Source organism: Schistocerca cancellata, chromosome 7 (assembly GCF_023864275.1).
Source record: "Schistocerca cancellata isolate TAMUIC-IGC-003103 chromosome 7, iqSchCanc2.1, whole genome shotgun sequence".
Classification (NCBI taxonomy): Eukaryota; Metazoa; Arthropoda; class Insecta; order Orthoptera; family Acrididae; genus Schistocerca; species Schistocerca cancellata.
In genome coordinates, this window is record NC_064632.1 from 392,167,155 (window position 1) to 392,311,333 (window position 144,179).

The following is a 144,179-nucleotide window of genomic DNA, read 5'->3' on the forward strand; positions in this document are numbered from 1 at the left end:
CGCCTGGACATCAGGAATGTGATTACCTTGACAAACCTTGTATGTAGTGTTGTCTGAAAGCTGACGCAGTCCCTCAGCCACATACTCCCGACGATCAAGTACCACGGTCATGGAATCCTTGTCCGCTGGAAGAATGACGATGGATCGGTCAGCCTTCAGATCACGGATAGCCTGGGCTTCAGCAGTGGTGATATTGGGAGTAGGATTAAGGTTTTTCAAGAAGGATTGAGGGGCAAGGCTGGATGTGAGAAATTCCTGGAAGGTTTGGAGAGGGTGATTTTGAGGAAGAGGAGGTGGGTCCCGCTGTGACGGAGGACGGAACTGTTCCAGGCAGGGTTCAATTTGGATAGTGTCTTGGGGAGTTGAATCATTAGGAGTAGTTGACAACAGAAGTGACATGGCACATTGTAAAAGGTGGTTTTGGTGGTCGAACTGGGTGGCTCCTTGGTGCAAACGGTATGCAGTCAAAGGCTAGCCGTTGCACGGTAACATCAACAGTGCCAAGGGAGGCAATTGGAAGCTGCTTTGAATGGAATTTTGCCAAAGATGTGGATTTGGCTGTTGCTTGGTATTCTTGGCAATAAGGAATGGCTCTAATACATTAAAATCCATTGCCAAGAAGAAATTTTATTCAGCATTCAAACATCAAGAGCCGTGAGTACAGTTAGCCGCCATGTCGCATGCCACTACAACTTCGCCACTGCTCAACTAACTTCATGCATACATATATGTATCAGAGCATGGACCAGTTAATCTGTGTGAGTGATTTTAATAATAATCCAAATGCTATGTACCTGTGTTTGGAACCATATCTTCTATCCTGATCATGAACCTATGCAGGGTCCCCTCCTAAGTGTTTATAAAACCAAGTATCCTATTTCCAATGAAATAAAGTGTTCTAAAGTTATTATTTAGTTTTGGCAAATGTGCAAGGATTAGCAAGAGAGAAGTTAAAAACACAAAAGCGAAGTTAGTTAGAATTTTGCTAAAGTATTCTCAATGTAGTGCAAAGTATTGTTTTGTAAAAATACAGCACTAGATTGTGTAAATATTACTGTCTGAAATACCTGTTTCCCATATGATGAAAGAGGCAAATAGGTTAAACTCATTTGAAACTTAATTTAGTCTTGATTACTATCATGAATGATTTTTTTGAAGTTAATTGAACTCAGGGTTGAATAATTTTTCTTGAAAAGTTAAATATAAACTATTCCAAGTGAAGTTAAGAATTAACCTTGGTTGAATTAATCTTTGCTGCTGTAAAAATCATAGGGCTTGAGTAGGGACACTATACTAGTTTATGGGTGCCCATCATATTCTTCATATAATAGAAAGATGATTGGAATATTATTACTACTAAGGAACTTTGATATTTCTATAAATTGGTGTATAAACAGTGTGATTATAATATTATTTATCTTTGTGTTAGTGGTTGTTAAGTCAGATGCCCCCCCCCCCCTCCCTGATGTCCTAATTTGGTTCTGCACTTCTTGTACTAACATTTCAGTACTGATCCAAATAATGATCTCGAGTGCAGCATGAGTTTTGTATATTTTGCTTTCTACGATTACTGATTTGTGCATTATTGCTAACTTCTGCTACCCACAGCTCAGTGCCCTGTGTCCACTGTATTCTGTATACTATTCAAAGGGAAATATTAATGAAAGTAACTTGAATAACTAATATTCAATTTTCTTGAACTCATATTTTCAAATTAATGTGCCTAATTGGGCTGGCGACCATTCATTTTTTTCATTTGTATACAAATTTTACTGCTTTCATTAACCCCCAAAGTAAAAGTCTATTTAGTTTTTCTGTTAATTTCACTATATTCAAAATTATAGTCCGATACCTTTATCCATTAGATACACACATGGTCAAATTTCAAAAATTCTCTCAGAGGTAACATTAGCTTGTGTCACGACAGGTTAGTGTTATAACTTGCTTTGCAAAAAGATAACCCCAAGACTTGGTTCACATTAGTGGATCACCTACTGAACATCCACAGCATTTCGGACAATGAAGCATGTTTTGTCTGCCTGGTGAATCACCTCCATGCTCATCCGGACCTCATTAGCCATCTGCTTCTCTCACCGCACACCTCACACAAGTATTTGACAGTGAAAGCACTGTTCATCGAGTGCCTTTCTCACCCTCTTGCGGAGGGTATCCACCACGATTCACAACAAGCATCTCGATGACCGCACTCCTTTGCAGCTTTGGCAATACCTACATGCATTAACTGGTGATCAAGCATTACCTGACGCCATGTTTTGGACATTGTGGATGGTCAAAATGCCTCTGGTTCTACAACTTCATCTGCTGTCTCATGTCACCAACTAACTTGAGGTTCGTTTACACATGGCAGATCGAGCTTATGCTATCATTCGTTACTGACACCGCCTCTCATGGATGACTTCTCCATGACCCTCAGTTTCATGCCCCGCAAGCAGAGCCTAACGTGCTCACCTTGGCACCTCAGCTGCCAGTCAGGAGCTGCCACCTAGTGGCCTACAGGAGGTACTGCCAACCTCGCCCGAGCAGCAGCCCGATCGGCTACCGGCCCTGTCACAAACAGTTGTGGCCCCCTCCCACTCCACACCACCTAGCCTACCGGCCTACCCGCTGTGCTGGTACCACACTACTTACGGGGATGCCATCCGCAACTGCTGCATGCCTTGCACCTACCCAAATGATTCCGATGGCTCCATGTCCTCCCACGTTCCTTCACAGTGCCTACTGTCCAATGCTGCATCTCTCACTTCAGCAACATGATGCCTGTATGCCACAGATATGTCATCAGGCACTTGCTTTCTGATTGACACCAGAGCCGGCGTTAGCATTAACCTGGCCAAGCATGCAGGCGACACACTTTCACCTGCTCACCTCCCCTTGACCGCTGCCAATCATTCTCCTATTGTGGTCCATGGCTCCATCAAGATGTTACTTTTCCTATCACTGGTCCACACCTTTCCTTGGACATTCCCATGTTGCCGATGTGGATGAGCCTGTGATCAGGTTAAATTTTCTATACCATTATGCACTTTCAACAGATCTGCAGGCCGCCATGCTCTGCCACGCATCTGGTTCTAGTGTTCTGTGCTCAAACGAGTTCAGCACAACTTCGCTCTCCGCCTCCTTGGCTATGCTTTCCTCATGTGCACTCCTGCTCGAGCAGGAGCACCTGTCAGACGTGCGCTCACAAATCAATGAACTCCGCACCCAGAATGATGCATTATGCACCCAAATTGCCTGTGTTTCTGCTGAATTGTCACAAGCACAAAGTAAGATATATCGCCTACCTGCAGAGCCGCAACGAGGCGACCCAACACACGTCTCTACTGTGCCTTCTTCCCAGTCTGCTCCTGTGTCGAGCATTCCTCCACCTGCTGTTGTTTCCTCACCACCATAGATGAATCTACAAGATGCATCTCCATGCTGTGCTCCTGTACCGTATCTTCCATCACCGATCACAGCTGATGCACTGCCTACGCCACCCTGGTTCAGCAAGGTCAGTGAACCGATGTTGCCTGGAAACCCCTTCCTGACTCCTCTTGCGACCTCCCTTCACAAGTGTCAGCCACCAGTAATGACAACTTAACATAGGATTTGCACCACAGATGGCCCATCTGTATGTTATAAAGTCAGGCACCTTAACACTTCCAAACTTCTGCACACCAGGTAAATTGTTCAGGATCTGTTGGCTTCAGGCGTGCTCTGCCCCTCCAATAGCAACTGGTCTTCACCTATTCATCCTGTTCCTAAAAAGAATGGCACCTTAAGCATGTGTGAAGACTGCAGGTCCCTTGATGCTTGCACCATTATTGATAACTACCCAATTCCTCATATCCAGGAATTCTCGCAATTTTTTTCTGCTTTAGATTGTTCCGAGGCATACCATCAAATCCCTATGCATCCACTGGATATTCCGAAGATGGCCATCATCACACCCTTCAGCCTATTTGAATACTGTTACATGGCTTACGGAGTGAAAAATGATGCACAGATGTGGCAGCAATTCATTGATTCAATTTTGCTACCTCTGCCATTTGCTTACACTCACTTAGATGATATACTGATATTTTCCTCCTGTGCTGAGGACCATCAAGTTCACCTCAAAGTAGTCCATTCGGCTCTCGCTGCCAACAGTGTGGTGATCAATCTTGATAAATTTCAACTCTGTTCCACATCGGTTACCTTCCTAGGCCATACTGCCTCTGCCGATGGCCTCCGACCAACGAGTTCTTGTGTCAAAACCATACTTGATCTTCCTCTTCCTGAGGATTATGCTCAGCTCCATTGTTTCCTGGGTATGCAAACTTTCACCGCCACCATATTCCTCAAGCTGCCTCCATCCAAATGGCCCTCACCAACACCCTCTCTGGCAAAAACACCATGAGGAAACGGAAGTTGGACTGGACCAAAGCCATGCTTGATGCCTTTGGTAACCTTAAAACTGCCCTCACCAAAGCCATTACACTCGCCCACCCTGATCCTTCCATCTTAAACTGTCATTATGCACATCTCAGAACAATGCTGTAAAATTACATCTCAGTTGCAATTTCATTACAGCTAAATTTCCTTATTTTAATTTTCATTTCCATACCTGAATAAAAGATTGTGTTGATGTAGATCCTAATGAAATGGAGACCAAAGATGAAACTGATGCTTTTTTCTCACAGTTTGACATACATTACTTTAATGAGGGTACTAAAGATTTGGGAAGTCACTGGACTGAATGTACTGGTATAGGAGTGTGTTAAACTGGTAACAAAATCTCATGAATATTGTGTCTTTCTTTATCAAGGTGAGAGCTTTCATATATGAACAGGGGCAGTGGCAAGAGGGGAGGGCTATGGGGGCTATAGCCCCCCCCCCCTTAATGGAATACCATTTTACACTGGATGAAATGACTTCAGAAATCAACAAATATATTACTTCAACAGATTCAATCTTTTTTTTAATAATTATGTAGCAATATGGGTTGCAATGTATTTCAAACACATTTTAACAAAAGAATAAGAACGGCAAAGAGCTCAATATCTAAACCAATAATCATTTAACTTAAAATGGGCATCTTATTATTTATTAATATACACTGGATGTAAATTAATGTACCACTTATAATAGTCAAGAAAGCTAAATATGCTGGATATGCCTACCTACACTTAAATTTCTAATCCCAGACAAAAACTTGGAATCGCTGGACGTCTGGGTCAAATTGTATTATTTTCCCAGGCACGTACATTCTGTAGGCGCGCTGCAATGCTGGCAACACCAGCGGGCGCGTGCCACCTACCGACCAGTAGATATAAACTACGCATGAGAGTTACAGGAACTTGTGAAAGCGCATTATAGAGACGTTCATGTTCAAACGCAGTATGCGTTTGTAGTAAGGAATACGAACATAAGTTAAGTCCGTTTTAATACAGCTTAGTGAGTAGAAGGCAAATGATATTTAAAATATTCAGTTGTCTGGCGAGCGGGGCAATGTCGTCGTATATATGATCACCAATTATTGGCAGCTTTTGATTGTCTCAATAAAGAAGTAAGGAAAATACAGGGTGTTCCAAATCGATCTTTACAGCTTTGATCATAGATATTTCAGAAACGTGTTAAAAGGTGGTGTTTCATTTATATATACATAAATTAAAGGGCAGCATATGATATTAAATTTTAAAAACCAACTAAAAATTGATATGATAACCAAAAAGTCCTAAAGAGAACGTAAATAAATAACTCAAACCCGGAAACTGAGTGTAAAATTCATATAACTGCTGCAACTGAGTGAAGATACCGACTGGACGAAAAAACAATCGACTGACCAATTGATTGTTAAAAACAGTCAGTTGTCCTTCCAACTCTTCCACATGCTGTCAGTGAACACTTGTTTTCTGCGTATGATTATTGATATTACTGAAGTGCATAACTGAGTAGTGTGACCAAATCATGTGTCGTTAAGTGTCAATTTTTTTCTGAAATAGTAGTGTATTAGAGATTGGAGTGAGTGATTAAAGACAATGCTGCAATGAATTGCAAGCTAATGTATTATTTTGGAAAACCTAAGCATAGGGCCAAAAACTCTCATAAGGAATCAGAAGCTTGAGTTACAGAATTGGAACCATCACAGGCTTGTGCATCTAGAGTCTACAATTTCAACAACACAAAACAACTGGAAAGGGACATATCTTCTTAATTTTAAATAATACTTCCTTCAAGATACTGAGATTTTTTACTAGTAGTTATTAGTTTAATTAAGTAAGATTAGCATTACTATGCTTAATCGATAACTAATGATAAGAATACAACTGGTTGAAAACATAAAAAGTGTGGTCAATTTTTAAAGACGCCATTCGTCCATAAGCAGGTAAAATATTCTCTGCACAAACCAGCATTATTTAATTAATTTGTACTGAAAAATAACACTTGATTGCTGTATTTTTTTTACTAAAGCTGGCCATATGTATTTTTGGTATTAGTAATATTGACAAAATTTGTAAGATGTGAGATTGTGGTTGCTTATTCTATGACTGAGGACACAACTGTGTGAGCTGTAGTGACATTTGTTTAATGTTGCAAACTTTTTACAGAAATACCATCTTTTACACAGTTTACTATGTGACAATGTTAAGACAATTGTAAAGATGACGTATCTTGACCTCTGACATTTAACTAATCCTAAACACAACAATATTAAATTTTAACTAGAAGTTTCTTTACAAAATTATTACAATTACGTTATGGTGTTGGGTAGTACTATGATAAATCATCCGATTCCGGTTCAAAGTTCGGTACTATTTAGGATGACAGTCAAGTATACGGAGGATGGTTAGTTTTGCGACAAGCTGAGCAAAAGATTACCCAAAGTCACTTGAGTTTAAAGTGGATGCAAGCTGAAGACCCAACAAGTTTACACCTCTGCATTCGGTATTTACCTTAGCTGTGATGAGCTGTAGTACGCATGGCTGCTCTCTTCCTCTGAAATTCCTATAAAAACTTGTTAAGCCTTTGCTGAATTTTTCAGCAGAAACTCTCCTTATGTTTCTCTTTATGCGAGTACTTATCCCTAGTCCTGCAATATGATGATATACATGCGCATGCCTCAAGCAGCGTGCAGATTATAATGCTCTCACAGTTCTCTCAAGAACAATTAACTAACTGGCTGGTTCATTTCACTGCTGTTGGATCTAAACGACACTACAGCTAATTTCTAGCTGGATGTCAGCTGCTGTGAACACAGTGTTCACACAAATTTCTCCTCTGCGTCGTACAGAGCATCAAGTGCCTCATTCTGCACTTGACACCTGTTCAGAGAAGAGTCCTCAAAAATTTCCATCTTGTCTTTCTCGTAACTGAACTGTCTCCCTACCTGGGTTCTTTTGTTCTCTGTGTCATGGCTTTTTTTGACCAATAGGGTCTGAGTCACCTGGTCGTTCGTTCGTTCGTTCATTGACTCCCGCCTTGGGATGCGCCCCAAGTGCTTTCCATGGTACCCCCTGTGGTGTGGTCTTCACCTCTCCTCGCGATTGCTTCCAAACCAAAATGTTTCCTCTTGCTGCTTGTCTCACCTTCTGCTCATAGACATGCATTATATGATCAGTGTGTTAATACTGTCAATTGAGTGTCATCCCTTTTGCATTACATACTTACAGGCAAATTTGCTCATTACTGGCGAATTAAGATAGGTATCACATTCACCTTCCTGTTGCAATATATAAAGCTCTTATGTAAGGTGCTAAATTGACCTTCATATATTCTGTCACCTTACAAATTATTCAAAGCTTTCTTTCTCAACAATATCTACCAACTTTCAGTAATAGTCTATAAATGTATGAGAGCATTTCAGAAGTTTCTAAAAGCTTTTCAGACTGCTAAAAGAAAGCTTATAGGCCTGCAGTAGGTAATGTGATGCGGAATCTTTCCTGGTTTTGCTCTTATTAATCATCCGATTCCAGTTCAAAGTTCGGTACTATTTAGGATGACAGTCAAGTATACGGAGGATGGTTAGTTTTGCGACAAGCTGAGCAAAAGATTACCCAAAGTCACTTGAGTTTAAAGTGGATGCAAGCTGGAGACCCAACAAGTTTACACCTCTGCATTCGATATTTACCTTAGCTGTGATGAGCTGTAGTATGCATGGCTGCTCTCTTCCTCTGTGACTGATGGCACAGGGTGGAACCAACCATTGACCTTCACTGAGATACATTGCTAGTGCCGTTTTAAATTTTGAATCTTTTCTGTAGGAACATTTGCAAACAAAACTTCCAGGAAAAGGCCACTAAATTAAGAGAAACTTAGATTTTATGTATCTTTGGACTCATAAATACCGTTCATGGACTGGTTTCACAAACAGACAAGAGTTACAGTGTGTAAACTGTATCTTGGCAGTCCTGAATTGGTAGAAGGCAGGTGATGGCTGTCACTTGTTCCGCACTGCCAGTAACATTAGGTAGCTGAACCACTGTCCGAAGAAGCTATTGTTGTCTGCTTTCTTACTCTTTACTGCTTCTCTGTTCTGAGTCTGTTTTGCTTGTCATTACTGCACAGAATTGGTGCAGTTAGTACTGTCATTAAGCATGTAAATACGCAAGACCATTTCAATATCGTTTACCGAGAGCACCCATACGAATGTTTGTAGGAGGAGGGGGCAAGACCAAGGAATATGGGGTAATTTTAATGTTTTGGAAGACAAATGGTGACATTTTAGTGGTCATAATAAACTAAAATTATTTAAATGTGTAAATTATGCTATATACTTTGGTGTTGAGCCACTTGTGCATAATACTGACATTTAAAGCATATTTAATTCACAGGAGGAAAGACCAGAAGGACTGAAACATATTATGACCCATATGATACAGGAAGAACTGTTAAAGGTGCCTTACATGATGATGAGAAGCTTAAGTTTTTAAAGAATACTTGGAAGCCTCCTGCATACTTTTCTTTTCCTACTCAATTACAAGGGAAGCAAAACTGAAGATTTAAGCATGAGTGGACGAGCCAGTACAACTGGTTTTCATACAGTAAAATGTTACATGGTGGATTTTGTACTGCATGTGTTCTGTTTTCTCCTTCAGGTGCCGGAATCAGCTCCCAGGTACTTATTACAGCTTTCCATTTATCTGAATATATGAAACCTTTAACTGGCTTGGTAAAAAACAGAAATAACTTTGAGGTGTCATTTTTAATCGGAAACACTTCAGATATAAAAACATAATTATTCAAATAGTTTTCAGGCTTCTTTTTTCAGCAAAAATTTCTATGTTGCTAACATTTCAAGTGCTTACAAGGTTTGGTGTTTGCACTATTTTTTCTTTACTTAATTCTTTATCTAAGAAATTTTTAATTTATTTTTATAGGTGTTGAAAACACTGGTAAAAGAACCATTGGTCAAATACAAAAAGGTTACAGAAGATCTTCATCATCATGAAAACACAAAATATCACAAATTTTCCACGAAGAAGGCTATAGAGTTCACAAGGTCTATGGAATCAAGTAGAAAAAAAGTATTGCCATCCTCCTAGATACCAAGAAATCTTCAATTATTGAAGAAAACTGGAAATGCTTGAGGCCTGTCATAAAGACTATAGTCCTGTGTGCTAGAAATAACCTGCCTTTATGAGGACATCGTGATCATCGTTTAATTCCACAGGTAAAAGAAGAAAAAACTGATGATCTTCTAGAGGGGAAAACACGGAGTGTTTCAGAGTCTTTTGGATTTTTGTGTGGATACTGGAGATGAATATTTAAAACATCATTTCAGTACATGTGGCTGAAACAGTTCTGTGATAAGTAACACAGTCCAAAATGAAGTCGTACATTGCATTGGTGATGCTATTCACTCCTCAATATCAAGGGATGTGAAAAAGGCTAAATTTTTTAGCATTATGTGTGACGAAACAACTGATGTCACCACTATGGAACAGATGACATTTTGTATTAGGTACACTGACAGAGACCTCTGTTACCAAAAAAGACTTTCTGGGTTTTACTGAGCTTAAATAAACTACTGGCACATCAATTGCAGAAGCCTTCGATGAAGAACTCAAGACACTGGGGTTGAGTTATCAATATCTTTGTGGACAGGGCTATGTTGGCAGCTCAAATGTGGCTGGGAGATTTAAAGGAGTCCAAGCTCTTATTTTAAGTAAACAACCATTGGCTATTTATACCCATTGTTTTAGCCACTCTTTGAACTTGTGCATTTCTAAGTCTTGTGATACTCCAATAGTTAGAAATATGATGGTAGTTGTAGGATCAGTTTCAGCATTCTTGTCTGCCTCTGCAAACAGAAAAAGTTCCATAGAGGAAGCTATATCATGACTACCGTTCACAGAGTCAAAGAAAACAAAGTTGAAGGCAATGTGTCCAACAAGATGGGTGGAAAGGCACAATATCCTTACCACTTTCAAGGAGCTATTTGTCCCATTCGTGACCTTGCTTGACGAACTTTCAAGTAGTCATGAAACCAATGCAGAAATGGCTAGTAAAGCTTGTACGTTTAGTTCTGCTGTCCAAAGACGAGGCTTTGTAGTAGCTTTAGCAACTGCAGCATATTGCTTCTCTGTAACTTTAAGACTAAGTGAACAGCTCCAAAGTCTTAAAATGGATTTAACAACTGTCTTAAATCACATCAATGATGTGCTTGAGATGTTCAACAATATAAGGACGGATTCGGAAATACAGTTCAGAAGTATTTTTGAAGATGCTGATAAACTGGCAAAAGATATTGGAAGTGTAATAACAATGCCAAGAACTATTTCCACACAAACCAAAACAGACAATGTTCCTGCTTCAAATGCCAAGGAATACTTCAGGTGAACAGTATTTTTACCTGTTGTGGATCATTTTATTACTGAGCTAGAAACAAGATTTCCCCAAGAGTTTCTTACCACATTACCACTTGAAGGTCTTACTCCTGCATACTGTTTAAAATACAGTGAGGCATCCAAGAAATATGAACAGTTTTTGGAGAGTTCTTCACTTTTAATGAAAGGAGAGCTGAAACTATGGAAGAAAAAGTGGGTTGATGAAAGTAAAAGACCTCAAACAGTAACTGAGGCATTAAAGAACTGTGACATACAGTTTTTTCCAAATGTATCTGTTTTACTTCAAATATTTGGGACTATTCCTGTCACCTCAAGCACTCCTGACTGAAGCTTCTCTACTTTGAGACAAATAAAGACTTATTTGCATAACACAATGGGGCAGGTGACATTAAATGGATTGGCTCTTGCAAATATCCATAAAGAAAGAGATATGGACATTGAAAATATCATTGAAATATTCAGTAAAAAGAAACAGAGGTGAATGAGCATGACAAATTGGGCAGAAGATAGAAATATACAGTGAATTTTGTTACAGAATTTTTTTTATATTCATATCAAGTTCAAGTTTTTACATTCTGTCACCTTCTGTATCCAGGAAATTAATGAAAACTTCTTTGTTGTGAGTTGACTTTTTTAATGGTTTACGTAATTTATAAAATCTCCCATGTGAAAATAAGTTTCTTTCTCTGAACTCCAAAACAGTTACCAAAAACTACTTTAAGCAACAACAAATTTTACCAATTTGTCAGCGGAGGAAAACAACTCTCCTTTTGTTAAGCGATATTCCACGCCCCCAACACCCCCCTCCACCAATTATCCCCCCCCCCCCTTGAACAACTTCTAGAACCACCCCTGTACATTAATATGTTAAGTTGAAAAGAAAATCTCATGAATCTCTCTCTCTCTCTGTCTCTCTCTCAGGATGAGAGCTTTTTGAATGTCTTTAAGAATTTGGTAGAATTTGTTTTGTTGGGTATCGGTCCTCCATTAGTTCTCATGACATGAACTCATTGTATTCATCTTGTTATTTTCACAATATGGTGTTCAATTATATTGATGTAGGTTCCTTTTTGAAGTAACAGTTATGTAAATAATTTTGCGGTTTGTTTCTCCCACATAAAACAATTACTTCCCTTTTAATAACATTGTGGATTCATAAAGTTCTAAAAATTATTTCATTTTATTCAGTTCATTTCTGTACATTCATATTATTACAATAAGTATACAAAAACATAAAATATAAACCAACGTTTCATTTCACTCAACAATATCTCTGTATGTTATTACCTCTGTATTTCATAAATATATTTTTGCTGACTGTAACAGTTCAAATCTGGAGTTACAGAGAAAAAGAGAGTGGTTCAAACTCTATATCAAATAAATTAACAGAATGTATGTTTGAAATATAAACATTTGTTTGATTAAATTTCTAATTTTTATTAACTGATGTGTGAGAGAGGGGAAAAATGAGAAAACTGCCATCATTTCCACATGCAGAATGTTTAAAGTAACAACTGTTACCATCAAAACAACTAAATAAACTTCCATTGATTTGACCAAAAGGCAAACTTTATAACAGATGTTGCACATCCATTGCACATCTGGGTACAGCATACATTATTTATTGAGTAATTGATATACAAGACAGAAAACTTACAAGACATGTATAGTTTGGAAAACTAGAAACTGTCACACTTTTAGAATAGAGATGAAGCTTTAAAATTAGGAATAATGGAGAGGAGAGGAGGGTTATAAATGTTTCATATTAGATTTTGACAAAGCTTAATTACTGAAAATATTTTATATGTAAGTAATATATTATTTTTATTATTTAACATGTGGGTTGATTGGTTTCTAAATCAAGGGTTTTTGGATTGATTCCATTTTATTACCCGCATGAGCTGTTCAAATGTCACTTCATTCTGAGGTTTAAAAATGTCAAGAGTTTTTGGATCTTTTCCATTTCGTGTGGTGACAAAGATATTGTGAAACACAATCCCATCAAAGTAGGCATCTGGCAAACAGTCAATTTCTCTGGGAAAGGCAATCCCACAGGTGGCAGCAGCATCAAGCACATGCAGTACACAATGCATGAACAGTGATGCCAGGTAGACGGCCCGTTCATCAGGAGTTTTCACAATGTTTGCAGGCTGGCCAGTCGCAGGGAGGTCAGCAACAGCAGCAGCAGTGGCACAGAAGGCAGTGACCTGCAATATAATCATACTGAATTCTCCCCTCTTTTTGTAAATCAAATATTGGCTGTGAGCACTTGATCTATATGTAATTTTTTGCTTCAGAAGTTAGGCCTTTTGTCCACCATAACCTAAATTTTCCATTTAGTAAAAGTTACTTCTGATATAATGTAAGAGACTTTTAGCCACTACACCACACATGACAATGGAAAGTGTTACACCATGAGACATCAGTCTGTATTATCCAACGCAGTGGACATGTAGTCACATAATATTAAATGATTACACTTTCATTCCATGCAGAACTGATGTTAATTATCATTGGTATGAATAGCCTCCAAATGTTAGCTTGAGTAATTTCTTGTCATGTCTGAACCACATGCAGTGTCAGTCATGAAGATTGCTGGCATGGAGCTGTATCTAAATGGGCATCTCCCCATTGTAACCCAGACCCATTCTATGGGTGACAAGTCAGAGGACTGAGTGAAACACTCAAGGATCTGTGTATTCCTCAAGGTGTGAACTGTATTATGGGGTCTAGCATTACTATTATTACCACATACTGGTGAACATTCAGCAACCTCACAAGAGTTTCCAAATCAGTCCTCCTGTCATATTCACAATAGTTCCCCACACCATTATTCTAGGAGTCTTGGAGGTATGCATCTCAAAAATTTCTGATCCCAGAAAATTTTTGCCAGGTCAGCTTTTGACACATTGGTGCCAATGTTACCACTACAAATAGAAGCTAGTGTCATTGATTAATGCTTCAAATTGCCACTCAATCTCGAAGTTGACTGTCTCTACGCCATGCAAGTCTCTGTTGTCTGTATTACGGTGCACATATGTTCCCAATGGACTATGGCGATACTATCAGTGTAACCTCTAATAGAACACTCCAGCTGTTGCCTTCAGTCTATTCCAGAGACAGCCAAGAACTTTGCACATGGCTGGAATACTCGCTTTCATGCACCTCTCTCTCACCTGACTGCACACTTCCCTCACTGCCGTGTCGCATTGAATTGTAAGATGGTAAAACTGTGGAAGTCCCACAATATATGGTAATTCAGACATGTGAGGAACTTTTAATTGCTTGCATACATCTTGGTGTCATATCTCTTAACAATAGAGGTCACAAACTTCACTATCCATGCCTGCGGACATTGAGACAGAGGCAGAACTGACATGCGTGCACAACAGAATAGTCTGGAAACCTGCCACAGAAGGCACAGGTGATATGTAGTATGGTTTAATCCACTGACAGAGGTGTTTATCTGCAGGTGGTAGTCAGCTGAGCAGGCCAGTGTTTATTCCGAGTTCAACTGCTGCAAACGTCACCTTGTACCTTGCACCTTATGCCAAGTATTGAAGCCGAGTGTTCAGTCAACCACCGCCCATACCAGCCACATGCTAACTTTAGCCCCTTGCGGTGTGTCTACAAGCACTTCCTGCTTCCCACAGATTTACTTGCAAGGTGAGTTATTGTTTTCTTTCGTGAGGTTCTGTTCACCAGTTACTATTAAGCCAGCATCAGTCTGCGAAGTACCCACACCGATAGTGCACTGTTGTGGTGTTGTGTTGTCACACCTGCACAGATATTAAAGTGGTGATGAAGGATGTTCTTATGCATGTGATACCATTATTTTTCGTTTCCATTTTCCTCATGTTTATTTTGAACCACTATGGACACAGCACTTCTGCCGATTTGCAGAGCCTCTCGTACATGTGTTGTCTTGAGTGTCCCATATGTTCTCCCTCTTATGCAGACTAGCTAATTTGGGGCACGATTGTCCACTTAGTGTCTGAATCTGAGGTTCAGACTTGGGTGTTAACCTCACCTGACCCTTTTTTAGCCATCGTTGCCTAGATTGCAGACCTGCATGAGCTGAAGAGTGTGGCAAAGGACACACTTTCTGATAGCTGGCAGATGACTCATTTAGGTGTGCATGGTAAACAGAGCTCAGTGCTCCATGGGGTACCCCATGTGGACTCACCTCCTGCCAAGTCACCATGTGTTGACACCATTCACGATTCTGATGCATTGGCGTCACAGTCTCTGCCTGTGCTGAGCACAGTGAGATCGTGTGTGTCAGTGTTGTAAGTCCTGGCTGTAGCTGTTTTCAGGTCCACCCTTGTTTCTTCCTCTGCTTCGTGGGTGAGACAGGTCTTGTCTCTATTGTCATATGTTACATGTTCGCCAATCTTGCCCACACTTGGAAGTCATGTATGGAGTATGCCATCATATAGGTCATTTGGGAACTAATTGTGACAGTTCGTGAGCCACAAGTGAGTCACCGGAGTCCCTAGAGTTTTTGCTGGGCTCTGGAGCTGTCCATGATGCCCTGCGTGGGTCGCCCTGGTATATTTTGCTGACACTGGTTGTGGATGGGCGGCCAGTCGAATTTCAAGTCAACACAGGAGCAACAGTAAGCCTCATTGATTGACAACCTACAGGCTCATGGGTGGCATGGAGCTGCAAAAGGCGCTACATCATGTTGTGTCTTACAGTAAACAGTGAATTGTTTTGCAAGTGCGACTCTCCATCTTAGTGCACTTTTAAGAATGTGAAATGGCAACTTATATTTTTGGAGGTCAGTTTACTGCTGGTGCAAGATATTTTTAGGCATCATTTTTTTCTGTTTTCAGCTTTCAGATAATTGACAGGGTGTCAATCCATTCATTGTCATGGTCTGGATTCCTTACTGTGGTAAGGACTCCAGCCCATTTCCTTTTCCATGTGTGGCAAGGTATAGGCCAATATGCAGTGCTGGCAGGTTAAGGTGTCATTTCTCCTATTTCATCGAGTTTGTGGGCCACCCCTTTGGTGGTCATTAAGAGGCCCAATAGCGCTGTGTGTATATGCAGCAATTTTATACAGATTGTTTATGAGTGATGGATCCTACATGACAGAAACATTTTTAGAGTTGTTCAGTCAGTTTCCAGTGGCTCCCGCAGAAAGACCTCCGTTACAAACTGAAAAAATACAGTTTTCTCTCCTCAGAAGCGAATAATTTGGGACATGTAATTAGCACAGATGGCCTTGTCCTGATGGGCAACCACATCAAAGCCATCGTCAACCTGCCCAAAAATCTGAAGGAGTTCCAGTCTTTTCTGGGTAAGATTTCATATAATGCTTAGTACATTCCCTAGGCAATGCAAACTTGCCATCCTCTTAACCGAATTCACCAGAAGGGCGTTACGTTTGGCAGGCCTGCAGACTGTCATGGGCTTTTCAGTCTCTCAAGCAGTGTCTCTGTACTCCTTCCTATCTGGCATCTTTAACGCCAGGTAAACCATTAAACCTGCCCTGTAACGTGTCCCAGTATGACACTGGTGCAGTCCTGTACCATCAGAGTTTCATCACTAAAGATGAGCTCCTCTCTAAACCCATCCTCTTCCATAAGCTGTTGCAACTGTGCCAAAATTTCTAAGCATCTGACTTCGACAGGTCTTGAAACAATTGCAAGTGGTACCGATTCAGCCTTAGTCGTTTCCGTAAGGTCTTCCAAAAGATCGGTTATGGTTCGTTCAGCTCAGCTTGCTCTGTTCGTCGACTTCTGTGGGCTACCTGTGAAACTCGCCCATATGCTGTCGACTGTTCCTTCACTCACTACAAGCCGACCCATTAATTTACCATTGCAGAGGCATTCTGAAGCTTTAGATTCCCCACACCATTGCGGAATGGAGTTGGTAGTTGGTGGATCTTTGTTGAATTTCGTTCTGGAGTATCATTGCACTTTTACGGCAGACTGATGTGAATGCATTTCAAGTGCATTATATGCTTTCGCTGTGCTTGTCACTATCTTGCCTAACTGTACACAGCTGCATCTCGTGGCAGAAATCTGAAGTGTGACTGCAACAATACCAAACTTTTTGAGTTTTGCGATGTGAGTGTTGCGTTTTGTGACAGTATATCAATGTAACAACAGTGATTTTATGAAATCACTTCAGTCATTTATAACAACCTTATACTTTAATAGTCCGCAGCTCGTGGTCGCGTGGTAGCGTTCTTGCTCCCGGGTTCGATTCCCGGCGGGGTCAGGGATTTTTCTCTGCCTCGTGATGACTGGGTGTTTTGTGATGCCCTTAGTTTAGTTAGGTTTAAGCAGTTCTAAGTTCTAGGGGACTGATGATCATAGATGTTAAGTCCCATAGTGCTCAGAGCCAATTATACTTTAATATCAGTTCGGTAAGGTTGGGCCTAGTTCTTCATGGTGTAACATATTCCATTTCTGTCAGTGTACATTAAACTGCTTTAATACAGCCCTCTCGTTACAGAGGTACCAAAATATTACTTACACTCAATTTAACAGCTTTTTGGATGATAGAAGTTTTCATATTTGCTTTCCCTATTTGAAGTTACGTTCAATAAGTGTTGCAACATTTTATTCTGAAAGCAGGTTGGCCTTATTCGGGATTCTAATACACCATACTATTCCTCACTCTTTTAGCTACAATACCCTATATTTCAACATAATCTGCGTTCAATGAGATGGCCTCACAGCACCTTGCATAGTACTACTCTACCAAGGTCGGTCGGAGCGAACGTCTTGCTGCATCATTAACCTTCCCATTATCCATATACAGCTTTCTAAGGAGTGGATCCTTCATTGGGACATACAGATGGAAATCTGGTGGCGCGAGATGCGGGTTGTAGGTGAATGAGCAAGAACAGTCCAATGACGTTTAGTGAGCTTCTCTCAGATGCTCGGACTTGTGTGGTGATTGCGTTGTCATGGAGAAGTTCGTTCTCATTTTTCAAGAGGCACAGATATGTGCGTCCGGCCGGCACGCGGGAGATTGAACACATTTGTGCAACCTTGTTGCAATGATGACAGATGCCTCGCACAACGACTCACCGTGCTTTTGCTCACTGCCAAGTCTTTGTAGACATTCTGCAAGCGTCTATGAATATCTGTAAACCTCTGGTTTTCGTCTAAAAGAAACTCAATGAGAGCTCCCTAGTCGGAATGAATCTCCTTAAAGACGCCATTTTGAGGCTACGTATAGCGCATCCACCTATTGGAACTTCATGAAACAACAGGGGCTGAAGCGGAAATGTTCCAAGATGTCCCACAACGAATTCCGCATTTTTTTCTTCAACTGAAACTGTACGAGAAAAAATGTGTTGCATTACTTATTGAACGCCTTTGTATCCCTAGCATTACTAGCAATTATTGAGAGTCAGAACCACCTCACATTTGCAGTGATACAATAAGTTTTGTGTGTGGTAGCTTCGAAGGACTAATCACGCAAAGCCCTGACATGAAAGCTCCGTCCACCCTAATTTCCGAAAGTTTCTTTGAAAAACTATATGAAGCATTTGAAATATTGCACTCTACGCAGAAGTTCGAAATACCTCGATACAGGTAGTTTTGTTTCAACTAGACGAAGTTTTAATAAATATTAGTTAATTAAAACATCCACACACATGCACTGATAACTTACGAAGTACTTTGACCTGGGAAACCCCTTATCCAGATTTGTAACCTTATGATTGAAACGCAATCTTTCGATATACAGGTTGGTCCATTTGTAGTGACCGGGCCAAATATCTCACGAAATAAGCATCAAACGAAAAAACTACAAAGAACGAAACTCGCCTAGCTTGAAGTGGGAAACCAGATGGCGCTATAGTTGGCCCGCTAGATGGCGCTGCCATAGGTCAAACGGATATCAACTGCGTTTTTTTTTTAAATAGGAACCCCCATTTATATTACATATTTGTATAGCACGTAAAGAAATATGAATGTTTTAGTTGGACCACTTTTTTCGCTTTGTGACAGATGGCGCTGTTAACAGTCACAAACGTGTAAGTACGTGGTATCACGTAACATTCCGCCAGTGCGGAGGGTATTTGTTACGTGATACATTATCCGTGTTAAAATGGACCGTTTACCAATTGCGGAAAAGGTCGATATCGTGTTGATGTATGGCTATTCTGATCAAAATGCCCAATGGCCGTGTGCTATGTATGCTGCTCGGTATCCTGGACGACATCATCCAAGTGTCCGGACCGTTCGCCGGATAGTTACGATATTTAAGGAAACAGGAAGTGTTCAGCCACATGTGAAACGTCAACCACGACCTGCAACAAATGATGCTGCCCAAGTAGATGTTTTAGCTGCTGTCGCGGCTAACCCGCACATCAGTAGCAGACAAATTGAGCGAGAATTGGGAATCTCAAAAACGTCGTTGTTGAGAATGCTACATCAACATCGATTCCACCCGTACCATATTTCTATGCACCAGGAATTGCATGGCGACGACTTTGAACGTCGTGTACAATTCCGCCACTGGGCACAAGAGAAATTACGGTACGATGACAGATTTTTTGTACGCGTTCTATTTAGCGGCGAAGCGTCATTCACCAACAGCGGTAACGTAAACCGGCATAATATGCACTATTGGGCAACGGAAATTCCACGATGGCTGCGACAAGTGGAACATCAGCGACCTTGGCGGGTTAATGTATGGTGCGGCATTATGGGAGGAAGGATAATTGGCCCCCATTTTATCGATGGCAATCTAAATGGTGCAATGTATGCCGATTTCCTACGTAATGTTCTACCGATGTTACTACAAGATGTTTCACTGCATGACAGAATGGCGATGTACTTCCAGCATGATGGATGTCCGGCACATAGCTCGCGTGCGCGGTATTGAATAGCATATTTCATGACAGGTGGATTGATCGTCGAAGCACCGTACCATGGTCCGCAAGTTCACCGGATCTGACGTCTCCGGATTTCTTTCTGTGGCGTAAGTTGAAGGATATTTGCTATCGTGATTCACCGAAAACGCCAGACAACATGCGTCAGTGCATTGTCAATGAATGTGCGAACATTACGGAAGGCGAACTACTCACTGTTGAGAGGAATGTCGTTACACGTATTGCCAAATGCACTGAGGTTGACGGACATCATGTTGAGCATTTATTGCATTACTGTGGTATTCTAGGTAATCACACTGTAACAGCATGTGATCTCAGAAATGACAAGTTCTCGAGGGTACATGTATCACATTGGAACAACCGAAATAAAATGTTCAAACGTACCTACGTTCTGTATTTTAATTTAAAAAACCTACCTGTTACCAACTGTTCGCCGGCCAAAGTGGCCGAGCGGTTCTAGACGCTACAGTCTGGAACCGCGCGACCGCTACGGTCGCAGGTTCTAATCCTGCCTCGGGCATGGATGTGTGTGATGTCCTTAGGTTAGTTAGGTTTAAGTAGTTCTAAGTTTTAGGGGACTGATGACCATAGATGTTAAGTCCCATAGTGCTCAGAGCCATCTGAACCATTTTTGAATAGACATTCTACGTTTTTAGCAGTATTCGGAGGCTTTTTCTTAAAAAAAGACGAGTACAGACACGTAAATGTTGACTATGAGACTTTTCGCAGAGGTAGGCCTATTGAGAAATGTGAGAACTGAGAAACAAGGCAACTGTCATAGAAACATCTCGAAGAGGGTCTCTCATGCCAGATTCTGCTGTTATATGCTGTAAGAAACATATTTCCTCTGAGCCCTACCTGACATGACGTATACCAGGGCCGTCTACAGTTGTAAATGGAACTATATGCATCAGAAGCAACATGGCGAAACTAGCTCAAATGTGTGTGTGTGTATTGGCCTACCGCTGTTTACGTAAAAAGCTTCTGTGGAAACAAGTGAACAGTCAAAGAGCTTGAAGAGGAATACAACGACCCAAGTACCAATGCCAACATTAACAAGCGTTCTATGACTGTTCTTGTCGTTTAAACAGCTTTCGAATGCCGTTAAAATTGTGCAATAGTCAAGTTAAAGTATAAAAGCTAGAAATAATTTAGAAAATGCGATTGAGTATCTCGGTTAGTAAAAGCGTTAAGAGGCCAAACCAGCCAACAAAATTACGGCCCCTCTGCGTACTATTCGCAATCCTGAACCGTTTATTAAATAAGAGGGGTTTTCGTCTTCTACGATTCAGCTACCTCTGCCGAAGTCGTTTTATGCAGCCCGGAATGCTATTTCTGGCCTTCAACCACGTGCGAGGTTTGCATATTCTCTCGCTTGCGCGCGTAAACTGTTATTCTTATAGAAAAACACTTTTGAAGGAAATTTAATGTAGTTAAATTTTGTGCTGGAACATATTTTCCCTGGAGGGAACAGTTTTGGACTTATCCAAGAAGACCTCCAAACGCACCTCCACACTCATCCCTCATCAGTCAGCAAATCTAGTTGTTCGTGCCACCCCCTCCTACAACTGTACATCATTTTCCGACTACACGAATTATTCCCGATATTCGACATTGCTTGGTCTCTATTGATTGGACTATTATGACACCAGTATCGACGGTTATTTTGTTAACATTGTTAACTCAAACATGCCCTTGAGGCTAATGAAAGGAAACCGACTTTTGTAAAGGTTACGTTAAAACTAATTACGTTGACGATTCGATCCAAACTTAAGCCCTACAAGCACAGTGGTTTCGTAATGAGGAGCACTGACAAATATAACGATGTTATTGTCTATCTTACGCTGTTAAAATTCATAAAATTGTTGGGCAAATTTTACACAAATGTCAATTTAACAATTTGTCAGTGCTCGACTAATCCGGTGGCGTAATAAGGCAAGTAAATGAAGACCAAAAAAGGTGTAATGTGGAATATAATTCGCGCAGTCCCAAATTTTTGTAAAGTAATGAGAGTGAGTGCCATGAACAACGTTACTTGCTGTGTTCGACTGGAAGGAAGCCAAAAATATATACTCGTATGAAGTATATACATGTTATATTCATGTAATGCTTTCTAACGATGAATATGAACATTTGTTACTCATATATAAATTGGTGGACTGTATGACTACACTTTCGTTTAAGGCTACGCTTTGAAAATGGATGTGATAGTCCGAAACTAGTCGACACAAAGAGATGACTACTATCACAACTGTGAGGGATAACGGAAGCAAATAAAAATATTTCAAACTCGAGTTGCTGATCCTACCCTCCATTATTTTCGAACTTCATAGATGATATGTTATGTTAAGCGGGGACCTAGAAACGACGGAGAGGCTCTGTCTCCGCCGCAGCCGCAGTGGTCCGCAACCCCACGACGACTACCGCAGTCCACTTCACCCCTCCGCCCGCCCCACACCGAACCCAGGGTTATTGTGCGGCTCGGCTCCTTCCACCCCCCACCCCCCCAGGGAACGTCTCACACCAGACGAGTGTAACCCCTATGTTTGTGTGATAGAGTAATGGTGGTGTACGCGTACGTGGAGAACTTGTTTGCGCAGCAATCGCCAACATAGTGTAGCTGAGGCGGAATAAGGGGAACCAGCCCGCATTTGCCGAGGCAAACCTCGACACAAATCCGCCGGGCGGATTCGTGCTGGGGACCGGCGCTCCTTCCCGCCCGGAAAGCCATGCGTTAGAAATGGTTCAAATGGCTCCGAGCACTATGGGACTTAACATCTGTGGTCATCAGTCACCTAGAACTTAGAACTACTTAGACCTAACTAACCTAAGGACATCACACACATCCATGTCTGAGGCAGGATTCGAACCTGAGACCGTAGCAGTCGCGCGGTTCCGGACTGAGCGCCTAGAACCTCTCGGCCACCGCGGCCGACCCGTGCGTTAGACCGCACGGCCAGACGGGTGGGCTTCATAACTGTACTAGAAATTTGCCGGTGGGGGCTGAAAATGGGCGTGGGGTTGCGATTGTAGGTCACTTTTGTACATTTTTCAAGAGTAACTTGAAAATCGCAGCCTATAGCGACAACGTTCACACTACAAAATCAAACTACATTAAATATCCTACAAAAGGGTCCTTTTATTTTTTTGTGTAGGACAAATAGTTTGCGCGTAGCGAGGGAGAGAATATGAAAATCACGCTAGATAAAAACATCGGTAGGGCAAGCTGAATCACCTACTAAAACAAAAATCACTACGAAAAATGCCAAAATGAAAATTAGATAGAAAGTGGTTCATGCAGGGTGTCCCAGGAAGAATGGTCAGTATTCCGAAATGATAGGAATCTTGATACGAAGCAAAAAGTTCAGTAAACATGGGCTCTACAATGCATACCTTAAGAGCTATGAGCACGTATTCAGTAGATGAGATGTGTTTCACAGTAGCGAAGATACGAAATGCTCTGTCTCTTATGGTATGCAGCCCGCCCGGTTGGCCGCGCGGTCGAACGCACGGCTTTCCGGGCGGGAAGGATCGCCTGGTCCCCGGCACGAATCGGCCCGGCGGATTTGTGTCGAGGTCCGGTGAATCGGCCAATCTGTGGATGGTTTTTTGGCGGTTTTCCATCTGCCTCGGCGAATGCAGGCTGGTTTCCCTTATTCTGCCTCAGTTACACTATGTCGCCGATTGCTGCGCAAACAAGTTCTCCACGTACACGTGCACCACCATTACTCTATCACGCAAACATAGGGGTTACACTCGTCTGGTGTGAGACGTTCCCTGCGGGTCCACCGGGGACCGATCCGCACAATAACCCTGGGTTCGGTGTGGGGCAGCGGAGGGGCGAAGTGGACTGCGGTAGTCGTCGTGGGGTTGTGGACCACTGCGGCTGCGGCGGGGTCGGAGCCCCTCCGTCGTTTCTAGGTCCCCGGTTAACATACAATAGGGTATGTAGTTTACAGCCCACGTTTACTAGACTTTTTTGCTTGGAATGGTGTCCTCCTGGGACACCCTGTATGAACCATGAACCACATTCTCTTTAATTTTGATTTGACACTTTTTTGTAATGGTTTTCATTTCTGTTGGTTTTTGGCCCTTGCGTCCCCATGTCAACCCGATCTGATCAATATATTACAAAGATTTCCAAGCGAACAGAACTGGCGATCAGTGTGGGACACCAAATTCTATTTAGAACAAAACATAGGTAGCTGTCACACCTCGTGGTCGTGCAGGACGCGTGCCTCGTGCTTAAGGAACAGCAGCGCCGCCGCAGGCACCACCAGGAACTGTGGGTCGAGCTCCTCCAGAAGAGATGGTTTTGCGTAGGGGGCCACCAGCCAGGTGAAGAAGCACCAGCGGCGCTGAGCGTCGTCGCTGGTCCACAGCTGCCGCAGCCCCGGGTGCTCCATGTCAGCGGGTAGCCGCTTCTCCAGCTCCACCTCCTCTTTCCTCACCTTGATGGCAATGAGATATGTAATATCACAAAAATGACACAACACGAGAAAACTAACCAAATGAAAATATGTGGTTACAAGGGCCTTTTCAAGGGCCAGAACGTCTATGGTGCACACATGCAGTCTGAAGCTACAAATGAAAATCTGTGCCAAGGCAGCGATTCGAACCCTGTTCTGCTGCTCACTATGCAGTTGCACTAACCACTACACCACCCCAGCACTGTGACTGGACAATTGCACAGACTTCCCTAGCACGCCTCCCTCCTCAGTCCAGATTCCCCTTCACTCCTCAGCCCACTGGCCGCTAGTGTAGTCCGTGCGGCTGTGCAAAGTCACAGTCTCAGGGTTAGCTCGTCTGCCTAGTGAGCAGAAGAGGCTCGGGTTCGAATCCTGGCTTTGGTACAAATTTTGATTTGTTGCTACAGTCTGCATATATACAGTAGAACTAAGGTTAAAATTAGACCTGTCTCATCAAGTTGAGCAGTTATGGACAGATTAAATATACTATACACCCATTCTAACTAGGAATCCCTTGAAACGTCCTGGCAGATTAAAACTGTGTGCCGGACCGAGACTCGAACTCGGGACCTTTGCCTTTCGCGGGCAAGTGCTCTGCCATCTGAGCTACCCAAGCACGACTCACGACCCGTCCCCACACCTTCAATTCTGCCACTACCTCGTCTCCTACCTTCCAAACTTCGCAGTTCTTCTGCGAACCTTGCTGAACTAGCACTACTGGAGGAAAGACTATTGCGGAGACATGGCTTAGCCACAGCCTGGGGGATGTTTCCAGAATCCTATTCTAGGGATCCCTTGAGTGCGAGGTCGCAAGTTCAATCTTTAATAAAGCTCATTTGGAAGTGTTGTGTTAACAATTATAACAGGAAAAATATTAGCTGCTAATGACTCACCTTGTGCATCACGAGAGCGAAAAAATAAGCATCCGGGAGATGCAGACATCAATCTTCTACGGGGTGTATGTATTACACTTCACAAAATGGGCATCGCCGACATTGAAGAAATGTTCAAAACAAACCATTAGCTTGCACCATGAACAGACAATGAAAAATGGCGCGCCACAGTGTCACAAAGGTTCGTACCATCATTATCGAAAGCGAATACCTTGGGAGTTAGAAGCAGTGCAGGACACTCGGTTAGGTATCCACTCGTAAGGAATGCATATAGAATCATATTGGTGTAACGGGGTGACGAGAACGGATGGAATGTGATGGCATGCAACCGAATGCAAAACAGTCTGTCATGGAGCTTATCGTGGAACAGGCTGTCCGGAAGGGTAACTGCAGATAGCATGATAGTATATTTTATAAGCACGGAAAAAACAACCACTCACAGGCTGAATTTGTCCGGGAGTTTAGGGTGGTATGAATTGCAATGTCACACGCTTTTCAGGAGGGTTAGTTTGCTCTCGATTTTTATACGGAGACCAGGGATAAAGAAAAAGGAAGTTATTTTGACCAGCTGTTGGCCAAAAGCAGTGCTCACACCACCCACACGAGGAAGAGTCGCAACTTCTCACAGCACAATAAATATCTTTCCATCCAATTTACATCGAAATTAAAAATCGGCATAATTGTGTACGAAAGCGTGAAGGCATTGTCGATAGTAGAACTTGGACCAACTCTCTCGGTACCTCTAATTTCCAGGGTTCCTTTCATATGCACTTCCTCTTCAAATCCCGACTGGTCGAAGTTCAGAACAAATTCCTTACTGAACGATGGGATAAGTTTGTATATCTCGTCTACAAATTTTAGTGTCGATTTTGCAGTTTACTGTACATCGTCAAGTTGACACCGTTTGGTTATCTTATGTCTTCCAATTCTGTAGCACTGTTTGAAATTTCGCAATCACCCACCGCTTCCCCTGAAATCATTGTAATCTATGTCGCTCGCAATTTGATTTACGTAACTTAGTAGGTCACTATCATGTGATACTGCATATTCTATCGAGCATCCTTGAATCATGCGAAGACCAATTTTTGTAACAAGTGCGCCTTGTCCTCCCTTGAAAATCCGTAGTTTTTCTTACGCACTAACCTTCATATTGTTGTGGACTTATTCGATATCTGTTCATAATTGCTTTTCTACTATGTTGAGAGTGATGTTCCGTATAGGTAATTATGTTTATTACCCGCTCCTTGGTCAACGAACGTCCTTTACTATGTTTAGCTGTAGGTGGGATTTGTGGCTCCCTGTCCGACAAGGAAGATGAAATACATGGCTTGACATCCGTTTCAATATCACTTTCACTTTCGACGCACGGATCGTAATCATTGTTCTGCTGATGTACATTGTCCGCACAGTCCAGCGTGCGAAACGCCTTGGGTTCCTTTCTGACGAAATGTCAACTTCGGCAACTGTTGAAGAAATAATGCAATCTTTGCTTTGTTTAGCGTTGCCATTGCTCTGCTGTGTATCAACACCACTAGCACTGTAGCAGTGTTGAATCACTCGTCGACTAAGGAATTCAACTAGGCCGCGGTGGTCTAGCGGTTCTGGCGCTGCAGCCAGGAACCGCGGGACTGCTACGGTCGCAGGTTCGAACCCTGCCTCGGGCATGGGTGTGTGTGATGTCCTTAGGTTAGTTAGGTTTAAGTAGTTCTAAGTTCTAGGGGACTTATGACCTAAGATGTTGAGTCCCATAGTGCTCAGAGCCATTTGAACCAATTCAAGTAAGCTCCGTAGCCTCATGATGTTATGATGAATGGATAGCTCCAGTCCCGCCCCATGTTGCCATTACCAGTCAATATTGTGGCTGCGTGGTAGACAATGTGTGTGGCGTCGAATGGTGGCCTTTTACGACCTCGCACTCAAGGGGTTCCTTCTAAGTGTGCGCACACAAATGAAATAGGTCAGCCGTGTCTGGTTGCCAGCATGAGCCAACCTGAAGTCACGCAAAGAATGTCCGTGTGTTATATAACGGGCCCACAGGAAATTTAAGGAGACCTTTGGAAAAAAGAGAACCACTTGCATGAATACCAAAAGCTCAGATGGCAACCCAGTTCTAAGCAAAGAAGGGAAAGCAGAAAGGTGGAAGGAGTATATAGAGCAGAGGTTCCTAAACTGGGGGGCGCGCCCCCCTGGGGGGGGGGGGGGGGGGCATGATGATGATGTAAGGCGGGCGCGGGTGGAATTAGTGGTATAAACCTAATATTTCTTTTTAATATCGATATTTTAATAAAAATGAATGTGCAGGTTTAATGATAGATTATGGTGCTAAATGCAATCGTTTGGCGTTCCACTTCCCGCAATCCTATCTCAATAACCTATCCTAGAACATACAGCTTTTGAAGATCACGTTTAGAATGTCACACACAGAAACTCTCAAAATTACGAAGGCCATATGAGATAATTCTAATATATCAGATTTGTAAACAACTTACTTCTGACAATTGGAAAACAGAAAAGTCAGCTGTTAACTATTCCGTACATTTGTACACATGAACTGAACGTAATTATGTTATAACTTTTAGCCGTAGTAGGCTGTGTTCATCAGAGTAATAATCACTTATACTTCGTAACTGCAAAAATGCCGTTTTATTACCCTGTCAACCCACAGATCCCCAAGTTATGCGATTACAGTGACTTTAATAGATGAACAGGCGGGTTCGTAATTTGGACGGCAGGGTTATGCCCTCTGTCACCAGAAAAATTGCGAAACTAGTACAAGCGTTCGTTCTGAGCAGAGTACTTCATACAGAAGTACGCTGGCTCTCAAAAGGAAATATGCTAGGAAGATTATTTGAAATGGAAGATGCAGTGATGCAGTTTTTGGAAAATAACAAACAAACTGAATTGTATGTGGAATTTAAAAAGCCCGGTGTTCATGTTGCATTGGCTTATCTGTCAGATATTTTCAAATCTTTAAACACATTCAATTTGAAATTACAAGGTGGAGAGTCAAACATAATTTTTCATCGGGATGCCATCAAAGCATTTACTGATAAGTTGCAACTACGGAAACGTAAAATTTTAGCCTGCAATTATTCCTGCTTTCCCAGATTGTTTGGAATCCTGGAAGAAGCCCGATTTCAAAACGATTTTAAGGATACTGATACTAAGAGTAAAATATCAAACCATTTGCAGCACCTCACTGATGAATTCGAACGATACTTCCCTAACAGTTGTGATGATAAAATTTATTATAGGTTAGCGACGGATCCATTTCACGTTGACGTGGATGTGTTGCCAGACTGACTACAAGAGGAAGTCTTAGAAATTAAAAATGATTCTGCAGCGACGTATGACTTTGAGAAGATGGATAAACCTTTATTTTGGGTGAAATATCTCACGGTGTATCCCAGCACAGCAGAACAAGCACCGAAACTGTATTTACCATTTTCAAGCACTTATTTGTGCGAAAGAGCATTTTCAGCGATAGTGGCGATAAAAAATAGGCTTAGAAGCAAACTCAGTATTGCCAATGATTTACGTTGCGCAGTTTCTACTATTCAGCCAAGAATTCAAAATCTTGTAAAAACTGTGCAAGCTCATCCTTCACATTGATTTATTTGTTTGTTTCTTGCCATGTGTGTGTGGAAATAATATTTTTATAATAAATACGTCACATTATAAGAGAACTTGTTATTTTCCTCCTAACTATCCTTACATGTAGGTAATACTGTAAAATTATAAAAACTATTTCGAAGAAACAATATAAAATAAACATAGTGAATCAGATTTAAATATAAATACTGCGTGTGATCCTTATGGATTCTCATGTTGCGTGTGGTATGTTATTTCAACTAATAATAGTATTTCTTCTGGATGAAGACACAGCTAAAGAGTATCCTAGATATGGCAAGCGAAGAGTAGTCCTAAAATCGTATACGGGTGAAGAAATGGTATGCAGCAAGGGAAATTAATCAAGGTAAGGAAGTTGCTTTATTCATATTTTTTAAAAGTTCTGTGTAGTCTGCACGATTATTGCGTAAAACTTATTTTATATTTTTTGTCTGGTTCTGGAAACTGGGCCTTTGTCGCCGTTCGGTAGCTGTCGTCGTTGACATACACTCCTGGAAATGGAAAAAAGAACACATTGACACCGGTGTGTCAAACCCACCATACTTGCTCCGGACACTGCGAGAGGGCTGTACAAGCAATGATCACACGCACGGCACAGCGGACACACCAGGAACGGCGGTGTTGGCCGTCGAATGGCGCTAGCTGCGCAGCATTTGTGCACCGCCGCCGTCAGTGTCAGCCAGTTTACCGTGGCATACGGAGCTCCATCGCAGTCTTTAACACTGGTAGCATGCCGCGACAGCGTGGACGTGAACCGTATGTGCAGTTGACGAACTTTGAGCGAGGGCGTATAGTGGGCATGCGGGAGGCCGGGTGGACGTACCGCCGAATTACTGAACACGTGGGGCGTGAGGTCTCCACAGTACATCGATGTTGTCGCCAGTGGTCGGCGGAAGGTGCACGTGCCCGTCGACCTGGGACCGGACCGCAGCGACGCACGGATGCACGCCAAGACCGTAGGATTCTACGCAGTGCCGTAGGGGACCGCACCGCCACTTCCCAGCAAATTAGGGACACTGTTGCTCCTGGGGTATCGGCGAGGACCATTCGCAACCGTCTCCATGAAGCTGGGCTACGGTCCCGCACACCGTTAGGCCGTCTTCCGCTCACGCCCCAACATCGTGCAGCCCGCCTTCAGTGGTGTCGCGACAGGCGTGAATGGAGGGACGAATGGAGACGTGTCGTCTTCAGCGATGAGAGTCGCTTCTGCCTTGGTGCCAATGATGGTCGTATGCGTGTTTGGCGCCGTGCAGGTGAGCGCCACAATCAGGACTGCATACGACCGAGGCACACAGGGCCAACACCCGGCATCATGGTGTGGGGAGCGATCTCCTACACTGGCCGTACACCACTGGTGATCGTCGAGGGGACACTGAATAGTGCACGGTACATCCAAACCGTCATCGAACCCATCGTTCTACCATTCCTAGACCGGCAAGGGAACTTGCTGTTCCAACAGGACAATGCACGTCCGCATGTATCCCGTGCCACCCAACGTGCTCTAGAAGGTGTAAGTCAACTATCCTGGCCAGCAAGATCTCCGGATCTGTCCCCCATTGAGCATGTTTGGGACTGGATGAAGCGTCGTCTCACGCGGTCTGCACGTCCAGCACGAACGCTGGTCCAACTGAGGCGCCAGGTGGAAATGGCATGGCAAGCCGTTCCACAGGACTACATCCAGCATCTCTACGATCGTCTCCATGGGAGAATAGCAGCCTGCATTGCTGCGAAAGGTGGATATACACTGTACTAGTGCCGACATTGTGCATGCTCTGTTGCCTGTGTCTATGTGCCTGTGGTTCTGTCAGTGTGATCATGTGATGTATCTGACCCCAGAAATGTGTCAATAAAGTTTCCCCTTCCTGGGACAATGAATTCACGGTGTTCTTATTTCAATTTCCAGGAGTGTAAATGCCAACCTATGAGCAATGACAATGCGGAGCGCTGTAGGCGTACAAATCAGTGATGTTCGTTAACACCGTGACTGAGTGACTATTTTTGATAATGAGTGAAAGTAATAAGCTACACTCAACTTAAAATAATAGCCCGCATCCACTAATCTGCAAAGGTCGCAAATATTTTTCCTTGTTTACCAATGACTTTCTTTACTTTCGGAGTGGCTTATAATCACAAGACTAGACTGATGACGTAATAACTGCGACTCGATACATTAACAGCCCACCATGTTACATGACGTCACCATCACAAATTTTTCAATAGTTTCTTGATAATTAATAAAAATCTCTATATTTTTTTAGGGGGGGGGGGCATGGAAGTTTTCTTTTTGGCAGAAGGGGGGCGTACTAACAAAAGTTTGGAACATCTGATATGGAGGGTCTATACAGGGGCGATGTTCTTGAGGACATTATTATCGAAATGGAAAAGGATGTAGATGAAGATGAAATGGAAGGTATGATACTGCGTGAAGAGTTTGACAGAGCACTGAAAGACCTAAGTCGAAACAAGGCCCCAGGAGTAGACAACATTCCATTAGAAATACTGACAGCCTTGGGAGAGCCAGTCCTGACAAAACTCTACCATCTTGTGAGCAAGATGTATGAAACAGGCGAAATACCCTCAGACTACAAGAAGAATATAATAATTCCAATCCCAAAGAAAGCAGGTGTTGACAGATGTGAAAATTGCCGAACAATCAGTTTAATAAGTCACAGCTGCAAAATACTAACACGAATTCTTTACAGACGAATGGAAAAACTAATAGAAGCCGACCTCGGGGAAGATCAGTTTGGATTCCGTAGAAATATTGGAACACGTGAGGCAATACTAACCTTACGACTTATCTTAGAAGTAAGATTAAGGAAAGGCAAACCTACGTTTCTAGCATTTGTAGACTTAGAGAAAGCTTTTGACAATGTTGACTGGAATACACTCTTTCAAACTCAAAAGGTGGCAGGGGTAAAATACAGGAGCGCAAGGCTATTTACAGTTTGTATAGAAACCAGATGGCAGTTGTAAGAGTCGAGGGGTATGAAAGGGAAGCAGTGGTTGGGAAGGGAGTAAGACAGGGTTGTAGCCTCTCCCCGATGTTATTCAATCTGTATATTGAGCAAGCAGTAAAAGAAACAAATGAAAAATTCGGAGTAGGTATTAAAATCCATGGAGAAGAAATAAAAACTTTGAGGTTCGCCGATGACATTGTAATTCTGTCAGAGACGGCAAATGACTTGGAAGAGCAGTTGAACGGAATGGATGGTGTCTTGAAGGGAGGATATAAGATGAACATCAACAAAAGCAAAACGAGGATAATGGAATGTAGTCGAGTTAAGTCGGGTGATGCTGAGTGAATTAGATTAGGAAATGAGACATTTAAAGTAGTAAAGGAGTTTTGCTATTTGGGGAGCAAAATAACTGATGATGGTCGAAGTAGAGAGGATATAAAATGTAGACTGGCAAAGACAAGGAAAGCGTTTCTGAAGAAGAGAAATTTGTTAACATCGAGTATAGATTTAAGTGTCAGGAAGTCATTTCTGAAAGTATTTGTATGGAGTGTAGCCATGTATGGAAGTGAAACATGGACGGTAAATAGTTTGGACAAGAAGAGAATAGAAGCTTTCGAAATGTGGCGCTACAGAAGAATGCTGAAGATTAGATGGGTAGATCACATAACTAATGAGGAAGTATTGAATAGGATTGGGGAGAAGAGAAGTTTGTGGCACAACTTGACCAGAAGAAGGGATCGGTTGGTAGGACATGTTCTGGGCATCAAGGGATCACCAGTTTAGTATTGGAGGGCAGCGTGGAGAGTAAAAATCGTAGAGGGAGACCAAGAGATGAATACACTAAGCAGATTCAGAAAGATGTAGGTTGCAGTAGGTACTGGGAGATGAAGAAGCTTGCACAGGATAGAGTAGCATGGAGAGCTGCATCAAACCAGTCTCAGGACTGAAGACCATAACAACAACAGCTAGAATCTCCCTTATCTGCCACGATACACACTGTATTTGGAAAGTTGCTGTCCAATACTACTGCGTAGCATTTAACTGCTTGGTTCAGCTGATGAAAGCACTTGAATGTAGTGATATTATATGGTCACTTTTTTTAAAAAAAATTACAGCGTTTTCCATCTTGAATGTGATGAGTATTTAGATGTTGACTTTGTTTTTAAATTACAGCTCTTTCATCTGAGGAAAATAACTTTCTTGTTGAACTTGTTTTTCGGCAAGCGGATAAATACACAGATTTAGTGCAGAAGGCATTTGCTGAAAAATTCCCGGTTGCACCTCATAGCAATGCAGTTAATCGATTTTCTGAGAAATTTCGAGCCAGGATAAGTGTTAGATGCCGAATGGTACACAAAACCAACCAAACTAAACGAAAAGAAGTAGATGTAAATTTATGACTATAAGCAGCAGACCCCATTAAAATCATTGCGTATGTTAAAAGCCGCGCATAAAGCAGTTAGTGAAACAATGAAATTGTTCCCGTACAAAATAACAACACAGCAAGAGCTGAAAGATTCGGAGCATGAAAAGTGAATCTGTTAAGTACTGCAAATGCATTGTATCTTTTCTGATGAGGTCTGACGATGATTTTTGGTTTGTGGGGTGCTCAACTGCGCGGTCATCAGCACCCGTACAAGTCTCAATTGTTTCTCTGTCCAATTTTTTCACAGTACTCTCTAGCCACTGCCCCGGGCAGAGAAAATCTCCAAACCGGCCGGGAATCGAACCCGGGACCCTGTGATCCAGAGGCTGCAACGCTAGCCAATAGACCAGGAGCTATGGACTTGGTGAGATCTGGTTCCACCTCTCTGGTCATGCTAACACACAAAATATATGATTATGGTCAACGGAGAACCCCTGTGTTGTGCTTGAAATGCCATTGGATAGTCAGAAAACTGAAGTGTTGGTAGCACCACAAGACGGCGCATTACTGGGCCTTCATTAAAAAAAAAAAAAAAAAAAAAAAAAAAAAAAAAAAAAAACAAACCGTGAAATGTGAATGTCATTGTTTAATGAACAACCATTTCACTGACCAATTAAAGGAAGACAAAATCAAATACTCATGCAATCAACAAGTTGTCGCTTCTGTAAACACAGTTAATAGTACTAAGCATCAACTGGAAGTGTTTCTGGCAAATGTGGCCCCTTCGCTCGTTGGATCTTACTCCATCAAACCTTTTTTCTTTGGGGAACGCAAAATGTTTAGCGTATCACAATCGCCCACGCACGCTTTGTGAATTAAAGCTGAAATAGCAACATACTTGAGAAGCATATCACAATCAGATCTACAGAAAGTGTTTTCTAATAAAATTAAAAAACTTCATGCTTGTATAACAGCCCATGGGTATCGTTTCGGACGTAAGCTGTAATTGCACAGCAACTTTCTGAACACCCTGTAGAAATATCCACAGATTTTTCAAAGAAATGCTTAATGGTCATAGATACTTGGCGAGAAGAGAAACTTTTGTTGGTTAGTAACAACATCAGTGAAGAAATAACATCTTTATTTTTATACTCACGATGCACTTTTTCATAAATTTTCGATTTGTTTAATTTTCAGTTACTAGGTTAACAAATAACTCCGTTTCAAACTTCGTTAGCATATTACTGAAATGAAAGAAACAAAATTTAACATGGCAACATTTAAATGCAGGCGTTTCTCAAAACTCGGCATCGATGACCCTTCTCTGAATGACAAAGAAGCTGATCTGTCACGCGGATGTAAACCGCCATTTCTGTTGCAACCTCGGAGGACTCCAATAACCTCAATCTCTTTTCAATAATGACCTACCAAATGATGCTCTTATTATCCTTCAATGACCTAAGAAATACGGAAAATATTCAAAGGATGTTCGTACTGTCTCTCTGTTCTTATCCTTGTATTGTGGCGCTTTAAGGTGGAGGTTGGTTTGCTACACACTATTTGTTTTCTTGAGGTTGGAGGCACATCTAGATCTCCTCCCAAGTAGCTAAATTCATTACGTTGGCTACATTTCATAAGCATCGGTGTATAATACAAAGGAACAAAAAATGAAGTCATGAGACTTATTTCCCATTGTCATCTATTCGAATTTGGTGAGGTGGGTTAACTACTAAACATGCAGTATAGCTCCGCACAGGGCTGTTGCGGGTGAATATAAGGGATTTTGCCTGTTCCGCCCCTCCCACAATCTCCCACACATAGTGTCAAGTTATACTCTGCATACAGTAATTTCGAAATATCACAGTAACTGCGACTAGTATGAAAAAAATACTGTCCACCATGAAGCTGGAATTAGAGGCTGTTACTGCGGGATAACTTTCTCTCTCTTTTTACCAAATAGTTTCTTTAATGTCTTTGAGATAACGTTGCATAGCAGCTAGCGTGCACACATTACTTTCAACTCGTTCTGGTACTGCTGCACCACGACTGGTGGGTTAGGACCGATGACCTCGTAGTTTAGTCCCTTCGCCCTTCTTTTAAACCAACCAACCAACCAACCAACCAACTGGTGAGTTATCTAGCGTTCTCTGTGTCCACCTATAGGTGTCTACACTTGTTTGCACATTGAGTCAGAATGCAGACTACTAGCTTTCATTCTGTTCTCGATTAAGAAGGGCTTGGGTAGGGCGACTGATGAGAATGACTGAACTGATAGAAATCAAATGCCTTGGACCAGTACTGACTCTTTTCCAGTTGCTACCAACTTTAGTTAACAGACAATATATAATACACCATTTATTAGCTGCACCTGGGTGTGAATCTTATTCGCTATTGTAGAAAGTAGGACTGCTTTCAGCATTAGGCTGATAGGGTAGTTCGATCAGTCTTGAGAAGATGATCTGGTCATCGTGAAGTTGTCCTAAATGATTCGTGACCAGTCCTGCTGGCGAAGCCGCTCCAAACGATACACTGCAGCTCCAGAGAAACTGGTACAGGCATAAGTACTCAAATACAGAGATGTGTAAATACGCAGAATACGGCGCTGGCGTCGGTAACGCCTATATAAGAAAACTAGTGTTTGGCGCAGTTGTTTGATCGGTTACTGCTGCTACAATGGCAGGTTATTAACATTTAAGTAAATTTGAACGTGGCGTTATGGTCGGCGCCCGAGCGATGGGACACAGCATCTCTTGGGTACTAATGAAGTGCCGATTTTCCCTTACGACCTTTTTCACGGGTGTACCGTGAATATCAGGAATCCGGGAAAACAAGAAATCTCCGACATCGCTGTCGCCAGAAAAAGATCCTGCAAGAACGGGATCAACGACGACTGAAGAGAATCGTTCAATGGGTCAGATGTGCAACCCTTCCGCAAATTGCTTCAGATTTCAATGCTGGGTCATGAACAAGTGTCAACATGTGAACCATTCACTGAAACATCATAGACATGGGCTTTCAGAGCCAAATTCCCCGTCTATACCCTTCATGACTGCACGACACAAAGTTTTACGCCTCGCCTGTGTCCGTCAATACCGACATTGGACTGTTGATGACTGGAAACATGTTGCCCAGTCGGACGAGTCTCGTTTCAAATTGTATCGACCGGATGGAGACAACCCCATGAATCCATGGAGCCTGAATGTCAGCAGTGGACTGTTCAAGCCTGTGGAGGCTCTGTAATTATGTGGGGACTGTGAACGTGGAGTGATATGGGACCCCTGATACGTCTAGATACGAATCTGACAGCTGACTCGTACTTAAGCATCCTGTATCCTCACCTGCATCCATCCATGGGCATTGCGCATACCGAAGGACTTCGGCAATTCCAGCAGGACAATGCGACACCTCACACATCCACAATTGCTACAGAGTGGCTCGTGGAACACTCCTCTGAGTTTAAAGCCTTTCGTTGGCACCAAACTCCACTGACATGATCATCATTGAGCAAACTGGGATGCCTCGCGACATGCTGTTCCGAAGGGATCTCCACCCGCTCGTACTCTTATGGATTTATTGACAGTCCTGCAAGATTCATAGTTCAAATGGCTCTGAGCACTATGGGACTCAACTGCTGCGGTCATAAGTCCCCTAGAACTTAGAACTACTTAAACCTAACTAACCTAAGGACATCACACACATCCATGCCCCAGGCAGGATTCGAACCTGCGACCGTAGCAGTCGTGCGGTTCCAGACTGTAGCGCCTTTAACCGCTCGGCCACTCCGGCCGGCTAGATTAATAGTGTCAGTTCCCTCCTGCACTACTTCAGATATTAGTCGAGTCCATGCCACGTCGTGTTGCGGCACGTCTGTGTTCTCGCCGAGGCCCCATACGATATTTGGCAGGTGTTCCAGTTTCTTCGGCTCTTCATTGCATATTCTAATTTTAAATAATGACTTTAAAGAATATTAATTCTCAGGAAGCAGTTCTAATCCACATTTAAATTATAGCAATATCTTTTTTTTCATATTGGGTGATGTTTTTTGAGCAGATAGTAACTACTCTTACGGCTGCTTTGAAATGCCAATTATCCCCATCTAGCACGGGTCTGAGGATATGGCTTCTTCATAACACAGCTCATGAGCTTCTGGAAGGCTCAGCTACGAGTCGCGCAAACCCCCATACGATTTTCAAGTTCATGAAATTGTTACAAACCATTACCTAACAGATGCTGCGTTATGATAGAGTGCATTGTCACGATGCTACAAATAACAGTGGTCTCCGAAATGCTTCTCTACTGTGTGTAGTAGACAGTACTGTAAAATATATTCATATCCTTCGCTACTCACCCTTTTCTTAAGCGGACCTCATCAAAACCTTGAAAAACACCCTCGTATCGTAACACCACCACCTACGTTCCTCACTATTGGAACTACACACGATAGCAGGTAAAGTTGCGGAGGCGTTCGCCAAACCGAAACCTTTCACCGAACAGCCACAGGGAACAGCGTGGTTCCTCATCACAAATCACTCATTACCTGTCACCTACTACCTCGTGTGTCGCTCTTTACATTCCTCAAACAGACTACAGAGACATGTGCCTTATGAGGTGCGGATAGATCATTGTACCCCAATCTTTTTAACTCATTACGTACACTTCTCGTAATACACCACTGGCCATTAAAATTGCTACACCAAGAATAAATGCAGATGATAAACGGGTATTCATTGGACAAATACATTATACTAGAACTGACATGTGATCACAATTTCACGCAATTTGGGTGCACAGATCCTGAGAAATCAGTACCCAGAACAACCACATATGGCCGTAATAACGGCCTTGATACGCCTGGGCATTGAGTCATACAGAGCTTGGATGGCGTGTACAGGTACAGCTGCCTAAGCAGCTTCAACACGATACCACAGTTCATCAAGAGTAGTGACTGGCGTATTGTGACGAGCCAGTTGCTCAGCCACCATTGACCAGACGTTTTCAATTGGTCAGAGATCTGGAGAATGTGCTGGCCAGGGCAGCAGTCGAACATTTTCTGTCTCCAGAAATACTCGAACAAGACCTGCAACATGCGGTCGTGCATTATCCTGCTGAAATGTAGGGTTTCGAAGGGATCGAATGAAGGGTAGAGCCACGGGTCGTAACACATCTGAAATGTAACGTCCACTGTTCAAAGCGTCGACAATGCGAACAAGAGGTGACTGAAATGTTTAACCAATGGCACCCCATACCATCACGCCGGGTGATACGCCAGTATGGCGATGAAGAATACATGCTTCCAATGTGCGTTCACCGCAATGTCGTCAAACACGGATGCGACCATCATGATGCTGTAAACAGAACCTGGATTCATCCGAAAAAAAATGACGTTTTGCCATTCGTGCACCCAGGTTCGTCGTTGAGTACACCATCGCAGGCGCTGCTGTCTGTGACGCAGCGTTAAGGGTATCTGCAGCCATGGTCTCCGAGCTGATAGTCCATGCTGCTGCAAACGTCGTCGAACTGTGCATGCAGATGGTTGATGTCTTGCAAACGTCCCCATCTGTTGATTTAGGGATCGAGACGTGGCTACACGATGCGTTACAGCCATGCGGATAAGACGCCTGTTTTCTCGACTGCTAGTGATACGAGGCCGTTGGGATCCAGCACGGCGTGCCGTATTACCCTCCTGAACCCACCGATTCTATGTTCTGCTGACAGTCATTGGATCTCGACCAACGCGAGCAGCAATGTCGCGATACGATAAACCGCAATCGCGATAGGCTACAATCCGACCTTTATCAAAGTCGGAAACGTGATGGTACGCATTTCTCCTCCTTACAAGAGGCATCACAACAACGTTTCACCAGGCAACGCCGGTCAACTGCTGTTTGTGTATGAGAAATCGATTGGAAACTTTCCTCATGTCAGCACGTTGTAGGTGTCGATACCGGCTCCAACCTTGTGTGAATGCTCTGAAAAGCTAACCATTTGCATATCACAGCATCTTCTTCCTGTCGGTTAAATTTCGCGTCTATAGCACGTCATCTTCGTGGTGTAGCAATTTTAATGGCCAGTAGTGTACTTTATAACTTGCGAGTAATTGATTCCACAGATTTTATTTGATTTTTTACAACTGTCTTCTGCAATACTCGACGGTCCGTGTCCGTGAGTACATGAGGTCTCCTTGGTCATGGTTCAGCTGCTTCCTTCGAATCTCCACTTCACAGTCACATCACCCACCGCCTGACTTGGGCAGCTCCAGAAGGGTTGAAATATCTGTGATGGATTTGTTACATCCCGTGACTAGTACACGTTCGAAGTATAGTGTACTTAGAGTTTTTCTGTTGAGATTATCGGTGGACAGTCGCTAGGAGCCAGCAGGAAAAGGTGCATGAATTGTGACATTTCCCTGCCGAGTGATCGGATCTCGCAAAAATCAGTTAGACAGTTGGGTAATAGCATTAAAATTCAGGATGAAAGTATTTCATTGATTAGATGCGATAGTTTTGATTCAGACTGATTTAATAGTTCAGCAAAGCAGAGCATTAACATGGGTCCGCCAACAAATGTTACCGACGAAATATGCGGACAAATACAGCTCACCACCAGCACTAATACTGAATAGAATTTGGTAGCTGTCGCGGTTGTAACTTCGCACGTCGCCACAGAAGCTCCGAGGAGGGACGGAAGAACGTTACAGACAATATGGTTAATGGGTCTAAAATGTAGATAAAATGATTTCAAATTCTTTTAGTTCTACAGATTTTTATTTCTATGAACTAGTTTTCGGATTATTAGACCATCTTCAGATAACTAGTGGCTGTTGTTTACAAGGAGCTTGTGTTCTTACGAACCAAACATTCTGGACTAAGATACAATGCACTCACATACGATCATTAGTTGTGGTATTGTCTTTGGAATTGTCAAACGGGTCTTTCGACTTTTTGTTCTGTAAAACTGTTCTGTGACATAATAAATCACATTTTACGTTAAAGAACAATTTTACAGAACAAAAATTCAAAAGACTTGTTTGACAATTCCAAAGACAGTACCACCACTACAGATCGTATTTAAGTGCATAGTATCTTAGTCCAAAATGTTTGGTTCGTAAGAACACAAGCACCTTGTAAACAATAGCCAGTAGTTATCTGAGGATAGCCTAATAAGCCGAAAACTAGTTCATACAAAAAAATCTGTAGAACAAAAAAAACCACCTAAGTGTTATTCAGCCCTCAATATGGAACTGTTCTATCAAGAAGCGACGGAAGAATCCATCAATAAGATATCAAATTGAATTGCGTACAACATGTCGGCGATTTCTAATTAAGCTTATTATTTCTTTCTGCTTTCGTAGACGCAAATGCAGTAAACACGGGACTGTCTACCAGTTGAAATTAGCAACGACCACGTATTAATTAATACTGGTCGATGTCTACCGATTCAGTTACTCCCATCAGCCATCTCGCCAAAGTAGGTGAAATTCTTAATTACTCGTATTTAATTTGCAAAAAAAACAAAGCGCGTATTACAAAACTACAACTTTTGAAAATTGAACAATGAGAAAGAATAGCCCACATAAATACGAACTCAGTGGACGTGTAGAACGTTTTGCGAGATATACACAATTTAGATACGGTGTCTTCGTAAGCTTTAACAGCAGCCACTCTTTTATGACCACAGAAGGTCATCGTTACGGGGAAGGTCAGGTAGCGAAGTGATGACAAGTGAAGAGCAAGAGGGACTAAAAGCGTGACACAGTCAGTTTTTGGTCAAAAATGAGCTTTCCGATGCACAGTGGTGAGTACGTTCTACTGACAGGCTGAAAAGTTAATCAGACATGTCAGGAGTCTTACGACTTGCAAGTCTTTGTGTATTGTTGCATAGAAGCCTTGAGGCAGCCCAAAGGTTAAAAGAAATGGGTTATCACCCAGTCTGCGAAAGAAAACAATTTAATCCCGACTCTTAACGAAATGTTATTGTTTGTAAGAAAACAGTCTCAATCGCGTTTGATTGTAAAACTTTTCTATGTGCCATTTTACTCTTATTTGTAATGGATCCGTCTTACTAAATTAAGTTCCACTTGAGGCGGGCATCGCTTAGCCTTTATATTTGCTATACCTCTGCTGTTTACTCAGTAGACCTCTGCTGAAAATTTAACAGATATCATTTGGTATCACCCCGACATCGACGTCCTACATCGACATCTACATGGTTGCTCTGCAATTCACACTTAAGTTCCTGGCATAAGATTCATCGAACCATTTTCATACTACTTCTCTACATTTTCATACTACTTCTCTACAACCCCAATCTCAAATGGCGCGTGAAAAAAAGGAACACGTAAATCTTTCCGTTCGAGATCTGATTTCTCTCATTTTTTTATGAAGATCATTTCTCCCTACGTACGTGGGTGTCAACAAAATATTTTCGCATTCGGAAGAGAAAGTTGGTGATTGAAATTTCGTAAATAGATCTCGCCGCAAAGAAAGCCCCCTCCGTTTTCAGTGACTGCCACCCTAACTCGCGTATCATATCAGTGACACTCTCACCCTTGTTGCGCGATAACACGAAACGAGCTGCCCTTCCTTGCACTTTTTCGATGTCCTCCATCAATCCTACCTGGTAAGGACCCCATACCGAGCAGCAGTATTCCAGTAGAGGACGGACAAGTGTAATGAAGGCTGTCTGTTTAGTGGGTTTGTCGCATCTTCTAAGTGTTCTGCCAACAAAGTTAAATCTTTGTTTCACCTACCCCACAGTATTATATATCTGGCTTTCCAATTTAAGTTGCTCGTAATTGTAATTCATAGTTATTTAGTCGAACTGACAGCCCTTAGATTTGTGCGATTTACAATATACCCAAAATTTATCGGATTTCTTTTAGTACCCATGTGGATGACCCCCCACTTTTCTTTGTTTAGTGCAAATTGCCACTTTTCGCACAATACAGAAATTCTCTCTAGATCATTTTGCAATTGGAATTAATCGTCTCATGATTTTACTAGGCGGTAAATTACAGCGTCATCTGCAAACAATCTAAGGGGGCTACTCATATTATCACCTATATCATTTATGTAAATCAGGAACAGCAGAGGGCCTATGACACTACCTAGAGGAACGTCAGATATCATTCTGTTCTAATCGATGATTTACCGTCTATCACTACGAGCTGTGACCTCTCTGAGAGGAAATCACGAATCCAGTCACACAACCGAGACTATACTCCATATGCACGCAATTTTATTAATAGTCGCTTGTGAGGAACGGTATCTAAAGCCTTCTGGAAGTCTAGGAATATGGAATCGATCTGAGATCCCTTGTCGACAGCATTCATTACTACATAGGAATAAAGAGCTAGCTGTGTTAACAAGAATGATATTTTCTGAATCCGTGCTAGTTACGCATCAGTAAGTTATTTTCTTCAAAGTGATTCATAATGTTCGAGTACAATATATGCTCCAAAATCCTACTGAAAATTGAGGTCAGTGATATGGGTGGGCACAATAAATTCCCTATTAGCGTCCTGGATGGGGTATGGCCATTTTTTTCTTCATTCAAAATTATTAATATATACAGGCATAGTTTTAATTGGGTATAAGACACCGTAATTCACAAACAAAATCGGTATCACATTTGTCCAACTGGTGACATTCTACACTTCATACGAAAATAAGCTAATCAAAATATTTTGGATTACTATTTACTAGGAGTCTTAAAAAACCGAAGTAATCATAATATATTTTCTTTTCCCAAGATTTTATTGAATGGCTTCCGCCTCCGTTTCTTTTACTCTTTCTTTACACCCTAAAGAACACCCTGGACCAGTTTTTCTGCCTTTAAGCAATTTTTTCGGGTGCTGTTTTCCAATTACGCTGAAATTCGAGAGCTACGTTTTTCTCATGCCTCCTTTGATAATAGTTTTTCTTTATTCTTCCATTCGGAGCAGCTGTCTCATAGTAAGTTGATTTTTTAAGTTCTCCATCTTTTTAATCTCTTTAAGATGCACTTGGTTTCAGTCCTCTTTTTGCTTTTCTTCTAATTTGAGTTTTTTGTTCCTTTCACATTCTTCCTTATAAGCAATAAAAATATGCATGAGCTTGTTGTTCGAACATCTAATGAGCTTTGAGTCAATGGGCAAAAAAAGGAAATAGGAGTATTTTCCCTAAGCATCCCTCATATAACCACTATTTAATAATCTTTTGGTCACTGCTGCCTTGTCTTTTCCTAATGCGTGCTTAGAAGTTGAATATATCCTCTCTGTGCCCGCATTTCCATTGTACAATGGAAGAAAGGCCTTAAGGGGGATACATATAGAATAAAAAAGAAATATCATGTCATAGCAGCCTCTGCTGATTGTCCTTTCTTTCTACTATAAAAACCTGAAACTTTTCAGTGGTGCACTTGATAAGCATAACTTTTTGCATCTCGTTTCCAAGCAGCGATGTAATGTTATTGGGCGTTCTCCAGAGACCACAATTTGCCACGTTATTCCAGTCTAATAAGTTCTTTGGTTACTTGCTTGCCGACAATTAGCTGTTCAAGAGAACGCACATTATCCCACGTAAGGCGTTCATTATGAAGAACATCAGGAAACTATCAATTCTTCTCAAAGCAGAATCCTTCAAAATACGAACCTAAAAGGTTTTAAGTGTGTTTTCTATTTCTGTCAACTTGTAAATCAAAGGTGTTTGGCTTTGAAAGCGTTGTGTGAACTGGACGGCTAGGCAGATGAAATTGTGAACTTCGGTTTTCATTGAAGTCTTTTTTTCTTTTACTTCTTCTTCTTCTTCTTCTTCTTCTTCGTCTTCTTCTTCTTTAAGAATTCATAACGGCTTTGTAGGATTTGGACAGAACAGTAGCAGAATTCTTTTTTAGAGGTATATGCTTAAGAAAATAAAATTGAATACCATCCCACAGTTTCAAAATCCTGTTGGCTGAAGATCCCAAAGTAAGCCACCTTGAGGTTTTGTGCCTCAAAAACGTGTGACGCGGAATGTTAAGCTGAGACCGAATTTCTTGATTCTTCCCACCGAACAAGTCAACCGTGAAAATAATGGTAAATATCGTCTAGAAATACAGACACTTCTTCACCTACGCACTCCACAACGTTTACATTGGTATTACATATTGTATGAATGTTGCAAGTTGCAATATTTGTAAGTTATCTGCATATGGTTTCCTGTGTGTCACTGTCTAGAAGACTAAACACAGTTTTATTGTGGGTCCACCTGATCCCAACATAAATCGTTTATTTAGCAATAAGTTGGATTCAGAAAATGCTTCAAATTAGTTTACAAGGAGATTTGCCGATAAAGAAAGCTTTTAAGTGACGCGTTATTATGCAACACTTACTCACTGATCAAAGAGTAATCGTAGTTCGTCATTCTTTTTTTGTCTTTGACATTGGTGGCTCCATTAGAGCTCAGCGTGTAATATGAGGACCATGCTTCTTCTAATACATGTTCCGAAAAATAAGGTGCCAGTCCATCATATAATAGGTACGTTGTTTTCTTGGACAAAAATGGAAAAACCTTCAAGAACACTATAGGGGAACATCATATTAAAAACTTTACAAATATGATTTGAAGAATCCATAGAGTAATTTGAAACAATTAATTTCACTGTCTGAATCATTTCGGCGGAGGTGGAACTACCCTTGGTACTTAAAATCCTTACTGTTGGCTCCAAGCTGTTGCCCATGCAACTACTGAAAACGCTGCTGCCCCTCTTCAGGAACCACACGTTTGTCTGGCCTCTCAACAGATACCCCTCAGTTGTGGTTGCACCTACGGTACGGCTATCTTTATCGCTGAGGCACGCAAGCCTCCCCACCAACGGCAAGGTCCATGCTCATGGGAGGAGATAAAAAATAGCGGATAAATTCGGAAGGGGGATGCAAAACGTCTATTCGTGGAGGGTAACTAAACTGTGATGGCGCCAAGTCATGTCATATGCCTTACGTTGGTTACGGACGACCACGACAAGGGGCCGACTATTAGTAAAAGCGTGTCAGATTTCTGTTTCCAATCTTAGTAAATGATCACTTATCGTCCTTCCTGGATGACGCACTGATACTGGGACAAAAGGCCTCGAGATTCGAGTACCCGACATGATTGGAAGCTAACCATTCTCTCGAGCAGTTTACAAAGTTCATTCATCAGACTAATTGTGAGTTAGCTGTTGAGAGACACTGGGTTCCTCCTAGGCTTAAGGACGGGGATAAATATACTGCCCGCTATTGTGATGGGAAGGCACACGTGGGCGAAATGCGGTTGAAGACGTAAATGTTGCCACTGGGTAAAGTCCAAGTGCTGGATCATCTGGTTGTGGATGAAATCTGGGCCCGGGGTGTTCCGTGTGAAGAAATAAGGGACTGCAAGAATTCCCATTCAGTGATGGGTTCATTATAGCGTTCAGCTGGGTGGGGGTTGAAATAGAGGGGGGTCTGTTCAGTTCTGCGTTTTTATCAGAGAAAGGTAGCAGGAGAAAAGGACACCGATTATGTAACAAAGTGTGTAACGAGGTGTTCTGCAAGGACCAGTGCTTCAGTGCACAGAGTACCCTGGACAGTTGATTGTCGCTGGCGGCCCAGAAGGCTACGTAGCTTGGACCAAACCTGCGGTGAAGAGCCATACATACCCAGGGAGGAAACACAGCGCTCCCAGCATTCCTTTATACTATGCTTAAAAGCGAGGAGGATGGTCTGTGAAAGGTGTCGGTTAAATCAAATGGCTCTAAGCATTATGAGACATAACGTCTGAGGTCATCAGTCCCCTACACTTGGAACTACTTAAACCTAACTAACCTAAGGACATCACGCACATCCACGCCCGAGGCAGGATTCGAACCTGCGACCGTAGCAGCAGCGCGGTTCCGGACTGAAGAGCCTAGAACTGCTCGGCCACAGCGGCCGGCCCCTTATTGTTGGCACGCGTGCCGAACACGAAGGCTGTGTCTGATCTGGAAGTTCTAAATGTGCCTGATGTGGTCCACATTTAATTTCAACTTTACACTTATGTCTTGTTGAAAGTGAGCGGTATAAAACTGCCTGAGAACCTTTTAATTCAAAATTAATTAAGCAAAAATACACTATGCAAAATAATTTACTTTCAGTAACGTCCCTCCTCCCCCATGGAAAGAACTTTAGTTTTTAAATTATCTGTCTTTTCAAAACCAGTCACTACGGAATTTGCATTTTCTCGTCTCGAAAAGTTTATTTTCAGAATTGCATAGTGCCACAGCAGCAGTTTTGTTAATACAGCAAAATTTGAATCCGGAACAAAGATGGAAGCAATTGTAGTATAGGAATATTTAACACTAATAACAGTTGGGCAAAATATAAAGAAAACACTCAAAAATGAAAAGGAACACTCTAGCTCGAATTTCAGAAGTTCCTAACGTAAACATTTCATCTACTTTCATCACTGGAACATTCCAAAAAGTTAAATGAACGAATACAGAAACTTGGAAACAAAAGTAAATAACTTATTTTCTTCCTAAAAGAGCAAAAAGGTTGAAAAAGATGATAAAATTTAAAAAGGTGATAACTTTTAAAGAAAAGGTGACTAAAGGTGAGGAAGGTGGCTGGCTCCGCATGTTATCTCCCCCACTGCTCAATCTGTACAACGAATAAACAATGGCGACAATAAAAGGTAAGCCTACTACCAGCATTACAATTCAGGATGAAAGTATTTCAATGATAAGATGCTCAAATGACACTGCTGCCGTCGGTGGAAGCGAGGAGTAATTGCAGGACATACTGAATGGAATGAACCGTCTAATGAGCACAAGTATAAACTGAGAATTACCCGAAGACAGGTGGATGTAAGGACGAGTAGCAGAATTCAGATACGTGAGAAATTTAGTATCAAAATTGGGGGCCCTAACCAGACCAAGTGCAAGAATTGTGAAGTCATGCAACCAAAATAATGTAAGATGACGAAGTAAAGAGGACACAAAAAGTAGAGTAGTACAGGGGAAGAGGGCGGAAAGCAGTCTACAATTATCAAACTTTGGCCTTGATTTGATGATGAAAATTCTCAGAAGGTACGTCTGGTACACAGCATTTTTGTGTAACTAAAACATGGATTGTGGGGAAATCCGAAGAGGATCGAGGGGTCTGAGATGTGGCGCTGCAGAAGAATGTTGAAAATTAGGTGATGAGGTGAGGTAAGAAATGAGGAGATTCTCCACAGAACAGGCGAGAAAATAAGCATGTGGGAAACATTAACGATAAGAAGGGACAGGGTGATAGTACATGTGTTAAGGTATCAGGGAATAACTTCGTGCACTGGTGGGGAGCTAAAGGGAGTAACAGCTGCAGGCGAAGACAGAAATGGAATCTACCCAATAAATAATAGAGGATGTTGGGTGTATGAGCGACTCTGAGATGAAGTTATCACAGGCACAGGAGAGGAAGTCCTGGGAAGAAGCATCAGATAAGTCAGCAGAAAAAAAAGAAGGAAAGAAAGAAGAAGCTGGCCAGCAGATCTGGTAAAATAGCGAGTTGCTCACCGCGCGCGACTAACGTGCTGCCTCCCGCGAACTCTTAATCTGATAATATGAGTAGATCCGATACCTTGCGACTTATTGCACACTGTCTGAACAGAAGTAACCAGACACCCATTGCAGCGAAGGACTGACCATTAGTCGTCACCTGAGGAGGAGCCAGCATTACAAGAAGAGGTGGGGAGTACTGTATTTTCAGTATCTTCTGAATGGGTCGGTCAGAAGAGGTCAGCGACTTCGAATCTGTACTAGTCACTGGATGTCACCCGAGAAACGAATCGATCATTTCAATTCTCCTAAAGCTGCCCAAGGCGAACTGTTGTTGATGTGGCTGTGTAGTGGAAACGCTAAGGAACAATCAAAGCTAAACCGACACGAGGCAGACATGGACCATCAAGCACTGCAGAGAGTAGTAGTCAAAGATCACATGAAGTTGGCGGAAGAAATCACACGTGAGTTATAAAGTGCTGCCAGAAATCAAGCTAGCGGAATGACTGCGTAGGGAACTAAAGAGAACAGCTTAAAATGGTCGAGCAGCTCCTCATGAGGCCACATATTTCTGTAGGTAATGTTAAGTTACAATTAAGGTGGTGTGGAGACCGTCACAACTGGACAGTGGATGATTGGAAACGATTCGGGATTATGAATCACGATATACCCTGCGGCAAACGTTTGGGTTTGGACAAAGTCTTGGTTTTTTTTTTTAACCTGTCATGTGTAGGCCAACAGCTAACTGCAGAGGAAGTGTGTCATGTATCCACGACATAAAGACTCGTAACTTCCTGGCAAATTAAAACTGTGTGCCGGACCGAGACTCGAACTCGGGACGTTTGCCTTTCGCGGGAAAGTGCTCTGCCAATTGAGATACCCAAGCACGACTCACGACCCGTCCTCACAGCTTAAATTCCGCCAGTACCTCGTCTCCTACCTCCCAAACTTCACAGAAGCTCTTCTGCGAACGTTGCAGAACTAGCACTCCTGGAAAAAAGGATATGCGGATACATGGCTTGGGGGATGTTTCCAGAATGAGATTTTCACTCTGCAGCGGAGTGTGCGCTGATATGAAAATTCCTCGCAGATTAAAGAGACTCGTACGTTGCTATTTGGAGCCATCAAGGTAGGAAATACGAGACAATGCAGAGAGCAGGCAAAAGCGGTAGCGTTTAGGTTACCGGAGATAAATAGTAACACTAGAGCCGTGCAAATTGCAGATGCTCTGGGCAGCTGTCCCAGGGGAGACATTTCACTTCGGAGAATTAACTGGTAACTCCATCCACCGCCGACACGCTGTCATAAGGCGTCACTGTAGAAGATGGCCACGAAAAGGCGCGTCTTAGCAGCGGAAACAAGCTAGATACTTGCTCCTGAGAACTGCGACGTCAGTGGGTTTACACAGTTTAAGCTGCTACTACAACAGCCCCCACTCACAGAAGTTCGGAGGTCGGGACCAAATGGGCGTTAAACACTATTGTTGCTGGCCATAAAAGGAGTTACAGTGACACGTAGCTTTCACCTGAACGCTGTTGATACCAAACTTGGAGACTGTTAAACATAAAATCCTGAAGCATCCCTACCTACCCAGCAGGAGTAGTAGGGCAGGAATCTAATGTGTTGGCCAGAGACGGCCTGGGGGTGCAAAACGACTTGCCGGATTGGCCGAAGCTTGTTAAGTAGCCGGTGGACTGGTGGCTCGACTATACGAAGGGAGAAATGGTACGCCACCACTATTCCTTAAATACCTATGTTTTTGTATTCAGGGGGAGGCCCCGTGCCGCTAATGGCCAGCCTCGGTAAGCTCCGATCTGTTCTCAGAATTTTGAGTGCTGCTATGGAGTTTGTACTTAACGTGCTGGTAGCGTTCGCTGCTTCCCTGTGACTTCAGACACTGACTTCTGCTGTGCAAGTAGCTGCCGCCTATGCTTTTTCTAATGTTCCCAACTAACCTTCAGTGTAATAGTTAGTCTGATCCCACTACTGGCCATTACAATTGCTACACCACGAAGATGACGTGCTACAGACGCGAAATTTAACCGACAGGAAGAAGATGCTGTGATATGCAAATGATTAGCTTTTCACAGCATTCACACAAGGTTGGCGCCGGTGGCGAGACCTTAAACGTGCTGACATGAGGAATGTTTCCAACCGATTTCTCATACACAAAAATCAGTTGACCGGCGTTGCCTGGTGAAACGTTGTTGTGATGCCTCGTGTAAGGAGGAGAAATGCGTACCATCACGTTTCCGACTTTGATAAAAGTCGGATTGTAGGCTATCGCGATTGCGGTTTATCGTATCGCGACATTGCTGCTCGCGTTGGTCGAGATCCAATGACTGTTAGCAGAATATGGAATCGGTGGGTTCAGGAGGGTAATACGGGACGCCATGATGGATCCGAATGGCCTCGTATCGCTAGCAGTCGAGATGACAGGCATCTTATCTGCATGGCTGTAACGGATCGTGCAGTCACGTCTCGATCCCTGAGACAACAGATGGGGGATGTTTGCAAGACAACAACCATCTGCACGAACAGTTCGACGATGTTTGCAGCAGCATGGACTATCAGCTCGGAGACCATGGCTGCGGTTACCCCTGACGCTGCATCACAGACAGGAGCGCCTGTGATGGTGTACTCAAAGACGAACCTGGGTGCACGAATTGCAAAACGTCATTTTTTCGGATGAAGCCAGGTTCTGTTTACAGCATCATGATGGTCGCATCCGTGTTTGGCGACATCGCGGTGAATGCACTTTGGAAGCGTGTATTCGTCATCGCCATACTGTCGTACCACCCGGCGTGATGGTATGGGGTGCCATTGGTTGCACATCTCGATCACCTCTTGTTCGCATTGACGGCACTTTGAACAGAGGACATTACATTTCAGATGTATTACGACCCGTGGAACTACCCTTTATTCGATCCTTGCATTTCAGCAGGATAATGCACGACCGCATGTTGCAGGTTCTGGACGGGCCTTTTTGGATACAGAAAATGTTCCACTGCTGCCCTGGCCAGCACATTCTCCAGATATCTCACCAATTGAAAACGTCTGGTCAATGGTGGCCGAGCAACTGGCTCGTCACAATACGCCAGTCACTACTCTTGATGAACTGTGGTATCGTGTTGAAGCTGCATGGGCGTATCAAGACTCGAACTCGGGACCTTTGCCTTTCGCGGGCAAGTGCTCTACCATCTTAGCTACCGAAGCACGACTCACGCCCGGTACTCACAGCTTTACTTATGCCAGTACCTCGTCACCTACCTTTCAAACTTTACAGAAGCTCTCCTGCGAACCTTCAGGAGAGCTTCTGTAAAGTTTGGAAGGTAGGAGACGAGGTACTGGCATAAGTAAAGCTGTGAGTACCGGGCGTGAGTCGTGCTTCGGTAGCTAAGATGGTAGAGCACTTGCCCGCGAAAGGCAAAGGTCCCGAGTTCGAGTCTCGGTCGGGCACACAGTTTTAATCTGCCAGGAAGTTTCACTGTTATACATCATTTACTAGAAACACACAAAATATTGTTCCGGAGCAGGACTCGAACCGGATTTCCTGCTTATCGCGAGAAGTCGCCTTCACCACTTCGACTATCCTAGCACTCTTCCAGGACTGATCCAAACTTAAACTTTATGCTCGCACAATTCGTGGTTCCCGCACAGGGAGACAGATATTATACTCCATTAAACATCGGGCATGCAGCCACGCGAATAAAATTTATTCCTTTGATATTTCGGCCGCATGCCCGAAATTTAATGGACTATTCATTACGCCACGAAAAGTGATAACCGGTTTCAGCCACACAATGATCATCTTCAGATTCTAAAGGCGGCATACACTGAACACAGTTTCATGCATTGTCAAACTAGCTATATGACTGTCTCATAATAATGTGATTGCGTTTATAAATAAACAAAAAAATTTTACAGCCAAGGATGTGGAAGAGCAGTTGAACAGAATGGACAGTGTCTTGAAAGGAGGATATAAGATTAACATCAAGAAGAGCGAATAATGGACTGTAGTTGAATTAAATCAGGTGATACGGAGGGAATTACATTAAAAAGATTAGGAAATGATACACAAAGTAGTAGATGAGTTTTGCTGTTTGGGGAGCAAAATAACTGATGATGGTCGAAGTAGAGAGGATATAAAGTGTAGACTGGCAATGGCAATAAAAGCGTTTCTGAAGAAGAGAAAGTATTTGTATGGCGCGTAGCGATGTATGGAAGTGAAACATGGACAATAAAGAGACAAGAAGAGAATAGAAGCTTTCGAAATGTGGTACTACAGAAGATTGCTGAAGATTAGATGCGTAGGTCACGTAACTAATGAGGAAGAACTGAATAGAAATGGGGAGAAGAGGAATTTGTGGCACAACTTCACTAGAAGAAGGAATCGGTTGGTAGGTCACGTTCTGAGGCATCAAGGGAATATAAATTTAATACTGGAGGGAAGTGCGGAGGGTAAAAATCGTGGAAGGAGACCAAGGCATTAATGTACTAAACAGATTCAGAAGGGTGTAGGTTGTGGTAGTTGGTAGTTACTCGGAGATGAAGCTTGCACAGGATAGAGTAGCATGGAGAGCTGCATCAAACCAGTCTCTGGACTGAAGACCACAACAACAACAGCAACAACAACAACAACAACGATCACTCGTGTCATAGGGGACATCTCAAACAGCGAACCTTGTATTCATGAAGGCACCAGAAACAAAATACAGAGTGCAAACCGGTAACTTATACAGAAAGGAGACGGTAATTATAACGGTCATTAAAGGTAGGTAGTAGTTGAGAAATGAGTGAGATAGCACTGCTGCCTAGACCCACCCTCCCCCCCCCCCACCCCACCCCCAACCACTCAGTCATCTTAACCAATTTGTGGATCGAGAAAGCAGTAAGGATACTAATGAGAGAACTTCGTAAGGGAATCAATGTTCATTGGGATTCGCCGATGACATTTAAATAAGGCCACAGATAATAAAGACATTGAAATATCAGTTGAGGGAATGGACAATGTCTTCAGAAGTGACTGTAAGATGAATGTAAAGAAAAGTGGAACAGTGGCAATGGCAGGTAACTCAATTAAAGCAGGTGATTTAGAGGGAATTAAATTAGAAAACTATGCAGTAAAAGCAGTAGATTTATTTGCTATTTGAGCAGCAAAACAGCTCACCACGGCCGAAGTAAAGAGAACATAAAACGCAGATTGGAACAGACCTTTTTTCATTTAGAATATAAAACAATTTGTTTGGAGTATAGCTTTATGGGGAAGGAACGTGGACGACAAGTAGAAGACAAAAGATTGCTGAGGATTACAGATGTGGATCAGGTAACTTATCAACATATATCGAAATGATTTGGAGAGAAAGGTGCCTTGTATCACAACCTGAGTAAAATAAGCTTTTTGCATTTCTGCTTCAGAAAGCTGATGTCCAAGTACTGACCTTAAAATCGTATAAAGTATGAAGAGGGCTAGTCTGGAAGGCGCATTGTTGGTCCTGAAGATGGACTGGTTTGGCCGAAACAGGTCATGAAAATAAATTGTTTGAGCTATACTTCGATTAAAAGAGCTTTACGAATGACGTTTCAACGAGTCGAATGGTAGGGGCTGCGTGTAACAACTGTTTCTTGGGTTGTACGAGGTCACTTTGTTGCCAATTTGCCGACGCAAGCTGCAGTGCCTTGTCTGCTGACGCAAAATTCAAGCGGCAGGAGGGGACCAGGCGACGCAGACATCAAGTGGTACTCTCTTCCTCTCTTTTTGTGGTATTTGTTTTGGGCGGAACTGTCGACAGCGTGAGAACATTGCATATTGTGTACGAGCCTGCAACCCCACTCCCAACCACCGGCATCTGTCAGTCATGAAGTTACTTTAATCGGAGTACAGCCTACTTTTTGTGTATAAATATTTTGCAAATACACAGCAAGGTACAAACCTTCCCCGTTTCGGTGAGAAGATACTCGGTCACGCGGCACAGGCCACAGTCGCTCTCCCACAGTAGAACTGTGTACATCCTGGCCCGCATTGGTCGCAGGACGAGGCCCGTAGGTGGGAAGTCCTGTTTGGTCTCTGACAAGTCCTCCAGCACTTCACCGATCCGGAACACCTGGCGCTTCATCACGGACAGCAGCGTCCCCGGAATTTTGCCCGAGCTGTGCTTGTCTTCAACATGCGCGACCAGCTTTTCCCAGCTGGTCGGTTCGTAACTGTAGCTGCGAATGCCCGCCTCCACCATGGGCAGGGCGTCCCTCCATTTGCCGTGGAAGACAATTTTACACATGTTCACTACATCGCTTGGGTCCTCGTCTTTCATCATTTCTGCCACTTGCTCGATATTGGTAGTCTTTTCAGGGTAGCGCTTCTTCAGATTGCCGTGAGCCATGAATAGGAGGTCCGCCCTGACAAAGTCATTACCGACGAAAGTTGCGAATGTTGGCATGTGCTCTTGCTCTATGCCTAGGTGAGTTGCGATGTCAACTGGTCGAAACTGGTACGTCTTCAGCTTACCATCTTTCTCGAGATTCCTGAAGGTTAGCACACTCGATACACCCTTCATTGCAAAGAAGTCCGAGTCGTTTGTGAGCACTCCGATGCAGTGTTTAGTGCCCGATACATATTTGGCAATGTCATGCTTACAGTTGCCCTTGGACAGATAGACTTTGCAGCCGAGATCCTCGAATATGACTCTGGCGGCCGGGATGACTGCTTCCGGTAACGTTCTCACAATGCTGTCAGTTCGCACAAAGCCTAAACGCAGACTGCTGAACACGTTGCTGACATACATCGTCTTATCTTTCTTTTTGTCCGTCCATGTGTGTATCTCATCTTCTACTGGGACGCCGTGAAAGAAAAACACGAGATGAATGCCATTGTCACGGAACCGTTGCACAAAATTCGCGCAATAGTCTCGAAATTTCTTGTACTGGCCTCCACGAAGAAAATCTAGCGGCTCGTATATATGCCACATGCATGCAGATCCATCGACGGCGATCACAGGATCTTCTCCGCTTTTCTTCTTAAATTCTTCAGCGATTTTTTGTAGATCCACGACCTTATAGAATTTACCTTTTACGACGAAGCCGAACAGTCCAGAAATGCCCATTCTTCTCTCGTAATTGGCAAGAGTTTTTCAGCAATATTGCGACGATTTTCTATCTCCTGCAAAGAGAAAATTAATTTGTTAATATTAGTGCAAACATAAGTCCTGAAATTTTTGTAAATTTTATATGTATTCTATGTGGCCAAACTTCTCCGGATACTCCTTCGAACTAGGGTAAGGCGGGAAAGCACAGGCTACACAGGATGTCTCAAACTCAGAGGATCGAAACAAGAGATGTTACGGTGAATCCCAAACTGAGTATTTGGACACACGGAAGCCCACTGCTGGAAATAAACATTTAATTTTGTTATCTAGATTAACATCTTACACCACAGAGCAACAGCTTAGACTCATAGCAACTGTTCGATGTGTCGAACGTCAGTGTGCGCACTTCGATTCGACAGATGAAACATCTTCACTCTCTCAAGTATCCATGTTTAACTCTTAATAAGGAAAAAAGTACTTAGGACCCTGTCAACCAGTTCCTTTACAGCAATGATGTATATTAACTACACTGCAATGGAAGTAGACATACACACATGAGAAAAGTTTTCCTCTGTCTCTCACAAAGTTACCAACTTCAACCCCCCCAACCCCACCCGTACTGATCAGGTGCTATGGAGAAGTAACACACGAAAGTAACTGCGTAAGAGGGCGTGAACATAATATTTTCGCAGTCTGAGGAGAAAGCTGATGACTGAAAGCTCCTGAAGAGATCTCGCCGCAACGAAAAACGCTTTGTTTTAATGATTGTCATTCCAACTCGTGTATCATATCCGCCACACACTCTCCCCTATTTAGTGATAATACAATACCAGCTGCCCTTCCTTGAACTTTTTCGATGTCCTCCGTCAGTCCTACCAGGCAAGATTCCCATACCGCGCAGCAATTCCAGGAGAGAACGGATTCAAATGGCTCTGAGCACTATGGGACTAAACATCTATGGTCATCAGTCCCCTAGAACTTAGAACTACTTAATCCTAACTAACCTAAGGACAGCACACAACACCCAGCCATCACGAGGCAGAGAAAATCCCTAACCCCGGAGAGAACGGACGAGTTTATTGTAGGTAAGTCTGTTCACTAGATCTGCAGCATCTAATTGTTATGCCAATAAACCGCAGTCTTTGTTTTGTCTTCCCCACAACATCTTCTGTGCGACTGTTCCAGTTTAAAGTGTTCGTAATAGTTGTCCCCAGGTATTTACCTGCATCGACAGTCGTTAGATTTCTGTGATTTATCGTGTAACCGAAATTTATTAGATACATTTTGTTGCCCATGTGGATTACTCGATACTTTTCATTATTTAGAGCCAACTGCCATTTTTCGCACCATACAAATATCACGCCTAAATCATTTTTCAGTGAACCTTCATTTTCTGACGACTTTAATAGAAGGTAAACCGTAGCATCATCTGCAGACAATCTAAAAGGACTGTGCAGATTGCGACTAAATCATTTATACACGTGAACAGCAGAGGATCTATGAAACTGCCTGCAGATGCCACGTATTACTTTAGTTTTACTCGATGACTTTACGCCAATGCTACGAATTGTGCCTTTCAGTCGCACATCTGAGATGGTACTGCATAAGCACGTGGTTCGATTAGAAGGCGCTTGTGAGGAACATCAAATAACTTCTGGAAATACAGAAATAATTTGAGATCATCTGTCGATGGCACTCATTATTTCAAGAGGATGGAGGTTGTAGGCGTGTTTCTACATCTGATAGATGATGTCTATTTAAAATCGCGGCAGTCACTAATTGTGCTGTACAAAAAAGGTATTTTCTGAATCCGTGCCAATAGATCGTCTTCATCGAGGTAATTCGTAACGTTTGAACAAAGTATACGTTCCAAAATCCTACTGCAAATCGACGTCAGTGATATTGGTCTGTAATTCAACGGATTACTTCTGTTTCCTGAGTATTGGACTGACCTATCCACCCTTTCAGTTTTTACGTAGGGACCTTTATTCGAGCGAGCGGTTGTATTTGCTAAGTATGGGGCTGTTATATCAGTATACTCCGAAATGAACCTAGTTGTTGCACAGTATGGACTGGAAGACTTGCCTATATTAGCGATTTTAGTTGCTTCGCTACACCCAGACATCGACTTCCCAGTTTCTTATGCTAGCAGCTATTCTGAATTCGAATTCTGGAATATTTACTTCGTCTTCATTGGTGAAGGACTTTCGGAAAACGGTGTAACTCCGCTATAGAGGGACTGAAATTGGAAGCATAACCACTGCTATCGCACAGTGAAAATAGTGATCGCGTATTGCCGCTGGTGTACTTCACATACGACCAGAATCTCTTTCGATTTTCTGCAGGTTTTCTAGACAGAGCTTACTTGTTCAAACTATTAGTGTTAAAAGCATTCCTACTAAAGTCCGCGCTAAATTTCCAACTTCTGTAAAATATCACGAGTCTTACTGATTTTGCTTTCTTTTAAATATGATATGCTTGTCTTTGTTGGTTCTGCAACAGTGTTCTGACCTGTTTTGAGTACTGTAGGAGATCTGTATCAGCGTAGTTACATGCACGCGATTCTTACGAATTTGGTACGTAGGACATCCGCAACTAAGAGCCATGATAATTAATTTAAAGAGATCCGCATCAGTTGTACTAATATTTATGTAAACCACCACCGGATTCGAAATTTAGGGCACTGATCTGAGCGTCATTGAGAAGAGATTTCGGAGCACTTCTAGGACCCTAAGGAAGACAAATATTCGTAGGAACATAGGTGGAGCCGGTATTAAACTGAAAATTAAAACACAATCAAAAATCTGATTTGATCCATTATAAATGGTTTTTGAAAGCCTGCGACTGTAGATACAATAGGTTTGTTTATAAATAAATAAATCTTCTGCTACCAGTCACGATTTTTCTTTATTTTACTATTCGCACGACGCGTTTCGAGAAATAATTCCCATTTTCAAGTGCGCTTTTTTGGTGTGTATTAAGCCATTTCTTCTGATGTTGTCAGTGTGTGTGAGTCTGCTTCATTTTGTTGACTTTTACTGTAATACATAAGAAACGCGATTTTTAGTTGAGTATCAATTCTTTTTGTGAGGTTAGTGGCTAAAATTTAGAACAATTTGTACTTACAGTTTTCTAATGGTCCATTTGTGTAGAGTCTCACACACACTTAACATCAAACAACTTGTTGTGCACTTTACACATCGAAAATATCTTATATAAACAAAACATTTACAAAGATCTTCTTACAGATAGTTCACAGAGATAACATTATAGGTCTTCCACAGATTATGATATGCTTTTGTACAGAGGTTATTTATCTTAACAATTTGGCTCATGAATTACTTATATTGATTTTACAATTGTGCTTATTTCTATGTTTTACTATTTTTATTTAAGTATATTATCGAAACATCTGAAGAAATTCACTGATTCACTTTCCAGTTTTTCATTTAATATTTTATCTTCATATTTTCTGTAATGTGATTATATCTCCAGTTCTTCAAACAAATCCATTTTATGTCCTTTATTTAGTCGGTGGATTTGCTTCGATGGGTAGGGGTCTTCTAATTGACCAACTCATTACAGACTGATTTGGGTCTTCTCAATGACAGTTCCCCTATCCACTTCAGTGCTGCCAATGGCACCTTTACTGTTATCAATCTCACGATCACCTCCCTGCTCTTGTGGCTTCCCTACGTTGGTCATCCCATGATCTTTGTGATAGTAACCACTTTCCGGTGATTCTATTGTTCCCCTGCCCGCACGTTGGGCATTCAGCAGGGCCCCTTGATGCTTGTATAAATCTGCTGTACACTTTGACACCGCTCTCTCGAATTGCAGTGATGCAGTCATGCAGGGTGTCTCTGCCACTATTTTTCATGCTGCTGGCACTGCTATCCCCCTATCCACTTGTCTCATGTCGTCGACCGGTATCGTGGTGGACAAAGGATGCAGCAACCTCTGTCCAGGACCGCCGATGGGCGCTGCAGCGATTTAAACGAGCAGGCCGCTGTGACCGAGCGGTTCTAGGCGCTTCAGTCCGGAACCGCAAGACCCCTACGGTCGCAGGTTCGAATCCTGTCTTGGGCATGGATGTGTATGATGTCCTTAGGTTAGTTAGGTTTAAGTAGTTCTAAGTGTAGGGGACTGATGACCTCAGATGTTAAGTTCCATAGTGCTTAGAGCCATTTGATTTAACCGACACCTTTCACAGACATTCCTCCTCGCTTTTAAGCATAGTATAGGGAAATGTACCCGTGATCTAGGGGTAGCGTCTTTGATTCATAAACAAAACGTCTTCGGTCCCGGGTTCGATCCCTGCCACTGCCTAAATTTTGATAAATAATCAGCATTGCCGGCCGAAGACTTCCGGCATAAGAAGTCAGCCTCATTCTGCCAACAGTCTTGTCAAAGAGGCCGGAGGAGCGGATAGAGGTTCGGGGCACTCTCTTGTCCTAGGGGTGGGAAATTGCCCCTAAAGGCGGAAGAATCAGCAATGATCAATGACATGAGGATGCAGAAGGCAATGGAAACCACTGCATTAAAGACACGTAACGTGTATCCACAGGACATGTGGCCCGTATTTGAAGAAGTGTCATGATGATCTCTCCATTGACAAAAGATTCCGGAATAGTCCCCCATTTGGATCTCCGGGAGGGGACTGCCAAGGGGGAGGTTACCATGAGAAAAAGATTGAATAATAAACGAAAGGATAACGTTCTACGAGTCAGGGCGTGGAATGTCAGAAGCTTGAACGTGGTAGGGAAACTAGAAAATCTGAAAAGGGAAATGCAAAGGCTCAATCTAGATATAGTAGGGGTCAGTGAAGTGAAGTTGAAGGAAGACAAGGATTTCTGGTCAGATGAGTATCGGGTAATATCAACAGCAGCAGAAAATGGTATAACAGGTGTAGGATTCGTTAGGAATAGGAAGGTAGTGCAGAGGGTGTGATACTGTGAACAGTTCAGTGACCGGGTTGTTCAAATCAGAATCGACAGCAGACCAACACCGACAACGATAGTTCAGGTATACATGCCGACGTCGCAAACTGAAGATGAACAGATAGAGAAAGTGTATGAGGAAATTAAAAGGGTAATGCAGGATGTAAAGGGGGACGAAAATCTAATAGTCATGGGCGACTGGAATGCAGTTGTAGGGGAAGGAGTAGAAGAAAAGGTTACAGGAGAATATGGGCTTGGGACAAGGAATGAAAGAGGAGAAAGACTAATTGAGTTCTGTAACAAGTTTCAGCTAGTAATAGCGAATACCCTGTTCAAGAATCACAAGAGGAGGAGGTATACTTGGAAATGGCCGGGAGATACGGGAAGATTTCAATTAGATTACATCATGGTCAGACAGAAATTCCGAAATCAGATACTGGATTGTAAGGCGTATCCAGGAGCAGATATAGACTCCGATCACAATATAGTAGTGATGAAGAGAAGGCTGAAATTCAAGACATTAGTCATGAAGAATCAATACGCAAAGAAGTGGGATACGGAAGTACTAAGGAATGACGAGATACGTTTGAAGTTCTCTAACGCTATAGATACAGCAATAAGGAATAGCGCAGTAGGCAGTACAGTTGAAGAGGAATGGACATATCTAAAAAGGGCCATCACAGAAGTTGGGAAGGAAAACATAGGTACAAAGAAGGTAGCTGCGAAGAAACCATGAGTAACAGAAGAAATACTTCAGTTGATTGATGAAAGGAGGAAGTACAAACATGTTCCGAGAAAATCAGGAATACAGAAATACAAGTCGCTGAGGAATGAAATAAGTAGGAAGTGCAAGGAAGCTAAGACGAAATGGCTGCAGGAAAAATGTGAAGACATCGAAGAAGATATGATTGTTGGAAGGACAGACTCAGCATACAGGAAAGTCAAAAAAACCTTTGGTGACATTAAAAGCAACGGAGGTAACATTAAGAGTGCAACGGGAATTCCACTGTTAAATGCAGAGGAGAGAGCAGATAGGTGGAAAGAATACATTGAAAGCCTCTATGAGGGTGAAGATTTGTCTGATGTGATAGAAGAAGAAACAGGAGTCGATTTAGAAGAGATAGGGGATCCAGTATTAGAATCGGAATTTAAAAGAGCTTTGGAGGACTTACGGTCAAATAAGGCAGAAGGGATAGATAACATTCCATCAGAATTTCCAAAATCATTGGGGGAAGTGGCAACAAAACGACTATTCACGTTGGTGTGTAGAATATATGACTCTGGCGATATAACATCTGACTTTCGGAAAAGCATCATCCACACAATTCCGAAGACGGCAAGAGCTGACAAGTGCGAGAATTATCGCTCAATCAGCTTAACAGCTCATGCATCGAAGCTGCTTACTAGAATAATATACAGAAGAATGGAAAAGAAACTTGAGAATGCGCTAGGTGACGGTCAGTTTGGCTTTAGGAAAAGTAAAGGGACGAGAGAGGCAATTCTGACGTTACGGCTTATAATGGAAGCAAGGCTAAAGAAAAATCAAGACACTTTCATAGGATTTGTCGACCTGGAAAAAGCGTTCGACAATATAAAATGGTGCAAGCTGTTCGAGATTCTGAAAAAAGTAGGGGTAAGCTATAGGGAGAGACGGGTCATATACAATATGTACAACAACCAAGAGCGAATAATACGAGTGGACGATCAAGAACGAAGTGCTCCTATTACGAAGGGTGTACGACAAGGCTGTAGCCTTTCGCCCCTACTCTTCAATCTGTACATCGAGGAAGCAATGATGGAAATAAAAGAAAGGTTCAGGAGTGGAATTAAAATACAAAGTGAAAGGATATCAATGATACGATTCGATGATGACATTGCTATCCTGAGGGAAAGTGAAGAAGAATTAAATGATCTGCTGAACGGAATGAAAAGTCTAATGAGTACACAGTATGGTTTGAGAGTAAATCGGAGAAAGACGAAGGTAACGAAAAGTAGTAGAAATGAGAACAGCGAGAAACTAAACATCAGAATCGATGGTCACGAAGTCAATGAAGTTAAGGAATTCTGCTACCTAGGCAGTAAAATAACCAATGACGGATGGAGCAAGGAGGACATCAAAAGCAGACTCGCTATGGCAAAAAAGGCATTTCTGGCCAAGGGAAGTCTACTAATATCAAATACCTGCCTTAATTTGAGGAAGAAATTTCTGAGGATGTACCTCTGGAGTACAGCATGGTATGGTAGTGAAACATGGACTGTGGGAAAACCGGAACAGAAGAGAATCGAAGCATTTGAGATGTGGTGCTATAGACGAATGTTGAAAATTAGGTGGACTGATAAGGTAAGGAATGAGGAGGTTCTACGCAGAATCGGAGAAGAAAGGAATATGTGGAAAACACTGATATGGAGAAGGGACAGGATGATAGGACATCTGCTAAGACATGAGGGAATGACTTCCATGGTACTAGAGGGACCTGTATAGAGTAAAAACTGTATAGGAAGACTGAGATTTGAATAAGTCAAGCAAATAATTGAGGACGTAGGTTGCAAGTGCTACTCTGAGATGAAGAGGTTAGCACAGGAAAGGAATTCGTGGCGGGCCGCATCAAACCAGTCAGTAGACTGATGACAAAAAAGGAATGCTAGGAGCGCTGTGTTTCCTCCCTGGGGATGTATGGCCCTTCACCGCAGGTTTGGTCGAAGCTACGTAGCCTTCTGGGCCGCCAGCGACAATCAACTGTCCAGGGTCTTATTCTCCAGGGTACTCTGTGCACTGAAGCACTGGTCCTTGCAAAACACCTCGTTACACACTTTGTTACATAATCGGTGACCTTTTCCTATCCTACTGCCTTTCTCTGATAAAAACGCAGAGTTGAACAGACCCCCCTCTATTTCAACCCCCACCAAGCTGAACGCTATAATGAACAGATCACTGAATGGGAATTCTTGCAGTCCCTTATTTCTTCACACGGCACAGCCCCCGACCCAGATTTCATCCACAACCAGATGATCAAACACTTGGACGTTAGCCAGTGGCAACATTTACGTCTCCAACCGCATTTCGCCCACGCGTGCCTTCCCATCACAATAGCGGGCAGTATATTTATCCCCGTCGCTAAGCCCAGGAGGAACCCAATGTCTCTCAACAGCTACCTCCCAATTACTCAGAAAAATGAACTTTGTAAACTGCTCGAGAGGATGGTTAGCTTCCAATTAGTCGGGTACTCGATTCTCGTCGCCCTATGACCCCGTATCAGTGCGTCATCCAAGAAGGACGATAAGTGATCATTTACTCAGATTGGAAACAGAAATCTGACACGCTTTTATTAATCGTCGGCCCCTTGTTGTGGTCGTCTGTGACCTACGTAAGGCATGTGGCATCGTTTGGCGCCATCACTGTTTAGTTACCCTCCACGAATGAGCCTTTTACAAACCCCTTCCGATTTTTATCCGCTAGTTTTTTTCCCACCGGCTCTTCAGTCTTCGAGTTGGCACTTCACTCGGCACCCCTCGAATTCAGGAGAACGGTATCCCACAGGGCTGTGTGTTAAGTGTCACACTCTTTCTCATAGCCATCAATGGTCTTGTAGCCTCTGTTGGGACGCTGGTTACCCTGGTGTTGTATGTTGACGATTTTTGCGTCTCGTGCATCTTGCACTCGGTAGTGTCTGCTGAGCGCCTGCTCCAAGGCGACCTCTGCATGGGCTCTCTCTCATTTCTTTCAGTTTTCTCCCTCCAGAACGAGGGTTAAGCATTTTGCAGTCGACCCACAGTATACCCCGATCCAGAAGTTTATTTAGGCAACTAGCTCCTAGATGTTGTAGCACAGTCCCGTTTTCTTGCGTTCCGTATTCGCCACCTGAAAACTACACGCATGCGGAAGCTTAATGCTCTCTGCTTGCTGTCTATCCCATCTTGGGGTGTAGAGTGTGCTACTCTTCTCCATCTTTACTGTGCTCTGGTCTTGCCCAGACTCGATTATAGTAGTCAAGTTTAGGGCTCAGCGGCTCCTTCCACGCTGAAAATACTTGACACTGTTCACCATTGTTGGGTGCGCCTGGCTATTGGTGCCTTTCGCACAGTCTCCTTGCAGAAGCAGGGATTCTCCATCTACAGATACGACAGATCCAACTCATGGTTTCTTACGTAATCGCCGATTTCCTGAACATTCTGTGTACCCTATCCTCTTTGCAAACGAGGGATGTCTCCCTCCTGATTGCTGCTGGTTGGAACAGTCTCACTTCCCTCTCTCGGGATCTCCATCTCCACCCACTGGAATGCGCCCCAAGTATTTCCTTTCACACACTACTTTGGATGGTGCCTAGAGAACGGATTACGACCGACCTATTCCAGGCTCCTATGGTCTCTGTCGCCCCTTAGGTCTTCTGGCGTCTTGTACGTTCCATCAATGCACAGTTTCAGAGTACTACCATCTACACTGATGGTTCTAAGAAGATGAATAAAGCGGGATACGCTTTCACGTCTCCTACTGACTTAGAACACCATTTATTGCCGAAAAAAATTTGTAAATGTGTGGTAAGTTCCTATGGGACCAAATTGCTGAGGTCGTCGGTCCCTAGGCTTACACACTACTGAATCTAACTTAAACTTACACTAAGGACAACACACACACACCCGTGCCCGTGGGAGGACTCGACTCTTCGACAGATGAAGCCGTACCAACCGTGGCAAGGTGCCACAGACCGCGCGGCTATTCTGTTCACAGCAGAACTGCTAGCCGTTGTGTGATGTCCTTAGGTTAGTTAAGTTTAAGTAGTTCTAAGTTCTAGGGGACTGATAACCATAGATGTTAAGTCCCATAGTGCTCAGAGCCATTTGAACCATTTTTTTGCTAGCCGTTAACAGGAACTTTCAGTTTGTTTCTCAATCTGCTCATTGAGTTGGTACATAAAAAAACACTGGAGGGTGGACAAAGGTCCAAAGGTCTCTCTAATATTCCTGTGGGCGGCATCTATCTTACACCTACTCATATATGCTTCTACATCCTTACATTTGTCCCCTAACCATTCCTGCTTACCCATCTGTAGATCTCATTTTTAAGAGAATTGTATTCCCTCTCGCCCGATTTATTTGTTGTATTTTTATATTTTCTTCTTTCATCTATCAAATTCAGTATCTCTCGCTTTAACCAAGGATTTCTGCTAGTCCTTGTCTTTTTACCTACTTTATCCTCACCTCTCGAGTGAGAATGCGTATTAATTCTATTGCTTCTGTCGTTCATCTTCCACAGACTAAACTACCTGATTAGAAATATCCGGACACACCTATGTAATGCGGAATTGACCATCACATCTCGCGCGAGGCGGACCTGCCAGTATAAAAGCTGGTGGAGAGTACTGTGCTGTCAGCAGGGAAGCAGTGACAGCAGAGTGGCTCGGTCAGAAGCGATCAGTGACTTCGATCGTGGACTGGTCGTTGAATGTCACCTGAGTGACCGATCATTCAGCGACATTTAATCCTTCTTAAGCATTGATGTTAAGAAAAATTCCGTTAACAGCTGGTAAAATTGTTGTTTACTACGACACAACCGGTTTCGCAGTCTAAAGCCGCATCATCGGGTGTAAGCTACACTTCTGGCCATTAAAATCGCTACACCACGAAGATGTGGTACAGACGCGAAATTTAACCGACAGGAAGAATATGCTGTGATACGCAAAAGATTAGCTTTCCAAAGCATTCACACAAGGTTGGCGTCGTTGGCGACACCTACAACGTGCTGACATGAAAGTTTCCAACCGATTTCTCATACACAAACAGCAGTTGACCGGCGTTGCCTGGTGTAATGGATCCCAGCACGGCGTTCCGTATTACCCTCCTGAACCCATCGATTCCATATTCTGCTAACAGTCATTGGATCTCGACCAACGCGACCAGCAATGTCGCGATACGATAAACCGCAATCGCGATAGGCCACAATCCGACCTTTATCAAAGTCGGAAACGTGATGGTACGCATTTCTCCTCCTTACACGGGGAATCACAACAACGTTTCACCGGGCAACTCCTGTCAACTGCTGTTTGTGTATGAGGAATCGGTTGGAAACTTTCCTCATGTCATCACGTTGTAGGTGTCGCCACCGGCGCCAGCCTTGTGGGAATGCTCTGATAAAGCTAATCATTTGCGTATGACAGCATCTTCTTCCTGTCGGTCAAATTTCACGTCTGTAGCACGTCATCTTCATGGTGTAGCAATATTAATGGCCAGTAGTGTGGATGATCTCAAAATGGCAACTAAAATTTGTCGAAGGTAGTCGTCTAATTTCTGCGATCTAGGCAAATAAACCTTCTCTAAGAAGAAGACGATATTTTTAGTACTTCTATGAACCTGAAAGAGTATATCATAGCAGTGTAATTTGGTTATTGTATAGCGATAAAAATTGACGAAAACTAAAATAGTTTCTTTTTTTGGTATGTACAATTTAAAACCAATTTTTTTGAACGAAAATACCAGCAGTGTCTTAGTGGGGCCGCAGCTTTCATTAGGAGCGCCGCACTGCAGGAAATTTTCCGTATGGCAGCGCCGGAAGGAGATTACGCCTGCAGCTGTTTTCAAGGCTAGTGCGATAATCCAGACTGCTCACACCAGCGGCGTCATCGGGGCCTGGAGAAGAGATAGCGCAGGAAGCCGACACACTCGCACTTGGCGCTGCACTCTCCGAGAATCCCAGTCTGTCTACTATAGTTCCTATTGATGTTGTTGTTGTTGTTGTTGTGGTCTTCAGTCGAGAGACTGGTTTGATGCAGCTCTCCATGCTACTCTATCTTGTCCAAGCTTCTTCATCTCCCAGTACCTACAGCAAACTACATCCTTCTGAATCTGCTTAGTGTACTCATCTCTTGGTCTCCCTCTACGATTTTTACTCTCCACGCTGCCCTCCAATACTAAATTGGTGACCCCTTGATGCCTCAGAACATGTCCTACCAACCGATCCCTTCTTCTAGTCAAGTTGTGCCACAAACTTCTCTTCTACCCAACCCTATTCAATACTTCCTCATTAGTTATGTGATCTACCCATCTAATCTTCAGCATTCTTCTGTAGCACCACATTCCGAAAGCTTCTATTCTCTTCTTGTCCAAACTATTTATCGTCCATGTTTCACTTTCATACATGGCTACACTCCATACAAATACTTTCAGAAACGACTTCCTGACACTTAAACCTAAACTCGATGTTAACTAATTTCTCTTCTTCAGAAATGCTTTCCTTGCCATTGCCAATCTACATTTTATATCCTCGCTACTTCGACCATCATCAGTTATTTTGCTCCCCAAATAGCAAAACTTCTTTACTACTTTAAGTGTCCCATTTCCTAAAGCTGATTCCCTCAGCATCACCCGGCTTAATTCGACTGCATTCCATTATTCTTGTTTTGCTTTTGTTGATATTCATCTTATATCCTCCTTTCAAGACACTATCCATTACGTTCAACTGCTCTTCCAAGTCCTTTGCTGTCTCTGATAGAATTACAATGTATCGACGAACCTCAAAGTTTTTATTTCTTCTCCATGGATTTTAATACCTACTCCGAATTTTTCTTTTGTTTCCTTCACTTCTTGCTCAATATAGAGATTCAATAACATCGGGGATAGGCTACAACCCTGTCTCACTCCCTTCCCAACCGCTGCTTCCCTCTCATGCCCCTCGACTCTTATAACTGCCATCTGGTTTCTGTACAAATTGTAAATAGCCTTTCGCTCCCTGTATTTTACCCCTGCCACCTTTAGAATTTGAAAGAGAATATTCCAGTCATTGTCGAAAGCTTTCTCTAAGTCTACAAATGCTAGAAACGTAGGTTTGCCTTTCCTTAATCTAGCTTCTAAGATAAGTCGTAGGGTCAGTATTGCCTCACGTGTTCCAACATTTCTACAGAATCCAAACTGATCTTCTCCGAGATCGGCTTCTACCAGTTTTTCCATTCGTTTGTAAAGAATTCGTGTTAGTATTTTGCAGCTGTGACTTATTAAATTGATAGTTCGGTAATTTTCACATCTGTCAACACCTGCTTTCTTTGAGATTGGAATTATTACATTCTTCTTGAAGTCTGAGGGTATTTCAGCTGTCTCATACATCTTGCTCAGCAGATGATAGAGTTTTGTCAGGACTGGCTCTCCCAAGGCTGTCAGTAGTTCTAATGGAATGTTGTCTACTCCCGGAGCTTTGTTTCGACTCAGGTCTTTCAGTGCTCTGTCAAACTCTTCACGCATTATCGTATCTCCCATTTCATCTTCATCTACTTCCTCTTCCATTTCCATAATATTGTCCTCAAGTACATCGTCCCTGTATAGATCCTCTATATACTCCTTCCCCCTTTCTGCTTTCCCTTCTTTGCTTAGAACTGGGTTCCCATCTGAGCTCTTGATATTCATACAAGTGGTTCTCTTTCTCCAAAGGTATCTTTGATAAGCTAATAAAATCTCAGAATTACCACACACGTCGACCAGTCATTACACGCAACCTGATTAAAATTATCCGGAATTCACCACCGACATGTACATCTACATGGATACTTTGCGAATCACATTTAAGTACCTGCAAGAGGGATCATCTAACCACCTCCACATTTCTCTATTATTTCAATCTCATATAGCGTACGGAAAGGACGAACACCTATATCTTTCCGTACGAGCTCTGTTTCCCCTATTTTATAATGGTGATCGTTTCTCTCTGTGTAGGTCGTCATCAACAAAATATTTTCGCATTCGGAGGAGAAAGCTAGTGTTTGGAATTTCGTGAGAAGATTTCGCCGCACCGAAAACGCCTTTGTTTTAATGATGTCCACCCAAAATCCTGCATCACGTTAGCGACACTCTATCCCCTATTTCGCGGTAATACAAAACGTGCTGCCCTTCTTTGAACTTTTTCAATGTACTCCATCAATCCTGTCTGGTAAGGATCCCACTCCGCGCAACAGTATTCACAAAGAGCACGGACAGGCCTAGTGTAGGCTGTCTCTTTAGTAGATCTATTACTTTTCTAAGCGTCCTGCCAATAAAACGTAGTCAATGGTTAGCCTTCCACACTATATTTACAATGTGTTCTTTCGAACTTAAGTTGTTAGTATTTGTAATTCACCGAGCGAGGTGGCGCAGTCGTTAGCACACTGGACTCGCATTGGGGAGGACGATGGTCCAATCCTGCATCCGGCCATCCTGATGTAGGTTGTCCGTGATTTCCCTAAATCGGTCCAGGCAAATGCCGGGATGGTTCCTCTGAAAGGGCACGGCCGACTTCCTTCCCCGGCCTTCCCTGATCCGTCGAGACCGATGACCTAGCAGTTTGGTCTCTTCCCACAACAACCCAACCCCAACTTGTAATTCCTAGGTATTGGTTCAAATGGCTCTGAGCACTATGGGGCTTAACATCTGAGGCCGTCAGTCCCCTAGAACTTAGAACTACTTAAACCTAACTAACCTAAGGGCATCACACACATCCATGCCGAAGGCAGGATTCGAATCTGCGACCGTAGCAGTGGCGCGGTTCCGGACTGAAGCGTCTAGAAACGCTCGGCCACCAAGGCCAGCTCCTAGATATTTAGTTGAATATAAGGCCTTTCGATTTGACTGATTTATCGTGTAACTGAAGTTTAACGGATTATTTTTAGCACTCATGTTGACAACTTCACACTTTCCTTTATTTAGGGTCAACGGCTAATTTTCACACCATACAGATATCTTTTCTAAATCGTTTCGCAATTTATTTCATCTGCAAACAGCCTAAGATGCCTGCCCATATTGCCGACCGTTGTGGCCGAGCGGTTGTGGAAGCGCGCGACCGCTACGGTCGCAGGTTCCAATCCTGCCTCGGGCATGGATGTGTGTGTTTCCTTAGGTTAGTTAGGTTTAAGTAGTTCTAAGTTCTAGGGGACTGATGACCTCAGATGTTAAATGCCATAGTGCTCAGAGCCATTTGAACCATTTTCAACCTGTCCATATTGTTTCCCAAATCGTTTATATAGATAAGGAACAGCGAAGGGCCTATAACACTACCTTGGGGAAAGCCAGAAATCATTTCTGTTTTACTCGATGACTTTTCGCCAGTTACTACGAACTGCGATCCCTCTGACAGGAAATCACGAAAAATGTACAAATGTGTGTGAAATCTTCTGGGACTTAACTGCGAAGGTCATCAGTCCCTAAGTTTACACACTACTGAACCTAAATTATCCTAAGGACAAACGCACACAACCATGCCCGAGGGAGGACTCGAACCTCCGCCGGGACCAGCCGCACAGATCATGACTGCAGTACCCAAGACCGCTCGGATAATCCCGCGCGGAAATCACGAGTCCAGTCACATAACTGAGATGATATCCCATAAGCACGCAATTTCACCTACAAGCCGTTTGTGTGGTACAGTGTCAAAAGCCTTGAGGTAATCCAGAAATACGGAATCAATCTGAAATCCCCTGTCAGTAGCATTCGACACTTCAAGCGAGTAAGGAGCTAGTTGTATTTCACAAGAACGATGTTTTCTAAATCCATGTTGATTGTGTATCAATAGACCGTTTTCTTCGAGGTAATTCATAATGTTCGAACACCAAGTGTCACGAGTGGCGATATCGCCAGTAGAAAGAAGGCGGGGAGGATTGTCAGAAGTGAAGTAGCAGGATATGTCAGAAAAAAAAAGGCTCTGAGCACAATGGGACTTAACTGCTGAGGTCATCAGTCCCCTAGAACTTAGAACTACTTAAACCTAACTAACCTAAGGGCATCACACACAACCATGCCCGAGACAGGATTCGAGCCTGCGATCGTAGCAGTCGCGCAGTTCCAGACTGAAGCGCCTAGAGCCGCTCGGCCACTTCGGCCGGCGATACGTCAGACAGAAGACGTCAAAACTTCGAAAGTGAACTTGTCATTGTACGTCCCCTGAGTAACAAATCCACCAGGGACATTTCAACTCTTCTATAAATACACAATTTGACTGTCTGTGATGTGAGTGAAGTAAAAACGAGAAGGAACATCCACAACTAAACGGAGACCAGGCACACCTCATTTGCTGACGGAGAGGCACCGTCGAGCATCGCGGAGAGTGGTTGTAAAAAATCGCATGAAATCAGCAAACGAAATTACTCTAAGTTTCGAAGTTCTACCAGTAGTCCAGCCAGCACCATGCCTCTGCGTAGGCAGTTCAAAAGAAGCTGAGTAACTCCTCATAAGCCACACTGTTGAGTAGAAAATGCCAACCGACGACTGAGGTGGTGTGAGACCTACGCCACTGGACAGTTGATAACTGGAAACGAGTAATTTGGAATAATGAATCACACTGTACCCTGTGGTAGTCGACTGCAAGGGTTTAGGTTTAGCAAATGTTGGCAGAAGCTTAACAGCCTCCAACTGAATGCGAACAATGAAGTACAGCGGAGGTGGTGTTTCGGTGTGCGGTGTTTTTCGTGATTAGCGTATGATCCCATTATTGCTCTTAATGCGAAATTACATGATCAAATTTTACACCACTGTGTGTTAGATGCAGAAGGGGAACAATTCGGAGACGGAGATTGAGTCGGGATGACAATGCGCCCTGCCATAAAAAAATGGTTCAAATGGCTCTGAGCACTATTGGAGGTAACTTCGAAGGTCATCAGTCCCCTAGAACTTAGAACTACTTAAACCTAACTAACTAACCTAAGGACATCACACACATCCATGCCCGAGGTAGGATTCGAACCTACGACCGTAGCGGTCGCGCGGTTCCAAACTGTAGCGCCTAGAACCGCTCGGCCACTCCGGCCGGCATCGCAGCCTCAAAGATCACTATTGTCGTTAGGCGATGTCAAGGAAGTGTTCAGCTGAGACATCACCACATCAGTAGAAACAATGTTCGTTGTGCACGGAATATATCGGGTACACCTAACAATCCGTCAGCGAGCTGTGACATACTGGCTGCAGAGGGGTGGACCAGATAAAGTAATGGAAATTACGGGGCATGGTGGTGGTGGTGGTGGTGGTGGTAAGTTCCTATGGGATCAAACTACTGAGGTCATCGGTCCCTAGGCTTACACACTACTTAATCTAAAAACTAACTTACGCTAAGGACAACACACGCATCCATACCCGGGAGGACTCGAAACTCCGACCGGTGTGGGGCAAAGGATGGGAGGGGGGTCATGGGGAGGCATCCATGCATGGCAAGGCGCCTAAGACGGCGTGGCTTAAGGGGCATGATTTTAGCAACTAACGCCAATTAAATGCGACTTAGCATTAGTGGGCAACCTGTGTCAAAGGCTGTAGAGCTTTTTGCAGATACCCGGGAGTGGTTGAATATGCACACTGCAGACCCCAGTCGAGACATGGTGAACTTTCCAACAGGCCCCAGCCACTACCTAAACCAGATTTATCGAATGTGCCTCGGTCAGTATACAGAGTGTTCTTGTGAAGGACCAAGAACCTCTGTGTATAAGTTCTACACTGTACACTACACCCGCAGAGTTGACAAAGTAATTTCACGCCATACCTACAAAGAGACCCACACAAATGCCAAGACCTGAAGAGAGCCACTGACATTACATCACGTGCACTGTATGCCGAAACATAGAAGCAAGACCGTACAGAGGAACCAGAAAGGCAATTACACGAGAGATGAACCTGACCATTGGAAGTATCCGACACTGAACAGAATGAAAACAGTGACGCTGACAATGACAGTTTATAATTAATGAGAGATACAGTTGAAGCAAAATGGCGCACACAATACCGACAAATTGACAGCTAACAGATAGCTTCCGGCTCAGGAGATTCCAAGAAATAACATATCTAGACCACTAGCGGAAAAATGCTCCTATCGGAGCACAAAAAAGGGGAATACGCTCCTTTTTATTAAAACACTGACTGAAAAGTGTGGTCCCAGCTGCCTCGTTCTAACTTGCTCAACACCCTTAATAATTTTCGCAGAAATATTGGCATGCCAACATATTCGCACTCTTTTTAACATGCAATTCACCTGTCATACCTACAATCTGCCCTAACTGTAACTCCCTCACAGCATCTAGTCCACAGCTGCAAGTCTCTCACGACCATGCACTCCAAATTGCCCATTAATCACTCAATCATTCGGCCCCACTCACTGTCATTCTCTCTTTGTGGCTGTCCAGCTGTCACTGTCTGCTTCGTTCTGTCCTACTACTACTGTTTCCTCACTGTCAGTGACTTCAGCCGGCCGTTGTGGCCGAGTGGTTCTAGGCGCTTCAGTCCGGAACAGCGCAACTGCTACGGTCGCAGGTTCGAATCCTGCCTCTGGTATGGACGTGTGTGATGTCCTAAGGTTAGTTAGCTTTAAGTAGTTCTAAGTCTAGGGGACTGATGACCTCAGATGTTAAGTCCCACAGTGCTTAGAGCAATTTGAACCATTTGTCAGTGTCTTCATGTTGTTCTCTCTTACTGCTACTATCTCATTCATTCCTTCCCACTGCTGCTGTCTCTTCTCACTGTTAGTTAACTTTTTATATCTGGAATCCACAGTCATGTCGGACTTTATAAAGACATCATATTTACGCCAGTGACTGTAACACTTTATTTATTTAACGATTGCAATTTCGGCCTTAGGCCATTATCAAGTGAAGATGTTGACATGGCCTGATAGCCATAACATCTTCACTTGATAATGGCCTAAGGCCGAAATTGCAATCGTGAAATAATTAAAGTGTTACAGTCACTGGCGTAAATATGATGTCTTTTATAATCTTCTCACTGTCATTATCTCACTCTTTAATGTTGTCATTCTCATAGACTGTCTCGTTATCACTGACTCGCACCCACTTCCACTTACTCCTTTTCTTTATTCCTCTTTCACTGGCACTGTCTCCTTCACTAATTTCCTAGCACTTACTCTCTCTATGCCTACTTTTCTCCTTGCTTGCCATCGTCTCCTTCGCTCTTTCTATACCACAACCAGTTTCTGCTACCTTCCAGTATTGATTACTTCTCTGTCTCTTACCTGCTGGCGCTGTCTCCTTCTCTCTCAACATAAAAAGCATATGTTCACATGCAAAAACACTTGAGAAAATTTTTAAAGGTGCTGGGGAAGGTAGAATGAGGCAGATGGTACCCCACTTTTCAGTCACAGTCTTTAGTAAAGAGAAACATATTCGCCGAAGGGCTATGCAAAAAACTTGAGCCTAGATAGAACCAGAGGTATGGGCACCGGAAAATTCCGTTTGTATGCGCGGCGTTTTGGATCATGTTGGTATGCATGCAGTCGCAAGATACAAGGATTTAGAGTGAATTTGAACAGTAATTAGAACAGAATAGCACAGAAGAAAGACAAGAGGCAGCAATTCAATTTTCTTTCGGAAATACCTCCCTACAGTCAGTCACTAGGGTTAGAAATCAGTATGCCACGCAGAAGCGACTGATTCGAAGTTTACTACTGACGTTCTCGCATTTATAATGGCACTTGTTCTCGGGAATCCTCACATTATATTCCATTTCCTTTTTTCCATTCCTAATCAAATAATCTTTAGCTAAATTCATCTTATTTTTCAGTCTAAAGTTATTTTCAAGTTTTTATTTAATGGTAAAATCTTAACTACACAGGATGAATCACCTCAAACTTGCACAGCTAATATTGCGAAAACTTAAAGTGCTATTATGTTCGGTTTTCACAGAAGCGAATGATAGTCAGGGTCTCGTATTGTTAACCAATAAACAGATTACAAAAATATTATAAAGTGTATTTTTTGTCCAGATATACACTTTTTAAATGGAACAAAGTTTATTGATATTCTCAAACTAAAACTAGAGTAAATAAAATGGAAATGTCGTGTGGCTAGGGCCTCCCGTCGGGTAGACCGTTCGCCTGGTGCAGGTCTTTCAATTTGACGCCACTTCGGCGACCTGCGCGTCGATGGAGAGTAAACTAGAATGTCAGCTGTGATTTTGTTTTGCTAGATTCTAATGCGAGTTTTTACGAGACATCATGCTTTGAGAAGTTCCCACACCGACACTTGTACAATACCTATGGTAGCACAGACTAAAGAACAACGCAAGTGCATACACTACTTACTTGAATTCCGACCAGTAACGAGACAATTGACCACCACAGCTTGTGTTCAAAATGACCACCGGCAGCGGCAATACACGCTTTCAGTCTGGTATGGCACGACTGCTGCACACCTGCTAGCATTTCAGCGCAAATGTCCAACCATGCTGCAGTAATACGTAGTTGCCTTGCACTGGGTGTTGTTGGTATGTCCTTTTAGAGAGCGTCTTTCAGCTTTCCCCACAGAAAAAAGTCCACAGGCATCATATCTAGGGTAGGGGCCGGCCACAGTACAGGTCCTCTGCGTCCAGTCCAATGATTTGGAAATAATTCGCGAAGAAATGCTGTAGTATTTCGTTCACTTTGGGATGGAGAACCATCATGTTGGTATTTAAATGTCTTGTAGCATCCGTGGAAGATGGTCTGTTAGGAGGCTGAGATACTTTTCCTCGTTTACAGTTCCGTCTATGAAACACGAGCCTATGAGCTTATGGTTCATTATCCCACACCCCATTTTTACACTGTATGGACTCTGACGTTCCACTTGACGAAGCCAACGAGGATTATGAACAGACCATTAGCGCGTATTTCGGCGTTTTACCTCGCCATGATTGGTAAATGTAGCGTCAACACTAAACAAGATACATGATACATCTGCCTTAATGCCCATGTACAGAAGTTAACACGATTGTCATAATCGTTTCCAAGCAGCTTTTGATGGCGAGAGATGTGATATGGGTGGAACCTGAATTGAAGAAGAATAATTAGGACACTTGCCTGACTCAAGCCGCTTCCTCGCGCTCGCGCGGGAGATAAAGTTCGGATCAACTGCAACAACAGCAAGAAAATTAATTTCTCCTTCTTATGTTATCACTTGTTTCCTTCAATTACGTTCTCTAGGTGTCACACTACCACTTACACGTAACTATTTGAAGAAGTTAATAAATAATTGCCGAGAACGTTGACGTCTATTGAGATATCTTGTAACATACATCGTACACGAAGTTACTGCATTCTTCCTACACTCTCTTTACATTGATAAATCCCATTGTCCACTCACGACCTACTTCTTGGACTATCCCACTATCGGGTCACAATGCACTCAAGGAACACACAAGCATACTGTAACCAAACATACCTACAGCAACGACGTAGGTTGAATAGCACAAACAAGTGTTGGTGTGGAAAGTTTTCACAATATGATATCTCGTAAAAGTCTCGCTCTAGAATCCTGCAACAAACACCACTGACGATCTAATTTACTCTATTTTTAGTCTGTCAATACTAACAGGCATTTTTCCCTTTAAAAAAGGTGCTTTATGCACATGTATGTATTAATACAATCTGTTTATGGCTAACAATACGAGCCCGTGAGTACCCATCCATTCTGTGGAAACCGCACATCACTAGCACTTTCCATTTCCGCAGTATTTGCAGCGCACGTCTTGGTGATTCCCCTGTTCAAAAATGTGTGCGAAATCTTATTGGACTTAATTGCTAAGGTCATCAGTCCCTAAGCTTACACACTACTTAACCTAAATTATCCTAAGGACAAACACACACACCCATGCCCGAGGGAGGACTCTAACCTCCGCCGGGACCAGCCGCACAGTCCATGACTGCAGCGTTTTAGACAGGTCGGCTAATCCCGCGCAGCGATTCACCCTGTACAATAGGATATAACAAAACGTGTTTAGCACAGATCGTAAAACTATAATGAAAAGAAATTGTCCACTTAGTTACCCAGGTGATGAACAACCAACAGAGGCAAGGAGGGGCGATGGAAATCGTGGTGGAGAGAATCGAGGCACAGCACAACCAGTAAACTTGCCCAAGAGGGAGCAGAGGGTGAGTGACGACCTGAAGCTCCAAAAAGAATATAATAGGAGGGGTGAGCAGAGGTAGAGTGGACAGAGATGGCATAAGAAATCAAGAGCTGGGACCATCTATCCAAAAGGGAATAGATCCCAGCATCACCCAGAAGACTATCGACAGAGCTAGTGCAAAAGGACCAGTGGCTAAACAGATACCATGATGATGATCCACGGCCAAGAGAATAAGTTTGCAAGGGGCAAGCCACAGTCCAGACGAGACAGAAATAATGCTTGATAAAAGGTGGAGAAAGCTAGAATAATCCACACCCCAGGAAGTGCGGGAAAGGCAGCAGACATTGATTTCATGAAAACAGCCAACCTTCAGAAGGCAGATATGGGGAAACCAATTAAGATTTTTGTCAAAATGAAGACCCAAGGAACAGAACTAAGGGCCACGGTAGACCTTTGTTTCAGGATGGACCGCAGTACTCAGAAAGAAATGCATCACATGCATCACCCGCGACTGTTTTTGTCCTCAATCTTCTGACTGGTTTGTGCGACCCGCCACGAATTGCTCTCCTGTGCTAACCTCTTCATCTCAGAGTTGGAGTTGCAACCTACGTCCTCAATGATTTTATGGGTGCATTCCTGTCTCTGACTTCCTCTTTTTCCCCTCTACAGCTCCCTCTAGCACCTTGGAAATCATTCCCTTATGTCTTAACATATGTCCTGTTCTTTTTCCTTATCAGTGTTTCCACATGTTCTTTTCCTCTCCGATTCGGCGCAGAACCTCCTCATTTCTTACCTAAACAGTCCACCTAATTTTCAACACTCGTCTGTAGCACCACATCTCATGTTCTTTGATTCTGTTTTGTACCAGTTTTCCCATAGTCCATGTTTCACTACTATACAATGCTGTACTCCAGACGTACATTCTCAGAAATTTCTTCCTCAAATTAAAGCCGATATTTGATATTAGTAGACTTCTCTTGGCCAGGAATGCCCTTTTTGGCATTGCTAGTCTGCTTTTGATGTCTTCCTTGCTCTCTCCGTCACTGGTTATTTTACTGCCTAGGTGGCAGAATTCCTTAACTTCATCACTTCCTGACTACCCTGATGTTAAGTTTCTCGCTGTTCTCGTTTATTCTACTTCTCATTACCTTCGTTTTTCTTCGATTTACTCTCAATCCATACTCTGTACTCAGCCTGTTCATTCCGTTCAGCAGATCGTGTAACTGTTCTTCACTTTCACTTGAGATAGCAATGTCATCAGCGAATCATATCATTGATATCCTTTCGGCTTGAATTTTAATTCCATTTCTGGACCTTTCTTTTATTTCCATCATTGCTTCCTCGATGTACAGTTTGAACAGTAGGGGCGAAAGGCTACACCCTTGTCTTACACCCTTTTTAATCCGAGCGCTTCGTTCTTGTCGGTCACTCTTATTATTCCCTCTTGGCTGTTGTACGTATTGTATATGACCTGTCTCCAACGGACTCACTGCTTCCACTATGGTATGAGGGCGTTCGTGCACTAACAAAGACTGTATAGACAAAAGTGCAAATGACACTGGAAGCCCTCAAAGAGCCGAGGAGGTTACAATGGACAGCACAGAATCCATAAACTTTTGGTGAGTGAGCATCAGTGAAATGAGATTCCTAGAGATTGACACAAGATCTTGAGTAAAAGGAAAAAGGATTGCAACTCTAGGAGATGACGGTAATATCCATCACAGTTCCAGTGAATAAGTATGGAATGGGGATCCAAATAAGAGACAAACAGACTGGAGACAATCATGCCACACTCACCATTAGTTGGGTGACATCCATAAACAAGGGGTCAGACTTAGGTTGGAAGCATCCCTAGGGGCACCATGGGGGCCTTGTCCTCTGACTTACGTTTCTTCTTCTCTCTTTCATAGGACCAGGGGGGGCCAGAGCATGGAGGGGAAACAGGTTTCTGCAAGATATGGAACTTTTTTGTTTTGTTTTGGATTTAGGGCGCAAAACTGCTATGGTCATTAGCGCCCGGTCCGGGACTTAAGAAACAGTAAAAAACCGAAAATGGAAACCAGCAGCAATGGGAACGAAAGTCATAAAATTGGAGAAACTAAAAACAGAAGGAAGGCTTAAAAATACTCTACAGAAGGGGTTTATTGTCCCCAAAAAAAAGCTTCAAATGACTGACGTCATTTCACTGGCACTAATAAACGCGAGAACGTGATCGGCTGAGCGCGTGTCATCTGCTAAAATCGACGATATATCAGGCGACAGCTGTAGACGGGAGCGTAACGGATTAAAATAGGGGCACTCAATTAAAAGGTGTCTTACCGTCCACAGTTGAGAGCAGTGGGGACAGAGTGGGCGAGGATCACCACTTAAAAGATGTCGATGGCTAAAAAGACAGTGCCCTATCCGGAGTCTAGAGTTAAAATTAGCTCCTCTCGACGACGCGTTCGGGAGGAAGAGGTCCATGCACAAGGAAGAGCTTTCACGTCCCGCAATTTATTTTGGGGAAGTGTCGACCAATGTGCGTGCCATAAAAGAACAACACCGACATAAAACGCTCCTTAGATCGGCGAAGGGAAGCGATTGAATAGCTGGCCGAAGAAGAGAGACTGCAGCCTTGGCTGCTATATCAGCCGCCTCATTTCCACAGATACCAACGTGTCCCGGGAGCCAGAGGAACGCCACCGAGACGCCCCCCAGGTGGAGCAAGCGCAGACAGTCCTGAAACCGGTGGACCAGAGGGTGCACAGGGTAAAGAGCTTGGAGACTGAGGATAGAGCTGAGAGAATCTGAGCAGATAACGTACTGTATCCGCTGATGGCGGCGGATGTAGTGGACAGCCTGGAGAACAGCATAAAGCTCCGCAGTATAAACCGAACACTGGTCGGGAAGCCGAAAGTGATTTGGGGTGTCGCCAACAATATAGGCACTCCCTACACCTAACGATGTTTTCGAGCCATCGGTGTAAATAAATGTGGCTTCTTTCATTTGTGCACATAGAGCAGCAAATGCCCGACGATAAACAAGTGAAGGGGTACCATCCTTGGGAAATCGACAAAGGTCACGGAGCAGGCAGATCCGGGGACGGAGCCAAGGCGCTGCTGTACCCGAAGTTGTCAAGAAGGTTTTAGGAAAGCGGAAGGAAAGAAAACGGAGCAGTTGACGGAAGCGGACTCCCGGTGGTAGTAGGGAGGAGGGACGGCCTGCGTACCCTACATCAAAGGAGGCGTCGAAAAAAATGTCATGGGCTGGATTAGCAGGCATGGAAGACAGATGGCTAGCATAACGACTCAGAAGGACTGCTCGCCGATTGGACAGCGGCGGTTCAGCAGTCTCAGCATAAAGGCTTTCCACAGGACTGGTGTAAAAAGCTCCAGACATTAAACTTAATCCACGGTGGTGGATAGAGTTGAGACGCCGAAGAATAGACGGCCGAGCAGAGGAGTAGACTATGCTTCCATAGACCAATCTCGAGCGCACTAAGGCGCGATAGAGGCGGAGAAGGACCACTCGGTCTGCTCCCCAGGAGGTACCATTCAGGACACGGAGGGTGTTGAGGGATCGCAGACAGCGAGCCGAAAGATAGGAAACGTGGGAGGACCAGCACAGCTTTCTGTCAAACATAAGACCCAAGAATTTAGCGGCGTCCGAAAACGGAAGGTTGACAGGTCCTAGATGTAAGGAGGGTGGAAGAAACTCCTTACGTCGCCAAAAATTAACACAAACGGTCTTACTGGGAGAAAAACGGAAGCCGGTTTCGACGCTCCAAGAGTGGAGGCGATCGAGACATCCTTGAAGACGTCGTTCAAGAAGGCTGGTCCGTTGAGAGCTGTAGTAGATTGCAAAATCGTCCACAAAGAGGGAGCCCGAGACATCAGGAAGGAGACAATCCATAATTGGATTTATGGCAATGGCAAACAGTACAACACTCAGCACGGAGCCCTGGGGTACCCCGTTTTCTTGGGAGAAAGTACGGGAGAGAGAGTAGTGTTCACCCGCACCCTAAATATGCGCTCTACCATAAATTCGCGAAGAAAAAGGGGCAGCCGACCTCGAAAGCCCCAAGAGAATAGTGTGCGGAGGATGCCTGTCCTCCAACAGGTATCGTATGCTCTTTCCAGATCAAAAAATATTGCTACTGTTTGGGGTTTCCGGAGAAAATTGTTCATGATGTAAGTGGAGAGAGCAACAAGATGGTCAACTGCAGAACGATGCTTTCGGAATCCGCATTGGGCAGGTGTTAAAAGACTGCGGGATTCCAGCCACCGAGCTAAACGGTAATTCACCATACGCTCCAAAACCTTACAGACACTACTCGTGAGAGAAATGGGGCGATAGCTAGAGGGGAGATGTTTGTCCTTTCCAGGTTTCGGAACAGGAACGACGATAGCTTCCCGCCCTCGTCTGGGAAAAGCACTGTCGGTCCAAATTCGATTATAAAGGCGAAGGAGGTAACGCAGACTATGTGTTGATAAATGCAGCAACATTTGGACGTGGATACCATCCGGTCCTGGGGCGGAGGAGCGAGAAGAAGAGAGTGCATGTTGGAGTTCCCGCATGGAGAAAACAGTATTGTAGGTTTCGCTATTTTGAGAGGAGAAAGCAAGATGTTGCACTTCCGCTGCACGTTTCTTCGGGAGAAACGCTGGCGGGTAATTTGAAGAGCTCGAAATCTCAGCAAAGTGCTGACCCAATGAGTTAGAAATTGCGACGGGGTCCACTAATGTATCATGCGCGACAGTGAACCCAGAGACCGGGGACAAAATAGGCGCGCCTCAGAACCGTCGAAGCCGACTCCAAACTTCCGAGGAGGGAGTGAAGGTGTTAAATGAGCTAATAAAGAATTTCCAGCTTGCCTTCTTCCTATCGCGGATGACACGACGGCATCGCGCACGGAACTGTTTATAGCGGATACAGTTGGCCAAAGTAGGATGGTGGCGGAAAACGCGAAGAGCACGTCGCCGCTCACGTATTGCGTCACGGCATGCCTCGTTCCACCAAGGAACTGGGGGCGCCGGGGCAATTCGGAGGTGCGTGGTATTGAACGTTCCGCAGCTGCAAGAATAACGTCTGTAATATGAGTGACCTCATCGTCGACGCTAGGAAAGTGACGGTCATCGAATGTCGCTAGAGACGAAAAAAAGTGTCCAATCGGCTTGGACAAACTTCCAGCGTCGCGGGCGTATATATGGCAGTTGAGGCTGCAGTCTAAGGACACATGGAAAGTGGTCACTCGAGTGTGTATCATCAAGGGCGAACCATTCGAAGCGCCGAGCTAGTGGAACAGTACCGACCGCAAGGTCCAAATGAGATAAATTTGTCGTGGAGGCAGACAAAAATGTAGGGACCCCAGTGTTGAGGCAAACTAGATCCGCTTGGTGGGAGAAGTCTAGCAATAGTGAGCCCCGTGGACAAGGATGTGGAGATCCCCAAAGCGGGTGGTGGACATTGAAGTCCCCAACCAGCAAATAGGGGGGTGGAAGCTGACCAAGAAGATGAAGGAGATCAGCTCGTGCCAAGGGTGTGGACGATGGAATGTATACAGTACAAAGAGAGAACGTGTATCCAGAAAGGGAAAGACGGACGGCGACAGCTTGGAAGGAAGTGTTTAAGTGGATTGGGTGATAATGGAGAGTATCATTGAGAAGAATCATGAGTTCTCCATTGGCTGGAGTGCCTTCAACAGAGGGGAGATCATATCGGACGGACTGAAAATGAGGGAGAACAAAGCGGTCATGGGGACGCAGCTTTGTTTCCTGAAGACAGAAGATGACCGGCGAGTAGGATCGTAAGAGGATAGACAATTCATCCCGATTGGCTCGAATGCCGCGGATATTCCAGTGGACAATAGGCATGGGTGAACAGAAAATGGAGGAATGTGACCAAGGGTGCTGTCAACTCAACAACTGCTCAGAGCTTGCGACCAACAGCATGGAATGGCATTCAGCCGAAGGCAGAAGATCCTGATCCATAGGTTGTTCAGGAGCAGCTCCCGCCACCAGCGATCGGCCGGTTGATCGGCCGCCAGCATTGCGCCTTGGCAACACAGAAGACGGCCGTGGGCGATTTCCGCCAGGTGGTGCTGTAGATGGGACACGCCTTGGCGGAGAAGGAGATGAACTGGGTTTCTTTGTAGCCTTATTGGAAATATGATGTTTAGATGAAGGACGAACCGATGGTTGTGAAGTTGGGGTACCTAAAAAATCTTCAAGAGTATGCTCTTTTTTCGAAGTCTTGGTGTCTGACTTTTGGGCCCAGATTTAGCAGAACCCGATGAAGGGTGAGCGATAGAGTGGGCAGGCGAAAGAGGTGAGGTTGAACGGGCGATCTTTGCGCTGGCCGATCTGACGACCGGGGCACTAAAGGTGAGGTCGCAAGTCTGCGTGGCCGCCTCCTTTGTTGGCCGAGGAGAAGCAAGGACAGTGCTGTATTTTCCTGTCTGAGGCACAGTGGGTTGTCGACTGGCGAATAATTTTCGAGCAGCAAAGGTCGACACCTTTTCCTTCACTCGCATTTCCTGGACGAGCTTTTCGTCCTTAAAAACGGGGCAATCTCGAGAGGAAGTAGCGTGGTCACCCATACAGTTGATGCAGCGAGGGGATGGAGGTGGACAAGCACCCTCATGGGCATCCTTGCCACACGTAACGCATTTGGCTGGATTGGAACAGGACTGGCTGGTGTGATTGAACCGCTGACTCCGATAACAACGCGTAGGGTTTGGGACGTAAGGGTGAACGGAAATTATCTCATAGCCTGCTTTGATTTTCAATGGGAGTTGAACTTTGTCAAATATCAAGAAGACAGTGTGGGTTGGAATGGTGTTCGTGTCAACCGTTTTCATAACTCTATGAACAGCCGGTATGCCCTGGTCAGACAGGTAGTGCTGAATTTCTTCATCAGACAATCCATCGAGGGAGCGTATATATACGACTCCACGCGAGGAATTTAAAGTGCGGTGCGCTTCAACCCGGACAGGGAAGGTGTGGAGCAGTGAAGTACGCAGCAATTTTTGTGCCTGGAGGGCACTGACTGTTTCTAACAACAAGGTGTCATTCCGTAATCTGGAACAAGACTTTACAGGAACTGGAATTGCGTCGACACCTTTCTGAATAATGAAAGGGTTGACCGTGGAGAAGTCGTGACCTTCGTCAGACCGAGAAACAACAAGGAACTGTGGCAACGATGGAAAAACTGTCTGTGGCTGAGACTCAGTGAACTTACGCTTGTGAGCAGACATAGTGGAAGGTGAGGACACCATTGCGAAGGAATCCCCCATGATTACTGGCGTCTCCGATGGCGCGTTCCTCCCTTGTGGGGGCCCTCTCTGAGGGCACTCCCGCCTTAGGTGATTGTTCACACCTCAGGTCACACCTCCCGACAAACGGACGGAGGGACCAATCGGCACTTTCAGAAGGTATCAGCTCGGGTAATCACCCCTCCCTGGGCCTGGCCGTTACCAGGGGGTACGTACGTGTCCTACCTGTCTACCCGGGGCGGGGAATTACGCGTTACCCCGTCACTGGCTACGCACAAAAATGCGTGGGTCGGCCTTCAGACACGCACAGGGAGAAAGAAAGAGAAAGGGAAAGGAAAGAAGAGAGGTCTCAAACGCCGCAGCGGAGAAATGGGTAAGGAGAAGAGGTAAGGAAAAGAGAAGGACAAAGGAAGGAAGAAGACATACAAGCAAAGAAGGCGAAGAATGCGTTACATTTACAAGTGTCCGTCTCCGGACGTAGGCACAAACCATACTCCCAGATGGGGAGAAAGGGAAGGAATGAGCCAGAGGTGAGGGGAGGAGGGGCAAAGATGGGGGATGGGGAAGGATGAGGAAAGGGAAGGTATGCAGCCTGGAAAGGAAGGAAGGCCACATTAGCTCGGGGTCCCGTGCTCGCTACGCACGTATCCACAAAAGAGTTGTAGACCCCCCGGGGGGAAGATCTGGAACTGAAAGATAGTGGGAAACCTTGGGGCGAACAGACTGTGGGTCCCACAGCTGAGTTATTGCAGCAGACCTATGACCTGGGAGACACTGCAGGGAGGGGTACGATGAGGGAACCCCATCAGTGGCAGGTGCCAAAGAAGGGGATCACGTATCTGCAGGGGAGGGTGAGTGGCGCCTGAAAGGGAGGCTTTGGGAAGAGGAGGGGGAGGGGAGAGCGGGGTGAGACTGGGGTAAGAAGGAGGGGGGGGAACGATGTAACAGAGGTGGAGTTAGATGTCATGAACAAAGGGTGAACTCAATCATACATCTGATGAGGCTCAGTGTAGGATAAACAATCAAGGGACTTGTACTACTCTATATTCTTTTCCTTCTTATGAAACAATCTGGCGACCATGGAGGGTGATTGTCACGACAATTAATAGACATTTGTGGACACTCAAAGGTGGCGGAACAAAGGGTTCCCCTCGTGGAGTGGGTGTACACATCTACCGTACAGAAGGTCCACTGTATGGCAAGAAGACTTGTGCCTGAAACACAAGCAACGAAAGCACCTCTTGGGTGGTGGGACATAAAGCTTCAAGTCACACTAATAACAAGTAACTTTGACTGTGTCCAAGAGGGTATCTCCTGCAAACGCCTGAATAAAGGCGTCGGTATTGGTGCAATTGCCCTTACTACCTTTATGAACACACGGAACAGAATAAACAGCATGTTGTTTCGGAGTGGCCTGGGGTTCCTCATCAGCTTGAAGGATGAAGTGCCTATGAAAAATTAGCCCGGAACAATACTCAGACTGGTGAGACGTAGTGGACACCACGAAGTCGCCAAGACGATCACTAGCACCAAGGGCGGCAGAAGAAGTTTTGATCAATAGCTAACCTGACCGCATCTTACTGTCAACTCCCTCAGATTTAGTGGTAAGATGACCCAGTGGATAGCCCGCCAAAAACTGAACACAGAATAGCCTTGAAAACAAGAAGGAAGTGGACTGACCTGTGAAAAAATAACCAAATTAGAAACAGTGAACGGTCCAAATGCAATTTGGCAATATAGATCTAATTCAAATACCTGCGGCGTCGTGGTTATGTAGTCACAGTGTTGGACTACAAAGCTTCCATGTTCAAATCTCCTTCATGCAATTTTTTCAACAAAATTATGAACTGTCTGTCCGGTCACTGACGTGTCTGTTTGCAGTATTCAGATTTGTCTGTGTCGTTGTGTAATGTCCGTTTACAACAGCGAGGTGCGAGATTTACGTACATCCTATTTGTTCTACGCAAGTAAAACATGTTATGAGTCTTGCGTTACATTTTGGAAGTTTGCCTCTTGAATTCCTTTGTTGTAAAATAGTTCATACCGATCTATTAGATGTTTTCGTTTCTGTAAGAAGTCTGTGTGTCACCTCGCCTGCTCTCACTTTTCGTCACAGTTACTTGCGACTGTAATATATTCTTACCACAACACTCATTCATAACCAATGTATGCTATGACAACAGCCAAGACAACTGAAGGAGAACAGACATGTCAATGATCAGACGGAAACTTCATAATTTTGTGAAGAAAAAAAAATGGGACACGAGGGAGATTTTAACACCGACCTCCATCCTTGGAGTCCAGCATATTGACCACAGAAGCAGAACCCCATGGATCTTGCCATTCGGTCATTGTTGCACATCTTCAGTTTGGACCATTCACTGTTTCTATTTTGCTTCTTTTTTCGCATGTCAGTACACCTTCCTGTTTTCATGCTTGATCTGTATTCAGTTTTTGATGGGCTATCCACTGGGTCATCTTACCACTGAATCTGAAAGGGGTGCGATGGGGAGTTTCCCTTGTGAGGGATTCCACTTCGCCAAACTTGTCTTAGATATTCTCCACAAACAATAATGACTTGTTGGCGATGAACATACCCCCATCAGTCCTAAAGGAGACCAGGTAGCGGGGAAAGTGTTTCTCCCCAAGACGGCGAGACTGGCTTCCTTCCCAGAATGTAGTCAGGGAATGGAAGATCAGAATATCGTAAGAAGCAGCATTAAATAACCCATCACCAACCAAAGAGACCGCCTTCGATGAACGGACAGTCTTCTGGAGCTTAATACATTTCATACACAAAGCATCTGTCCTGACACCATCCACTCCAGTCTAGGGCTATCCCCATGGGCGCCACTCAGCCACAGCAAGGGCCACCTGGCATGGCGGCCATTGCTGGGAGCTCTGCTGCCCCAGAATGACAAGAATCCAATACTAGGTGTACATGGGGGGTAGCAGCTCAGATATCATAAGTGTGGCCCCTGTGTTATTAGGGGGCTCAGCAAAATGGGCACATAACAACCCCACCACATGCACTGGCTACACATGCTGCAGACGTAGCAGGGGGTGGGGCTATGGTTTGGAAGTTAGAGGGGAAGAAGGTGGCGTAGGTGCTAGGGAGGGAGTTTCTCCCCAAACGGCTCCTCTAAGAAAGAAAAGTTAGAAGTGAGAGTCATCCCCATACGGGGACCAAAAAGGAAGCATGAAAGGGAAGAGGCAAGGGGAACAAACTACTAGAAACCAGGTGGATAGCCCGGTCGAAGTAAGTTAGAACAGCGAGAGAAGGGTAGGAGGCTACAGAGGGGAATGAACAAAGACGGGGAGGAAAGGGTACAGGTAATGAACTGCAGCCTGGGAAGGAAGAGTAGGCCGTATTACTTCGAGGACCCGTGTGAAACACGCTGGAACTCAGGAAAGGAGCGTGAGCCCCCTTGGAGTAAAGTGATCAACGTCAATGTTTAACGTCTACATTGTATTCGATTTGCTGATGACATAGTAGTCTTAGCAGATGTTTAAGGAATATGAACTGTGTTTTCAAAAACCAAAAACTGAAAATAACGTCTACATTGCATTCGATTTGCTGATGACATAGTAGTCTTAGCAGATGTTTAAGGAATATGAACTGTGTTTTCAAAAACCAAAAACTGAAAATAAACACAAAACTAAAATGATGGTGATAGATAAATCGAAAAGGCAATTAAGGGCAAACATCGAGATAGTAAATGCAATACTAATGCTCCTGGCTAAGTTCTATGACAAATGACAAATGGGTATTAAAGAAGCACTAGCCGGCCCCTGTGGCCGAGCGTTTCTAGGCGCTTCAGTACGGAACAGTGCTGCTACTAAGGTCGCAGGTTCGAATCCTGCCTCGGGCATGGATGTGTGTGATGTCCTTAGGTTAGCTAGGTTTACGTAGTTCTAAGTCTAGGGGACTTATGACCTCAGATGTTAAGGTCCATAGTGCACAGAGCCATTTGAACCATTTTTCCTCTTCCGACAATTTGTATTTCGTGCCGCTGCGATTCTACCACAGTTACTTTGTATTCCGCGGAATACGTTTTGCGCCTAGGTGCGCGAGTGACGCTACAGCAGCGCTAGCGGCGTCAAAGGTGACAGTATGGAGTAGGGCAAGATAGGCCGGGCCAACACTGCCGGTGTTGACGGCCGCATCGTTCCATAGGGGCACCGCAGAGACGAGCCAGAGTTTTGTTGGCAAGGGTAGTGACTGCCTATAGCAAGTGTGTCCGCTGTCGTTAAGCTCTGCGAAAGTGTTGAAATGCTGTTCATCGTATTGGTTATTAGTTGGATTCAGTCAGTATACTGTAGAAAGTAATTCGTAGCCACGATTTTGGTTAGGCTAGGCTGACCGTTCCCCTTGTCTTTCTTCAACATTGCTGGCCAGGTTGGGTCAAGTGGTAAATAGCGTCGTTGTAACGTTTATTTCTACATATATGAAGAACAGATACCATTGATGACCGTGCAGCTTGTAAGTAGGCTGTTTAGGTTTTTATATTGGTAACGCCACTGTATGAAAATCACTGGCTGTGCTGTGTGCAGTCTGTGGCTAGTTTGCATTGTTGTCTGCCATTGTAGTGTTGGCCAGCTGGATGTGAACAGCGCATAGCGTTGCGCAGTTGGAGGTGAGCCGCCAGCAGTGGTGGATGTGGGGAAGTGAGATGCCAGAATTTTGAGAGCGGATGATCTGGACGTGTGTCCATCAGAAACAGTACATTTGTAAGAATGGATGTCATGAACTGCTAAATATATTATGACTTTTGAACACTATTACGGTAAATACATTGATTGTTCTCTATTAAAATCTTTCATTTGCTAACTATCCCTATCAGCAGTTAGTGCCTTCCGTAGTTTGAATCTTTTATTTAGCTGGCAGTAGTGGCGCTCGCTGTATTGCAGTAGTTCGAGTAACGAAGATTTTTGGTGAGGTAAGTGATTTGTGAAACGTATAGGTTAATGTTAGTCAGGGCCATTCTTTTGTAGGGATTTTTGAAAGTCAGATTGCGTTGCGCTAAAAATATTGTGTGTCAGTTTAAGCACAGTCATGTATATTGTTCAAAGGGGACGTTTCAAGCTTCTCTAGAATAAATGGTAATTAATTGAAACCCTCATCTGCCGACAGGTGTTGTTGATATACCTCGATGGGGACAGATGAAAATGTGTGCCCCCGCCCGGACTTGAACTCGGGACGGGCCGAGCGGTTCTAGGCGCTTCAGTCTGGTACCGCGTGACCGCTACGGTCGCAGGTTCGAATCCTGCCTTGATCATGGATGTGTGTGATGTCCTTAGGTTAGTTAGGTTTAAGTAGTTCTAAGTTCTAGGGGACTGATGACCTCAGATGTTAAGTCCCATAGTTCTCAGAGCCATTTTTTTTGGAACCATCCCGTCATTTGCCGGAAGCAATTTAGGGATAAAACAGAAAACCTAAATCAGGATGGCCGGACACGGGATTGAACTGTCGTCCTCCAGATTGCGAGTCCAGTGTGCTAACCATTGCGCCACCTCGCTCGCTGTGTTTGATAACCTTCTTGTTGCTAAGGAGAACTACAAAAGCCTGTCCACCTTAGTAAAGTGGTGGAAACGAAAGTTACGGAGTAGCTGCTACCGTTACTAGGTGCTGCGTTCGATTCTCCTTGCCCTGTTGTCGTGCGGAGAGGCCGTTGTGAAATGTTGTACAGATTGCCTCCGGCGGCAACATCGATAGCAAACGTTTCATTACTTGCAACGGAGTGTTAGCTCATGGACAGTCGTAGTAGGCTGACGTAAAGAATCGTTACTCAGCAGTGATACTTTTCTTGGCTATGGCGATTCTGGATGGTCCGTATCTGGTTGTTCCTATTGATGTAACCCAGGAGGGGGAGGTACATGTGGTCTGTCGCGTGGGTACAGTATGTTTTCAAAAAAACTGAAGCGTGAACTGTGGAAAGTTGAGAGGTCCGTGTGCTGCGTTGCGTGGTCACAGTGTCCTGGCATTGCAGGGCGTTGTATGGTAAGGGCCTTTATCGTATTGTTTTTTTTTTTTTTAATTGGCTCCAGACTTTTCTTTATAAAGTGTGTACGTCGCCTTTGGGAGTGGTTGTATTATGGAGTGTGCTCTTGAAATAGCGCACTTCGCTTTTGTATATTAGTAAAGAGGTGCACCATCGCAGTTAGTAAATTTTAAGTAACAGTGCTTGACCGCAACTGATGAGCTGGGTGCGGTCGCGCGGGCTTATTTAACATCATTCTGCGCAGCGCCTTAAATGTCCGCACGGTTACAGCCTGGCCAGTGTTCGGCCTCGCTTGCTTAGCTACGCCCCGTTAAGGTTACGCTATTGGATTGCGGTTGTGAGCCTGTGGGAATATGGCGCGTCTGGGTGAAGTAGCTTATTGCTTGAATGTAGTAGTCATTGAGCTTGGCCAGTATTAAATTTAAGGCAGTAAGTTTTAAAAGTCTTGTTGCTAACCCCTGTTATCTTATTCTGTTTGAATATAGTAATCGTGCGCTTGTTCAGTCTTAGGTTTAAGTTATAAGAAGCTTGATGCTAACGCTTGACTCTGTTTTGCCTGCGTTTATGGATTTGATGGTTGTTCTGCGATATTTATATTCATCGTGGGGCTAAGTAGTTGAGCTTCGGGCATGGGCCACGCCCATGAGCCCATGAGAGCTAAAATGGGCCGATGAAAAAATTTAACTGCTCATTTGAAGCTTAAAAAGCCCATTGTTACTTCCTGGACGAAGGTAGTAATTGTGGTCTAAGTTTCAGGGTACCTGCCGCAGTGATTTACACGTTTGGCCTCGATGCAAGTCTCATCACCCGATTTTGGGGGAGGTCTTCCTGAGGGTTAGCCAAGATCCAGAGCTCCATCAGATCCGAGACGGCGTTCGCTTCCTGTCATCATACAGCGGCGACAGGTGTTGAAGATCCGGGAGGACTTGATTTTAATTGTTGGAAACCATTTACAGAAATTAAAAACATTGATTCCATTCCAGACTGGACGCTTAATAATCTAACCATCCAGTCCCAAGATATCGAGAACACTACAGAAACAAGAAATGAATTTATCACGATATTTATTTGGAGCATTTTAAGCAGTAAGTGTGAAGTATGGACTCCGCGAAAACAGGAAAGGAAAAATCTGAAGCATTAAAGATGTGGACCTGAGTAGAAGCCACAAATGTATCCGGGACTGAAAGAAAAGCCAATGAATAAATACTACAGGAAATCAAATTAAATCGGCTTTTGTTAATATGACACAGAGAAGAAGAACTATATTAACTGGTTACCTAATTACACATAACAGCCTCTTAAAAAGAACTTTCTGGGAAAAAATTTAAGAGAGATCCAAAATATCCAATTACGAGCAGAAAGTTTTATCCATGGAATGAAATAAGGCAGCTACAACAAGATGGTACAGATAGCGAGGGACAGAAAGAGGGACAGACAAAGCGATGCCTTAGTGCATGCTGACACAGCTCTTGATACGAAGAAACTTAGGGTTTAACATCCCGACGACATCGAGGTCATTAGTGCGGAATCTTCGGATACGAGAGTAGGTATTTATTGACCTGCTGAATGTCAACGGAGTATTTTGCAGAACACAAAGGGTGAGTGAACCTTAACCGAAATTCAAGCAAAATTCAACGTTCTCAGCACCCCTCGATATGCTGATTACGTTAAGTACTCAAGCTTTTTAAAGTATTAGTTTTTAGATTTGTTTTGAAACCGTTCATTTTGCTTTGATCCCCTTAAGCAATCTGGAACATCCGGAGTAACAGATGCATATGGGAAGTATCGGAAAGTATTTTATCTTGTGTTTCGGTGGCGCCAGTGAGCTCGTGGCAAAACTCTTTTTTTGTCCGGCTGCATAGGGACCGCATATTTCTAGGATCTGTGACCGACAAGGCATTGGAGCTGCAATTGTGGATTCAGGTTAAGAAAATCGTTTCTCAATCTTCACACAACACTGCCGGAAGACAAGAATAGATGAAGCTAAGATTCAAACATAGCTTACCACCTAACTGACTGTAGACTGGAAAAAATAACTTTTTGAAAAGATCACTATTTGCACAATAGCAGTACGTCAGTTCACCCGAAACAACCACTTTCGGGCGGACAATAGAACAGTCTCAGTTGTAAAATGACATCATCTGAAATACATGTGCCAAATCATGACGACTTGTATCTAGATCAGCGATAAAAATCAAGTGCATGAAAACCATAGATTGCAGAAAAGCTTCCAATTCTCGCACCTTTGACGGTTTCGTTGTCTGACCAAACCTACAGCTACTGTGACTTATTTTACAAAAGAAATACGCTGCCTGACAAAAAAAAAAGCGAAGCATCTGAAAGGAGAAAAAGAAATGAAATTGCACGTAAAGGGTTAAAGAGTATGTGACATTGTTCTGCGATTCCAAAAGAGACAAATTTACGAAAAACTTGGCAGCGTCAGCACACTTATCAGTGTGACTTGGACGCTCTCTGGCCTGGATGCTTGCACTGATTTGCTTAAGAAGGATCGCAATTATTCGCTGAACACAATGCGACGTCAGTCACCAGCACTCCATGGTTCCCGCCCACTGCACCCCTCCAGCCGTCGCCTTAAAATGGGACGGTAATTTTCTAGTTCGGCTCCTGACAGTCTTCCTGGAATGGCGCTGATGACACAGACAGTTGCAGGGACACCATTACTTGCTCTCGGATGGCACCCGCAGATGTGAAAGGGGTTACGATGTGTTTGATGCACAACACCGCGATCCTCCATTCATATGGTCAAACTTGGTCGACTGGAATCTTCAAAAATAAGCATCCCCCCCCCCCCCTCCCACACACACACACACGCCACAGTTTGCAGGCCAACATCGGGCTACTGCCATAATAGCATACTGCACAATTCGACCAGTCGCTCAAATGAAGTTCCACGATGAGCCTCCACTCAGCTGCCGATAATGGTGTCGCACGAATATGCGGTACCTCGGTGTCCTTCACAGTCACCGCTCGACGTCTGACGCCGTTACACCGCCTTATATCGCAAACCAGGGTTGGTAACGCTAGACAGAAACGACGCTAATCCACTCTGGTGGCCGTTGTATCTATTACGGTAGTGAATTGCAACTCTATAATCATTTACATAACTATCGACGGTATGTACATGTTCTAAGTTACACTGATATCCTGTCATGGCATCTGTGTGCTTCAACCATTTTTGCTAGGCAGCGTATTCAAAAGTTGCAAACGATCGCCTTCATACGCTAGTGTACAAATTAATTCTCCTACTTAAAAAAAAGAAGATAATATCAGTTAATGTTATAAAAAAAAGCTTACGTGTTGCTGAGTCGTTGTTGATCAATTAATAATTGGTCAATGAGACGGTTGATTCTGCTTGTTTCTGAGAATCCTTTTCAGATTCGGTTTGGTGTTGACCAATGTATATCACAATACGTCAAGATTCACTTTCAGCCAGACCCTCTCTCATGTCTTTAGTGTTACCACAGCAGAAAGTTTACTGACAGATTTAAATCGTTGCAAATGAATCGCTATTTTTCAGACATCTTCTGATAATGAAAACTCGGGACCAACGTTTCGCCCAAATCTTGCCTTCTGGGTTTTAACGAAATCGATCTTCACTGTGGTGTCTTTATAGAGTTTACGAAAATGCAATTTTCCTCGAATTTTGGTGTCTGAGTGTTGGCGAAAAATACAGGCATTTAATTCTCGATTCCCAAAATCAGGAAAATAAATGACAGTAGAAGTTGTTAATGACAAGCGCTTCCTAAGGACATGAACAGAAGAACAAATGTTCTAGTAAGTCTTTTGGTAAGCAAAATAATTTTCAAAACAAATTTCGTGCGTTTCAAACAGCAAGTTTACAGTCAGTTGGTAGTCTTATAGCTTCTAAAAGGTCAGACAAGCTTGACCAACATGGTAGCTTACTTGCTTGGTTTTAATAAGTTACGTTTTGTAATGGGTAATGTTCAAATATTTTATACTTGACTGAAATTTTATTAAGCATGGTTTAGGACCAGCCTTTTACCATGTTGGTATAGCCAAAATTTTACTGAAGTCTCTTATGTGAGCTGGTATCAGTTTATGCAGACGATGCCATCCATCCATATTCTGTACGCTGACGTAATAGTTTATCATGTCTGATCTGATCTGGAGATGGTTGTATGAACATACGAAAAGTAGTTATCAAATTTTAAGATTGTATGTCATTTGCAGTCTAGACAATTACAAAAATACAGTAAAGCAAGAATTTTCTGACAGAAGGTGACAATTATTGAACTATATGAAATAAAATCGTCATAACTTCTGAACGGTTTGCCTTAGGACGTTCAAATAGCACTGTTGGCCGCGGGGCATGATGGGAATTAGTATTTGGTTTAGCGACGAAGCGCCTCGTGATGACTAGGTGTTGTGTGATGTCCTTAGGTTAGTTAGGTTTAAGTAGTTCTAAGTCTAGGGAACTGATGACCTCAGATGTTAAGTCCCATAGTGCTTAGAGCCATTTGAAGATTTTGGAAGATGATTTCATCCCCATTATCCAAAGTGATACTGATTTCGACAAGATGTGGTCCATGCAAGACGGAGCTTGACCCCATCGAAGCAGGACAGTGATGTCCTTGAGGCGCACCTTGGGGACCACATTCTGGCTCTGAGGTCCCCAGAGGCCATTGGCATGGGCCTCGATTGGTCACCATATTCTCCGGATCTGAACACATACGGCTCCTTTTTCTGCGGCTACATTAAGGACAAGGAGTACAGCAATAACCCCAAAACCATTCCTGAGCTGAAAACGGCCATTCAGGAGGTCATCGACAACATCGATGTTCCAACACTTCAGCGGGTCATGCAGAATTCCTCTGTTCATCTGCGCCATATCATCGTCAATGATGGCAGGCATATAGAACATGTCATAACCTGAATTCGAATATATGTGGTGACGTTTACATGTTGAATAAAGTGAGTGCACGCCGTAGTTTGTAACTAATTTACTTTTTTTCGTATAGTTCAATAATTGTCACCATGTGTTTGCCTGATTCGAGGTCTTGTACTGAAGTGAAACGTGGGGTATAAACAATCAAAAGAAGAACAGAACAAGATTTTGAAGTGTGGCGCTACAGAAGAACGCTGGAGATTAGATGGGTTGGTAGAGTAACTAGTGTGGAGGTACTGAATGTAATCGGGAAAAAAAGATATTTATAGCAGAGCTTGACTAGAAGAAGAGAACGGTTGATAGGATCCATTCTAGGGCATCAAGGAATCGATAATTTGGTGACATAGAGAAACGTGGAGGTAAAAAAAGGAAGCAAAGAATGAATACGTTAAACGTACTGTTGTAGGTATTCGGAGATGACGTTTCTACAGGATAGACCAGGGGTCGGCAAGTAGTTTTCAGTGGGGTCCGGATTCGATGTAAAATTGTTATGGAAGGTCAGAAAAAAACTAATAATTAAAAGGTACTGCTTTTTTTATTTTGTTTTCAAGTCGAGTTAGTTTTCAAAAAAAGGGTAAACCAAGTAAAACAAGTAGTTCTCAGTTAATATTGTAATATATTCAATGTGAGAAATTACATCGACGGGCTAGAGCCAGTTTTTCAAAGTTCAGTCTACGAGGGGTGTAGCAAATGCGAAGTATGTCTTCGAGGTAAATGTGTTCTTCGAAAAATTGATTTTCGAGAACGACGATTCGCATATATGTGTCGAACCTAACATAGTGGCCAGATTGATAGCTACTTTCTTACAATTTTCATATTTTTCTGAAACATGTTTACCCCAAAATTCTTCAGTGGATAGAGTTTTATAAATTTGGAAAGAAATATATTCTTGCAAGTCGATTATCTCCACTTGAAGTGAAGACTTTGGAACGCTGAACAACTTAGCTGCCACATCAGTCCATTCTGCCGATACATAAACTTCATAAGGAAATTTTAGGAATTGAGACGGCTTTCCAATTTCTGCAGAGTCTTGAAATCTTGTAGCAAATTAGTCCCTTAGATCGGGCAGAAATCTTACCATCACTGCAATGTCTTCTTCAGAGTTCTCTTTTTTATACTCAACAACTGTTAGGAAATGAACAAAATTCGTGCCTTGCAATAGCTTTTTCAAAAATATCCAGCTTACGACGAAACGCAGACACGCTTTGTATCATATCACATATTAATTTCCCATTCCCTTGTAACTCTATGTTGAGCGCATTTAAATATTTCAGAATATCCTTCAGAAAAGCCACAGCAAGCATATTGCGCTCGTTCGTTATGAACTCTCGGCGTTTCTTTGCTTCCTGCGATCCAAGATTTGCAAGAAGGAGGTTACTTCTTCCTTTGTTACCCAGAAACGTTCAACAACTTGAGCTTTACTTGACCAACGAACATTGTTGTATTGCAATAAGTCAGAATACGCTGCATCACATTCTGAAAGAAACTTCTTGAACTTTCGGTGTTGAAGAGAAGAATGAGATCTCATAAAATTAATCAACTGCACCAAGCTGTCCATTACTTCTTTCAGTGTAGCACTGACTTTTCCACAAAGGGCAGCCTGATGAATTCTATACTGAAACGATATTAGACCTGGATTCTTATCCCTAATTTTCTTTACTACACCTTTTTCTTTGCCAATCATCGCTGGGGCGCCGTCAGTTGAAAGCGACACTATTTTATCATAACGAATGTTGGAATTATTAATAAATTCGCCAATAGCTTTGACTAAATCTTCTCCTCGAGTGTTACCTTTCAAAGGCAATGTTGCGAGCAATTCTTCCCTGAATATCTTATTTTCAATGTCGAAAAATCTCACGAAAATAGATATTTGTTTATCATCAACAATGTCACACGATTCGTCAAGTGCAATAGAGTAGCATAGAGGGTTATCCAAAAGTTCAAGCAGAGTGCTTTTAATATCAGTAGCTAAAATTTCCGTTCTTCTTGTATTACTTCTTGCCGACATTGGAATACTTTGAATTGCAGCGACAACATCCTTTTTTTCTTGGAAAGGTGCCGAGGCTACTTCCAACATACATTCTTTCATTATTTCAGAATCTGAAAATGGTTTTTGGTGTTTACTAAGTATCCAGCATACATTGTAAAACAAATGAATAATTGCTCTGCGGCCTGCGTGCGATTGACGAAACGAAGTAGAGACCGACCGCCCACTGCGGTCTCTCTGACTAAAACGACAGATTCGGACTTGTTTAACAAATGGACGAGTGAGCAGAGACGCGTGGTGGGAGGCGCTACTCGCCGAGAAAAACAGAATGAAACGGATCGACTCGACTAAATGATTTGCTCATCTACTCGACTAAATTTTTGTTTTTAAGACACGTTTTAGTTACTCAGTACTCGACTAAATTACTAGCCTAGTGCGAACGAGGCGCCAGGATACTTAGTTGGACGTCGCACTGTATTTAAGAAGATTTGGCGGTCTGAGGTTCGACCTTCCGCGGTCCGCCTGTTGCCGATCTCTGGAATAGACTAATGTGGAAAACTCCATCAGGTTAGTCTCCGGGCAGAAGACGACGGAAACAACAACAACAACAACAACAACAACAACAATAATAGCAACAAAAGCACGAGACATCGTTGTAATAGAAAGTGCGTAGACGACATGGTAAAGTCCAAAACTAACTTTCTTCCGGCTGCTAATGTCTACCGTCTGACAACGATGACGATATTATAAATATCAGACTAAAGAAATAGTGATTGCAGATGTTACATTTCACAAATAGTTACAGACATGACTAAAGCTTAATCTAAATGAATTTCTATTTTTAGTTCTCATAAAATTTCCTTTTACCCCCGGGCCTGCATCCACTCGGTAGAAGCACAGATCATTGGTTCGAGCTAACCATAAATAGTTACCGCGAGCACTGCAGTGGCAAAGTTGGCGTCCGGCCAACATCGGAGTCGGGAAGTGGGGAAGGCGACTGTGAAGAGGCAGGGGGAAGGGGAAAGTGGAGTGGTGGGGGGGAGGGGAAGGGGAAGGGCAAGGTCAAATAAATCAACTAGCTAGGGCCGACTATGAATGAGTCTAGCGATACTGGTAGCATATGTCACGTTGTGGAATGTTATTCCTACTTGTAGTCCTTGCAACTGATGTAGCTTTAACATTAACAACGCCTTTACTGGTGACATCAAACAGTGGCTACTGCACCTGTACAGGGAACTCATGAACAAGCACTGTTAATTGACATTTCTTTCTCTTTCGTCCAAGAATCATTGACTGGTAACACGTTTTGTGCACCAGCCGCAATTTGGAAACATAATTTCACACGAACGACTGTCAACGATCTTTTCTTCGCAGATTTCTTTCCCTTCAGTGCACGGAAAAGCTACGTAGATGTTTGTACTGAACCAAACATATGCATAATGGTTACTTTAAACTTCTGATACAAAAAGAAATGATTTTTTTAACAAAATCGATCTCTCAGCTTCGTACGAACTATTGCTCATTTAGTATGAATTGCAATTCAGCGCCCACGTCGTACACATCTACAGAAATAAAAATAAAAACAACCTGAATATTTCCTGTAACTTAAATCTCTAGCTGCGAAAATCGGGTACGTGGGGGAATATCTTTTCGTTTTGGTACCGATCTAAATTTCGACCTCTTCGTAGACTTCACGTTCAACTCGCTGTTTCGTGGCATATTAAAACTTGGAAGCAGGCAACTCTTTCAATGTCTTTTTGTAAAATATCAGAAAACTGATGTTTCACGTACTCACAATTGTCCCACCATCAATGGAGACAGGCGTTCCTGTCTCCACTGTGTTTTTCAAATCGACACTGGCAACATACTCATGTATGACCGTACAACTCTTTCGGCCTTTTGTAGTACGGTATCTTTCATTGGAGCCAAGAATCCTAAATTGTTCTAGGAGCGTGGAGCAAACGTCAATTTCGTGAACACGAATACTTGATTAATCAGTATCAGCGAGATTGACGCAACATTTAGCGCTAAGAAAACTACAAAAAAAAAGTGTTGTACAGGGCACACTATTTTCTGCAATGTTGTTGACAGTTTCTAGAACTTTGTGTCTTGTAGCTAAAAGAAGAAGGGTAACCGTCTAAAATTCAAAGCTGCCAGTTTTAATGATAAACGTATAATGACTGTATTTACAAGTTCTACATACGTGAAACCATCTTTGAGCGCATGAAAGGTATTTCTGACCTGACAAATACCTAAACCAGTCACTTCGTTTAATAAAGCTTTCATTAATGTTTCTGAATCTCGGCTTTCCGGCACTTTCTTTCTAAGCTTCCGTAAGTAATTGTGTAGTTGGTACATTTGCCAGGTGCTGTATCCAAAAAATCTGTAGGCATCTTTCAACTTCGTTTCGTATCATACATACGGAGGCTGTCAGTATTAATCCAGACACCCTTTTTAATAATTTTCGGTGTTAGTTGAGTGATTACGCGTCAAAAATACACAAAATCGTGCGGTTCTGTAGAAAGACAGCTCAAACAGGTATGCGTCCTTATGTGATTGTCAAATGTTAACAAACAAATATTTTGAAAATAAATAATTCGGGCAATGGGGCAATGAAACTTCATTCTTAATTATTTGGACAAGTATGAGCATCATATGAGTTCTCTGGTAGAAGCGCGGGCTGTGTGCGTAATAATACGGCCTGTTTCTCCTTGTCTTCTCATTTTTTCCCCTCGTCTCGCCGCGTGGTCTACAAGGTCGCAGTGGGAAGGATCACTGCCAGAGATACTGCCAGTTTGTTGAATATCCCAGAAAGTAAGTTTGGGTATAACACAAGGAGGTCGCAGGCGGATGGCAATGCAAAATACGACTTTCAAACAGAAGTCCAAGGAAGGATTAATGGTAATTCTCGATTAAGAGCAAATAAAACTACAAACCAGCTGCTGCAAACATGTGATAAGCAAGTTAATCACCTGTATGAAGGGTTATCAAAGAAGAACGCTGTGACGGAAGAGTGCCAAGAAAAAGTCATACGTGAGCTAAGATAACCAGGCAAAGGGCTCCAGTTCAGAAGGAGCCATGTCAACCAAGGGCAGGAGTACAGGGGTGTTGTTAATATTTACGGATGAGAGCAAATTCAAACTTTCCTCAAAGATGAGAGAACTATGGTGTGACAGTAGCCATGTGGCGAGAACCAAGATACACATTTGCAATCAAGCATTAGGATACAAGACAGTATTTCATCGTGTGGTGCGTGAGAGATTGTTTTATCAACGGCGCATCAAACAAGGAGAGCTTTGTCAAAACATACTGACGCCAAATATGCACAGGAGTGTAGAAAAGTTGGGAATTAGATCTACGTACAAATTTGTCAAAGACAGCTACATGAAACAAACAATTTCTTGTAAATTAGTGGCTTTTGTCCCCATTACGGAGACATCATCTCAATCGGCAGTCCTTAATCCATAGATCTCATGGGACGATCTTGGTAGCATGTTATAGCTTTAACCAGCTCGAAAGAATACCTGTAAAAGACGTTAACGAAAGGATACGAACCAACAGAGGGTGAGTTCACCGCAAAAGTCGTTGGTTCAAAATGGTTCAAATGGCTCTGAGCACTATGCGACTTAACTTCTAAGGTCATCAGTCGCCTAGAACTTAGAACTAATTAAACCTAACTAACCTAAGGACAGCACACAACACCCAGCCATCACGAGGCAGAGAAAATCCCTGACCCCGCCGGGAATCGAACCCGGGATCACGGGCGTGGGAATGACATTGAAGCATAACTCAGAAGCACCTCAGCAATTTCAACCAAATTTGTTAGGTACATTATCTATTATTATTTATATAAAGACACTGTGGGAATAAGATTCCCTACTGCCGCTAGGAGCGAGGCTGTGTACGAGAAGGGCTGACGTAAAACTGTTCAAAAACGAGCTTTGATTTTATTTCTTTTATTTGACTGACATGAAATACCTTTAAAAGTATCAAGTACAATTTGTTCTGCGCTTTTCCGCGTGTCAACCAGATACCAGTACGGAATGAGTGCTTTAGAGAGCCAATAATTTTATCAATCTATTTTGGGACCTAAGATCAGGCCACACGGCGGAATACCACAGGCAAATTTAACATCCTCTCTAGAGTCATATGGTGTAATACAGCAGAGAAACAAACACATCCGTCTGGTACACGTTATATAAACATGTGTTCAACATCTACTAAGCACCTGTATCGATTTCAACCAAATGTGGTACAAATATTGCTTACAGTCTGGAAAGGAATACTGTGCAGGTACAAACGACCTACCTCCCACAGGAGTGATAGCGAAAAGGGGGTGAGGAATAGAGAAGGGGAGGGTGGAGGTAGACAGAGAGAGGGGTAATGAGGAGATGGACGGAATGAGGGGGCGAAGGAGGAGATGGATTAATGAAAATATTTCTCTCGAAACTCACTAGAAAACAACACAATGATTTAAATTTCGGCACCACAGATACATTGCCTCTCCTAGTGGCTACGCGAAAAAAACGCGTTGCCAACCTATGAGCAATAGATAAGCACCACCGTGGCTGCCGCTTGCCCTAATCTTTAGCCCAGCGTCAACGAAGAAAGACTTCTCTTACGTACCCTCGGAGATAACATTACATTGCCAAAGTTCTTCTGGAATGAATAAATACCCCAGCAATGCTTGGTAACAGCATTTATCAAAGATCTGTCGAAGAACTTTCACAATGTAATGTTATCTCCGAGGCGACGTAAGAGAAGTCTTTCTTCGTTGACGCTGGGCTAAAGATCAGGGCAAGCGGCAGCCATGGTGCTTATCTATTGCTCATAGCTTGCCAACGTGTCAGTTTCGCGTAGCCAATAAGAGAGGCAGTTCATTTGTGGCGCTGAAATTTAAATCATTGTGCTGTTTCCTAGTGAGTTTCGATAGAAATATTTTGTTCAAAATGGCTCTGAGCACTATGGGACTTAACTGCTGTGGTTATCAGTCCCCTAGAACTTAGAACTACTTAAACCTAACTAACCTAAGGACATCACACACATCCATGCCCGAAGCAGGATTCGAACCTGCGACCGTAGCAGTCGTGCGGTTCCGGACTGAAGTGCCTAGAACCACTCGGGCACCGCGGCCGGCCTCGCACAGATCGATTGCATACCAACTCATAGCGGAGAACTATTTCACACCTTTTTCGAGTACATCAAGGGTTGCCATGCTGTCCTTGGTTTCCAGATATTAGCGCAGTTCAGATAGCTGCGATTCAAAGAAGGAGCATTTTAATTTATAATCCTTGTTTGTATCAATGTTTCACCCTTTCTCCCGTATGTCTTACTTCAAAACTGGTCGTCTGCCTGCTGCTTTTTCATTGGCTGCTTAACAAAAACAGCTGACATCTTTTGCTCCCGACATACCTCAAGGTAGAGATGGGCAAGCAGAAACACGTAGCTGTTTCTAAACAAATGAAACAGTTCAATGTAATGTTTCGATACGCTGTTTCGAAACAGTCAAACGGTTTGTGTTTTGTAATCTAATATCCCTAGACATTTTATCATCTTGAATGTCTACTGTATAAGTATGTCCATATAAACACAAATGAGGTGCGAGAGCGCTAATCATTTCGCAGAAAGTATGAAACTATCACACGGGCGTCTTGGCAGTTTCGTATTTCCTGCAGCAAATGCGCTGCTTTCGTGTCGTGTGACTTTCATACTTTTCAATCGGTTGAGGACAGCCATAGCTGAAGACAGAAGAACCACCACGAACGGAACTGGAGGTGGGAGCAAACTGCAGAAACAACGGATATGCTACTGGGATTCCCACATTCCGTTAGTATGGGTAATATACCCATCCTGCTAATTTCCATGCACACAAAGGGAATCATTGTGGATAATAGGCACAGTGACTATAGACTCACAAATAACGCCAAACAATTCGAATAAATAACAAAATATAACAAAAAATTTTGTCTTTCAAGGTGTTTCGAACCGTTACTATAAATTCACCATGCTTCCCAGACCTTCCCGTTCACCATTACACTGTGAGTAATATGTCAAACAGATTGCTTGCAATTATACCTCATCAAATTTATGTATATGTCTAATAACTGTCACTCTACGCCTTTTTTTATTCAAAATGTTGTAGGCTTACTTGCGTTTCTTAATATGATCACTGCACATGAACAGAGAAGCGTATGTTATTAAAAAAGTGTAATGTAACTAAATGATTTCACATATTTATTATTTTGAATGTGAATAGTATGCGTTGTTTTATTGTTTGGTTAGTGTTTATTAAGCAGATATTATGCCATCTCGGAATAGGACAGTCAGCTAGAAACGAAGCTTTATTTTCGGATATCTTAAGCTTCATGCTATTGCTTGTCAAAAAGATTTCGACACATGAAAGTGTTTCATGAAGTGGTAAGTTGTGTTTCAGTACCTGTGCCGAGCCCGAATCTCGTCCGACACAGAGCGGAATGAAACGCTGTTTCGACACAATTAGTCCGTTCCAAGCACAGGTGAACTGAAACAGCCTTATTTTGAAACAACGATACAGTTTCTGTGTCTGGCTCGAGATCGAATCTGCTCCGGTTATCCGAGACAGGGGCGGAATGAAACACCACTGTTTCGAAACAGTGAACCACAGCCGTTCCGAAACACTGAAACAGTTCCACGTATCGATACACTGTATTGAAACATAGAAACAGTGGCCAAGTCTACCTCAAGGGAAGTGTTGACAACATTCCTGCACGAAACACGTAAGTACGCCACTCGCCCTATTCTAGACTTTTATCCACCTGAAGAAAATTTACCTCAAAAATATTACAGTTTCATATTGCGCAACACATAGTTCATTGCCTGAGCGGTCTGAGAACCATACAGTTTAGAAAATAAGACCAGCAGGTTGAGAAATACTTGGCGGCAAGTTCCTTACCGGTATTCCGACGAAACATTGCTTTCTGATTTCAACAACTTCTCAAATCCTAAAGCACCCGAGTACAACAACGTTTCTCGCACTAACATTAATAAGACCCTGGCGCCCTACTTCTCATCGCGTTAATGACAATTTTCAAGTGGCTAAAATACCATGTTAACATCCATGTATCTCTCCATAATTATTCATATGTATAGTACTCGACTCATTGATGAGAGCTTGGGTCGGCCATATCACTTTGAACAAGACGTGCTTATTAAGGACTGTACTACTCAAATTAACCTATACATCGAGAAAATCCTCCCTAACTTGCTTGTGAAGTGTACAGACATTTGCAAAAATTTTTGCAGGGATGGAGAGGGGAGGAGGACACATTGTAACATTGCCATTTTTTTTATATAAATGAGTAGGTCAGTTGTCATTTTCGAGACGCGTTATGCCACAAGGGCTAAACTGTGTAGGTAACAAAAACTTATTATACCTCAGATATTGTTATCCACTCACTTCTAGAAGAATGTGATAGTTCTTTAATAAATGAAAAATCTGTACTCCAGATTCCAAACGGGAGCCTACAGCGCCCCCTGTTGCGCTGCCTCCCCCCCCCCCCCCCCGCCCCCCCACCACCCAAACCTTTCGGACGCCAATGTTGAAGCAGGTGAGCATGAAAGGCAAATTTGTTGTTGAAGAATTAAGACAGTATTCCTGTCCGTCACTACTGCTCTTTAACTTACGAATAACGCTATAGAGACGGCATATGACGTACTAAATGTATCAGAAGAGGGATAAAGTACAAGGGAAAAAGATACCAACTAAAGGTGCACAGAATATACAGCACTTTTTGCCGAAAATAACTATCTAAGTAAACATGGAAATCGTCATTTGAGTCTACAGATAAGAAAATTAACGAAAAATTATTGAAGATAAAACAACGAAGAATAGAAAATAGCTTGCGACACGTGTGAAGACAAAACAGAAGAGTGGAATGACTTTTTAAGAAGCAAGTTTACATCACAAAGTTTAAGCACAGAGTATATCAAGACAGTTTGGACAAAGCTTTTTTTCAAATAATGAACGTTGTCATAAAGTATTTACATGGAACAGAGGAGGCCGAATGGGGAGACCGTACAAGTAGAACATAGCGTTTTAAACAAGTGAAGTATCGATTGTAGGGAAAGTCAATTATTCGAAAATTGGCGCTGCAGAATTAATTATTCGAAAATTGGCGCTGCAGAATGTTGTTACGTATTATACAGAAAGATAAAACATGAAATTAAGAGGCACCAAAAATAATAGAAACTATTAGAAGCTAGTGCTGAATTTTAATCGGATTATGGAAGAGGTTAACGGACTCTCTGCTAAAACAACCACTGGGAAGACCAACACTACAATAAATGGCAGGTGCAAAAAAAAATACGGTAGCAGACAAAACTAACAGTACATAAGATGCTGAATTTCACTTATGCTGATGTAAAAGATTTCTAAAGTTGAAAAGATTACAGGATAACAGGGGGCAAATGTGGTATTAGAATTGACTTGTGAGGAAATAATTCTACGAAAAAAGATTATCGAAAAAAGTGACAAGTTACTGGCACATATGCAAAGGCATCCAGAAGCCTGAAGTAAAAACGTGCTACACAGAGGATAGGTTCAAGGGCCAGAGTAACGTATTAAGATACATAAAAAAATTTCAATATTTTTGTTGCTTTAGAAATTAATAGGTAAAACATTTTGCACTAGAAAGAAAGTGGGTTGATAAAATACAGAACCAACAGAAACGAAAAATAACAGCAGAGGAAAGAAATATGGAAAAACTATTGCCGAAAGATGAGGCATTTTAGTAAGACTTTTGTCAGGAAATTTTCAGAAATGTATATTACACTGAGAGGAGAAAATGAGAAGAAAATTCATAGTGGCATAGAAAGAGTGAAGTTTGTGAAAGTACACTATAAGTATGTTGTGTGTATTATGTACACAGATAAGAATTATTAGCACAAAATAGGAAGTCATAGACGTAATAGCACTTGTCACCAAGGCTGACGGCTTGGAAGCAAAGAAGGAGGCAACAAGCATCGTCAAATTCAAGCATTAACAGTTAACACAGTACGTGACAGCACAGTTTTCGCACACTTTTTGAACATGCCGACCTGTAGCACTTTTATTATTACCTGTATCAGACGCTACAACAGCACTCTCAAGATCTTCCAGAATAGTTTACAGCACTTCCGCGGAACGAAACTGTGTGCCGTTACTCTCAGCTGCAGAAAAACACTATTCGTGCAACAGCTTATGTGGTTCTGTACAAACAGCACTCCACCCTGTAAATTAACACAATCGTAGAGCACAATGTAGGACACAGTCATATAGTAACTTCAACTCACTGACGTAAACACGGCATTCCCCCGTTTATCTAATGCAAGTACGTAGATAGCAACGAGACTCTACCGGTTGCAGGGCAGCCACTCCCCACAACACTTACTGGTTATTTGGTGATATTGTGAATTTGTGTTGCCTCCAGCGTTTGAAATAGTACGCAGATAAACAAACAGCGGCCGTCAGAAGCAGAATAAGCGACGCCGTCGGTTGTCTCGTGACTATTGAGCTGTGCTTTCATTTAGTCCGCGACAGTGTTTTGTCGGCACGCGCAGCGGCTGCGTATGTTTGCAGCACTGACATACGCCTGCCCTTGGCGCTAGCTAGTCACGAGAGATGCACTTGATTGCTATGAGTCAGGCCCTGAATGACGCAAAACTTGTCTTCCGCAGTGCTGCGCTAGTACTTACTAGAGCACGTGACACTGTCTGTCGTTCGACACGGCTCTCACTGGATCAATAAAACTAACGTCTATTTGAAATTCACCGACCTATTGCAATACAATTCGTAGCCATACACGATATTCTTAAATTCCTGGATAGAAGGCAGAGAAGGTTCAGTGCCCCAGCCACGAAACACCCACGATCACGCGATCTGTCGCCAGATCGCATGATTTGTTCGTAGGTCGCACGTGTATTTGCAAATAGCAGCAACAGAACATTGATCACTTGTACTTCCGAAGCGATTTGATGAATCACTGTGCAATAGGACTGTGTCAGCAGTCGGTGGCCCGTTTGTTTAGGTGTTTAGCGTGGCTGTGTAATTTCATTTCACTACGCCCATGTGGAGTAAGAAGTTTACGTTAGAATTTGTAGGGTTCTTCAGGAAGCTCGAACCGCTCTAAAAAGTGAAGTTGAAGGAGGAATTGACATTTATATTAAGAAGTATTACAAAAAGAAATCAGTACTCGTAGATTTTGTGTAGGTCATTTTGAAACTTGTGTTCCAGGAGCAGAAACTCATGAAAATTTCACAGTAATAAACACGATACACCGGAATCCATCTGGGGTTTGAGAGTTATTCATGAAACAACTAGGCGTAGTATCAAACTTTTTAACTTCCAAACAGAATGACGCGATAATACGAGGAGATATTACTTTAAATGTTTTTGAGTGTGTTTATTCTAGGACTATACTGGAGACCGTCAGCATTTCATAATTGTAATCTAATTCTTCCTCTGACAATTTATGACTAGAGTTACTGAGAACTAGCTGTGCTGCTATTAACAGCATTTTATATGCATCGAGACCACAAAACCACTGTGAAAATATTTGTACTTAAACTACAAGATTAAAAAATTAAAAACAAATTCTGGATCTCACTATGTGTATACGAAATACAGACTGGAAATCATAGAACTAACCTGGCATTAAGGAAAAGGAGAACGTTTCCTGTAACAAAGCCATAGGATACATAGAAAAATATTGTCCTAAACATTAGCCGTGGTAGTTATACAGAAGTAGAATCAGAATATAAGCAACTTAAGCATAGAGGTTTATGAATGGTGATAGAGGTAAACAATTATATGAAGTGTATTGTGAAATTCTAACAAAAATCATCAGGGCATTTTCAAGAAATACTATATTCCTCCAGCAATAACATAAAAATTAATTATTTCTTAGCTTTTTGTCTTTGTCTTATTTACATTTTAATTAATGATTACTATTTTCGAACGTATTCGTTGATTTTCAAACCGTAAAATACTAATGTTTATATACTCATCTGTTCAGTGTCTTGTCATGCACAGAGGTAATGAGGTGACTGCTGCGTTTCCACTAGCACCTCACAAAAATGCACAGCTTCTGCTGAAAGGTAACCGGCCCAGAAGTATCCTCAAAAAAAGTTATACGTATAACGAATAACGATTAGAAGGAACGTAGTAGCGAGATACACACTAAAGAAGCAAAAAAAAAAAAAAAAAAAAAAGAGCCACCACGAAGAGATTATCCCAAAGGGTCGGAAATTGGTATATGTGATGTACATGGACAGACAAACAAATGAGTACGATTTCAGAAAAAATTGATGATTTACTCAAGAGAATCAAATTCATAAACTGAGCAAGTCATTAACGCGTTGGTCCACCTCAGCTCCTTATGCAATCACTTATTCAGCATAACACTGATTCAGAGAGTTGGTGGATGTTCCCCTTTGGGATATAGTGCCAATTAGATCATCAAAATTTCGATATAGTTCGAGGGTCCTGCACTTAATGACCCAAATTTTCTCAGTTGGGGGAAGATCCGGTGACCTTGCTGGCCAAGGTGGGGTCTGACGAGCAGGAAGACAAACAGCAGAAACTCCCGCCATGTGGAGGCGGGAATTATCTTGCTGAAAAATGAAAACCCTGAAATGTCGTTAACTGGAGTAGGTCTTCCTTGATGAGTCCCACACTTCGAACTGATCCCCAGTAACCAGTGAAGACGTGTCTGGAGATTTCCTGGACGCCGGCCTGTGTGACCGAGTGGTTCTAGGCGCTTCAGTCTGGAACCGCGTTACCGCTACGGTCGTAGGGTCGAATCCTGCCTCGGACATGCCTGTGTGTGATGTCCTTATGTTAGGTTTAAGTAGTTCTTAGTGGACTGATGACCTCAGATGTTAAGTCCCATAGTGCTCAGAGCCATTTGAAACATTCTGAACAACTTCCTGGATGACAGTGGGATATCAACCTGAGGGTCGCCCACCATCAGACGTGATGGCCTAGGGTGCCATTTCATTTCACAGCAGGACCACTGGCTGTCGTCCGCGGCGCCTTTACAACACAGAGGCACGTCGAAGATATTCCTTTTTGAGGCCCTCCATCGCAAGCCATCCTGGGATTACATTTCAGCAAAATAATTCCCGCTCTCACACGACGACTGTTTCTACTGTGTGTCTTCGTGCTTGCCAAATCCTACGCCGGCCGGGGTGGCCGACCGGTTCTAGGCGCTACAGTCGCGCGACCGCTACGATCGCAGGTTCGAATCCTGCCTCGGGCATGGACGTGTGTGATGTCCTTAGGTTAGTTAGGTTTAAGTAGTTCTAAGTTATAGGGGAGTGATGACCTCAGATGTTAAGTCCCATAGTGCTCAGAGCCATTTGAACCATTTTGAACCAAATCCTACGTTGGCCAGCAAGGTATGGGCCCATAGATTACAGCTGGTGAGGCCTGCCTCAATAGTCAGAATAGTGAACGTAATGTACCGCTGAGATTAAGAGACATCTGCTGTAGATCCCGAGCGATGTAATGTGTGTAATTCTGGGAACATTCCCGAACGACCTAGAAATAAGGCGACCACAGTAGAAGTACATGATATTCTTGGAATTGAGGCCACTATGAAAAAAATAATATAAGATCGCATTTAATAACAGTGGCAAAATGAATTGGACACTTCCGTCACAAACGGGAAGACATATGAATTTTTGATATCATAGATAGACTAAGAATGAGATTCCTTAACATGAAGAACATATTGATGCAGTACCTGTCTGTTCACTGTATATGAGCTACATATCTGAAAACCATCAGAACACAGATGAAAGATAGTTGCTCCTGCAGAAGTGTGCATGTACTCCGGAGAAGGACGAAGATGCAGTGAATGAAGACTAAGAATGAAATTTCTTAACATGAAGAGTGGATTGATGCAGTACTGACCGCCCATCGCCTACGGGCTACGTATGTGTACGATATCAAAATACATATGAATGATAGTTGCTCCTGCGGAAGTGTGAGTGCACAGAGGAGAAGAACGAAGATGCAGAGGTAATGGTAGTCAAGCTTTAAGGACAGCTGGATTCCAAAGCAGCAGTGAGGAGGGAGTTGGCTTGATGCATTTCGGACAACAGCGCAGTCGTACTATTCAGAAAGGTCAAGGAAGATTTCTGCATTTTCATTTACATGTGGCGCTGGACTACACGCCACTACGCGCCAGCACTGTCCCACTGCTTCAAGTCAACATTCCGTACAAATGGAGATGAGCCATATGCGGTCGGCGGCTGCAGCAGGAATCGGTCTTCGAGATTGACTGTCGCGTTAGTGCAGGTGATTACGGAAACGTGGTGTCTCAGAAGTTAACAAAGAATTGTTGAAATGACTGACGTGTTGGATTACGCTCAAGAATCTCTCACACCTTTGACTATTGGCCGAAGTAGTTTGACGGCGGATCATGTAGCGGAAACAGTCTTCTCTATTTCAGAAATATTAGTCCCGCAAGGAGACGATTGTCCGAAATGAACACATTAAATGTGTACCGAACGTGAAATGTATAATAGAAGCAACAGTACAAGTGTTAGTACTAATAGTATTAATAGGAAGTGGGAGTCAATACTATTTTTTTTCTTTTGCTGTTCCTATCTCGTAGCATTAGTTATTCTTTGTAGTTTTGGTAAGTAGCAAACTAATAATAATAATTATATACGCCTTTTATTGTTCACTAGTATATGGCGTATATGGCCCACATAATAGGTTGCAACTGCAAAGACTAAACAAACTTTTTAAAAAATTGAAAATTATTGATTAGCAGGATGCAATGCGTTGTTCTGAATGTAAAAAAACCATCTGATACGGAGGTGATATGGAACGTGCCACAAGGAAGTGAGTACGTCTAACTTATCGAACTTTCCACGAGATTACGCTCTCATCTACGAGGAAATGGTACCGTTTTATTACACAAGGTCAAATTTGTAGATAAGTTAACTGTTGTGTTAAAGCTGTGGATTAAGAAATAAATACTTGACTGGCAGATAAGCCGAAACTAGTGATCGATAAAATTATATTTCCTGTCTTGGCTGTCAACGCTTTCCTTTTGACCCGCAGCTTTATCACAACAGATCATCTGTCTTCAAATTTGACAGCGCAAAATAAGGCGATAAACGGTCCAAGTAAGGCGTATGGATACTACAGAAAACTGCTTACGGACTGTATAACAAATGATCCTCCTCACACAATATATGACTACAGGGTGGCGCATGAAATGTGTTACCATTTTGTTTCTGAATATAAACTTTATTGTCAATACAATCTGAAAGGAACATAAACTACGATGAAGAGCCGTCCATGGAGATTTGTTCTAACTCAGTACATGCTCAATATGTCCACCATTTCGTTTCCTAATTTCCTTCAAACGAACACTGAAGTTAGTGATTACCCTACGGCACATGTCTTCCGTAATTTCACTGCAAGCTTGAAGAATAAGTCTTCTGAACTCCATTAAATTACGTGGACGTTTCGGGAAAATTTTTTACTTTAGGTACCCCCAAAGGAAAAAGTCACATGGATTGAGATCTGGCCTATGGGGGGGGGGGGGGGGGCAATTTTGTCCGTCATTGAAGCGGCCTGGAAATCTGAGTGAAATGATCCACATGTCGAAATGCTCGTGTAAAAACTCCAACACAGTGTTTGCAGTTTGTGGCCTTGCTCCATCTTGCACGAACCACTGTGTGTTGAAGGGCAAGGCAGTAGCAAGAAGCTGTGGAATGAAGCTATTGCGAAGCATGCTCAAATAAAGCTCGCTGTTCACAGTTTCTTCAAAGAAAAAGGGCCCAATAAGCGCGTGACTGGAAATTGCTGCCCACACTGTAATCCTCGGTACATAATGTTGTCGTTCATGAAGCACTTGTGGGTTTTCAGTGGCCCAAAAGCGTACATTTTGTTTGTTAACCACACCGTCTAAATGAAAATGCGCCTCGTCTGAAAACCAAACGTTGCTGAGAGTTTCTTCCCTATCCTCCGCCCACTGAGCAAACAGTAGTCTCTGCTGTTTGTGTTCTTCAGTGAGCTTCTGTGCACAGGTCGTCTTGTATGGGTACATATGGAGGTCACTTTTAAGAATGCGTTGAACGGAGCGTCTGGATATTTCCAGTTGCATGCTGTCTTTCTACACGATTTCCCGGGACTTCTCTGTACATTAACTCGTACCGCTTCAATATTCTCCGGCGAACAAACAGGCTTAGGCCGAGGTCGCTTCGCTTCCAATACTGTTCCTCCTGTACAAATTTATCGTACAACCTGTGGATGGTCTTCTTGCAAGGGACCAATCGTGTGTTAAACTGATGTCGAAAACGCCTCTGAGTCACAACAAGGCTTTTCGTTTCATGAAACAGTAACACAATTGCCGATCGTTGCTGTGTCGTCAGTCTTCCATTGTCAGCCATTGCTGCTTACTAGTCTCCTAGAACGCAGTATCGTGAATTGCACGTCATTTCGTAACTCATTTGTTTTTCCAAGCTCTGCTGGTACTGCTGTAGAATCCCAGCGGGATATCTAATGTGCGTCGTAAATTGCGAAATAAACAATTTGTAACACATTTCGTGCGCCACCCTGTATGTATCAACTGTTTGACATTTGTACACTAATCAATAGATGAGGGCGTGCTGAAAAGTAATGCCTCCAAACTTTTTATGTGAGAACTCTTAAAGATTTTTAAATAAAACAAAAGTTATTAACATTCTGTATCTGCATTCTTCATGTCTACATATTTATTTCTCAACATAGTCACCTTGGAGACGAACACATTTCTCCCAACGAGAGACATGTATGATGATACCGTCACAGTACAACGATTCACTTTATTGACGGACCACATTTTCAACTATGCTTTCACCGCTTCATCACTATCAAAGTGAGGTCCTCAAGGGCGTCCTTCAAGTTTCATGAACAAGTTCAAATGGGGTCTACGAAGCCGGCACGGTAGATCAGTGCATTCGGTTAGAGGGTTAGCTACCCTCTGAAATAAAAATTTAAAAAAAAAACTGAGTGAATAGATCAACGATTAACTTGAACTGGTGTCATGGGACGTCTGCAACGAACAATAACGAATGAAATGAGACAAAAATGGGGATAGCGTCTTCATTAGTAATCGAAACGTCATCGGATCCTGGTTCAAAACTCTGCTTAAATTTTGAATGATAAAAAGCATTGCCAATCGAAGATTTCCGTTATAAGCTGTCACCCTCATTCTGCTAACCGACTTGGTGAAAAGGACTGGGGGACAGACAGAGGTTCGCGGCGTATTATATCTCTTAAAAAAAAGTAATGTAACTATTTATTTTGCGGAAACACTCTCCTAGTAAATTTATTTGAAAATACAAAAGAGATATAATAAGCAAAATAATGAATTTCGTAGGTTGCCAATTACGTATTATATCTGGTTTTATCAAGCGCCAGGCTCCCTACAAATTAATGTAAATGCAATAGCGTAGTAGTACTCAGCTCTGAAATTATTACTATCACAGAAAATAGACAAGTTTTAATAAAATTATTTCACTGGATTACTTCAATTAATCTCACAGAATATTTTTACTTAATTTCTTCCGCTCCGGCTATCAGACATTGTGCTGTGAAAAAATATTTTTAAATGTACCGCGTAATGGCGGCTAATTGTTAACAGTCAGAGATTACTGTTACTCCCTCCGCAGCAGCTGGAAACATGCTAAATAATTTTCATTAAATATTCGTTTCATAAGATAAATGTGGCGTAGGTTCTTGAAATAACACACGGAGATCACTTTATACTAATATATTCGTACTAGGACACAGTTTACACCATTAAATATTTGCAATTACGCTACGACAGAAACAAATGCTAGTGCAGCACACTAGCTTGCGTACCTTAATCCAGGTAACACCAGAACGAACAGAACAAAACAGACTAGACAGAAGAATGAGCATTGCATTGTATTTTATACTCTAACAAAGATAATCACATTATAATCTCATACAATAAAAATAATGTCTTTTCTGCATTTATCGATATATATATTGTATATTTTTACAGTTAAATCAATGATAAATCAATGTTTGCAATTAATTTTGAGTTTTATTTATGTTTCACCTTGATAAGGGTGAATATTGCAAAAAGGGACACTACAGGCGCTCTCTTGTCTTTAGGATCGGAAAGTGCCCCTAAAAACGGATGAATCCGTAGTTATCAACGGCATGAGGATACGGAAGGCAGTGGAAACCACTGAATTAGAGACACGTTATGTGTATCCACAGGACATGGTGCCTGTAATTGAAAAAGTGTCATGACGATCTCTCCATTGGCAAAAGATTCCGGAATAGTCCCCCATTCGGGTCGCCGGGAGGGGATTTCCTAGGGGAAGCGACCAAAAGAAAAAGAGTGAGTAACCAACGAAAGAATAACGTTCTACGAGTCGGGGCATTTCATTCCATGCATTAAAGACACGTAACGGGTATCCACAGGACACCTGTTATTGATGAAGTGTCATGATAATCTTCCCATTGGCAAAAAGATTCCGGAATAGTCCACCATTCAGATCTCCGAGACTGCCAAGCGGGAGGTTACCACGAGAAAAAGATTGGATAATCAATGGAATGATAACGTTCTACGAGTCGGAAAGTGGAATGTCAGAAGCTTGAACATGGTAGGGAAGCTAGAAAATCTAAAAAGGGAAACGCTAATGATAAATCTACATATAGTGGGGATCAATGAAGTGAAATGGAAAGAAGACAATGACTCCTGGTCAGGTGAATATAGAGTAATATCAACAGCAGCAGAAAAAGGTATAACGGGAGTAGGATTCGTTATGAACAGGAAGGTAGGACAGACAGTGAGGCCCTATGAACAGCTCTGTGATAGGGTTGTTCTCATCAGAATCGACAGCGAACCAACACCGACAACGACAGTTCAGCTATACATGCCGACGCAGCAAGCTGAAGAGATGGAGAAAGTATATGCTACAGAACAGGTAATGCAGTACGTAAAGGAAGATGAAAATCTAATAATCATGGGAGGACTGGAATGCGATCGTAGAGAAAGGAGTAGAAGAAAGAGTTACGGGAGAATATGGGCTTGGTACTAGGAATGAGAGTGGAGAAATAGTATTTCTGTAATAAATTTCCGCTAGTAATAGCAAATACTCTTCAAGAATCACAAGAGGACAAGGTGTACTTTGAAAATGCCGGGAGGTATGTGAAGGTTTCAGTTAGATTACATTATGGTCAGACACAGATTCGGAAATCAGCTGATCGATTGTAAGGCGTACCCAGGAACAGATGTAGACTCAGATCACAATCTAGTAAGCTGAATTTTAAGAGATTAGTTAGGATGAATCAATACTGAATTGCAATACTGAAATGCTAAGAAACGAAGGTATGCGCTTGAAGTTATCTAAGGCTGTAGATTTTGCAATAAGGAATAGCTCAGTAGCTAGTACAGTTGAAAAGGAATGAATATCTCTAGAAAGGTCAATCACTTAGAAAGAAAAACATGGGTACAAAGAATGTAACTGCGAAGAAACAATAGGTATCAGACGATCCATGAAAAAGGAAACAAAAATGTTTCGGAAATTCAGGAATAAAGACACATAAGACGCCGCGGAATGAAATAAAAAGGAAGTGCAGGGAAGCTAAGACGAAATGGCTGCGTGGAAAATGTGGAATAATCGAACAAAAATAATTGTCGGAAGGACTGACACAGCTTATATAAAAGTCAAAACAGCCTTCGGTAAAATTTAAAGCAAGGGCGGAAACGTAGAGGTGAAAGCGGGTAGGTGGAAAGAGTACACTGAAGGCCTCGGTGAGGGCGAAGACTTATGTGGTGATGTGATAGAAGAGGAAAGAGGAGCCACTATAGAAGGGATAGAGGATCAAGTATTAGTATCAGGACTTGGAAGAGCTTCGGAAGACTTAAGATCGTATAGGGGAGTGAGGATAGATAACAACCCATCAGAATGTCCAAAGTCATGGGGGAAGGTGACAACAAAATGGCTATTCACGTTGTATATGTCTGGCGACGCACCATCTGACTTTCGGAGAAATATAATCCACACAATTCCGAAGACTGCAAGAGCTGACAACTGCGAGAATTACCGCACAATCGGCTTAACAGCTCACACATTCAAGTTGATGACTAGAAGTATATACAGATGAATGGAAAAGAAAATATAGTATGTCTTAGACGACGGTCAGTTTGACTTTAGGGAAGGTAAAGGCTCCAGAGAGGCAGTTCTGACGTTGCGGTTGATAATGGAAGCGAGAATACAGAAAAGTCAGGACACGTTCATCGGATTTGTCGACCTGGAAAAGTGTTCGACAGTGTCAAATACTGCAAAATGTTCGATATTCTGAGGAAAATAGGGGTAAGCTGTGGGAATAGGTGGGTAATATACAACATGTAGTAGAACTAAGAAGGGAATAATGAGAGTGGAAGAGCAAGAATGAAGTGCTCGTATTAAAAATGGGGCGTAAGACAGGGATCTAGTCAATCGCCCCTACAGTTCAATCTGTACATCGAAGAAGCAATAATGGAAATACAAGAGAGGTTCAGAAGTGGAATTAAAATTCAGGGTGAAAGGATATCAAGGATAGAATTCGTTGATGACATTGCGATCCTCAGTAAAAGTGAAGAACAATTACATGATCTGCTGAATGTAACGAACAGTCTGATGAGTACAGGATACGGACTGAGAGTCAATGTGGAAAGATGAAAATAATGAGAAGTAGCATAAATGGGAACAGCGAGAAACTTATTATCAGGATTGATGGTCGTGACACACCTAGGCAGCAAAATAACCGATGACAGACAGAGGAAAGAGGACATCAAATGCGCCGGCCAGTGTGGCCGAGCGGTTCTAGGCACTTCAGTCCGGAACCGCGCTGCTGCTACGGTCGCAGGTTCGAATCCTACCTCGGGGATGGATGTGTGTGATGTCCTTAGGTTGGTTAGGTTTAAGTAATTCTAAGTCTAGGGGACTGATGACCTCAGATGTTAAGTCCCAAGTGCTTTGAGCCATTTGAACAGCAAATGCAGACAAGCACTGGCAAAAAGAGCTTTCCTGGACAAGAGAAGTCTACTAGTGTCAAACATAGGCTTTAATTTGAGGAAGCAATTTCTGAGAATGTACGTTTGGAGAACAGCATTGATCGTAGTATTTGAGATGTGGTCCTAGAAAAGGACGTTGAAAATTAGGTGGACTGATAAGGTACGGAATGAAAGGAATATATGGAAAACACTGATAAGAAGAAGGGACAGGAGGACAGGATGTCTGTTAAGATATTAGGGAATAATTCCATGGTACGAGAGGGAGTTGTGCAGGGTAAACACGTAGTGGAACATAGTGACTGGAATACGTCCAGCAAATAATTGAGGACGCATGTTGCAAGTGATACTTTGAGATGAAGAGATTGGCACAGGAGAGGAATTCGTGGCGACCTGCAGACTGATGACTCAAAAATTAAAATAAAAATAAAATAAGAGGGTTATCGAAGGCAGTGAACCATAGACGTCGGCTTAATGCAGATGTTGCAGCGCTCGTGTGATCTTGCATTGTCATGCTGAGGGGAGGATGCTGTATGTGTGGACGAACTCTTTGAATTTGAGACTCGGTTACACTACGCTGTTTCTCACGCACCGACATAATTACGTTACTTACGTTATACGCCACCGGGTTAAACGCTACAATTCGGAGCGCCCCCCCCCCCCCTTCCCCCCAAAGTGGCGGAGGACGGCAAATACGTAGTACTGAAGGTCAAGAAGGTAGAATGTTAATAATGTTAGTTTTATTTGAAACGACTTACGAGTTTACACATACTAAATTGTCAGCACGCCCTCTGTTATGTTCTGAAGATGGTGCCTAGGTAAGCAGAAAATACACTCCTGGAAATTTAGATAAGAACACCGTGAATTCATTGTCCCAGGAAGGGAAACTTTATTGACACATTCCTGGGGTCAGATACATCACATGATCACACTGACAGAACCACAGGCACATAGACACAGGCAACAGAGCATGCACAATGTCGGCACTAGTACAGTGTATATCCACCTTTCGCAGCAATGCAGGCTGCTATTCTCCCATGGAGACGATCGTAGAGATGCTGGATGTAGTCCCGTGGAACGGCTTGCCATGCCATTTCCACCTGGCGCCTCAGTTGGACCAGCGTTCGTGCTGGACGTGCAGACCGCGTGAGACGACGCTTCATCCAGTCCCAAACATGCTCAATGAGGGACAGATCCGGAGATCTTGCTGGCCAGGGTAGTTGACTTACACCTTCTAGAGCACGTTGGGTGGTACGGGATACATGCGGACGTGCATTGTCCTGTTGGAACAGCAAGTTCCCTTGCCGGTCTAGGAATGGTAGAACGATGGGTTCGATGACGGTTGGGATGTACCGTGCACTATTCAGTGTGCCCTCGACGATCACCAGTGGTGTACGGCCAGTGTAGGAGATCGCTCCCCACACCATGATGCCGGGTGTTGGCCCTGTGTGCCTCGGTCGTATGCAGTCCTGATTGTGGCGCTCACCTGCACGGCACCAAACACGCATACGACCATCATTGGCACCAAGGCAGAAGCGACTCTCATCGCTGAAGACGACACGTCTCCATTCGTCCCTCCATTCACGCCTGTCGCGACACCACTGGAGGCGGGCTGCACGATGTTGGGGCGTGAGCGGAAGACGGCCTAACGGTGTGCAGGACCGTAGCCCAGCATGAAGCTGGACGGTTGCGAATGGTCGTCGCCGATACCCCAGGAGCAACAGTGTCCCTAATTTGCTGGGAAGTGGCGGTGCGGTCCCCTACGGCACTGCGTAGGATCCCACGGTCTTGGCGTGCATCCGTGCGTCGCTGCGGTCCGGTCCCAGGTCGACGGACACGTGCACCTTCCGCCGACCACTGGCGACAACATCGATGTACTGTGGAGACCTCACGCCCCACGTGTTGAGCAATTCGGCGGTACGTCCACCCGGCCTCCCGCATGCCCACTATACGCCCTCGCTCAAAGTCCGTCAACTGCACATAGGGTTCACGTCCACGCTGTCGCGGCATGCTACCAATGTTAAAGACTGCGATGGAGCTCCGTATGCCACGGCAAACTGGCTGACACTGACGGCGGCGGTGCACAAATGCTGCGCAGCTAGCGCCATTCGACGGCCAACACCGCGGTTCCTGGTGTGTCTGGTGTGCTGTGCGTGTGATCATTGCTTGTACAGCCCTCTCGCAGTGTCCGGAGCAAGTATGGTGGGTCTGACACACCGGTGTCAATGTGTTCTTTTTTTCCTTTTCCTGGAGTGTAGTAATCAATAGAGTGATACACTAGTGGCCATTAAAATTGCCACATCACGAAGATGACGTGCTACAGACGCGAAATTTAACCGACAGGAAGAAGATGCTGTGATATGCAAATGATTAGCTTTTCAGAGCATTCACACAAGGTTGGCGCGGGTGGCGACAACTATAACGTGCTGACATATGAGGAAGGTTTCCAACCGATTTCTCATACACAAACAGCAGTTGACCGGCGTTGCCTCGTGAAACGTTGTTGTGATGCCTCGTATAAGGAGGAGAAACGCGTACCATCACGTACCACCAAGGCATAGTGGATCGTATTATTTTGATTACAAAAACACGCACAGCATTGTACTTATGGTAATTGCGAACACTAATTGCGAATTTATCTTCTGTGATGTTGGGACAAATGGCCGGATTTCCGATGGAGGGCTCATTGCAAACACAAAGTTTTATGATTCCGAAAGTAGAGAGAGTTTCAAATAGTAATCAAGTACTTCCCTACGTGTTTGTCGGTGATGAAACCTTTGGAGCGCGGTCTGATTTTTCTGAAACCATATCCTAGAAGCAGCTTGAACTGTGACACCCGAGATTTTAATTCTCGTTTGTCAAGAGCCCCACGTGTCGTTGAAAACATTTCGTTTTTGAATTTTGCATACCGACATTAATTTGAAAGTAACTAATACTGAAATCGTAGTGATGACTTGCTGTGTATTCCATAATTTTTAAGAAGACTACGTTCTCAAAACTATTTATTACCTGAGATACTCGATGCAGAATATTAGGAGCGAAATGTAACCCCGAAAGTGTGCATGATCTACACAAATTGGAAGACACGGTCTGATAGGGATAATTTTAAAATATATTTCAACAATGAAGGATCAGTACCCTGGCAAGAAAAAAAAATCGTGTAGTTTAAAATGTATATGAAACGGTGATCTTCAAACGGGTGTTTACATGTCGCATCGTAAAAAAGTACGCGTTATGCTTTAAACATCTAGACTCTAATTAGAAAAAAACGCTACAGAGATTAATTTTGTCTGTGTTGTGTTACTAACTACTCTGCACATTATTTTCTTTTGTTGAAGATACAGGAGAGAGTGGACATAATACTTGTAATAGTACTTATAAAAAATCAGACTGCCTTATTTTGCACAGGTGACGAAAATTAAAAATTATTTTTATTACTTACCTCATTTCCCGAATCTTCTATGTTTGAACGTGACCTTCTGAGGTGTTAGTCTGCGACGTCCAAGAAGGAAAGTAAATCGAAGTTCCACAAAGAAGATTTATAAACTTCTTCCGTTCCAGCTCTAGATCTCATAGATGCCTTTACTTTCGCACTCTCCTTGCGGTAAACTGTTCGAAATGAGTTGATATTCCTGGTAATTAATTCTTTTGTTGCTTCCCGATCCACTTCCAAAGTAGTGTATGCATAGTTTTTCTTGTCTCGGTTACTGTAATCCTCAGATTTTACTTGCCAGATGCAACGAAAACTTTGGTACAGCTCTATGAAATCCGTGAAACATTCATGAATGCAGTGTCTTAACTCTGCAATTTTCTTCCGCCACTACACACAAGAAAATAACAGCTGTAGCCCCGTAGCGTCACCGAGAGTACTATTTGTCCACGATTTTGCTGGTGCTGCCGGAAGCGGAACAAATTGGCACTAGTTGAAAGATGGTCAATTGCCTCCGACCGCTGCCAACGTTAAGCCGCCCCTAGAAGTGTAGTATTAACTGTACATACTGAAAGGCTTGTGTCCATTAGCAAATAACTTCTGCAAGCGTATGCTTTGGTGTTTACATTAGAACAGGAACTTATTCAGGTTTACTTCTTGAAGCAGTTGGAGCAAGTTAATTTCAGGAACTTGCTTTCAGTACTACTTGCAGAAGTGTTTATACTACAGCCGCGTAGTGAGATAGACAAGTGGAAGTTTATAGTGCGGTGCTTAAAAACCAGAGCCGTCGCCAATGTTGTTGCATTATTATTGAAGAATAGAAATCATTATGAAACACAAAAATAAAGAAACGGAAAAAAGGTACATTAGGCTGAAGAAATTGAAACGTCCCCTTTGAACAATTTTACATGTGAAACGTCCACTTAGAACAATTATACAAGCCTGTGCTTAACCTGACACACAATATTATTTAGCGCAACGCAATCTGACTTTCAATAACCCCTACAAAACAATGGCCCTGACTAACTTTAACCTATACCTTTTACAAATCACTTACCTCACAAAAATCTTCGCTACTCAAGCTACTGCAAAACAGCGAGCGCCACTACTGCCAGCTAAATAAAAGATTCAAACTACTGAAGGTACTAACTACTGATAGGGATAGTTAGCAAATGAAAGATATTAATAGAGAACAAACAATGTATTTACCTTAATATTCATAACTGACATTCAGTCTTACAGATTATCAAAACTCCGCCATCTCTCTCCCCACGTCCACCACTGCTGGCGGCTCACCTCCAACTGCCCAACGCTATCTGCTGTTCACATCCAGCTATAGCAGTTCATGACAACAATGGCAGGCAACAATGCAAACTAGCGACATACTGCACACAGCACAGCCAGTGATTTTCATACAGAGAGCGCTACGTAACGTTGCCAATAAGAAAACATAAACAGCAAACTTACATAAAGAAAACATAAACAGCCTACTTACATAGCCCCCATGCTCCCCACAAAAAATTTTACAAAATGTTTTTGGCCAGTGGCCAATACAGATTTGAAAAAATTTTTCATAATTACAATAACAAAGATATCAAATGCACACACTTATTGATACAATGTTGGTCAACAGCTAAAATTTTCTCACAGTCCATAAAGACAGTCCTGATCGTTCATCATAATAGTAATTACAGTTTTTTTCACAAAGTCTCATTAGTAAAAGAAATTGCACACAGAAGTAGTGGATTTCCATGCAGTCTTGAAGAAGTAGTGTTGTCCTTCCAACGGAAAGACAGTGCTGACTCTTGACATGCTGATAGGTAATGGGCCACAAAAGAGCAAACCCACAGCAGAGTCAGTCGACGTTTCGAAGAATATTGGTAGGTAGGTCATCACAGAGTAGACCCACTGTAGTCCTGGTAGAGAGTATTGTATTGGTGGGCCATCAAAGATGCAGACCCACTGTAGTCCTTGTAGAGATGGCCAGCAGCCATCTGTTGTGACTGTGCAGGTGCACAATCACCATTGAAGAGTCTTGCGGATAATAGAGCAAGTCCATAACCACCACTTGTGCATTCACAAAGTTTTTGGAATTGTCCTTAGAACCAGCAATGCTGTTATCCAGTCCCTTGCTGAATTATTAACACACGTGCAAACACTAACAGTCCCTACTTCTCACATATCGTCCATATACTATGACCAACAGAAATGTGTGCAGTGAAATGAATGCTTACAAGTTACTTAATTTGATTAACTAGCGTCAATTACAATTCTATAACATAAGAATACAATGACAAAGGTACAAAATACATCATTAAAAACATAACAACACAGATAATATTTGTAGTAATAGGGGCTTTACAAAAGAATAGAAATAAACATATACATCAGTGTTACAGGAATGATGACATGAGTACAAAAATAAAAGATCAGAATCACTTTTGAAACGTCAACTTCACACATGAGCATTAAAACAAAACAGAATAAATAAAGTCTAAGCATCTTTACAAAGAAAATAACAGAGTATTAGAAAAATTCTACAACATAGCTCTCATCAGCTAAACACATAAAGACAGGAAAAACACAAATACACTTGGGTACCCAAACACATAGTGGGATAACACAAAAGGAAAGGACAGGGTTTGTTTTCAGTGTAACATTTGGTACTGCAGTCCACCCCACAACTTCATTCGATAGATCTTTCGTCTTATTTCAACATTTGTTTCCACCAAAAAAATCCTATCCAAGCATGCTTTCTGTATTTATATGTTCACATATTGCTTACCTCATCATTTATTTACAAGAAAATCCTACCTATACCTCGTTCCTGTATTCTATTCATCTTTCTTTCAAAATAATTATTTCTGATTGTACAATACTCATTGGGGCCCAAATCTTTCTTCGCAATGCATTCTTTACCTATTCTCCATAGTCAGTTTCTTATATAGTCTACCCCCTCTTAAGCTAACTTAAATCTACTGAGCTCAGATATATATACCAAGGGACGAGGCAATGCAGCATCACAACAAATCAACACAAACAGAAATGACAAAAAATGCAAATTGGCAAAGCTAGCAGCATAAATTAGCAAAAGTCAAATTCAATAACACTATGCCTGGCAAACAGCAGCAACTTATACCTAAACATGACATAGCGCAACCAGAAAAAATATTACAGTAAAAACAACAATGCAGACAAGGGAAATGCATATTCACATCTTAATGTCTATGTAATTGAAGTGGTGCACCATAACAACTGATTGTAAAAAAATATTACCATGTACCTGAAAAGAAAATTAAGTGTTACTGTTACTAGTTACTTCTTATTGTTCTTTCCTTTCCAAGTGCTCCTTTTTTAAAGAATGTGGATTACAAAATTATCATTTAATAGATCTGTTGACAGAAAGAGTTCACATTAGCAAATGCATCTCATTTTATAAAAGCAATGCTGCAACACAGCTGGAAACCAGATATCAAATGAAATAAGCAATTACGCAAACCAAAGCATAAAAATGTCATTCAGTAGTCATGTGACATTTCATTTCATAAGTTAATTGCTCTCAACTCTCGTACAAAGACTCTTGTCATAATCAGGTGTGCAGATGTAAAAATATTTCTTGTCATTTTGTTAGGCATTTCAGTAAATATCATAAATTTTTAAGTAACGAGGGTGTCGCATTAGCGATGAAAGGCACATCCTAATGGCTTATTCTCCAGGTGTTTGACACAGATGTGTGCCCACAACGCATTACAAAAATCATATGTTTTCAAGTAGCGAGCGTGTCGCATTAGCGATGCCCTCTACAAAGGAATGTCATTAACAGTGGTATAGGCCTCTCTTTGTCCTTCTCTTCCACCTGTGCCTCTGGCACACCCTAATGGCTTTCTTTTCTACCTGAGCGTCTGAAAAGGCTTGTTCTCCAGGTGTCTGACACACCTGGGTGCCCACGTCGCATTATGTGCAGGTGGTCACTTAACTTTCTTACGGAAATATTTACGACAGCAGTTTCCGCTACAGTGACAGTCTCATATAAAAATATTTCACAGGTCAAGAATTTGCGTTACAAATCTGTAGAAACAAAATGCTATTGATATGACAGTGTCCAAAAAATTTTCGCTTGCTTTGTGATACATTCACGCATTTACACACACATTTCATAACTCTTAAAGTACGATTCTTGGTTTCCAACATCCTTTTTCACAAGTCAAGAGTCCCTAACCACTATTCATTACTCCTTACCTTATTCGTCGACACTTTTTCCATATTTCATTATAACAGATACATAGCATAATCAAATAACTCATATAGCATCAGCTTATGGATCATAAACATATCTCAGCAGCATAATACACATCGTCGTCGTAAAAATAACATCATAAAACCTCAGTCAAATCTCAAAATCGTCGTAGCTTCCTCCAATAATTTCAAAACCTAACAAAATTCTCTGCTCATGTCAAAAGTGTCATCTGCCTCCAACGTACTTTAAAATCATACTCCCTTACCAAATACATCATTCAAAGTTCTCATAGTATCACAATGGTTCCAAAAAAATATGAACAGTGCACAAAGTACAGACAAAGTACAATTTCTTAAGTGTGAAGTAATCCAACTCTGTAATGGCGTAAACATGTGTCACTGACGTAGTAAAAGGATGTTTGTTTCTCTGTTAAATGATCAGATAGGTGTGTAATTTATGTGTTAGAGAAATATGGTACCGATGGGGCTGTATGGGTTTGATAGGTACTGATTCTTGTGCAACATGTCTTCAAAATATTTGACAAGACTGGAAAATTCAGATTGTTCAAAGTGTTTCATCATCATGATGCTATGTTTTACGCGGTCTTGTGTGGCTTGAGACCAATATGCTGAGAGGAAGGCATGGTAAAATTCTCCTTCACTGTGGCAATCGTGAATGACCGATCGCATTCTTACAGCTGGTTCATTCTCTAAGTAGCCACACATAAATTCTAATCTGTGCTCCAATGACCAGTTGGGAGGAAAACAATGAGAGAATTGATGGAGCCATGCTTGTGGATGAATGTCGTTGCCAGAATTCTTAAATGTTTTGAATTTACGTGTAGTAATGAACAGCTTATAGTCAAAATCATCGTGTCGGCGAGTAGCATGTCGGTCATTGTCACGTCGTTTCGGCGGTTCCATCTCAAAATTCGGTGTACCTTGCCAATTTCTTTCATAATTACCGAAATGCCCTGTGCTATTATTTTGTGGCTTTTCCGTATTTCTATGTCCCTCTTCCCGTATTGGGGCGCGAGTGTCCTCTGAAATACGTAATTCTTGTATTACCTGTGTCAGCTGTTCTTGTACTTCCCGGATTTCTCTTTGGTGTTGCGTATTAATTTGATTCAGATTTTGTTTCAGTTTCCTAATTTGTTCGCACTCTTCTGTGTCATTAAAGACTACCGGTTTTGTGTCATTCAGATTATCATCTACCTTCGTAGATAAGTTAGTGACCTGATCCGAAAGTTCGGCTACTTTCTCTGATAATGAACTAATTTCCTCCATGTGTCTTTCTGAACCAATTTTCAGAGTATCTACTGTGTCCTTTAAGTTTTCCTGAGTTTTTGCAAGTTGCGTAACAGAATCGGTAGATGCAACTAAGTCCATTTTAGCTTGCAAGGTCTCATGATTTTCATGAACAATAGTTTGCAGTTCTTTTATGGCTGCTTCGTGATTCTGTAATGCATTTTCATGCCGCGAAAAAATAGGCTGAAAATGCTCACAAATTTGTGTTTTTACGTCATTACAGACTTTTTGACATTTCGATTCAATGTTATGTAATTCAGTAGTTAGATCTTCACGTGTTTGTTCAAGTGTGGTGTCTAACTTCCGAAGATTTTGTTCCATTGTGTCCAACTGTTGCAGCTTTTGCTGTGTTTGTCTCTGATTTTGTTCCATTATGTGTAACTGTTGCTGTGTTTGTCTCTGGTGTTGTTCCATTGTGTCTAACTTTAGAAGATTCTGTTCCATGGTGTCTAACTTTTGAAGATTTTGTCCCATTTGTCTCTGATTTTGTTCCATTTGTTGCATTAATTGCAATAATAATGTATTAGTGTCTGGAATCTGTTTCTCTATGCTTTTTGGCAGTGCATTTTCACCGGCAACATTCACATTTTGACAAGCAGAAAATGTGTCTTGACTCATTTGAGAAAACGGTGAGGACGCAAAACCTGAATCTACAGTATTTGCAAAATTGTGTCCTATCATTTCGGATTCCTGAGGCGAGCTGTTGCCGACCGATCGATCGGTAATGCTTCCCTGTTCACTACCTGTTTGACTGGCTACACCATTGTTTGACGCCCCCTCTATTTCCCAATGCACAGTTACCAAATTACTACTTTGAATGTTAGTTAATTCATTACATGGTGGGGCCAACACACTGCTTTCGTCTTCACTGTCATTTCTTAGTTTACTTTGGAGCCGAGTGTTACGTTTTTCACACGCCATTATTGTCACAATATTTCACACGATAACACAGAAAAGCACAATTTGAATAGCAAAAATAAGAGAACACATTAACATAGCACTGAAAATAATATGTAGTTAATTACAAGCGCAGCTGCGAAATACTTGTTGCAAATCTACATGCATGCCACAACTGTTTTACATTACAACAATGAAAGACTGCAACTACAAAGGAGATTCTCTCTACAATTACGCGCTAGCAATAAACAAAAGCTACACTAAATACACAAACTACAAGAAAAAATCAGAAGATTCCAGTGAGGTATCCTAGGCTAAGGGTCGCCATATGAAACGTCCCCTTTGAACAATTTTACATGTGAAACGTCCACTTAGAACAATTATACAAGCCTGTGCTTAACCTGACACACAATATTATTTAGCGCAACGCAATCTGACTTTCAATAACCCCTACAAAACAATGGCCCTGACTAACTTTAACCTATACCTTTTACAAATCACTTACCTCACAAAAATCTTCGCTACTCAAGCTACTGCAAAACAGCGAGCGCCACTACTGCCAGCTAAATAAAAGATTCAAACTACTGAAGGTACTAACTACTGATAGGGATAGTTAGCAAATGAAAGATATTAATAGAGAACAAACAATGTATTTACCTTAATATTCATAACTGACATTCAGTCTTACAGATTATCAAAACTCCGCCATCTCTCTCCCCACGTCCACCACTGCTGGCGGCTCACCTCCAACTGCCCAACGCTATCTGCTGTTCACATCCAGCTATAGCAGTTCATGACAACAATGGCAGGCAACAATGCAAACTAGCGACATACTGCACACAGCACAGCCAGTGATTTTCATACAGAGAGCGCTACGTAACGTTGCCAATAAGAAAACATAAACAGCAAACTTACATAAAGAAAACATAAACAGCCTACTTACAAAATATATACAACGGAGTGCATATAGATTTTATCTCGAGAATGGAAAATAACCATCTGATAAGGAGGTGATATCGAACGTGCCACAAGGAAGTGAGTATCTATGACGTATTAATTACTTAGCGAACATTCCGGGAGATTACGCGCTCATCTACGAGGAAACATATCGCATTATTTGACAAGGTCAAATTTGGAGATAAGTAATCTGTTGTGTTAAAGCTATGGATGAAGGAAAAAAAGACTTGGCTTGAAGATAAGCCAAAACCAGTAATCGATAAAATTTTGTTTGCGATCTTGACTCTCAAGCTTTTTTAAATCCACAACTTAAAAAATTATCCGATAAAAGTTCCAAAACTACCGAGTTGGAAGAAATACAATCTGATACAAATACTAGAACGTAGCTCTTAACGTAGAAAACCATGAGGCTCTGACTTCACTCAATCTTTCACTATATGATTAACGAACTACAACCAGACTTTCAAATATATATGTTGAACAGTGTACAATTTGCAAATAGCAGTCAGTAAGGCAAATGGAAGGTAGTGCTTCACATTTTGTGTTGTATTTTAGTTGGAGCAAAGCAGTCAGAACCACAGAGAATACCCTCGGGTGAACTTTTCTATTCATTTTATTCCACCAACCGGGAGTGAAGGAGCTGGTTACGTCAGCCGTATTGCTGGTCTTTAGACTAATAATAACAATAGTCAAGCGCATCAACCATAGTGTAAGAATAATGAAGGGAAAGGATCAAAAGCAATAAAGGATCATCCGTTTCAAGATATTTCTATAAAAACACGGCGACCGTGTGGGTAGCTGATTCTTGGTGTTACAAATGTTGCTTCTGGCAAGTCCGTGGAGATCACCTGTAAGATAAATTCTGGATTGTGAGGAAAGGGCAGAAGCATGAAGCGATACTTAAGGACTGCAATGTCTCGAAGGTAGTAGGTGGGGACTGAGAAGTGTCATCGAGAAACGTGCACAGAGGCTGGATTGAGACTTTGGACCATTTATCTTTGGGGAGGGCATGAGGACTAGCGTTATGGCTGGTGCATGGGTAGATGTCAGCACTGCACTATGGGTAAGGAATAAGGAGTCTGACAAGGTTCCTTGCGATAAGGAACAGAAGATGTAGAGGTAGACGAGTGGGTGATAAGTTGGCATAGGCTTGGTAATAACCTAGGATTGGATGTGGTAGAGGAGCCAGTGGGGCTTCGTTCGTCCAGTTCGAGTTGTGTATAAGAAATTGCGAAGATGTTCAAAGACTTCAGACCGAGAGGAAACCTAACCACAACATTTCCAGTAGCAGATTTTCAACGTAAATAATTTTCTACGTTCTCTTTGGTTGCAATTGACGAACTGTGAAAGAAAAACAGCTGCAACGATAAAAATTGAAAACCACAAAAACTACAGAATGTGATAAGGAGGCATTTATAAGCAAACTGCGTGTTATAAAATTGGTAAATACGTTTTTAAAAATAAAATTTCCATATGTACTAATAGTAAACAGCAATTTCCTGTTATTTAATAGAAATAAAATAAAAAAGAAACTGATGAAGCTGTAACTTCAGTGAAATATATCCGGGTAAAAGCAAGAAAAAAAATGTGTTTGCTCGAGGCGGAACTTATACTAAAACAAAATTATGCAAGCAAATACGGACTCAAGAATGAGCGTAAAACGCAAGATAGAATAGGTTAGTTAGTCAGACTAGGAGGGGGTGGAGATCTCTTCTGAACAGCACGCTACAAGGTATCTCGAATATGCTCCCTAATATTCTTGTCTGGGGAGTTTTGTGGACAGCGAAATTGTTTAAATTCAGAAGAGTCACTCTGTAGAGGTGTCGCATTGTCCCGCTGGAATTGCCCAAGTTCGTCGGAATGTACAAAGGACATGCATGGGTGCAGGTGATCAGGCAGAATGCTTACATACGTGTCACCTGTCAGAGTCGTATCTAGACATATCAGGGGTCCCATATTAACCGAACTGTAAACGTCCCACACCATTAAAGGGCCTCCACCGTCTTAAACAGTCCCCTGCTGACATGCAGGGTCCATGTTCAAAATGGTTCAAATGGCTCTGAGCACTATGGGAGTCAACATCTTAGATCATAAGTCCGCTAGAACTTAGAACTACTTAAACCTAACTAACCTAAGGACATCACACACACCCATGCCCGAGGCAGGATTCGAAACTGCGACCGTAGCAGTCCCGCGGTTCCGGACTGCAGCGCCAGAACCGCTAGACCACCGCGGCCGGCGCAGGGTCCATGTATTCACGAGATTGCCTCCGTACCCGTATACGTCCATAAGCCCCATACAATTAGAACGAGACTCGTCCGTCAAGGCAACATGTTTCCACTCAAGAACAGTCCAGTGTCGGTGTTGAAGGGCCCAGGCGACGCGTGAAACTTTGTGTCGTGCAGTCATCAAAGGTACACGAGTGGGTCTTCGGCTCAGAAAGCCCATATCGATGATGTTTCATTCAATGGTTCGCACGCTGACACTTGTTGAAGGCCCATCACTGAAATCTGCAGCAATTTGCGGATGGATTGCACTTCTGTTACGTTGAACTACTCTCTTCAGTCGTCGTTGGTCCCGTTCTTGCAAGATCTTTTTCCGGCCGCAGCGATGTCGTAGATTTGATGATGTTTTACCGGACTGCTGATATTAACGGTACATTTGTGAAATGGTCGTACGGGAAGATCCCCACTTCATCGCTACCTCGGAGATACGTGTCCCATCGCTCATGTGCTGGCTTAACACCACGTTCAAACTCATCTGAATCTTGATAACCTGCTATTGTAGCAGCAGTAACCGATATAACAACTCTACCAGACACTTGTTGTCTTATATAGGCGTTGCCGACCGCAGCGACGTGTTACGCTTGTTTACATCTCTGTATTTGAATACTCATGCCTGTACCAGTTTCTTTTGCGCTTCATTGTATAATTTAATAATAAAATACATCCTTGGAATAGAACGACTTCCCAAGAAAAATGATTTTAGGTTAGATTCTAACCATGCTTTGCTACCTGCCTGCATTTTTAACAAGCTGTTGGAGGATAAGAGTGGGAGAGTGAAGACGTATAGGGAAGCCCAGCCGAAGTGCACGGCGATCAAAGATTTCGACTTTCGCTGTGACAAGGCTATATAGTATGGACCCGAATTCCACCGACAAAATTTCGGAGGATGTTAAGAGATTTTTCCGATTATTTTATTCCGAGGAACGTATGGTCTCCATCGGCTCGTTACATTATCGCAATGTAATTATAATCCATTCGGTTTGTTGCCTCATATACTGTTGGTTTTCTGCAAATACCTTCACAACAGCGAAAAGACTGATACTCAATCTCCATACCGCACAAACAATATAAAATGTCGAACAAAGAATGCTGCGACACATCAGCCGCTATTGCGATGATAGCTCAACACGATCCCCGTGTTCCACACGTTTAGTGAACTCAAGCACAAAGAGCACGTATCCCCGTGTTCCACACGTTTAGTGAACTCAAGCACAAAGAGCACGTCTGTTAATTTCCGTTCTATGATTTACCCATATATCATTAACGTTAACGGAGAGCGGAGCAAATGATTTGTATGACTGAAAGACTAACTAGGACTGCGAGAGACAGATTATCTCTGACTCGCGATATAAAGACTCTGTGGATATAATTGGAGTATCACGTGTACAGTGGACTAACTTCTTCTGATTGAGAATTGCGGAGAGTAGGATCGTAGTGGAATTGAATTAGTGGCGTTGTTGTAAGCTGCTATCTTGAATACGGAATGAAATTTCATTAATTGTGATAGCATTTCATCTCATACATATATGCTGAAACGTACCTAGGAAAATCGTTTATGGAAATTATAATGTCATGAATAGAAAAGATATATTCAGTTCTTTTGTTATTTTATGTTCTCCGCTGGTTGTGGATCGGAACGTTATTTGGTGTGTCGTAACCCTTAGGGAACTTAGTATCAACAAAATCAGTAGAGCCTACACCACAGTCGTTTATGCTCTATTTTAGGAGATTAAATTCTGGACTTTATTGAAACTGATACGCAGCTTGGTCACTGATTCCCACGCTGCGGAGAGACTACGTCATAACACGCAAGACGGCTTCCCCACGGAGTACGATTGTGCCTCTAATTATTTTAAGAATTTTCAGAGTCGACGATCGCCGGAATTCTGCACAGCCACAGACGTATTATTCCAGGTGAGGTAGTTAACTTTATAACCGGAAGAATGGGAGATAATTGTGTAAAAATATTGGGGAAGCGACTTACCTCGCCCCAAAGTTTGCATTCAAGTAACTGGACATTATTCAGTGATAATAATTTACTTACAATTTCTCGGTTTACTTGCCGCGTCAAATGTGGATAAAATCCCGAGCTTTCGATGACCACCTCCGTCGTCTTCGTCGGGAGTAAAATTGACTGTCGTGGGCCGGATTTTTTCTTTATTGTCATTTTTATACCTTACAAACAAGATATGCCGGCAGCGGCCTATTTATGCCGCTCTTCGGCCATCGAAAAGACATACAGTACAACAGGAGTACAGAAAAACAAACATACATGGAGGACAAAAACCACAGACAAACATAGTAAAATAACCTATGTCGTTCATTGATGCACTGCTTGGATAAAAAAAAACGTGCACACAACGGAGAATACAGAATGCCACACGTGAACGGAGGAGTTCGGACGGAGAGACACTGATGCACTGACGGGACGATGAACACGAGCACTGCAGCAACGATCTCTGGCGCACGAAGACGCACTGTTCACACAAAAAAAGCCGGGGGCCTGCCAGAGGGAAGAGGTGAGGGTAGGAGGGAGAGGGGGTGGATGCCAGTGGGAGAGAAGAAGGGAACGGGAGGGGAGAGGCTAAGGGAAGCCCACTGAGGGAGGAGGGGAGGGAGGGAGGAAGTAGGAGGGAGAGAAGGGAAAGAGGGTACCCTTGATGAAAACACAGGAGGAGTAAGGGGAGGATCAAAGTTGGTAGGAGGTGTAGATGGAGGGGATGAGGTCATCATCAGAGAGGGGGAGTTGGTGGAAGCCACCTTCCGCAAGGGTATGGAGGGTGGCAAGATGGAGAGTGGGTGGGATGCAGGAGTACAGGCGCGGCAGTGGACGGGGGTGGGAAAGGATGGGAGAGACAAGCAGGTGAGGGGGATCAAGTTTGTGGGAGGTGTAAAGGAAAGGAAAAGGAGGAGGTGCGGGAAAGGAATTAACTCATACAGGATCCATGTGGGAGGAGGGAGGCGTATGCGATAGGTGAGGCGAAGTGCATGGCATTCCAGAATTTGAAGGGCTTTGTAGAAGAAAGGAGGGGTGGAGATCCAGGTGGGATGGGCATAGCAGAGGATAGGGCAGATGAGGGATTTGTAGGTGCGGAGGATGCTGGGGGGTCCAGACCCCATGTGTGGCCAGAAAGGAGCTTGAGGAAGGGGAGTCGGGAGCGTGCCTTGGATGGATCGTCCAGAGATGGGTTGTCCAGGAGAGGCAACGGTCAAGGCTGACCCTAAGATACTTGAGGGTGGGGGTAAGGGTCATAGACAGTAAGATAGAAATCGAGTCGATGGAAGGAAGGGATGGTGTTGCCTACAATGATCACCTGGGTCTTGGAAGGATTGACCCCGAGCAGCCACTGGTTACACCAAGTGGTGAACCAGTCAATATGGGATTGCAGAAAGTGCTGGAAGTGTTGCAGGGTGAGGGCGAGGGCCAGGAAGGCAGCTCATCAGCGTACTGGAGAAGGTGTAAGGGGGTCAAGGCGGAGGCATGTCCGTTGTGTAAAGAAGGTAGAGAAGAAGGGAGAGGATGGAACCTTGGGGCACACTGTCAGAGGGGTAGAAGGTGTAGGAATTTGTGCTGTGGATGGTGACATAGGAAGGACGGTGGGAAAGGAAACACATGATCAGACAGACGTAGTTAATAGGAAGGACGAAGGTTTGGAGCTTGAAGAGGAGACCGGAATGCCATACATGGTTGTAGGCACCTTCAACGTCGAGGCAGAGGAATATGGCGGAGTGACAGGAGTTGAGTTGTTCGGAGAGAAGGTCAGTGAGGTGAAGGAGAGGGTCATCAGCAGAGAAGGATGGCCGAAAGCCACAATGGGTAGAGGGAAGGAGGTGGTGCTGGTGGAGATGTTGGTGGATGCATAGGGTGAGGATGGATTCCAGGAGCTAGCCGAAGACTGAGGTAAGGCTGATGGGACGGTAGGAGGAGACAGCAGAAGGTGGTTTGTCAGGTTTGAGGAACATCAGAATCTGGGAAGTTTTCCACAGGTCAGGGTAGAAGTCGGCAGACAAAACCACATCACATACCCTGACCAGGGTGGTGAGGAAGGAGGCAGGAGCTTCACGGAGGTGACAGTAAGGAACACGGTCATGACCGGGAGCGGTGTTGCGTTTAGTGTGTAGTGTAGCGATGATACCTTGAGTGGTGATCGGGCTGTTGAGTTCTGTGTGTGCTATGTTGTCCAAGTACTGGAAGCAAGGAGCGAGGGGAGGGGCAGAGGTGTCAGTTCGATCGCAGACATCAGGGTAAAGGGAGTAATTGAACTTGGGATCATCAGGGATATCAAAGAGGTAAGAAGCAAAATAGTTGGCCTTACTAAGGGTAACAGGAAAGGGGTGGTCATCATAAAGGAGAGGGTAGTATGGGCGGGGTTGGATACGGTAAGGCAGCGGAATGCTGACCAGTACTTAGACGAGTTAATAGGCAGGGTAGCATTAAGACTGGTGCATGTCTGTCGCCAGTCTTGGCTTTTCTTGGTCGCAAGCAAGATTCGGATGTGTTGCTGGAGTTGCCGATCGCGTCATAGTGTGTCCTGGTCCCATGTGTGAAGAAAGGCACGCTATAGATGGTGAGATTCACAAAGGAGGAGGGTGGCCTATGGGGGGTAAAGTGGGGAGGTGCGGGTGGATGGCGACAGTAGGGATGTGGGCCTCCACGGCCTCCTCCATGCCCTCAGACAAGGTCTGCTGGAGAAAGGAAGCAGCATGGGTAATGTCATCAGGATGGTGGTAGGCGAGGGGGTGGCTATTGATCTGGGTAGTGAGGGTATCCCGGTAGGCATTCCAGTTGGCACGGGAATAGTCATTGACATATTTCGGGGGAGGGTCGAGGCGAGGGTCAGGACGGTGGCGACAACCATCTGATACAGTGAGGAGGCAGGGGTGCCACTGGGGCACTTAACAGCAGCGAAAGGGTGGGAAGAGGCGTGGGGTATGGGAGCAACCAGGAGATGGTGGGAGGTGGCAAGTTCCAGCATTTGGGGCTGGTGTCGGTGCTGGTGATAGTGATGGTGATCCACCCTGGCAGGGGCCGCAGAAGCAGTAGAAACGGAGTGGGGGATTGGAGGGAAGGGATTGGAGGAGGTGGCTTGGGGGAAAGGAGCAGGGGATGGGGTGACAAAAGGGCACAGAAGTGGGAAGGGTTAGAAGCAGGGGGATAGATGGGGGGGGGGGGGGGCGACTGGGCGCACCACGTAATCATGGTGGTGGTGGCAGGGGGGAAGTGTAGACGATGGTCGTGGTGGTTGCAGTGGTGGTGGTGGTGGGGGGAGGGTAGTCGTGGTAAAGGTGATGAGGGTGAGAGGGGAAAAACAGGACAGGAGACACAGGACAAACAAGGGATGAAGACAGCGATGGACCACACATGAAGATGAAGACATAGATGAAGACAGAGACAAAGATGAAGACAGAGATGGAGACAAAGACTCCCACTGGGGCCGAGACCCCACTTCAATGCCGCTGACAGGAGGGTGACTGCAGGGGGCGGGGGAGAGCCGCTTTCAGGGGCGGCGATGGGCTGACTGCGTTTGCTGCTGTCGCAGGGCTGCTGGGCTGCTGTGGTGTCTGGTGGGTGTCGCTGCGACCGGCTGACGTCGCTAGAGACCAGCTGGCGATGCCAGGGACTGGCTGGCGCTGCTGGAAGCTGCGGACGCTGCTGCAGTCGCCGGGAATGCGGCTGCTGCTGCTGCTGCGTCAGCTGCTGCTGAAACACCTAACGCTCCGACAATTGCGAATGCAATCCTCGAAGGGTGGCACTCGAAACGAGTTTTGGCGAAGATGTCGTGGACCGGTGAGGCTTCTGCTTTTATAAGCATTCACCACCCAGCTCAGAAGAGAGCTAAGCTGAATACCTTGGTACACAGAGCAAGGACTATTTCAGACAAGGATCATCTCGGCTCCGAGATTAACCATCTGACGACGGTATTCAGAAAAAATTGATATTCTGATCGTGATATCAGATCTACTCTGGCGAAGAAACCTAGGAAGAATGCTGTTCGAAAAGATCAAGAGGACCAACACATCGCGCGGCCACCATTCTGTGGTGCAACGACCAGCAAGATGGGTAGACTCCTGAGTCAGCAGGGAATCAGACCAGTCTTCCGGCCACCCAGGAAGATTAAGGAAATGTTGCGACCTGTGAAAGATAATCTCGGCCTGAGAGGACCGGGAATTTACAGCATTCCTTGCGAGTGTGGCAAAAATTTTTGGGCCAGTCTATAAGAACTGTTGCCGATCGCTTTATGGAACATCATTGTCACCTGAAATACAGGTATCTAGGAAAATCTGCGTTGGCTGAGCACAGTTTGTTAAATAAACATAAGATTTTATTCGATGAAACAAGAATACTTGCTCACGCTTCAAATTATTATGACTCTGTCATCATGGAAGCAGTTGAAATTAGACTATGTGAAAATGATTTCAACAGAGACTCCGGATATGCACTCAGTAATGCATGGAAGCGCACAGTTGATAAAGAAAGAGCGCAGAGGGAGACTTCTTACATTCCTTGCAGTTCTCCACCTGTTGTGATGGATGGCGCTGCAAGCAACGCTGCATAAAGCGCGCAAACAAAATCTATGGACATAGAGGCCGCCACCTCTGTACACGCCGTTTCCACCGTGACGTCATCCAGCCAATGAGAAGCTGTCCACCAGCCGCGGTGGCCGTGCGGTTCTAGGCGCTTCAGTCCGGAACCGCGGGACTGCTACGGACACAGGTTCGAATCCTGCCTCGGGCATGGATGTGTGTGATGTCCTTAGGTTAGTTAGGTTTAAGTAGTTCTACGTTCTAGGGGACTGATGACCTAAGATGTTATGTCCCATAGTGCTCAGAGCCATTTAAACCATTTTTTTTAGAAGCTGTCCGTTGCTTATGAAAGTGGAAGCTTCATCGGTCCACGATCACCCTCAAATACCTTGGCCGCACTCTCGACCGCCACTTCACCTGAACTCCCCATCTCCTTACCATCCAACACGAAGCTCACAACAGACTCCGCCTCCTGAAACTCCTGTCTGGCCGGATATGGGATCTGCATCCTTCCACCATCCTTCACACCTACAAATCCTTGATCTGCCCCATCCTTTGTTATGCCAGCATTGCTTCTATTTCCTCCCCTCCCAGGTTCTATAAATCCTCGAACGCCATGCACTCTGCCTTGCCTTCCACATCTGCCTTCCGTCCCCCACACGCTTCCTTTAAGACCTCATCCCCTTTCCCCACCTTCTCCTTTTCCTTGAACAAATCTGCATCCTATATAGTGTCCGGCGCCTTGATCCTCCTCACCCCCTGGTGTCTCCCTTCCTCTCCACCCCCAGCACACTGCCGCGCCTTTACCGTTGTGTCCCACCTTCTCTCCATCTCCACACCCTCTGCCTCCTTTCCCAACGCAACTTCCAACATTTACCCCTTCGGATGATGAGCTTCGCCCTGAAATCTACCCTTCCTACCAACCCTAACCCCACCTTCCTCCTGCCTCCTACTAAGGGCTCCCTCTCCTCCCTCTCCCTTCTCCTGAGCGGCTTTCCCCTCCTATACCCCCTCCCTCTCCTGTGCTCCCCTTCAGTGTCTCTGCACTCCCTCCTGCCTTGTCTTCCCTCTTCATCTCCTGCCCCACCTGTCTCCCGCCTCTTGGTGCATCCACTGACGCCCCTACTCTTTTCATCCCGTCCCCTCCCCTGTTGCACCTTGCTCTCCCCTCCTTTTCCATCCTCTCAGGCCTCTACCTCGGCAGGTCACGCCTAGCAGTTTTATTCTTCATCATGTGTGCTCCAAGTGGGTTTAAAGTGTATTGTTCTGGAGTGTTTTTAGTATTGTGGCCAACTTTTAACCTGTGCGTGTGACTTCAGTGTCTCTTTTGTGTTCTACGAATCACCAACTGTGTTTTTTAACTTTATGTCAACTTTTTAATTGCCCCCCCCCCCTATGAACGTCTCCATGTCAGTGAATTTTTACCTCTATTATCTCCCCTTACTCTGTTTTATGTCCCCCTTTTTTGTCGCCTTATATATAACATTTTCTTCTTGTGTCAGCTGTCATGTCACTCAGCTGATGAGCAGCGGATTGTGCCGCTGACAGCCCTCCCCTGTCCGTATGGGGCAGGGGAATGAAATCAAAATAAAGAAGGAAAAAACGGTCCATGACTGTCAGTTTTAGCCCCAACGAAGAAAGTTCGAGATTTTATCCAAATTTGATGCGACTAATAAACCGAAAACTTCTTATGCAAGGATACCATCGCGAAAGACTTCGTAGTCATAATAATTTACTGCTGCTACAACATTGGGTGCAGACTACTTAATCCCGCTGACTGTGCAAAATCAAAACGAAATGCAAGAGACGATAGCTGATCTTATCAGTAAGGAAGAGACCATGTCGTATAAGTTACAAGAAGCAACTGGCTCAAGGCAAATTTCCAATAGAGATTGAAGAAAAAGTGGATAATGTAAATGAAATTATGAATCGACAGAATCAGGTAGAAGAACTGTTGCTGGCCTCATAAAAACAATGCAAGATGTTTCCTCAGGACAGGAAGATAAAACCAAAGGAAATTTTGAGGTACATAAGAGTTACTTTTCGGAGGAGATCGATAACTGGGCAAAGGCGAAAGAACAGTACCTGAATCAGGCGATAACAGATGGTGTAAAATCCGCTGTCTCATCCTTATCGCCGCATGAACTGCCAGAGGAAAATTTCTTTAAGAAAGGATTAGTAGCAGTTAAGACTCAGCTCGGCTCCGATTTTGTGAAATGGAAAGAGTAAGTCGGGGTATCTATTAAGATGGCGAAAGGAAAGCTAGAAAAGTTTCGAGGGGCGGTCAACGCTGGTAGCGAGGTACATCAAGCTCCTCGACCACAAACATCGACCGATGCACCCAGTTACAAAAATCCAAATGTGTATGCGCCACACACTAGTGCCCCATATAGTCCATAAGAAGCCGCTACGTGCCAGTACATGTATTCTACACGTAGTATCGAAGAGAAAATGCTCAAGTATCGGAAATTTCAGATATTTCATCCCATATAAGAGGACGGAGCCCCCTCCCCCCCCCCCCCATTAATTTAAGAAAATTATTAGTTATATTATGCTTTGTAAAATCACAAAATTCTTATTTGACGATAGTTACCTGTTAAAATACATTCAGTAATGAGTTAAAACAAAAAAAAACAAAAATGATTCAAATGGCTCTGAGCACTATGGGACTCAACTTCTGAGGTCATCAGTCCCCTAGAACTTAGAGAACTACTTAAACCTAAGTACATCACACGCATCCACGCCAGAGGCAGGATTCGAACCTGCGACAGTAGCAGTCTTGCGGGAGTCAAAACAAATAATTAATACAGTAATAAATAGGTTAACTGAAAACGAGTGGTTTCAATCATGACGGTTTTACGGTACTGCAGGCACACTTAAAATTTGTTCCGGTGAGTGAACCGTCGGGTAAAGTCTGGCTCCGGTGGGCCAGCGCTTCGGCCGCAGCAACATCAAAAGGACTGGAGCAGAAGCGCCTGGAACTCTCCGCCTCACGTCGCCTTGACGCTTCGAGACATTACGACGCCGCGGCTATATAAAGCTCACCCTGCTGTCGCAGTCATTCACTGTGGATAATTTCGTTCAATGCGTGCTGCAGACGTGTTTAGTGTTCCGAATTTAGTGTCTAGTGGACTATTTTATATGATTATATTTTATTTGTTTACTTTAGTCTTTTAGTGAATTGTGAATTAAGTTTGCAATGGATAAATTTCTTACCAAAAAGGCGCTCTTGGAATTTGAACTGCAAGTCAACCTCCAACAATGACTGTGTCGTCAATTGCTTCGTCGTCTTCAGGCGAGAACCGTTCACAGCTGAAACCTGGGCAATCCGGTAAGGGAAGATCATTTCAGAAGTCTTGGTTGATCAAATATACATGGCTAGCATATGAAGCATCTACCAAAATAGTTTTTTTGCAAACCTGCAAAGAGGTAGATGCTAAAAATCGGTTACAATTTTCTTCAAATCAAGAAGATGCATTTACTTCCTTAGGATTTTCTAACTGCAAAAGGCTTTGGAAAAATTCCGTCATCATGAAAATACGTTCACACATAAAGAAGTTGTTCTGAAACTAAATTCTATCACTAACGGAAGTGTGGCTTCCCAATTGAATGAACAGTTAGATACTAATATAAAGAAAAGCCGTTTAGTCCGCAGCTCATGGTCGTGCGGTAGCGTTCTCGCTTCCCGCGCCCGGGTTCCCGGGTTCGATTCCCGGCGGGGTCAGGGATTTTCTCTGCCTCGTGATGACTGGGTGTTGTGTGATGTCCTTAGGTTAGTTAGGTTTAAGTAGTTCTAAGTTCTAGGGGACTGATGACCATATATGTTAAGTCCCAAAGTGCTCAGAGTCAAAGGCCGTTTAGCTCTTGGGACAATTTTTACTACCGTGCAATATCTGTGCCGGCAAGGACTAGTAATTAGAGGGCACGAAGATATAAACTCAAATTTTTTTCAGTTGTTGGAACTCCGAAAGAATGACATACCTGAGTTTAAAGATTGGTTAGGGCATTCGGGGTATAAGTGGACGTTCTATGATATTCAAAACGAGATCATTTATCTGCTAGGAAAGTCTGTGTTGAAAAAGGTATTGGCTTCAATCAAGAAGACTGAAGATTTTTCCAGTTATGGTTGACGAAACAAGTGATTCTTCGATTCACGAACAAGTGTCATTTTGTATTCATACTGTTGATCATTCCTTAAACATTAACGAAGACTTAACTGGCTTATACGAGACCCTCAACACTGAATCACAAACTCTTTTTTGTTTGTCTTGATTTGTCAATGGACAACTTAAGAGGACAGTGCTATGATGGTGCCCTAATCACTAAGGGACTTAACATCCGAGGTCATCAGTCCCCTAGACTTAGAACTATTCAAACCTAAGGATATCACACACATCCATGCCCGAGGCAGGATTCGAACCTGCGACCGTAGCAACAGCGCGGTTCCGGATTGAAGCTCCTAGAACCTCTCGGTCACAGAGGCCGGCACGGACTGCGGGCCCCTCCCACCGGAGGTTCGAGTCCACCTTCGGGCATGGGTGTGTGTGTTGTTCTTAGCATAAGTTAGTTTAAGTAGTGTGTAAGTCTAAGGACCGATGACCTCAGCAGTTTGGTCCCTTAGGAACTGACACACATTTAAACATTTTTAGAGGAAGGTTACAAATTTACAGGCTACCTTGAGTCAATGTTAAAATGTACAATTCAAGATGTATTTCTTTTTACGTCTTTATTGCCAGACAATGAACCCAGTAGAGGATGTCAGTGAAAAAATTCAATGCCCTCCTTTAGGTGTTGCTGATCTGGAAAAAAAAAATATGAGGCTTGATTTGTATATTGAATGGAAAGCGTGGTAGTTTTGAACACTTTTGGGAATTGTGTTTAAAAGATAAACCTTTACAAGCTGATGATCCTTCTTGCATTACTGAGCGGTTTGCTTCAACTGGACTCACACAGGTCATTGTAGTTGAAGAAGACTGCATGCTTTTAGTAAACAGAGCTGAAAAAAATCTGGAAAAGCAACTGAGTTTTTCAAAAATGAGCTAGACATTGAGAGACTGCGCTTACACTTGAATATGTTAGCCGATATCGCTAATAACAAACAACTGGTCTTAAAAAACATGTGTGATGTATGAAAGTACATTACACAAGAGCCTGCAGTTGGAGAAATTTTATGTGAAGTAGTGAAGTGCATTAAGCTTCTCCACCTAGTTCCAATCACGACAGCAACAGCAGAACGGTCATTTAGCGCCCTTAGACGTCTGAAGTCATATCTTCGATCAACAATCGATCGAGTTACTAATAAGAGACTATGCACCGCATAGTGACTGCTTTAGAGCAGTAAAGACGGTGTTTGTCTAGTAAGTAACTAATTTTGATTTAGGATGTGTCTTTGTGTTTCATCCACTTAGTTTCATGCATCACAAGTTACTCTTTTGTGTGGGAAGAAATGTGCCTGAATCGGCTGGACTGACCCGAAGGAGGTATTCTGATTTATAATGACAATGACATTTTAGGGACATGCAGGAATCATCAATAGTAAGAAGTTAAATTGTGCTACATTCTTACCACTTAGTACAGCTGCAAGTTGGTTGGTGGGTAAGGTGGAGATTGGCATTGGTTTAATGGTTCCTGACCCTAATGAATTTTACTTTGAGGAAGCTGAAATCCTCGATGTATGGAAAAGAAAGGAGAACCACAGGTTCTAAAGTATGGCAATTGTATATACATTATGTGATCAGAAGTATCAGGAATTCCACAACATTCTCCATATCAGGTGAAATGTGGTGTCACCTACTGCCAGGTACTTCATATCAGCGACCTCAGTAGTTGAGCCGTGGTAAAAAATTGCTGTATTGAAGGGCGCGCCGCAGCGCGTCGTGTGAAGCAGTCGCCCTCCGTTTCTGGCGGTGGCGCCGCTGTACTAATCGCAACTTTTGGTATCTCCCTCTGGTGGGAAAGCGGAAAGGTTGCCTGTTCACGGGCATTTAAGGGGCGCTATGAGCTCGGCAAGAGGTCTCCCCTCCCCCACGCAGATCCTGTACGATCTCATCCCCTTCCCCCACCTCCTCCTTTTCCTTGAAAGGATACGGATCCTGTACACCTCCCGTAAACTCGATCCTCCTCACCTGCTCGTCTCCCCGATCCTCTCCCACCCCCGCCCACTGCCGCGCCTGTATTCCCATGTCCCACCCGGTCTCCATCTCTCAACCCTCCTTACCCTCTCCCAAGGTGGCTTCCGCCAGCTCCCTCTCCCTGATGATGCCCTCCTCCCCTGCATCTACCCCTCCTACCAACTTTGATCCTCCCACCCTCCTCCTGTGCTTGCTCCTCTGGGCACCCTCCCTCCCTTCTCTCCTTTTTCCCTCCCTCCTCCATTTCTCCCCACTCCTCCCCCGGGCTTCCCCTCTCCTGTCCCTCTCCTCCTGCCCCCGTATCCTCAGCCATTGGCGTCCTTGCTCTCCCCTCTCCCCCACCTCACCCCTGTTCCCCTCTTGGCAGGTCCCTGGACTCGCACACGCTACGTGGACATTCGCACGCCGGAGATCACCGCCATCAGTGTATCGTGTGTGCCGTCATGCTCAGTGTTCAGTGTTCACCGTCACACTCCATCGTTCACCAGTGCCATCGTCTTCTTCAGTGTTTGTACGTCGTATCAACAGTTTGCAGTGTGGATTCCCGTGTTTGTCTTTATGTGTCTCCTGTTTTATTGCCCACCGTTCTGTAACTTATGTGTCTTCTTCGTGTTTATCTCTCATTGTGTATCCTATGGCTGAAGAGCAGCGTAGAATGCTGCTGACAGCCTGCCTGTTGTACAGGTTTAAAATATATAACTCGGCATGAGGTGAGTCTGTCTGAGTCTAGTCAGTTGGTCAGCCGGCTCAGTGTCGAGCAGTCAGTGTCTGTTTGCCCGTCTGTCTGTCGGTCTGCTGTACGTTAAGTCGGTCAGTCGGAGTGAGGCTAGGTCAGTCTCGCGTCACCAGTTGCTGGTATGTCTCTCGTTTGCATTTGTGCGGCAGTTAGTGTCTGTCTGTCGTTGGAGTGCTAGTATGTCTGTTGTTTGGATCAAACCTTAAAGCCAGAAAATGAGAGTCTTGCCACTCCGCCAGTAACAGAACTCAGCTAGTGGCCGCCCGGTCGGGGCTGAGTTCCTGCATCTGAGTCTGCACGTTAGGCTGCCAGTCTGCTCGAGTTGCTCGGGCAACGGTCATTGGCGGTTGGATTGGTCGGTTGGTTGGTCGCGCAGTGAGACACGAGATGACTTGTCCGCCTTGAGCATCGGCGCATGTGAGGTCCCCACGTGAGTTCAGTGGGCAGCGCCGTATAGAAAGGGGTAGTGGCTTTGCGGTTCACAAGACAGCAACAGGAGCGGAACCACGACATCGGGCTGGCCGGGGCGAGCTGCGACGCCGGGCGACGGGAGATGGGCGCGCCTTCCTGCGTCCGTTGAAGCGGCTGGCAGCGGACGGTTCGGGAGAGCGTTGGAGCTGCTGCGCCAGGTCTTCGCCAGAAATCGCAGTTTATTAGAAGTTAAGTGATTGGAGATATGTTCTTTCATTTACTTGTTAAATTCTACTTGTTTTCTTGGCGAGGTCACCAGCCGCTTCGTTTTGGGGTCGTCCCACCATTCCTCTCCGTTTGCCCACCCGCGGGAAGGTGGTTATTGTGAATTGGGTGGTCCGTTTTTTCCCTTGTGGAATTGGGGAGGTTTAGAGCAATCTGCGGTTCAGGTTGTTTAGTAAACCCCCCTGTCAATCTGCCATACGTTAATAGCTGCCTCTGTCATGTTTGTCGGATTCGGTGTTAAGGAATTTATTGCTTAAAGGCCGAATTCTTGAAATATGTTTCTATCTTGTATATCATCTTGCGAGGTGGTATATGTGTAATGTAGAGCACGTTGTACATTATGTGTAAGTCTGCATTTTATGGGTTTTATTTAAAGTCATTTTAGGTTATAAGCATGCCACC

At 43.3% G+C, this 144,179-nt stretch overlaps 1 protein-coding gene across 2 annotated transcripts; it reads right to left on the reverse strand.

Moving 5' to 3' along the window:
* Positions 1-11,990: 11,990 nt before the first annotated feature.
* LOC126092355 (uncharacterized) lies at positions 11,991-106,095 on the reverse strand. Of its 2 annotated transcripts, none has more exons than XM_049907896.1 (4): positions 105,616-106,095; positions 53,439-54,661; positions 23,909-24,145; positions 11,991-13,036 (listed from the first exon to the last, which is right to left on the reverse strand). In XM_049907896.1, exons 2-4 carry the CDS (start codon positions 54,603-54,605, stop codon positions 12,689-12,691), a joined length of 1,752 nt encoding a protein of 583 aa, XP_049763853.1. In that variant the 5' UTR covers positions 54,606-54,661; positions 105,616-106,095; the 3' UTR covers positions 11,991-12,688. The 2 variants fall into 2 exon arrangements, with proteins under 2 accessions (XP_049763853.1, XP_049763854.1); XM_049907897.1 differs by lacking the exon at positions 105,616-106,095 and adding an exon at positions 97,387-97,458.
* Between the last annotated feature and the right edge of the window lie 38,084 nt (positions 106,096-144,179).

What these genes read in the sequence shown, in the direction of transcription:
- LOC126092355 (XM_049907896.1), bottom strand. Translation starts at nt 54,605, where the DNA reads ATGGGCATTTCTGGACTGTTCGGCTTCGTCGTAAAAGGTAAATTCTAT. An exon ending in TTCTCACCGAAACGGGGAAG is followed by an intron (nt 24,146 to 53,438) that starts GTTTGTACCTTG and finishes ATTGCCATCAAG; the next exon opens with GTGAGGAAAGAGGAGGTGGA. An exon ending in GCGTCCTGCACGACCACGAG is followed by an intron (nt 13,037 to 23,908) that starts GTGTGACAGCTA and finishes ATTATATTGCAG; the next exon opens with GTCACTGCCTTCTGTGCCAC.